This window comes from Dermacentor andersoni, chromosome 1 (assembly GCF_023375885.2).
Source record: "Dermacentor andersoni chromosome 1, qqDerAnde1_hic_scaffold, whole genome shotgun sequence".
Classification (NCBI taxonomy): domain Eukaryota; kingdom Metazoa; phylum Arthropoda; class Arachnida; order Ixodida; family Ixodidae; genus Dermacentor; species Dermacentor andersoni.
The window spans coordinates 146,510,004-146,654,182 of record NC_092814.1 but is presented as its reverse complement, the minus strand read 5'-3'; the positions used below and the strand labels follow the sequence as shown (position 1 = coordinate 146,654,182).

General features: G+C 46.3%; 2 protein-coding genes across 3 annotated transcripts in view; one reads left to right on the top strand and one right to left on the bottom strand.

Moving 5' to 3' along the window:
* Window positions 1-5,995, bottom strand: part of LOC140216995 (uncharacterized) — a 6,535-nt gene extending 540 nt beyond the window's left edge. The window contains exons 1-2 of the mRNA XM_072287460.1: window positions 5,698-5,995; window positions 1-352 (exon numbers count right to left, since the gene is read on the bottom strand). The exon at window positions 1-352 is cut by the window's left edge and continues 540 nt beyond it. Of these exons, the coding sequence (XP_072143561.1) occupies window positions 1-352 (352 nt within the window). The 5' untranslated portion in view covers window positions 5,698-5,995. The remainder of the gene's footprint in view (window positions 353-5,697) is intronic.
* Window positions 5,996-37,443: 31,448 nt separating this feature from the next.
* On the top strand, window positions 37,444-124,445 carry CkIIalpha (casein kinase II subunit alpha). 2 transcript variants are annotated; one of them, XM_050192368.3, is made up of 11 exons: window positions 37,444-37,916; window positions 38,999-39,045; window positions 59,231-59,403; window positions 62,180-62,291; window positions 63,379-63,480; window positions 87,348-87,398; window positions 88,028-88,255; window positions 91,120-91,349; window positions 91,428-91,576; window positions 98,404-98,484; window positions 122,876-124,445. In XM_050192368.3, exons 3-11 carry the CDS (start codon window positions 59,309-59,311, stop codon window positions 122,971-122,973), a joined length of 1,146 nt encoding a protein of 381 aa, XP_050048325.1. In that variant the 5' UTR covers window positions 37,444-37,916; window positions 38,999-39,045; window positions 59,231-59,308; the 3' UTR covers window positions 122,974-124,445. The 2 variants fall into 2 exon arrangements, with proteins under 2 accessions (XP_050048325.1, XP_050048326.1); XM_050192369.3 differs by having other exon boundaries at window positions 37,444-38,239.
* The last annotated feature ends 19,734 nt before the right edge of the window (window positions 124,446-144,179 follow it).

Genomic DNA, 144,179 nt, shown 5'->3' with positions numbered 1-144,179 from the left:
TCTCCTGCCGGCGCCAGGGTCGGTCTGATACATAAGCGGCTGGTGGGTCAACGCCATCCTGTGATGTCCAGGTAGCCACGTCCCGGGTGCCGCGGCTTGGATGGCTGGGGTTTGTTGCGTCGGGTTCCCTTGGTGGCTCTGACTTGGCCTCGGACGGAGAGGTGAGGCGGCGAGGTGACGGGTCACCAAGGAACCGGTGACGTCGTCCGCGATGGGCTGGTCCTGCGGGCGTCCGGTGTGAGGCCTGGCGACGCCCCTGGTGGGTCGAGGGCCCTCGAGGGGACACCTCAAATGGTGGGTGTCCCGCCGCCGAGTCGTCTCGGCGGCGCTTAGAGTTGGCGTCGTGGTCCATCTGTGTGGTGAAAGTCGGCACAGATAAGGTTAACACTCGCATTGCGCGTAACGCCTTGTACTCCGCCGGAAACATCAAACGGGCCCGGCAGTGCCGGAGGGTTTCCTCTTGCTACGCAAGTTGTAGCGCGGCGGCGGGCTCGTCGTTCGGTTCTGGCTGCTCTCTCTCACCGACCGTCGTTGAAGGAGGGACTGGTTTTCATCCCACTGCTCATCCCGCGGCACGTAGCGTTTCAGGTCGCATACATGTACCGGCCCGCCGATCGGCTTTCCTTTCATGCTCTCGAGCCGGTAAACAAGCGAGGAAACCTTCTCTCGCACTTGATACGGCCCGATCCACTTCGGCGCCAGCGAGGCAGCGAACTGTTTGCTAGAATCGCTGAGAACGTGCTGGCGTCGAAGCACCAGATCGCCCACTTCGTAGCGGACGTTCCGATGCGAGCGGTCGTACTGCGCCTTCTGTTGCGCCCTAGAAGTGCGAAGATTACGGCGTGCTTTGTGTAAAGCTTCCGTCATCTTGTCACGTAGGTGCGTCGCGTATTCAGCTCGTGCTGTAGGCGCGACCGACATTCCGCTGCGATCCGCGAGAACTCTATCCATCGGATTCGGCAGCTCTCTCCCCAGGTTGAGAGAAGAAGGCGCATACCCAGTCGAGCGGTTCACTGTCGATCGCAATGCAAACCCGATCTCTGGAAGGTAGGTATCCCAGTCCTTATGTCTTTCAGAGAACGCGACAAGCATGTGCTTAATGTTGCGATTGACCCGTTCAGTGGGGTTCGACTGAGCATGGTAAGTTGTCGTTTTCTTGTGCTTAATGCCAAGTGCAGCGCACGAGTCGACGAAAACCTTCGCGGTGAAGTAGGACGCATTGTCCGTTATCAACTGCTCCGGAAAGCCAAATCTAGTGAAAACCTCTAACAACTTATCCATGATCACTCGTGCCGTCAGTTTTCGCAAGGGGAAAAGTTCGACCCATTTACTGAAGTGATCTGTGACTACAAGCAAGAATTTGTTCCTGCTCGGTGTGGTGGGATACGGTCCCATGACGTCACACGCCGCGATTTGCCAGGGAGTCTGGCTGTCGATAGGCTGCATGAGGCCGGGCGGTCGTCCACCTCGGGGCTTCACGCTTTGGCACACATGACATGAGCGGGCGTAGCGCATCACGTCCCGTTTCATGCCTGGCCAGGTAGCGAGGCGACACAACTTAACATAAGTCTTGGGGCCGCTCGCGTGCCCAGCGATACACGAGTCGTGAAAGTAGCGTAGCAGTGCTCCTCGCAACGCGCGCGGTATCACGACCTTAAACGGCTCACTTGTGTCGTCCTCGGTGGGAATATACCTCAGCAGGAGGCCGTCGGAATTCAGCAGATAAGAATCCAGCGCACTCACAGCATTACCAGCTGATCCCGAGCGCTTAGCACCGACAGCAATACCAGCTGCCTCCATGTGTGCGGCGGCCGCGCCACCCTGCTCCCGGAGCTCGTCGAGCACTTTGCGACAAAACGGGTCCTTCTGCTGAGCCTCGAACAGCTCCTCTCTGCTGAAGACGACTCCTGCGGAACCGACAACATCTACGTGGTTCACGCTCTCGCCCAGGATCGACGGTTGTTCCGCGTCCCTTACTTGGGCCTCTCCATCGCCTCGGACTGGCGCTCGCGAAAGTGCGTCAGCTGCGGCATTGCTTTTTCCTTTGCGGTAGCGCACGGTGAAGTCGTAACGCTGCAGCAGCAGTGCCCAACGCGCCAGGCGGCCACTCGGCTCGCTCAAGCGCCTCAACCAAGTGAGAGCCATGTGGTCAGTCTCAATCTTGAATGCCACTCCATCAACGTAATAGTCGAACTTTCGCAGAGCGAAAACTATCGCGAGGCACTCCTTCTCTGTCACCGAATAGTTCCTTTCGGCCGGCGTCAACGAACGACTCGCGAACGCAACCGGTCGGTGAGTGCCTCCGTGCTCCTGAAGCAAAATCGCCCCTAAGCCTAGGTCGCTTGCGTCTGTTTGAATCACAAACTCCCTATTCAAATCGGGCAGCTGCAATTCGGCCGTGTCAGCGAGCACCTTCGTGAGGCCACGCAGTGCCGCCTCCTGCTCTTGGCCCCAAGTCCACCGTTCGTCTTTCCTCAAGAGCTTCGTCAAAGGCGCTTGCACTGCCGCGCAGTCTGGAATGAATTGGCGATAAAAGTTAACCAACCCCAGAAAGCGCCTTAGTTCGCCGATATCTTTCGGCGACGGGTACCTCAGTATAGCCTCGAGCTTATCCTCACTCGGCAGGATGCGGCCGTTGTCCAGCGTGAATCCCAACAGCGCTATTCTACTCGCAGCTATCTGAGCTTTGTTCGGGTTCAACGTGATACCCGCGGACCTCAGCCTGTCTAGGACGTCTCTCAAGTGGCGCAAGTGCTCCTCGAATGTTTTCGAATAAACCACTATGTCGTCCAGATATGCGAGGGCATGTTGCCACTTCGCGTCTCCTAGCACTCGGTCCATCAACCTTTGATATGTAGCGGGAGCTCCGACCAAACCAAAAGACATTCTCTTAAATTGAAAGAGCCCCCGGTGACAAGTGAAAGCCGTTTTCTCTTTGTCACGCTCGTCCATTTCGACCTGAAAGTATCCACGACTAGCATCGAGCGTCGTAAAGTACTTCGCCCCGCCTAGGTTTGACACTAAAGAGGAAATGGAGGGTAGAGGGTACGCATCCTTCTTCGTAACCTCATTCAGCCTGCGGTAGTCTACACAAAGGCGATAGGTATCGTCCTTCTTCGGGACTAGAACTACCGGGAAGCCCCATGGGCTGTTCGACCTTTCCACCACGCCTGTGTCGATGAGTTCGTCTAAGGCGCTATCAAGTGCTTTCCGCTTAGTCAAGCTAATCGGCCGAGGATTACATTTCCATGGTGCCGCGTCACCCGTGTATATCCTGTGTCTGACTAGCGTAGTGCGGCCCGGACGGTCAGTGAAAATCGCGTCGTATTCGTACAACAGCGACGACAGTCGTGCCCGTTCTCTCTCCGGCATATTGACCTCTGACAAAAGCGGGTGCGTAACTCCTCGCAGAACAGTGGCGCACTGTTGTGCCACCGTGTCGCTCTCCTCGCCTGCGCCGATTACTGTTCGCTCGCTTGGCTGTGGCCGGGTGTGGCCCGCTCGCGCCGCGCCCGGAGACTGGCGTGTCTCCGCTGCCACGGGCGCTTTTGCGAAAAGCTTTAAAGCACCCGTTCCGTTCTCCCGGTAACCTCCGTTGCCGATGTCTATTACAATGCCCGACTTGACGAGAAAGTCTCGACCCAAAATAACAGGCACTGATAAACCCGGGAGATGTACGAGGCGTTGTCGCCTCACGCGTTTCTCCCAACGGATCACTAGCCTAGCTGCACCGCTAGATTGCGCTGTGCCGGAAGCAAGTCGGAAGGTGGTGCCATTATCTCTCAAGCGGATGTTGTTCTCGCGGAGATGATGCAACACCTCGTCACCAAATAATGAAGCGCTTGCTCCGGTATCCAATAATGCAGCGAATTTCTTTCGGGCTATCGTTAGCTCGATGAACGGCGCCTGCGAGTCCGCAACTCCTCCTACGCGACAAGCCGAAGGCGCAAGTAATTCGATGCCACCGGCTATGTTCGACATCGCCGCACGGGACCCAAGGTGGATCACCGGCGGCCTCGCCCGTTTCCCGAGCCACGTGCTCGGCCTCGGCCCGGCGTGCGGCCGCAGTCACGGGCGATGTGCCCTGGTCGGCCGCACTGGTAGCAGCGGCCGCTGAAGCCTCGGTGGCCTGGGCGGCCGTCGCTCCACTCCGGCCCGCCGTAGTTTCCTTGAATTGCGTTCGGCGTGTGCCGCTCCTCCCGTCTCGTATCGGCCTCTCGTTCCTGTCGCGGCGCGCTGAGTGCGGCATTAGTCGGTGCTGTTCTCAGCGCGTAGGCGTACGGGTCCAAAGCGCGGTCTGATAACTCCCAACTACGCTGGACCTGCGGCTCCGCGAACGATGCCGACGCGTCGACTCTAGACGAGTGGGAAGTGATCGCGCCGCCGTTCCACGCGCAGCGAGGCTCGAGTGACAGCGCCGCGGGTGGAGGCGGGCGGTATGCTCGCGCCGCGAGAATGTCTCCCTGGATGCGCTTCGCCTCGGCGGCGAGTTCGTCTAGGTCTCTAAATTGGCGCCCTCTGAAATAGGCCGCGAAAGTGGGGTGCGCCTGCCGTGTGACGCGCTCAACTTTCTCTTCATCGGTGGCGAGGGGGTTCGCGAGACGATACAGTTCGTCCATCGCTCGCACATATTCCAGCAGGGACTCGTCCGGATGCTGGGTACGAAGCTCCAGCTCTCTCCTCAAACGCCACTCGTAATTGGCCGGAAGAAATTCTTCGCGGAAGTTCGCGCGGAACTCCTCTACTGTGCGGCATCGGTGTCCGGTCAGTCGGAACCATCGAGCCGCCTGGTCGGTCAGTGAAACCGGGATCACGCGCGCGACTAGTTCGGCGTCTGAAAGCCCGGTTGCCTGCTGGTAATACAGTAGACGGTCGAGGTACTCACTCGCGCTCGTGCGATCGTGGTACCCACTGTAGGTAGGCATGTCTACCTTAATTCGTGGTCGCTCGCTCTGCGACGAAGCCTGCATTGTGCCTTGCAGGGCGCCGGCTAAGCTCTGCATGATTTGCAACGCATTTTGCAGCATTGCCTCGCTAGACGGTAAACTCTCGCCCAAAGGGCCGGATGCCTCCGCCGTCGGGGTTGAGTTATTTAGTGGCATGTGTGCCTCTGTGTCCGCGTCGCGATGCGGCGAGGGGCCCGACGGGGTACGCCTCGTATTGGGGTTAACCTCGGCCCACGTGGCATTTGCGCCAGCCTGACTGTTCCGCGTGAAACACTCAAAACCAAAGCTGCTGGTTTGTTCAGCAGCTGCCGCCGCGTTAGCAATAGGCTGCTGACTTTGCGTCGCTACATTTGACAGCATGAATAAATCTGAGAGGTCAGACAAGCCAGCCGCCATTGTTCGCTGAAACGTGGGTAGTCCTAGCGCCAACACACACCAGAAGACTCGCCGTGTTGCCGAATTCGATCCACGTTGGTAGCGCCAAATGTGGGGGTTCCACTCTGCGTGCGGCTAGGGCTGAAGGCGAGCTCCGGATCTAGCCCCACGCAGTCGCTTCGTGGTACTCCCAACCCGTAGCGCGGAAATCGCGGCTACGCCGGGTTCGGACGAATAAGGCAACCAGCGGTGTCAACGGTAACAACGTTTATTGCTATTAGCAATCGCGAACACTCGCAGAGGAACGTCCTCTCCGTAATAGTAATAAATAGTCTCGCCTCGTTGCCCGGGATAGTCAGGCAACGTGGTCACTCACGGGTAGCAGCAGGTACTCCAGTCCGGCAGTCCAAGGGGTCGCGTCCCAAGAGAGGGAGTCTCCCCCGGTCGCGCGCTTTTATGCTTTTTTTACCTTTTTGCGAGGGGAAGTCCTCCTCGCCCGCCGGATACGTTTCCCTTTCCCGTGAGCCGCGTGGGGGAAGAGGGGTACGCGCGTCATCGGAGCGACGGAGAAAGGGAGAGCGCGTAGTGCCTCTCTCCCATGTCTACGCCGGCTCGTCCCGTCGCCATGTGCGAACGGGGCGCCGCGGGCACGCGGGAGGAAATGGAGGCGGGTGCTCCCCACACCGGACAGGCCGCCATTGGAATCTGAACCTGGCAACGTTTAACGCTAGAACGTTATCTAGTGAGGCGAGTCTAGCAGTGCTATTGGAGGAATTGGAGGGCAGTAAATGGGATATAATAGGGCTCAGTGAAGTTAGGAGGACAAAGGAAGCATATACAGTGCAAAAAAGCGGGCACGTCCTGTGCTACCGGGGCTTAGTGGAGAGACGAGAACTAGGAGTCGGATTCCTGATTAATAAGAATATAGCTGGTAACATACAGGAATTCTATAGCATTAACGAGAGGGTGGCAGGTCTTGTGAAACTTAATAAGAGGTACAAATTGAAGGTCGTACAGGTGTACGCCCCCACATCCAGTCATGATGACCAGGAAGTCGAAAGCTTCTATGAAGACGTCGAATCGGCGATGGGTAAAGTCAAAACAAAATACAGTGTACTGATGGGCGACTTCAATGCTAAGGTAGGCAAGAAGCAGGCTGGAGACAAGACAGTGGGGGAATATGGCATAGGCACTAGGAATAGCAGGGGAGAGTTATTAGTAGACTTTGCAGAACAGAATAATATGCAGATAATGAATACCTTTTCCCGCAAGCGGTATAGCCGAAAGCCCGAATGACGAGACTAGAAATGAAATAGACTTTATACTCTGCCCTAACCCTGGCATCATACAAGATGTAGACGTGCTCGGCAATGTGCGCTGCAGTGACCATAGGATGGTAAGAACTCGAATTAACCTAGACTTGGAAGGCAACGGAAGAAACTGGTACATAAGAAGCCGATCAATGAGTTAGCGGTAAGAGGGAAAATAGAGGAATTCCGGATCAAGCTACAGAACAGGTATTCGGCTTTAACTCAGGAAGAGGACCTTAGTGTTGAAACAATGAAGGACAATCTTATGGGCATCATTAAGGAGTGTGCAATAGAAGTCGGTGGTAACCCCGTTAGACAGGATACCAGTAAGCTATCGCAGGAGACGAAATATCTGATCAAGAAACGCCAATGTATGAAAGCCTGTAACCCTACAGCTAGAATAGAACTGGCAGAACTTTCGAAATTAATCAACAAGCGTAAGACAGCTAAGGAACTACAATATGGATAGAATTGAACGTGCTCTCAGGAACGGAGGAAGCCTAGGAGCACTGATGAAGGAACTAGGAATTGGCAAGAATCAGATGTATGCGTTAAGAGACAAAGTCGGCAATATCATTACTAATATGGATGAGATAGTTCAAGTGGCTGAGGAGTTCTATAGAGATTTATACAGTACCAGTGGCACCCACCAAGATAATGGAAGAGGGAATCGGCTAGAAGAATTTTACATCCCACAAGTAACGCCGGAAGAAGTAAAGAAAGCTTTGGGAGCTATGCAAAGGGGGAAGGCAGTTGGGGAGGATCAGGCAACAGCAGATTTGTTGAAGGATGGTGGGCCACCCTGTATACGCAATGCCTCATGACCTCGAGCGTACCGGAATCTTGGAAGAACGCTAACATAATCCTAATCCATAAGAAAGGGGACGCCAAAGACTTGAAAAATTATAGACCGCGATCAGCTTACTGTCCGTTGCCTACAAAGTATTTAATAAGGTAATCGCAAATAGAATCAGGAACACCTTAGACTTCAGTCAACCAAAGGACCAGGCAGGATTCCGTAAAGGCTACTCAACAATAGACCATATTCACACTATCAATCAGGTGATAGAGAAATGTGCGGAATATAACCAACCCTTATATATAGCTTTCATTGATTACGAGAAAGCGTTTGATTCAGTTGAAACCTCAGCAGTCATGGAGGAATCACAGAATCAGGGTGTAGACGAGCCGTATGTAAAAATACTGAAAGATATCTATAGCGGCTCCACAGCCACCGTAGTCCTCCATAAAAAAAGCAACAAAATCCCAATAAAAAAAGGCGTCAGGCAGGGAGATACGATCTCTCCAATGCTATTCACAGCGTGTTTACAGGAGGTATTCAGAGACCTGGATTGGGAAGAATTTGGGATAAGAGTTAATGGAGAATACCTTAGTAACTTGAGATTCGCTGATGATGTTGCCTTGCTTAGTAACTCAGGGGACCAATTGCAAGGCATGCTCACTGACTTGGAGAGGCAAAGCAGAAGAGTGGGTCTAAAAATTAATCTGCAGAAAACTAAAGTAATGTTTAACAGTCTCGGGAAGAGAACAGCAGTTTACCATAGGTAGCGAGGCACTGGAAGGGGTAAGAGAATACATCTACTTAGGGCAGGTAGTGACCGCGGATCCGGATCATGAGACTGAAATAATCTGAAGAATAAGAATGGGCTGGGGTGCGTTTGGCAGGCATTCTCAGATCATGAACAGCAGGTTGCCATTATCCCTCAAGAGAAAAGTGTATAACAGCTGTGTCTTACCAGTACTCACGTACGGGGCAGAAACCCGGAGGCTTACGATAAGGGTTGTACTTAAATTGAGGACGACGCAACGAGCTATGGAAAGAAGAATGATGGGTGTAACGTTAAGGGATAAGAAAAGAGCAGATTGGGTGAGGGAACAAACACGGGTAAATGACTTCTTAATTGAAATCAAGAAAAAGAAATGGGCATGGGCAGGACATGTAATGAGGAGGGAAGATAACCGATGGTCATTAATGGTTACGGACTGGATTCCATGGAAAGGGAAGCGTAGCAGGGGGCGGCAGAAAGTTAGGTTGGCGGATGAGATTAAGAAGTTTGCAGGGACGACATGTCCACAATTTGTATATGACCGGGGTAGTTGGAGAAGTATGGGAGAGGCCTTTGCCCTGCAGTGGGCTTAACCAGGCTGCTGCTGCTGATGATGATCTATCTAGAGTTCATTAACATAAATACCTCGGTCTTACTTTCAGCTCTGATATTCGTTGGAATGTTATTCACAGCACTAATGCATGCTTTAAAATCCGCCGTGGTTGCTTAGTGGCTATAGTGTTAGGCTGCTAAGCACGAGGTCACCGGATCGAATCCCGACCATGGTGGCCGCAAATTTATAGGGGCAAAAATTAACACCTGTGCACATAGATTTAAGTGCACGTCAAAGAACCCCAGGGGTTCCAAATTTCCGGAGTCTCCCACTACGGCATGCCTCATGATCAGATCGTGGTTTTGGCACGTAAAACCCCGTAATTTTTTTTCTATGTACGCTCTAAAGCCCGCAAAGCATAGTGGTGTCTGAGGCGGGACTTGAATTATAGTATAATGCGACCTCTGAAATCAAACGTCTTGTTTATAAATCCCTTATCAGACCCATCATCGCATACGCTAAAGTTGCGTGGGACCCATATACCCTGAAAAATTCCTCGAAAATTGACAATGCTCAAAGGCTGGCATCAACGTTCATTTTGTATACATATCGCCGCGGTATTATTCAACCACTGCCGTTTGCAGACTTGCTCATCTTCCTTCTTTCATTGCAGAACTTCATACGGAAATTAGGTTCTTGTTTTTAATTATTCATCAAAAGACAAAAAATAATCACGATATACATTTACAAGTAAGCCATCGTCTGAGTAGGCATATACGAATGACGGTTCTAAGAAATAATTGTTTCAAGCGTAGTTTTTTTTCCCAAAGGCTATTCAAGAGTGTATCGAGTTGCGTGTAGCAAGTCCATCGGTGTTTAAGTTGATACATTTTTGGAATGAGTTAGTGCCGTAATTTATTTCGTTTGCATGTAGCGTACGTCATTACTGTGTAAATTTCTATTTTTTACCGCATTTTGTTGCGAAGTTCATCGATGCTTGACACACTTGTAAAAGAGTGTTGTAGTTTTCGCAGATGGCCCGTATTTGTTTGTCCCTATCACTGTCATTCGGCTTCAGTTTATCGCATTTCTTTTTTTGTCCTTTTGTATGAATTACGCGTTGTATCGCTATCGAGCAATATTAAAGGGAAGAAAAAAAATGCTTTCAAAACCTTGTAGTCCATGGCTAAACACACATACACAGCACAAAAGTGCTCAATGCGGCTCAACGTTTAGAGGGAGCGCTACCTGCTGCCTGTTTACCGTAAAGTTTGAATTCACACATCACGAGTAATTCTTTCAGCAAAACAAATTCGATGTTCCCGCTCGTATTTGCTCATGACTATACAACTTGCGCATGAGAAATTTCTATTCTTTTCGTGCCGCACGATGGTTGATGGCACCAGTCAACGTGTGATCTCCACTCGTGTGAACGCTCCATAGTGTTGACCGCTAGTATTAATAAACTGTAAATGCACTGGGGCACGGTGCTGGTGGTCCGGTAGGGGTCAGGCACCGGAGTATAGCGTATGGCCGGGCGACAGCAGCGTTAGCGTAAGTTAGCGGTCCAGCAACTTTCTGCGGAGGAGGGGCAGGTGACAGCGCCACGGCAACTTACGTCTGAATTACACGACGAAGCGAAGGAGCTAAGGCTGTCGACGGCTTGGGTGTGCTAGTCGCCAGAGAGAGTTGGCGTGCGACTTCCTGGCCCATGAGCTGCTTTGTCGCACTAAAGCCGAAACGTCAGCAGCGTCAAGGCTGAAATCCAAGGGAGATACGTAGATCCGCGGTGTCTTGCCGAACAGCACAGCGTGTTGAGGCACGCTGCTTGCGCAGCTCGTCGTGCTGCTGACAGAGTTGTATGATCTCGACAATCGTCCGGGGACCCTTGGCGACGAGCACTTGGAAGGCATGGTCATCGATGCCTTTCATGACGTGCTAAATCTTGTGAGCTTCGTCCATAGATGAGGTGACGCGCTTGCAGAGCGAGAGCGCGTCTTCAATGTAATTTTTGAAGTTCTCGTCCTTGCATTGAACTCGACCACGCAAGCGCTGCTGAGCACGAAACCGGCGAACGGCGGGACGGCCGAAGACCTTTGTCAAAATTCTCGTGAAAGCCGACCAGCTGGTAAGGTCGGATTCATGATTGCGGAACCACAGGTGTGCCACGTCCGTCAAGTAAAAGATCAAATTAGTGGGATTGACGCGGTCGTCCCACTTATTACAGGCGCTTACACGGTCACAGTAGGCGAGCCAGTCTTCCACGTCGTGGTCGTCTGTTCCGCTAAATATAGCAGGATCGCGCTGCTGGATGACGCCAGGGCAAACAATGGCCGTGGGTACGGGAGCAGCAGCCTGGGACGGTCCCGGATCATCCATTTCAATAGCAAGTGGTAGCGTCCGACTGCGGAGTTCTAGGATATGGAAGAGAAACTGAGCGCCTCCACCAAATACAATGGGGGTGTTTGCCTAGCAGCACTTGTGGCTTTGCAGCGGTCGGCCGAAACAAGTCAGTTTTCACAACAGGTTTCACAACCGCAAGGTAGACAATGTCCATTGTCGCAGCTGAGTCCCTAAGTACTTTACACGGCATTCCATTCACTACTAGGCCGCGAAGGTGGGGTTCTAAGAGGGCCAAGTTGTCATCGCCGCCTTTCAAGAAAAAAAAAAAAACTATTCTAGGCTTTCGACAGCCGATCACAAGGTGTCCAGGCTCCTGGCAACGGAAACAGACGACCGGTTTTCTAGCTTCAAACGCTGTGTTTTTCTTTCGTATTTTACTGCGGTGTTATTACCTCCTGAATTATCGCGCTGCACGTCTTTTGTCCCTCCTTCAGCCTTGTCGTGGTGAATGGGGCGCCTGTTTTCCTTCTTGCGGAATTTAGTGAATGGCCTGACACGTGTTTTCTCGGATTCGCGACGTGCAGCGAATTCATCTAGCACTGCAGCACGTTCCAAGTCCTTTTCGCCCGACCTATCTTGAATCCACAGGCCCATCTCTTTGTTCAAGGAGCCATAGAACTGCTCCATGCAGATTAACTCAACAACCTTGTCGTGACAACCGAACGCATCTTCCCCTTTTAGTCATTCAAGTAAGTTGGCTTTCAGCTTATAAGTGAAATCTTGAAAAGGCTCGCCCGGATTTCTAGCTTTCTCCTGAAAACAACGACAGAAAGCTTCTGCCGAGAGCCGATATTTCCTTAGCAATGCAGATTTTATTTTCTGATTGTCATCTGCGTCGTCTCTCGTTTGCCTTGCAATTATTTCGGGCGCCTCGCAAGGAAGAACGGTCAGAATCCGTTGCGGCCAACTCTCTATAGTGCCAACCCGTTTTTCTCGCAGGTTCGTTTAAAAGTAGCGAGAAACAATCCCATGTCATCGTTTATCTTGTACGACGGCATGAGATCCCTTATTTTTACTCCTGCTTCACTTGAACGTCTTTCATTTATTGTGATGCTATTTGCCGATTGCATGGCCAGATCGCACTGCACGTCTAGTACTTTTAGCTTTAGTTTGTGAGCTCTCTGTTCCTCCTGTTCATTTCTTTATGCAGCTTGATCAGCTCTCTGTTGCTCTCATTCCTCTCTTTCTGCAGCTCTTTGACTTTCCTCTGCAGCGTTTTGTTCAGCTTTCTCAGCTCTGTGCCTTTCTTCTACAGTGTTTTGTTCAGCTTTTTCAGCTCGTTTCTCTATCTCTTCCCATGCTTCTGAAATTTCGTCCTCAAGAGCCCCGCACTTCTCAATCGCCTCAAGAAGTTGAGGCTTTCTCTGACATTTCCCGACTTCAATTCCCAGCTCTTCACATAGTAATAACAACTCTGGCTTTTTCTGTTTGCTTAAATACATGGTCAATACTGAACGAGGACTTTCTTACTTTGCTGTGACGCGAGGAAGCTTTCAACAGGAGCCTGTACGTACAGAAACTAATTTGCAGTTTTAGAAAACACGCAAGCTAAAACTTGGCAAATTCTCAAAGAAATTCAAGCGCTCACCATTCTGCTGAAGCGAGGACGAAGGGTGGAGTATCCCCTTGCTGCCGACCGGCTGATACGATCTCGACCGGTTGAGGCGGGTCTTCACCGCAAGAATCAGGAAACGACGACGAAGCCTGGCATCGTGATGATGAAAAAAAGTAGAAAAGATTGTATTCACTCCATTGGTACATAGTTGTGACTCTCATCCGGGTCTCGAGCGGTTCTGATTAACACGGGGGCCTGGACGGCCTTAAATAACCCATTGTGGTCTTGTGGTCGTCGACGTCTTCTTCAGGAGCCTGTGGAAATAGGTTCTGCCGTCGATGACCTCCTGCCCTTCGGGTTTTCTTTCCTTCGTCCTTCCTTTTGTGTCAGCTCGGCGAATAAAAGGGGTGACGCTGTTTCGGAGAAGAGGGCAATTATGTGGACATGGGGACGCCCGCTTGAACGCTTCTCACACTTGACAGATCAATCATACGGGGGGCCAAGAAGGCCTTAATTACCTATTGCGGCCTTGTCGTTGTCGACGTCTTCCCGGAGAGGTTGTGGAAGCATTAGTGCTTTCGTCAGACTCTGTTGTCGACGACCTCCCGCCCTTCGGTTTGTCCTCTCTTCGTCCATCCCTTTGTGTCAGCTCGGGGAATAAAAGGGGTGACTCTGTTTCGGAGAACAGGCCAATTACGATGGTTGATCCAGAAATAAGGTTCCCAAAGAGCTCCAGCCACACGGGAAGGTGCGAGGCGAAATCCGGCAACACTGCTGCCCCGCGCGGCTGTTCCCCCACTCTCGATTCCCCCCGGCCGCGCTTCGCTTAGCCGCTCATTCTTAGCTCAGCAACCGTCCGATATGGAGGTTCCCATTGCTGATCCCGCCAAGTGCGAGATTCGTTCCGTGATTCGCTTTTTGCACACCAAAGGGACTCCACCCGTGGATATTCGTCGTCAGCTGACAGAGGTTATGGCGACAAGTATGTCCGTTCAACACGTCCAAAAGTGGTGCAGGGAGTTTAGTGCCGGTCGGAAGGAAGTCCACGATGAAGAACGGAGTGGAAGACCGTCAGTTTTGGAGGCGGTTATCGAGATGATCCAACGCAAAGTGCTTCAAAACAGGAGGATCACCGTCCGTGATCTTGTTGCTCAGATTCGTGGGAGTTCTTACGGTACAGGGGAAATAGCTTTGACTGAAAAATTGGGGTATCACAAGTGTTGTGCTCGATGGGTACCGCGGCTATTGACATCAGACCACAAGGAGAAACGCCTTGACTGTGCTCGCCAGTTTCTTCGAAAGTGTCAAGAAGATAAGGGAGGATTGTTGGACTCCATTGTTAGGGGAGACGAAACGTGAGTGTTTAATTTCACTCCCGAAACGAAACAAAAATCCAAACAGGGCGTTACCCAGAGTCACCAGTAAGAAGTTCAAACTCATTTTGCTGGCAAAGTCATGGCCAGTGTTTTTTGGGATCGTAAGGGGATACTGCTGATCGATTTCATGAAACGTGGGACAACAATCAACTCAGGCAGTTATTGTGGAACACTAAAAAAACTCAGGCGAGCTATCCAGAACCGCCGGCGAGGACGATTGGCAGCCGGTGTAACGCTGCTTCACGACAACGCCCCACCTTACGTCTCCAGTCAAACGCAAGAACTTTTGACAAACTTTGGGTGGACTGTCATGCCCCACCAACCGTACAGTCCAGTTCTCGCGCCTAGTGATCATCACTTGTTCCCCAAATTAAAGGAACATTTGAGTGGCCAACGCTTCCGGATCGACGATGAAGTCAAAGAAGATGTGAAACGCTTCCTCAACGGGTTGGCGGCGGAGTTCTACGACATTGGGATGCAGAAATTGAAGCACCGAAGCACCGTCTACAAAAATGCGTAGAAAAAGGTGGCGATTATGTAGATTATGTAGAAAAATAGAGCAAAGTTTCATCTGTCCAATGATGTAAATTTATATGAGAATAAACAATGTTGTGTATTTCTAAAATTGATGGGAACCTTATTTCTGGATCAACCCTCGTATGTTGACATGGGGACGCCTGTTTGAACGCTTCTCACGCTTGACAGGTTGATGTCCAGACGTATCGTAACAGCCTTTTCTGGGACGAAGCAAATCATGTTGTCATGAGAATGTATACGCCTGACTCTCTCTCACACCCGACAGGCGATCATAACACCGTCCCGTTAGACGATCGCTTTCAACGTAGCGCCCGCAGCAGCGAGCGAATTCACCCTCGTGCAGCCGCTCGCTTCAGCGCCAACGAAGCGGTGAGAGAGAGAGTAAAACATCTTTATTAATAATATTTCAATGGCGAGAGCAGTGTGGGAGGAACCCTCAGTCCAAGGTCCCTAAGATGATTCCGGCGATGTTTCGAGCCCGTTTTATCACAGCTCGGAGGACCTCGGGAGGTCCGTCGCGGAGGGCATCGTCCCATAGCTCTTGCGTAGGGTGTAAAGGAGACTTGGCAAGGGAGGAAAGAGGTTTGCAGTGCACTCAATCGTGACGTGGAAGATTGTGGGCGAGCTGCCACAGCCAGGGCAACGATCTGCATAACAGTGTGGGTAGAATTTATTGAGAGAGACAAGATTTGGAGAAGTTGCGGTTTGTAACTGGCGTAATGCCACTGCTTCCTCCCACGAACAGGACGGCGGTGGTGCGGCGTGGGTGCGACGAATGCGTGTATAATGACGGAGTATGTCTTTGTAACGGAGCAAGGGATCCCCCCACTCTGAACTAGTCGCCTCACCAGCCGAGTCGCCCGGAGGGAAATTTCTCGGGCAACCGCATGTGCGCGTTCGTTACCCGGCAGCGAGGTATGACCAGGGGTCCAGAGTAAGTGGATGCGGGGAGGTGTGGTTGGTGTATTTTGCGGGATCTGTTTGAGAATTTGGTGCGCCGCTCTCGGGATGCCATTTCCTGATAGGAACGCCCGACATGCCTGTTGCGAGTCCGTCAATATATACACTTCCGCAGGAACACGGATGGTGTATCGAATTGCAAGAGCAACACCGAGAATTTCTCCGTAAGCGGCATTTGTTCCGCGCATTGCAGCAGCGTCTCTCAGGGATTCGGTGCCATCCAAAACTACCGAGGTATAGCCCTCTTGAGTGCGTGATGTGTCCGTGTATAAAGTATGTGTTTCCGGGATGTTTGCAAGCATGCGGCCAATGTATCGTACACGGGCTTTGCGCCGCCCTTTGTCATGCTCGGGGTGCATATTACGTGGCAATGGATGAATACTTAGTGCTTGGCGTATCGCTGACGACAAGATCGTTGGACGGGTTTCGGACTAGAGGTGGGACAGAGTATCCTAGCCGTGTGAGAAGATGGCGGCCAGTAGGAGTGAGTAGGAGGCGCTGGCGATGGCTTACCCAATGTGCCTCTAGCAGCTCGCCTAGTGTGTTATGTGTCCCTAAGTTAAGGAGACGGCGTGTGGAAGTATAATTCGGGAGGCCATGGGCCAGATTCGTCGCTTTGCGAATCATTGCGTCTATGCGAAGTTGTTGCGCTTGGGTCAACCGCTGAAATGGGAGATGGTATGTAAGGCGGCTGATCACGCATGCCTCCACCAAGCGCAGCAGGTCCTCTTCTCGAAGGCCCGAGCGCCTGTTGGAGACCCTCCGGATCATGGCCAGAATTTGCTCAATCTGTCTGGATAGAAGGGAAACAGTGTAGTTTGACCTGCCATCCGCTTGGACGTGTAGGCCGATGATACGAGCAAGATTAACCTGTGTTATCGGTGTGCCATCCACGTGCACAGTGATAGGGGGAGTAGAGGAACGGCTCCGGGGGCGAATGATTATGAGCTCCGACTTTTCCGGAGCACATCTTAAGCCGCATTTTTTCGCGTACTCGGAAACTGTATCGACTGCTTGCTGCAGTCGGTCCTGGATGGCTCCGTCGGAACCCCGTGTCGACCAGATAGTAATGTCGTCCGCATAAATAGCGTGGGCGACATCAGGGATCTGGTCGAGTAGCCGGGGGAGCCCTGCCAGCGCGATATTGAATAGAGTAGGGGAAAGAACTGAGCCCTGGGGTGTCCCACGTCCTACAAGGCGAATCGTACCGGATCGATGCGGTCCCATTCCTACGGTAGATGTGCGATCTCGAAGAAATGCGCGGATGTAGTTGTACATACGAATTCCACAGCGTGAATGTGCAACATTGCGAAGGATGAGGTCATGTTCAACATTATCGAATGCCCCTTTTAGGTCTAAGGCGACGAGTGCTCTCGTTTGGGTGGACGACGGAGGTCCTATGACTTCCTCCCACAATTGTAAAAGCACATCTTTGGCAGACAGATGAGCCCGATATCCGAATTGAGAGTTAGAAAAGAATGATTTTTCTTCGAGGGAGGGCTGCAGACGCCGCAAGAGTACATGCTCCATGAGCTTACCAATGCAGGATGTTAGGGAAATGGGTCGTAAGTTTTCAACCTTAACAGGCTTGCCCGGTTTGGGGATCACTGTGATGTCGGCGTGTCGCCATGCTTGGGGAAGCATGCCCTTGCGCCAGCAATCATTGAAGATATGGGTGAGGTGGTTAATATCCGCCTCACTGAGGTTACGAAGGGTGGCGAATCGGATGTGGTCGGATCCCGGTGCCGTGTTGCGGCGTAGGTCTTGTAGGACCACCCGCACCTCGTCAGATGGGATGTCTGCATCGAGCAATTCGTTCGCCTCGCCTACATAAGGATAGTCAGGGTACTGCGGCGGTGGGCCTGTAGGTATGAAATGCTTCTCTAGCTCTCTGAGGAGTGTCGAGACATCGTCCCTGTACTCGTGCATTAGGATGTGCAGCTGTTAAAATGTTTTTCCCTTTGTTGTGGTGGGATCTGTGAGTGAACGAAGAATCGACCACGTTTTTGCTGTGCTCAATGTGCCTGAGAGGCGATCGCAAAATCCTCGCCAGTTATTCCTCGTAAGGATATCTGCATACTCCTGAGATTCCCGTGTAATTTGATCTATACGTTTCCTAAGTTTGCGGTTGAGGCGATGTCGTTTCCATCATCGTGTCAACCCTCTGCGCGCGTTCCATAGATGAAGTAAATGCGGGTCTATGTCTGGTGTCTCGGTTGTGGTGCGCAGTGTGCTCATGGTGGCCTCTAGATCTTGTGCGAGAGAGTCAAGCCAGTGTTCGTACCCTTGGCGCTCAGGTGGGTCCTGGCGACGTTCCCTGAATTTCGCCCAAACCGTTATACGCACATTTCGCTCGGGCCTGCGCGCACCCCGTAATGACAAGGTGGTCGCCACAATGTAGTGGTCACTACCAAGGTGCTCCTCTAAAGGCCCGTGCGCAACGACTGGGCCAGTATTGCGCACGAAGGTAAGGTCAGGGCAGCTGTCACGAGATACGCTGTTGCCTATTCGAGTGGGGTGCTCTGGGTCGGTAAGCAGTATGTATCTCATGTTACAGATGGCATTCCATGAGCGGGTCCCTTTAGCCTGCGATTTAACGTAACCTCATGCAGTATGCGGAGCGTTAAAGTCGCCGGCCACCACACAAACCCGTCCAAACCTACCAAATTCTGTTAGAGGGTGCTGAAAACAGTGCGTTCGCGAACGGGGGGAACTGTATGCATTGAGTATAAACAGACTCTCGCTGCGTTTACCTTGCGTAATTATTTCCATTATTTGGTGAGGAATGTCAATGTTAGTGGTATGCATGCGACATGTAACATGTTTCGAAACTAAGGCTCCCACAAGAGGAGAGAGACCCGAGAGCGTGCTGTAGCCGGATAAAGAAGGGGTGCAATTGACTTCCTGTAAGAGGATGACATCGGGAGGGTTCGTGGATGTGGCGATATACTGCTGTAGGGAACCTCGTTTTCGGCGGAATCCCCTACAATTCCACTGCCACACCACTAGTTGATCCGCGTTACGCGGCGCCATCATCATCGCGAGAGGAAGCAGGCGGTCGTGCATAGGGATGCGGGCGCCGGGTACCCACATTTGAAGGTTGCGGCCGAGAGCCTTGGTCGGAAAGCGCGCTTTCGTTGTTACCGCTAAGCTCAGGAACTTGCATGCGTGCGAAAGTGCACTCTATACATGATTTCACTTGCTCCGTAATCCCTATTTGAAAGGCCTCCATTTGGCGTTCTATCCTGTCCAGAGCCGCCTGCATATACTAGTGTTCATGTCTGCCACCAGCGCGTCCATTTGTTTTTGCAGGCGCTCACAGCGCGCCTCCATGTCACGACGTAGGCGGGCTATTTCTATTAGAGGATCGGGGTTTGATAACGAATTGGTAATAGGGGAAGGGGTAGGGGGAGATTTACGGGGCGGAGCGAGCTGTGGGGGACCCTCCGCCCGACCTACCTCCCGAGGCGCCTCCATTGCTGTTTTCTTCTCCGGGGTCCGCTGCAACCCTGAAGGGACCAGGATTATCTTGGCTGGGGCGTTTGTCTGCAGGGCCTTCTTGTAGGTTTGTTGGGAAGATGGGGAAGGAGGGCGCCTCTCTGAGAGGCGCACCGATGCCTCGCGGGATCGGGATCGAGACTTGGAGCGGTTCCGGAACTTGCGACGGTATATCGAACGGGTCTCCGACCGGACTTGTCTGGTCTCCTTCGTTGGGGCGCGCGACGTTCGGGTCTCCGCCGTATCTGTGGTAGGGGTCGGGTCGCTGGAGGGTTGGAGTTCACGCTGCTCTTTCTCGAGAGCTTTCCGCACCCAAGCTTTGTTCAGTGTCTGCCTAGCACGCCGCGGGCAGTTTGGATCCGCTGTAGGGTGGGTCCCGTCACAGGATCTGCAGTGTGGGATGCACGGATGTGACCAGGTTGGGTTGTCAGTCCCGCACGTCACGCAAATGACCACGTGCGGCGTAGGACGGTAGTCAGCCCAGTGGCCGAGCTTGTGACATATCTTGCAGACCAGTTGGCGGGGTCGATGGGGGTAGCTGCGGAGTTCTGCACCATAGAAACGCACGTAGCGAGGCACTTCCGTTGTCCTTCAAATGTTACCAACGCAACGTTGGTTTGACCCATCATTCGTGCTTGAAGTATTTGAGTTCCAGGAGCCAAAAGCTCATCCACTAGTTTGGAAGACGGTGTACCGGGCAAAAGACCAGGAACAATTCCCTTGCATGAGTTGTCTGGAGCCGCAAAATATGTTGTGATGGGATAGACCCGCTGACCATGCTCCCTCACCTTGTACAATGCGTCGGCTACGTGTGACTGGGGTGTGCTGATGATTGCCAAGTTCTGCTGAGGTCGCACTCGGAATATGATGCCCTGACGATCATCGGTGGTCAAGCCGGCTGCACTCCATAGAGCACTGGCGAGTTCTGGGCGCGTCCACTTATCGAGGCAAAGTCCTCCGTGAGGCCGCAGAATTATCTTTTCGTCGTGCAAAGGAAGTTGAGGTAGGTTCTGATTCCGACTGCGCTTGCGTAGGGTAGGCTGGGAGGCGTCCGGAATGCCCAAGATGTTCTCGGAGGGTTGCGTCTTAGCGTGCGTTTGACGGATGCGTCGCTTATGTATGACTGTCTTCCAACAGCCACATGTGTCGTCGTCAGTTTTGTCGTCGTAAATGTTCGGGGTAGCATCCTCCTCCATCCTTTCCCCGGTCGGAGTGTCTGCCTCTCGTTGTTGGGAGGGAAAATTGGCGACGATGGAATCGGCGGCCACTCCCGCGGTATCCACCTCGGGCGTCTTCGTTGTTGTCGAGGAACGCGCGACGGCGTTCTCCGTCGCCGATTGCGTCTTCTGCACATTGGAAAATGACGTTGCAGTAGATAAATGCTCCATCGAAACAGAGCGGTGAATTGGCCGAAGGCCCTTTGCCCGCCCGTTTAGAACATGGGCCTCGGAAGAGCTGGTCGCTTGGCGCTCTTGGTTCATGGTGTAGAAAACACGCCAAGGCAGCTATGGCCCCAGCAGGGGCAGCCGCGTTGGAAATGCTTCAGAGCTGTAGAGGCGCGGGGAGCGGCAAAAAAGTCCCGGGAAGAAAAGGCGGTCGGTGGGAAACGGCGAGAAAGCCGCTTCCCATATGACTTCCGGCGAAAGCGGCCCGGGCAAGGGCGGTCAAGGGCGGTCGGTGAAGGTCGCGTAGTCTCGGTGGTTGCGGAGCGCGCCGACGACACGTCCGTTCACTTCGGCCGACTGATTAGAACCACGAAGCGGCGAGAACACAGCGCTCACGGAGCTCTCAGCACATGCCGCACTGTGCGGCTTTCGCAGATCACTTTCAACATACGGGCCGCGCCGCCGCGCCGGACGTGGCCGCCGCCGGGGCACGGTTGATCACGGTTCGTATTGGTTCAGTGTACTTAGTAAATGTTGCATATATTTCCTTCATTTGGTACATCTCCCTGATCATTCCATCCCACCTCCACATCCGCTGCGGGCTATCTATAAAACCAATGAACACTGCTTTCACTCACCACTTCCACGTCGCCTCGTGCAGGTCTCACTGAACAGTTCGGTGTTGCAACCACGCTTCTGCGTTTCACGGTTCTTTCGCGATCGTTCTCGCAGTTATACGAAACACATCAGTATACTACCACGAAACATCACGTCAATACTACGAAATGCTTACGTATCACTCATATAACTCCTAGAAAAGATTCTGCGCGCGCGCTCGCGTGTGTGTGTGTGTGTGTGTGTGTGTGTGTGTGTGTGTGTGTGTGTGTGTGTGTGTGTGTGTGTGTGTGTGTGTGTGTGTGTGTGTGCGCACGCGCGCGCGCGCAAACAAGCCAATTCGGCTCATTTAGAAGTGGTAAAGTTACCTTCTTGAATGGATAGGTTTTGCCTTTTCTCTACACGTGAGTCGCTTTCCGGTCTGTTTATGTCGCTTTTATTTTTTGCCACGAACCAGTTTTTTTCGGCACGCATGCACTCTAATGAAAACTAAAACCGTAACTTTAATTTGGCTTTGGTCCGAAGCAGGTTTCTGGCGCGAAATATAGCTGCGCGCCCATTCTTTCGATGCGGTGCGAGCAAAGCCGGGATTTTGGAACATGATTTGCCTATCACATTGATTTTGGCGTCTCCTGCGTGGTTAGAGCGGCGCTTCGGTTGCGTTATTAATGGGCTTTTGTTATCAATGTGATCAGTTGGCCTTGAGAGACGGATAATGAGTGTGACGTAGAAATGAGAGAACGGAATAGCTGCGAAGCCGCCAAACCTGCTGTCGCTGCTCCTTCCGTACCATTATCAAAATGATGCGCTGTCTCTGCGGGTTTGCGACCTCAGGCAAAGCAGTTGCTTTCAGTCACCTTATTTGAGTGTGCTGCTTTATGATGCGGGTGGGAGCGCACTCACGTGGTATTTTCATTTTTCATGGGGTTACTTTACCAGTCGGAAAAAAACTGTACGCAACTAGTACGTTACTGAAAACACTGCAGTTAGGTGTCATTTGGGGGTGCCTAGAAATGCCCCATTGACACTTTAAAAATTAGGACAGTAAGCTTCTCGAGTTAGATAATTAATTATAATTGCTCAATTAAATCTCAGTAACGAAAACGTTACTGGCGGCTACTCCACTGTACTGGAAATAATAAGCACTAGGTTTTCTTCGAGTAACGCAAGTGCCCTCTTTTTAAGTCTTTGTGCATGGTACTTGGGACACTGTAATTCACTCAGTAACCGAAATAATGCCAAGCCGGATTCACCTAAAATCAGAATCAACAGCAGTCATGCGCAGGAACGCTTATACTCTGACTCACAGAAAAAACAAAAACAAGAGAGAGAGAGAGAGAGAGAGAGAGAGAGAGAGAGAGAGAGAGAGGTGCTGCAATTTCTCCAGAAAGGCGAGGCAGTATTAGTGATAGCGAAATATAAAACAATTTCACCAAGGAAGCATTACATGTGCACCACCTAGTGTTGTAGTCGTACCGCTGGCACGAGTTGTTGGGGTCTCGGTGCTGACGCCCGTTATTGCCAATGGGTCGCAAGCCCCAAGGGTAGCGTTGGCCTGGCGGCCTGGGGCACTGGAAGCATCTGAAGGTCCCGGCAAAGCATGAGAAGACTGGTAACAGAACAACTTGTTTATTCTAACATAGCAAAAGAGCGGCCGGTCAGTTTGACCGAAGTGGAGAGACGGGAGAGCACGTAACTCAACAGTACAAATCGGAGCCTCTCTCCTGGCGTCCGGGGGCAGCTGCTCTTATACCCTCGGCGTCGCGGTCCAAAAGAGAAGGTAACAGGATGAAGGTCACGGGATGAAGGTCACGGGACGGCGGAGCATGACCCCACGACGGCGCGAACTGTTGGGCCGAGAGACCTGCTGAACCGAGTGTAGTGACGCATCGCCAACCGCCCACACGACGGCGCGAACGGTTGAGCCGAGAGACCTCCAGGCTCCTCATTCGGGGAACTCCGCTCCCCGGCTGCCGCGCTTTGACAAGCGAGGGCACACACACACACACGCACACACGAAGACACGTGGCACTGAAACACGCCTGGACACGCTTGGCGGGTAGGCGTTGCGGCGGCGTCGAACAGGCCAAAATGTCCGCCGTTTTGAACAAAGCCCCGGCGTCCGTTGCATCCGCGCCGGCATTACCGCGCGTTGTAGGCGAAACGTAACAGACCGCCCCGCCGGGGGAAGGAGATCCCGATGGTCAGGGGACTGCATCCGCTGACCGGAGGGATGTCGCTCGATGATGCTCATAACCGAAGTCGGGCGTCCTTTGGCGTTTCTTGAGCGCAGCGCACCGAGAAGGCCTCGTTCTCACGTTCAGGTGCACACAGGACACTGCAAAGTGACTTCGGGAGAGTTGACATTTTTGTTCTCGTTTCCGGCAAGCGTTAGAACCACGCCTGAAAGTCAACCGCTCAGTCAGCAAGCACGGCACAACCCTCACTAAGCCCTGCCAGGCTCTTTCCCCTTTTTTTTTTTTACTGCTGCCTAGTTCCTTACAGTAGTTTAGCAGCACTCAGAACGCGTCCACAAATCGGAAAAATTGCACTAAAAAGCACATCATCACTTTGAAACACTACACAAAAGCAATAAGTTAAAAAAAATCCTGCCTCAGGAAGAAAAACATCAGTAACAAGCAATTTTGAGGCTGATTCCCACGTTAGGGGCTTCGACTTAAGCCATCGGCGTTACCGTTGAGACTCCCCTTTTTGTAACGCACCTCAAAGGAATATTGTTGCAAAGCGAGGCTCCAGCGCAGGAGGCGGCCATTTTTGGGAGAGATGGTCTGCAGCCATTGGAGAGGGCAGTGATCCGTTTCAATGATAAACCTCGAGCCAGCTAGGTAACATGACAATTTCTGAACGGCCCACACGATACACGCACACTCTTTCTCGGTGGCGCTATACGCCTGCTCACGACTGGTCAGCTTACGACTAGCATACAGGACGGGGTGTTCTACTTCTCCATTTTCCCGTTGGCACAGTACAACGCCCATGCCTCGCTCACTAGCATCACACTGAACAACGAACCCTTTTGTGTAGTCGGGCGATCGTAGCACCGGCTGGCTTGTTAGGGCGCTCTTTAGGGCGCTAAAAGCCCTTTCCTTCGTCTCATCCCAGACGACTGTTTGCGGCTCTGTCTTTCTTAGAGCATCCGTCAAGGGAGCCGCGATATCAGAGTACCTGGGGATGTACCTCTGATAGTAGCCAGCGACACCTAAGAACGACCGAATATCGGTCTTCGTGCGCGGTCGCGGGAAGTCTCGTACAGCGGCCACCTTTATTTCAGAGGGGCGGCGACGACCCCGACCAATCACGTGTCCGAGGTAGACAACCTCGGCCTGTGCTAACTGGCACTTGGGAGCCTTGACTGTCAAGCCCGCATCGCGCAGGCGGGTTAGCACTGCCCGCAAGTGCGCCATATGTTCAGGCCAGGATGCGGAGAATATCGCTACGTCGTCTAGATACGGTAAAGCGAATTCTTGCTGTCCCCGCAACACTTTATCCATGAGGCTTGAAAAGCAGTATGGCGCGTTCTTCAAACCAAAACTCAAAACTTTAGGACGGAATGTCCCCATTGGTGAAATGAACGCCGCATACCTACTAGCCTCTTCTGTAAGTGGAACCTGCCAATAACCCCTGACAAGATCTAGGGTGGAAATAAACTGAGCGCTACTCACTCTCTCAAGGCGCTCCTCGATGTTAGGGATCGGATAAATTTGATCCTTAGTGATGGAATTAAGCCTGCGGTAGTCGACGCAAGGACGAGGTTCCTTGCCCGGTACCTCAACTAAAATCAAAGGGGAGGTATAATCACTCTCACCCGCTTCAATAACACCGAGCTGTAGCATTTTCTTTACCTCAGCCTCCATAATATCGCTCTGGCGGGGTGACACCCGGTACGCCTTGGATCGTACTGGCTCTGGGGAGGTAAGTTCTATGTCATGAGTAAGGACAGAAGTCCTACCAGGCCTCTCAGAGAACAGACCTTGAAACTCTTGTAAGAGCTGGTGTAGTTCGGTTTTCTGCTCAGGCGACAGCGATGCTTTACTTATTAAGTCACTAATGACTTGATCGGTGTCTTTCCTGTTCGTCACTGAGCCTAGTCCCGGAAGCTCTTCTAACTTTCCCGCATCGGGAATTTCCTCTCCAGTATCTGGTGCCTTTAACGCTACAGGCTCAATTTTATCCCGTTCGGGCGTGCTCCGAATACCAGCTTGCTGCGCCTCTGGCCCTTTCTCATCGTTCAACAACGTCGGCCCCGCAACTACCGCCTTTGCAGCGAGCTCCCGAACCTTCGATCTGGTTGAGGCCTGAACGCTAGCCTCACCAAACAAAAGCCCCTTCTCTCGCAGGAGGTGATCGGACCTGTTCGAAAATAGGTACGGGTACTGGGGGGGCAGCATAGATGACACTGCGGCCTCCGTCTCAAGTGCTCCGAAAGGTCCTTCAATAAGCACTTTTGCTACCGGCAGACACACGCTATGAGCTTCCACTGCTTGCTTGATCCATGCGCACTCGCCCGTGAACATATCGGGTTCTACGTAAGAGGGGTGAACTACATCCATTGTAGCTGCGGAATCGCGAAGCACTCGGCACTCTTTCCCGTTCACGAGGAGGTCTCGCATGTAAGGCTCGAGAAGCTTCATGTTCTCGTCAGTGCTGCATATAGACAAAAACACGACTTTTGGTTTTGTTTCTGGGCACTGCGCCGAAAAGTGACCCGGCTTCTGGCACGTATAACAAACGCGCGCTTGCCTCGTCTTGAACCGCTTTCTGCGTTCGGCTTCGGCTGCCGCCGTCTCCTCACGTTCGGTCGGACACTGCGCCGAAAAGTGACCCGGCTTCTGGCACGTATAACACACGCGCGCTCGCCTCGTCTCGAACCGCTTTCTCATGGGCGTGAACTTCGGCCTCTCCAACTTGGAGCCAAATTCACCCTTTTGACCGTCCTTAGCTCCGCGAGCCCGACGCGTCACAAACTCCTCGGCTAGCTCAGCGGCTCTAGCCACCGTACTAACGTCTGGCCTATCCAAGACCCAGTACCGCACGTTCTCAGGTAACCGACTATAAAACTGTTCTAGCCCGAAACACTGCAGAACTTTCTCGTGGTCACCAAACGCTTTCTCTTCTTTGAGCCACTCCTGCATGTTTGACATAAGCCTGTACGCAAACTCTGTATATGACTCACTTCTGCCTTTCTCATTTTCCCGAAACTTCCGACGGAACGCCTCCGCTGACAGCCGGTACTTTTTTAGCAGACTCGATTTCACTTTGTCGAAATCCTCTGCCTCCTCTCTCTCCAAGCGAGCGACTACGTCGGCCGCCTCGCCGGGTAGCAAAGTGAGCAAGCGCTGTGGCCACGTTTCCCGAGAGAACCCCTGCTTCTCGCACGTTCGCTCAAAGTTAACCAGGAACAAACCAATGTCCTCTCCAAGCTTAAACGGCCGCATCAGGTCAGTCATTTTGAACAATACTCGTTCTCCTGCACCGTGTGCCTGACTTCCATTACGAGCGCGTTCCATCTCTAACTCGAGACGTTTCATTTCCAAAGCGTGTTGGCGGTCGCGCTCTTCTTTTTCTTTCTCTTTTTGTTCTTTAAGTTCACGCTCCTGTTTCTCTTTTTGCTCTTTAAGTTCGCGCTCCTGTCTTTTTGCCGTCTCCCTCTCCTCAATGGTCTCAAGGCATTCCGACAGCTCGTCATCCTCAGCTTCTAACTCAAGAATAGCCCTTAGCAGTTCTGGTTTTCTGAGTTTGTCTGAGACATCCAGACCCAACTCTCTTGCAAGCTCCAGCAATTTCGGTTTGCGCAACGACTTCAAATCCATGGCTGCTCTGAATGCTGCTTTCTCTACTGCCTACTATTGTCTTGCCGCAAACTAACCCGGTAGCAACGACAACCACAATTACCAGCTCTGTTTCTAACACTAACAAAAGCCTGGCAAAACTCAGAAGAAGAAAGTCCCGCACTCACCAAACCTCGCAGCCAAGACTTCAGCACAGTCGTTCCGCTGCAGGCAACCAGTCATCACACAGGGCTCGTTGCGCTGCTCCCGGATGGTCGTTGTGCTGCTCAGCATACAGTCAACCGCATCTCTTCGCTGCTGGCCTCCGTTGTCGCGATCTCACCGCTGGCAACCAGATGTTGTAGTCGTACCGCTGGCACGAGTTGTTGGGGTCTCGGTGCTGACGCCCGTTATTGCCAATGGGTCGCAAGCCCCAAGGGTAGCGTTGGCCTGGCGGCCTGGGGCACTGGAAGCATCTGAAGGTCCCGGCAAAGCATGAGAAGACTGGTAACAGAACAACTTGTTTATTCTAACATAGCAAAAGAGCGGCCGGTCAGTTTGACCGAAGTGGAGAGACGGGAGAGCACGTAACTCAACAGTACAAATCGGAGCCTCTCTCCTGGCGTCCGGGGGCAGCTGCTCTTATACCCTCGGCGTCGCGGTCCAAAAGAGAAGGTAACAGGATGAAGGTCACGGGATGAAGGTCACGGGACGGCGGAGCATGACCCCACGACGGCGCGAACTGTTGGGCCGAGAGACCTGCTGAACCGAGTGTAGTGACGCATCGCCAACCGCCCACACGACGGCGCGAACGGTTGAGCCGAGAGACCTCCAGGCTCCTCATTCGGGGAACTCCGCTCCCCGGCTGCCGCGCTTTGACAAGCGAGGGCACACACACACACACGCACACACGAAGACACGTGGCACTGAAACACGCCTGGACACGCTTGGCGGGTAGGCGTTGCGGCGGCGTCGAACAGGCCAAAATGTCCGCCGTTTTGAACAAAGCCCCGGCGTCCGTTGCATCCGCGCCGGCATTACCGCGCGTTGTAGGCGAAACGTAACACTAGCGACGCCAGAATCTTGGTGGTGCGAGAGGACTCAGGCTGTGAAATTGAGCCGTCTCCTACAATGAGGTCTTGTATGTACTCATATAAGGCCGTCACTGAAGTGACGGCCTTATATGAGTACATACAAGACTGTAAATATATATATAGGGTTCGGGAAGCTGGTCGAGCCCCAGTCCTTATACCCCCCACCCCGGAATCTGCTAATGGTCGATGCTATGGCGAAGCGTGCAAGCAAGCGCTTCTCGTCGTCTTCTTCTTTCACCAGCACCGTGCCCAGTGCATTCAGTACAATTCGCCAGTATGTCCGGTCATGCGCCATGAGCCAACTACGCCAGATGCCACCTCAACATGCCGCCGGCCCCTTGCAACCTTTACCATGCCCCTCGCGAGCGTTCGACCGCGTCGGCATTGACATGTACCGTTCGCTTCCCAACACTTTGTTGCTATCGACCACCTCACGAGGCACGCTGAAACTTCAGCCCTGTCATGTGCCACAGCAAAAGACGTCGCCAGTTTTATCCTTCAAAACCTGATTTTACAGCATGGAGCACCGAATTACTGAGCGACCACGGTCGCGTTTTTCTTTCTGACGTCAGCATTGCTAAATGAGTGTCGCATCATTCACCGCTCTACCACGGCATATCACCCTCAAATTAATGGGATGACAGAGCGTTTCAACCGCACCCTTGGCGACATGTTGGCCATGTATATTTCATCTGACCACTCTAAATGGGATCGAATTTTGCCTTTCGTCACCTACGCTTAGAATATTGCCACGCAAAGCACCACAGGGTTCTCACCTTTCTTTCTCCTTTGCGGACAAGAACCTTCATGCACTATGGACACGATTCTACCATACCGGCCGGATGCTTCGGAGTCAACGACTGTTTCCCGAGCGGCTGCATGCGCCGAAAAATGTCGCCAGCTTGCTCGTTCGTTCACATCCCAGGACCAGTGGCGCCAAAAGCATCGCCACGATGCATCCACTGTATACGGCTACGTGCTTTGCTCCCGGCTCGGTGGTCTGGTTGTGGGTGCCCTCTACTCCTCCAGGTCTTTCCTCCAAGCTGCTCTCCAAGTACCACGGTACCTGTCGGGTACTGAAACAAACATCCGCGGTTAACTACCTCATCGAGCTGATGGAAGCGTCTTCCGACCAGCGTCGTCGCGGCCAGGAAATTGTCCACCTCTCCTGGCTCAAGCAGTGCCACGACCCCCCTGTGTTCTCTTGTCTCTAGGTCGCCAGGATGGCTACTCTTTTGGTGGGGAGTGATTGTAGTGAAGGCACTGGTCACGGTGCTGGTGAAATAAGAAGACGACGAGAAGTTTGCTTGCCCGCTTCGCCATAGCACCGACTGACTTGTTTCGGCTACATCGCTACAACGCTACAAGTGATTCTAGGCAAACACCCCCACTGTAAAATAATGGAATGAATGGCCGCTTTTGTATATTGACGGGCATTCATCCATCAGAATGTCAGAGACAGTGTATAGCACTTTCTTTTCCCCTTGCGTGCAGAACGTAAACTTAATTTTCTCATATAAGTTGCAAACTCCGCAACAACTGTAGTCTGCAGTGTGTTCAATGGGGCTGGTTGGTTCATCTTTAGAATAAAAACAGGAACAGCGCTACACAAGACGACCGAGTGAAGAGCACAGGACAGAGCGCTGTCCTGTGCTCTTTACTCGCTCGTTCTGTGTAGCGCTGTTCCTGTTTTTATTCTAACTATAGTCCAACCTAGCCAGTGACGTTTTGAGGTATTAGTTTGTGCTATTTGTGGCACAGGTGCAAAAAGCAGCAGTTTTCTAGCAAACTGCCTACAACACACATACATCATGACAGTCTGAATATTCCGGGAGGCGTTTATGAAATTAGGGGGAATTATATAAAATTATTCAGTAAATAATTAACCTTTATTGTATATACTCCCTTCTAAGAATTAATGACGCATTTCATCCAGTAAATAATCAAGCTCTAATATTTATACTGTATTCTCTAAAAGCAAACAAATATGCAGCCATAGAACAGGAAGATGAAGATAACATAGAGATAATGAATGAAACCGTAACTGGGCTGATTTCAAAAGCAGCAATTGAAGTGGGAAGTAAAGCACCAAGGCAACCAGGAGGAAAGCTCAACCAAGTAACAAAGGACCTAATAAAGACACGACAAAGAATGAAAGTGTCTAACTCAAGAGATCAGACAGAATTCGCTGAACTGTCAAAACTGATCAATAAGGAGAAAGTAATGGTTATTCTAAATTACCGTATAACGTGGGGAAAATTGCGAAAGCAGTTAAAAATTGCCGTAGCATGAAATCAGTGAGAAGAAAACTTGGCATAGGACAAGGCAAGATGCATGCACTGAAAGATAAGCAAGCTAATGCCACCATCAATTTCGGTGATATATTAACAGCAACAGAAGAGTTCTGTAACGACCTGTACAGTGCACAGAGCAGCCATGCTACCTTCATTCGAAGTAGTGACGAACAAGATACAGAGGCTCCGTCTATAACTAGCGATGAAATTAGAAGGGGCCTTGCAAGACATGACCCGGGAAAATGCGGCAGGCGAAAATGGAATAACAGTCGATTTAGTCGAAGATGGAGGAGATATGCTTGAAAAGCTTGCGGCCCTTTATACGCAATGCCTCACGACTTCGAGTGCTTTCAATGTTGTATAAAATATTAACCAAGATAATTTCCAGTAGAATCAGGGCAACACTTGCCTTACTTGAATGTAGGTTAAAACCGCGCGATAAACGAGGACAGCGAAAGAAACACACAACACACCACGAGCGCCGATTGCCAATCGTTTATTCATGAAATCAGAGTATAGGCTATTTCAAGCAGGATCCCCGGCACATGACCACATCGTCACTCACACTTGTCCAGATAAGATGAGAGAATTCTGCAGACTAACTGTAACACACTTTGTACCGAATATACATGAGAGGGAAAAAAAAACGAACCAATCTGTGGTGCGCACAAACATTGAGCAATAAAAAACAATGAAGACGGCACAGATCAGAACAGTTACTGAAGTGTAGACAATAAGTTAGGATATGAAAAAGCGCGATGGTACCTATAAAACGTGGTTACAACAAGGTCAACACTAGTGACGTAATAAGGACAAAGGATAACGAAGATGACAGAATGAAAAGACAACAATTAACCGAAGTAAAGGCGAAGGTGAAACTATTGAAACCTGAAAACTTGTGAAATGGCACGAGGGAAGAGTAATGAAACGCGTTAATATATGATGAAGCTCAGCATGAACTCGCGAACTCACAAGTGGCTTCCCCCCCCCCCCCCCAAAGAAAAAAACAATTTCTTCGTGTAAAATCGAAACAGACGGTGTGCTGACACACCTATCGCTAGAGTTTATAATGTGATATGCTTCCACAATTTCCCTTTCTGTCTGGTCTCTCGATCTGAACAAAAACGTCGTGTTTTCCAAGATCGGCTCGCAAGGAGTCTTTTGCTTACCTTCACCTTTACCTTTACATCCTTCGCAATGTTGGGCTAAGGTGTCTCCTGCGTTATTCTTTACATTCCAGTTATATTCACGTGCTCTATCGTTGAAACACCTACCCGTTAGTCCGATGTAGAACCTGTCACAGGTGAGGTAAATTAGATAAACAACCCCACAAATGCACTCAGTGATCTGTAAACTCTGCAGAGTGTGCCCTTTGGTGAGGCAAGAAAATAAGCGTAGACCTCAGTGCACAATGAAGCACTATAAGCAGTTCACTGAGTGCATTTGTGGGGTTATTTATCTAATTCCCCTCACCTGTGACAGGTTCTACATCGGACAAACGGGTAGGTGTTTTAACGATAGAGCACGTGAACATAACTGGAATGTAAAGAATAACACAGGAGACACCTTAGCCCAACATTGCGAAGGATGTAAAGGTAAAGGTGAAGGTAAGCAAAAGACTCCTTGCGAGCCGATCTTGGAAAACACGACGTTTTTGTTCAGATCGAGAGACCAGACAGAAAGGGAAATTGTGGAAGCATATCACATTATAAACTCTAGCGATAGGTGTGTCAGCACACCGTCTGTTTCGATTTTACACGAAGAAATTGTTTTTTTCTTTGGGGGGGGGGGGGGGGGGGAAGCCACTTGTGAGTTCGCGAGTTCATGCTGAGCTTCATCATATATTAACGCGTTTCATTACTCTTCCCTCGTGCCATTTCACAAGTTTTCAGGTTTCAATAGTTTCACCTTCGCCTTTACTTCGGTTAATTGTTGTCTTTTCATTCTGTCATCTTCGTTATCCTTTGTCCTTATTACGTCACTAGTCTTGACCTTGTTGTAACCACGTTTTATAGGTACCATCGCGCTTTTTCATATCCTAACTTATTGTCTACACTTCAGTAACTGTTCTGATCTGTGCCGTCTTCATTGTTTTTTATTGCTCAATGTTTGTGCGCACCACAGATTGGTTCGTTTTTTTTTCCCTCTCATGTATATTCGGTACAAAGTGTGTTACAGTTAGTCTGCAGAATTCTCTCATCTTATCTGGACAAGTGTGAGTGACGATGTGGTCATGTGCCGGGGATCCTGCTTGAAATAGCCTATACTCTGATTTCATGAATAAACGATTGGCAATCGGCGCTCGTGGTGTGTTGTGTGTTTCTTTCGCTGTCCTCGTTTATCGCGCAGTTTTAACCTACCTTCAAGTATGAACCAATTAGCTCTCAAGAACGTCCTACTTATGTCAACCAAGAGAGCAGGTTGGCATCAGGAAGGGATATTCTACTATGAATCACATCCATGTCATCAATCAGGTAATTGACAAATCTACGGAGTACAATCACCCTCTCTATATGGGTTTCATAGATTATGAAAAGGAAGTTGATTCAGTAGAGATACCAGCAGTCATCGAGGCATCACGTAATCAAGGAGTACAGGAGGCATACGTGAACAGCTTGACAAATATCTACAAAGGTTCCAGAGCTACCTTGGTTCTCCACAAGAAAAGTAGAAGGTTACCTATCAAGGAAGTGATCAGGCAAAGAGACACAATCTCTCCAATGCTAATCACTGCAACCCGCCGTGGTTGCTTAGTGGCTGTGTCGGGCTGCTAAGCACGAGGTCGCGTGATCAAATCCCGGCCACGGTGGCCGCATTTCAATAGGGGCGAAATGCCGAAACACCCGTGGTACTTAGATTTAGGTGTACGTCGAAGAACCTCAGGTGGTCAAAATTAATCCGGAGTCCCCCATTATGGCGTGTCTCATAATCAGATCGGGGTTTTGGTACGTCATACCCCATTAATTTTTTTTATTTACTGCTTGCTTAGAGGAAGTATTCAAGCTATTAGACTGGAAAGGCTTAGGAGTGAGGATCAGCGGCGAATATATCAGCAACCTTCAATTTGCAGATGACATTGCCCTCTTCAGCAGCACTGGGGACGAATTACAAGTGATATATTGAGTACCTTAGAGGGACAGTAAAGCAAAACAATAAATAAGTTTGGACTGATAAACAATTGTTTGAGAACTCTATTGGCGTTAATTTCGCGATAATGTGTTGATTATGAGAAAAGAAAATGACGGTCAAAGTTTAATTTTTTGAATTTCGCGCCGGAACCGCAAAGCCAGTACGTTAGTGGGACGTCATGGATTTTGGGACAGCGTTGGGCTCAGTGAAAGTTCCCGAAACTTCATTCCTTAGTGAAAGTTCATTCCTTAGCTCCTTTAGAACACATTGTAGTTCATTTTGACCCATAAATAATGAACGAGAACCCAGCAGATGATGTCAGAATTCCTGACGTCACGCTGGGCTCGCGCGGGAAAGCCAAGGCGGCGTCGCCGCCCGTCTTTCGTGATTGCGCATTTTTCGGCTTACCTAGCGTCTTCTCGCGGTAATGATGGTGCTTTTGGTACTGTACGAGGGTATAATTTACAGGTACAGGTGAAATTATTTTTCTCTCTAGTGTCCTTTAACCAAGAAACTGTAAGAGGAGGGTTGGAGATTAATATGCAGAATGGCGTATGTGTAATGTTCTAAAGCCTGGCAAGGGAACGAGAATTCGTGATTGCCAATCAGCCTGTAGAGTCGGTGCAGGAGTATGTTTATCTTGGTTAATTACGCACAGGAGACTCTGATCACGAGAAGGACATATAAAGATAAATTGGTTGGAGTGCAGACGGCAGGCATTACCAAATCCTAATTGGGAGTTTATCACTGTCATTGAAAAGAAAAGTGTACAATCATTGCATTCTGTCGGCGCTAACATATGGGGCAGAAACTTGAAGGTTAACAAAGAAGCTCGAGCACAAGCTAAGGACCGCGCAAAGAGCGATGGTACGAAAAACGTTAGGCGTAACGTTAAGGAACAGGAAGAGAGAAGTGTGAATCAACGAGCAAACGGGTATAGCCGATATTGTAGTTGACATTAAGATTAAAGGGACCCTGAAACGATTTTGACGATTTTCTACAAACGTACTGAGTCGTTAGAGTAGGTCCTTCTGATCATTAATTGACACATCTAAGTGATCCGCGTAAAGCGTGTAATTTATTATAAGTTTTTAAAAATGCACATCGCTGCCGATCGGAGCACGCTGCTCGGCGGAATTTTAAGCCGCCTCTACCCATATGGCGAAAATCACCCATATGACGTCAGTGGGGCGAGCTATCCAATTGGCTGACCAGGGCGCGTGATCAATAATTTTTCCAACTTTATGGTAAACAAATGATCTTCGTAATAGTTGGAATGTTAGTTCATTTGTTTTTTATAAACATAAAGTAACATAAAGAGAATGCACAAGAACGATTTTTCAATACATTTAAGCACTTCCGGCACACAGCAAGTGTCGTCTGCTCGTGTTACAACGTACTCCATTTTGACGAGAGCTCCGTGGTCAGAGTCGGTCTCAGTCTTTTCGCGAGCACTATGATTCGACTTTGTTGCTTTGTGGACTGCAAACGTAGCGACTGGCAATATGTCAAGCTGCGACATCGTGTCCCTCTGCAAGGCAGCATACGAGCGAGCTGGCTGCTGCGCATCGGACTGCCGCTATCCGATCGGCGCCAGGGTTTGCGCGTTTGTGGCCGTCACTTTACACCGGAAGATTACTAACGCAATAGCGTTTCGCGAGTCCGGTATTAGGGCAAATGCAAGCGCAAGGGGACAGGGTCTGGCCCCTTGACTGTGCCGTAACAGGATGAGCCATGGGATGAGCAGAATCGCAAATGCGAATGGTCTGCACGGTGCAGCCACCTGGTGGCACAGAGGTCAACCATACACAGTAGCAGTAACGAAGTGTATTCTTCTTTGGCTGCTGGTGTGTATTTTTCGCAGGAGTGTAATCATCAACACTTTGTTTTTATAAATGTTTAAAATGTTTTACACTTGGTTAGAGCAATATTAGCGCTTTGTTTGGCTGGTTAAGCGCTGCGCCAACAAGTGGTTGGACCGTGCAGACCGATCAGGCCGCACGTACGTCTACGCTAAAGTTCCTTCATCAGCTTGAGTTTATGCCTCCAGTCATTTGCCGAAATGACCAGCTTGCCTGTGGTTACCGGAATACCAGACACGTTCGGCGCTACGACAGAATGCTCGCAATGCACGCTGCTTCGATAGCTCTCGCTTGGGGTCGACGGCCAACCGGCTAGCGGAGAGGTTTCATGCAGGCGGGGGCGGGCTCCAAAACAACCGGAAGTGGACGATGTGACGTCGCATCGTGACGCGAAACCAGTGAAGGCGGAGCTTAGCCCCGATCGCTCGGCGAACGAGTTGAGGAGGAAAAGCATGACTAGGGAGGAGGGTAACTTCTAATCGCTTGTAACGCTTCACTTAAATTGTGGTGTGCATGTTCTACTTAAGCTGTACCCTACGCGTCTACAAAATTTGTCCGAACCGTTTCAGGGGCCCTTTAACCCTTTCGCTGTCACCGACGTACCGGTACGTCATCGCGCTTCCCCCCCACGGTGTCACTGACGTACCGGTACGTTCTCTATCGTGTGTTCAAAATTTCGCGCCTGAGCGCAAAGCAGGCGCTCCTGGATTGGCCATGCCATCTGTTGACTCTTTCTACAAGTTCGTATATTCGCTCCGACCTGTGTTAGTCCATGCATTGAAGAGTACGGTGCGACTGCCACTCCCCACTTTCTCCTTGCTGAGTGGCGCGGTGGCTCCGCGTTCGCTGGATCATGCGTCGCGCGCGTGTGGTTATGGGTTCAAGGGTTGTTCTGTAATCTCTGCTTGTTTGAAGGTTTTTATTTTTCTTCTGTTGGTGTGCCTGCTACGGCGCGTCAAGTTCAGGCGCACGTGCCGTTGCCTCTCCAAAAAGGGTGACTCGATTGCTGCTTTCGCTCTCTCGCCGCACCCTCGCTTCCGACTTGCAGCAGTAAACGTAAAGCCCTTCGAACTTTGTTTAGCCTTTTTCCATCTCCCTCTGTCTTCTTGATCACGCAACGTCACATTTCTCTCCGTTGCGCGGGCGACTGAAAGCGCATCCTCCCTGCGCGCGGTTACTTTCGGATGGCTAGGCGCGCGGGACCTTCGTCTGCTCATGGGAGCGGTGGCTGAATTCCGATTCAGAATACGAGCCGAGCTCGGATTCGGACTCGGACAAAGTCGCATGAGAGGAAGAGGGTTCCGCATCGTCAGATTCGGATGTTGAACGGATTTTATAGTCAGGCTGATGATGATGATGATGTTTACTAACAACAGCTGCAGAACACTGAAATATGCATATTGCATTGACTATGTTATTTGTATACCAATCATAATCAAAAATAAATTGCTATGTTCATTCCCTGTTATGCTCGTTCCCTGAAACCAAGCCGACACTGGGGGTGCGTCACGGCCAGAAACGTCCGACAGCGAAAGGGTTAAGAAAAAAAAAAAAAATCTAGGCAGGCCAAGTAATGCGTAGGGTAGACAACCGGTGGATCATTAGAGTTACAAAATGGGTCCCAAGGAAAGGCAAGCGCAGTCGAGGACAGCAGAAAATTAAGTGGGATGATCAAATTATGAAATTTGCAGGCGCAAGTTGTAATCAGCTAGCGCAAGACAGGAGTAATTGGAGATCGCAGATCGCCTTCGTCCTGCAGTGGACATAAAAAATAGGCTGCTGCTGCTGATGATTCTCTAAAAGAATGAATGACGCATATTCATAGGATGCGTCTGTGATAATTTCGGAAAGTGTGCGTGTTTACGCACTTGAAAATTGTGAACAGCAGGAACGTTGAAAGTGTATAATGTGGAAGGAAAAGGCCTAAAATGGTTCTTACGTAGTGGTTATACGAACGCGACTGGCGATAATTTCGGAAAGTGTGCGTGTTTACGCACTTGAAAATTGTGAACAGCAGGAACGTTGAAAGTGTATAACGTGGAAGGAAAAGGCCGAAAATGGTTCTTACGTAGTGGTTATACGAACGCGACTGGCGGTCAGGAATTTTTGTGAATCGAGGAAGACTCCTGCAGATTTTACTGAGTAGTTGGTATTCGGGCTATCTCCGTGCACTGGTATGCGAAGCAGGGAATTTGCATGCTTCTGAAGTTGACAACGAGGCAGCAAAACAAGTGTGGTCAATCCGCCCCGGGCTGGTAAGTAATTGGTGCGTTTGTTCAACGTTGCTAAATTAGTTGCCTACTTGATGGTTAAAATTTCCCGCGACTGATACTATGATCGGTAAAAGTTAGTTGCAGATTTTTTTTTTTTCATTTCTAAGTTTGTTTTTTGTTACTTATAATAATAAAATATTTTTTGTGCAATTCACATACGACAGTGTATTGAGAGAATAACTACTGGTGGCGGTCATGCGAAGTTGTTCAACTGAGCAGGTGGCGCATCGGCTCGTTTCGTGTTCTTTGGCCTCGATTTGATCTCGGCGGGCTGTCCGCCATATTGCAATGTTGTGCGGCGTCCGATCCTCTTGAACAGTCAAATTTCTAAAGAAGTACTAATTCCCCGTGCGCTGTTATGTCGTCCTACGCGAAAGCTTTCACGCACTAGCCGGTACGTTTCAGGTTTTATGTTCCGACAAGCTCTAGTCATCTGTTGTGAAGCGCGGCCGTCTGTGCATATTACAGAATAAATCCGGATTTTAGTCCGGCGCCCGATGCCACACCAAAGCCGGTGTGCTGTGTGACGTCTGTAAAGTGCAAGGGATACTTTTTTTACAAGCTTTCAGAAAAATTCCGCGAATGGTCCGTGTAATTTCGATTCTTGCGCTCTCGCTCAGTGTGTATTTATGCGCTGAATTGGCGTTTTACGCCTTGCAAGTGTCGCCGAGGTGCCGAGGGACTCTCTCTAAAGCCAGCCTGCTAGCCCTAACGTCCGTAAGTTAACATGTGCTTTTCAGTCGTTTTCTAAGCCTCTCTTAAACGTCGATTCATTCGGCGTTTTTAACCTTCAAAACCCGGTGGTGAAGTACATCACTTTTGGCTCTGATCATTTATAACGCACGATTTTGCTGCTGTGTTGACGTGAACATACTTGTTTAAACGGTAACAAAAATCCGTATCCGATGCCTTCATAGTTTTCTTTGTATGCTAATACTTGGTGTAAATCGTTTTGTGTTGTATAGTGGCTAAAACCCGGCTTTCGTTTGGGCTCTAGCGAGCACATTCATCTTAGGATGAAGCATTCGCTGATTCTTGTGCCGCATAGTGTGCTTGTGGGTGTGTGTCCGTCAGGCTGTGCCGTAATGAATGTAATCCGCGTGCCACGCCGGTCACGTTTCTCCTATTTATCTCCCCGTTCAAGCATGTCACTGAAATCACTGTGAAAATGCAACTTTCTTTTGCACTCCGATGGCTTTGCTAACGCAGTACGCCGTTAATGACCCCAAATAAGCCTTCATAGCGTGACCTGTTGCAGCGTTTGCCGGTTTGAGCCTTTGATACAAACCACTGTACAACTTTTTAACTTTCCCCAATACTGGACCTCTTTTTTTTTGTTCTCATTTAAAGCCTTGTGTACCCACTGCACGCTTGCATGTGGTTATTTCGAAACAATAGCCATTATTGAACCGGCCGCTCTTGTGAAACACGCTTACCCAACGCCCTTGCTTACCCCGCTGATTGTCTCCCCCGCAGGAACGCTTGCCTCAAGATCTTCACTAACCTGCTGTTTCTCCAAATTGGTATGTTAAGATTGCTCCTTCTGGGGCATGGTTTACCTCCTTGTTAGGTTTGATGGAAGGTGGTGGTATTGATTATTGATTGCTGCCAGATAGTTGGGCTCTCTGAAGTTCCGTAGGTTGTTCAATGTGTACATTCCATGAGAGAAATCTGCACATTTGTGTTCACATCTCTTATAGCCGAGCTTTCATATATGCCTTCGTGGGAACCACTTCAGCTCAGTCATGCTTGTGAAGACAGATGCACTTATCGAAATATTGGCCCTATATCTAGCTTGGCCTTGTAAAATATTTGCTAAGGGTGTTCAATCTGCCATACTGCTCGGCATTATGCAGCAGGTTTGATGCATCTCTGTAACAGCATACTGTGTGAATGTGTTTTTGGTGGTACCTCAAACACTCAAGGGCACAAACCACACAGTATCATTGCATGCTTAATGAGCATGTATTTTTAATCTTGAGCATGTGTATGGTTGTGTGTTCTCATTAATGGCAGTGTTAATCCTTTTATGTAAAGAGTAAAAAGGGGTTCCAGAGCCTATGTATGTATGTACGTCACCGCAGATAGCATATTGCTTTTAAGTCATTCTGCGTAGTTATGTGATCTTGGACTTTGCTGGTAAGATTGTCAGAAACAATGTTTGTGTACATTTATGAAGCTTATTTGACAAGAAAAGCTTGGGAGATAATACACTGTATGCTTTGTATTGCATGATGTACAGTCAACCACAAAAGCTTACGGGCCACAGGATCTCTGAAAACGTTCAATTTCTGAGGAGCCTGTAAAAGTAATCGGCAAAACTGATCATCACAATGTTGTTCACATATACTGGTAGAGGCTGTAAGTGCGAATGCAAGGGTGCGTTGTCAGGCTGTGCAGATATTTGGCTTTTTACAGCCAAGCTGTATATGGCTAGCCGCTTTGTCGGTCCGTCCGTCTGTCGCCTGTATGCTGAAAACTCCTCCAGCGCAACCCCATGCACAAGTGAAAAAAAAAAGAGAGCGAAAAACAAAACTGACGTGCGCGGTTAGCTGCGCCAGTAGTGGTGACGTTGCTCTCCATTGCAGCCGAGTGCGCGCGCAACAGTTTCTCTCGAGCTCCGAAATGGGTAGTCCACGCATTGTATGTACTCCTCAGGAGCAGGCAGCTTCCGATCAGTAATGCAGCGAGTAGAACCGGGAATGAGCTTGTCTACTCCGTGCTGATGCTGCAGCCCAGGTTTAAGAACAGGCTCATGCAGCCGAGCACAAGCAGCAACTGCGTACCGAGGATCCGGCAGCCTACCAAGCCGTCGTTTAATGAACTGTCGGGATTAACCCAGTAATAAACACTGGGGCTGCACGTTTCAGCTTCGTTAGTCAACCATCTGTACAGAGTGCTTGGGCGGGGATTTTTTTGTGCTGCACATAAGTTAAAACTGTTGTGTGTGCTTGAAATCGTATTTATTGGTCAGCGGGGGCACAAGCTTTATGTAAATCTGATTATATACCACTGAAGTAGTGGGGTCTTAATGTCTCGCTCCATCTGTTCCACAGGGTAGTTTTTAATCAGCAACACCTTCTGCAACTGCATTTTGCAGGTAGACTTAACATGAAGTTAAATTATGCATTGTTGGTGCACCTTTGTGGTTCCAGCTTGCGGTGCACTGGTATGTTTTGGTTCCAAACACATGCTGTGCACTATGGCCTCCGGTTGTAGAGGTGCATCCCTCCCCTTGTTAAGTGTTCAATGGGCTGAGACCTGTGACAGATTCTATGTAATAAATACATCTTATTTTGCAGCATAAAGGTATGTGACTTATTGTTACATCGAATTACATGATATATACCCATATCTTTATTTCGTGTCATGCACTATCTTTTCTAAGATCTCATGTTCTGTAAAATTTTATGGTTGACTGTACATTGTGATGGTTGCAGGCTTTTACGAAATGTCAAAATGGCATAAATTGCATGCCAGTTATCTGCAGTGATTTGTTGTATGCATTGTGCCAGCTTCTGCCATTTAAGGCTGATATCATGTGAGCAGTTTTAAAAAAATCTAAACATTGTGAAAAGCCATCTGGAATAGTGTATTGTGTGATTTTATTAATTAAAGTAGGGTTATACCCGGGCACCTGTGAACTTCTTGCAACTCCATCTATCTCAAGCGAGACTCACCTTGTCACATGGCCACCCTTCTGCTAAGGAAGTTTAATGGAGCTTTTGGTAAAGGTAGTTCGGCGATCATCTTGACAGCTGAAGGGAGTACTCTTGTCTCCATATGCTTGAGATACAACAAAAAATGTATTTTTTGTTTCTGCTAAAGTTACTTTGCTTGTAATTATAACAATTTAGGTTGCATAATAACAGTTAAAGCACCTCTTCATGACCTTTATATGCAAGCTGTTTTTAGTGCAAGGTATACTGCGTGTGTTGTGGTTGTGCTGCGTCGTGCTTCACAACAGTGCACAAAATGGCTGGTCTAGAAGCTGTGCAGGAACCATAGAAAGGAAAGTTTGCAAAAGTTTTGGGCTCAAAATGTTGCTGCCAGAGCACACGATTGTAGCAAGAGCAAAGAATCAATAGTCGCACCTCTCTGTACACACACACTCTCTCTCTCTGGTAAGCACAATGTTGCCAGCATCATTGTTGGCAACGCTATGTTTACCCAGTTGCTTCTTTAGAGGCAGGGGAGGCGCTGAAAGGATAAAACGAGTGTAGTTTGGAGTGGCGGTCAAAGGGTTAAAGCAGCTTTTGTGCATTTGAAAGGGTGTTTTATACCACTGTCACACGGCAAATCTAATGTCATTTACAACGAATGACATTCGCTGATAATGCCATTTGTTTGCTGTCACACGGTAAAACGTAATGACATTTGTCGAAAATGACATTTACAAACGAATGAGTTCGCTAAACTCATTCGGATTCGTTTGGAACCGAATGTGTATCCTCGACACCACGAGTGTACCAGTGTTTCGCAAACAGTACATGCTTCTTTTTTGTTTTAACAAAAATCACTATTCTATCAATTTTATTACCTAATTATTGCTTTAACGACATTAAAGTCCATCACGTGCGTAAATACAGAAAACTACTCTCAATCCAGTGACCAAAGAGCCGTCTTTAGCTTTCGCTGCAGAAGTCGTGTTGGTTCGCACCGGAGCATCGGCCGCGGCCGCTTCAATTGACTTGGCGTAAAAACATGCGCGTGTTTTCCTGTAGCACGTGCCAAGAAGGAGGATATTAGGAGCCCGCATGCACATCACAACGGCGATGACATGCAACTGCCCTTCTCGTACCACTTTAGCAGATGTAGCGGACGCGCCTATCATTCTCTTCGCCCTGTTGCTTGCCTTAGCTTTGGCTTGGCTTGACTCGACTTCGTTGGCAATGTCGACAAATTAGTGATCGAACGCTACACTCTAAAAACAGTTTGCACCCTTTGGAGTGTATATTTGTCCCACAACAATAATCGTCATCTGCCTTGCTTGCGTTTCCTTTCTTGAAAACTTGGCGCTCGCTACTTTCCTGTCGAGAATGCTGCGTCACACTGATAACGCGCATGCCGTTCGTGACTGGGAAGTACCGGGCTCGCAGCGTTAAAAAAAGGAAACGCGGGCAAGACAGATGACGATTGTTGTTGTGGGACAAATATAGACCCCAAAGGGTGCAACTGTTTTTAGAGTGTACAATTTGAAAGTAACGATCGCATATTCTAGTGGAATTAAGCATATTGGAAAATAATTATTAGACAAAAGTGGGTTTGCGGCATCTTTTTTTTTTTTTTTTACTATCGTCATTGTCATCATTTTCAAATGACATTAGTTTTCGCCGTATGACAGCGCGCTGTTATAATGACATTAATCGCAACAAATGTCATTTGTTGGAAATGACATTAGATTTGCCGTGTGACAGGGGTATTAGATATTGTTTTCTTGTGACTGAACTTGAAGAAAAAAATATTCAATTGGCAAGATCTACCTTATTGTGCCTGTTCATTTTCTGATTATCTTATTAACTATGTTGTCTGGAAAACTTCAGTTCTTTCACTTAGTATTAGAGTGCTTGCTGATGTTCAACCAAAAGTGAATATAGATGGTACGAGCTGCATGTGCTTTAAATCTTGTTCTCGTTGGTTGGCATGAAAAGGTTCAAAAAGATGACTGCGGAGTCATGTGTTGGTAGTACCGGGGACTTGTACGCAAGCAAACACTAGGAGTAGAACACCTGAAAGCCCTTCTAAAAAAAAAAGTTTTGCATTGGCGCTGGTTGTGGTTGCAAGTACCCGCATGCTTAGATTTAGGTGCATGTTAAAGAACCCCAGGTGGCCTATATTATTCCGGAGTCCCCCCACTATGGCGTGCCTCATAATCAGATCATGGTTTTGGCACGTAAAACTGCTTAATTTTTTTTGTGGTCATAAGCATTCTGTTTATTCCCACCAAGCCTGTTAGTAATCCAGAGCCCTGGATACTTATGGTACTGCACTTCGCGGAGGAAATTATTGTTTGATTGGTACTGGAACTTTAATGGCTCCTTTTTATGTGCGATTAGTCTGGTTCATTGATTGGATCATTTATCAAAGTTATGAGGCTGGCATATTCTATGACATTCTCAACACTCCTTGCTATTCTCAATAACCTTAAACCTTTAACTGGCAAGACTATTGATGTCCTCTTCATATTGCACAAGTACATACCGAATTAAAGATAAAAACATTTCTAAAAAAACAAAAAAACAAGAACTAGTGAGAAACAGTAGGTCAAAAATATTGTTAGCTGCCGATGAAAGGTAAAAGTATGGTCCAAGACTAGTTTTTGGTACTTGCTTTGACAAGGTCGTTGTGTGTTCTTGTGGTGCACTCTGTGTGATATAAAAAAGACAGCTTGCCTAAACAAACGAAACAATTTTTGCAATGATGAGAATAACCTTTCGGCGCTAAATAAGAACGCTGAAGCCTGCAGGTTTTGTCACAAAACATCAGCTGCTGCTCACACTCGACGTTTTTGTACCGCTGTTGGGCAGGTAACTAAGCAAAGGTAAATTTAAAGGCACAGACTAATATTTGGAGTTGTCTAGTTTTTGCAGATGTTCTTGTTAGGTCAACAATGTTGCTTAGCTGCCAGTTAAAGGTTTAAGAAAATAGTGGGAACTTTTATTCAGATAAATATTTTGCAGCCATACAGGTTACACGATTTGTACACTGCAGTTCAGCAAGGATGAACAGCGAACATCTCTGCAACTCGCACTCTGCAGATGACACTGTCCTATTAAACAATGCTGGTGATGACTTGCAACAAATGATTGAGGACCTTAGCTGTCAGAGTAAGGTTTAAAATTAATATAAGGAAGACAAAGGTAATGTCCAATAGCCTGGCAAGAGGACAAGAATTAAATTGGCTGTGAGCCTCTAGAATCTGCAAGAGTACATTTATCTTGGTCAGTTACGCATGGGAGATCCTGTTAATGAGAAGTAAATTAACGAAAAAATAAATGGATTGGAGTGCATTCGGCAGGCATTACCAAGTCATGGTTGATAGCTTACCGCTATTTTTGAAAAGTGTATAATCATTGCATTCTGCTGCTGCTAAGCTTCGGACAGAAACTTAGAGGTTCTTTTTCGTTACCGCTTGAAATGTACTAATTTTTGGCGCTTTTATGTTTTTACATATTTCAACATGTAGTAGTTCTAGAGTATACTGGGATACATGAAATTATAGCCTGATCACTGCTATTTTGAATGGCTGTAAATTTTGCTCGGACAATTTTTGAGAATTCTTATTTGAAACTTCAAAGAAGCACCTCAAGGAACATGAATGAAAGTAATAGCTTGCTATTTTTAGTATAAGTACTGAGAGTAAAAAACATCTCAAATATACTAAATGTGCACCTCGTTCCTAGTTCCCAACTTTTGTAAGTCAGATTGCACAAGACAATTATGAGGATTTGTTGGCATCAATAGTAGCCATAGTGATGCCCAAGCTATGTGGGAAAGCAATAGCTTTGCAAATGTGAAAAATGGGTGAAGCCATTGTACAGGGAGCATTTGTCTTTACTCAATGGAGCAGGCACCTGGTTTGTTTTTTACTGCATTCTTTGGGCTCGTGAAGCAGTAGTCAGGTCAGGGAGCATGCAGAAGCCTCCCCATGATTGATTATTGCATTTGATTGGCTTTTCTTTGCAAGCAAGGTGTTGTAGTGTGGGTTCAACTGGAACTGGAGCCTCCAAATGCTTTGCTCAGTTCCTGTACAGTGCTGTACAGGAATGTGTAGTGTCGCACAATATTGTACAGTAATGAATAAGGACATTTGCACAGGCGGTGTTCAAAATGTAAGACTGACTGATAGTCAAGCTTCGGTCGATGGTGGGTCTAAAACCAACTCTGTGCTCTTGTGCGATTGAAAACCCGGGAGTGATTGCTCGTAATGATTTGTACTATGGCGATGGAAAGAAACGCGAACAGCGGAGCGCGTGGCCGAAGCATAACTGAAGGTATAGTGCGCGTCGTCCAGTCATCACCATTGACAGGCGGGCACATCTGGTTTGATCGTGCTGTGCGATGGTGTGCCCCCTATCCTGCGATATTGTTGTTTCTGTTCTGCTTCTGTTTTATTTGAGAACGAGGAAAGGTAACGGTACAGTAATGATGACAGCGCAAACTGTACTATCGCGATGCAAAAAAAAAATGCAAACCGCGGAAAGCGTGGCTTTTGGGACAGTCAGCCCTAGTGCGAGGATACGTGTCTCTCCACCTTGCGGGTTTCCGCAGAACTATTATGTCAAACTCTTGCCTTTGCTTCTGGATACCAAGCCATCATGGAATTAGAGGCAACGAGAGAGCTGACGCGTGCGCCGCTTAAGCCTGCCATAAGGATGTCAGTACTGTAAATATACCCTATGCAGATTGCATGAAGTTAGTAAAAAACAAGCTTAAAGAGAAATGGCAGGGTACATGGAATAGCGAAGAAAATAACAAACTACATTTAGTAAAACCTATTCTAGGAGAATGGAGATCATGCAGACATCAGGAACGTTTTATAGAAGTAATTTTATGCCGCCTGCGCATCGGACACACACACCTAACACATAACTTTCTACTGACAAAACAAGACAAACCCTTATGTCAGAAATGTGGAGATGAACTCACTGTAAATCACATTTTATTCTCGTGCACACAACTCGAACGGCTAAGGAAAAGATATTTTACTGAATTTTACAATGAACGCATTCCCTTCCATCCCAGTCTACTTTTAGGAGATAAACCACTTGTAGGAACATCATCTGTTTTTAGTTTTTTGAAAGACGCAGCGATCCTAAACGAAATATAATATATCACAGAACTACTAATTCTAAAAATTCTTACCCAGCTTTTCCACGCATATTATGATGCACCTCACCCACTTTCTCAGTCCTGAGAAGGCTGAGGTCTTCATTTGATTTGTTGGGCTCCTCAGAGCCCTTGTCCGGACAAGGACCTTCGCTGAGGATACCCAATTTTTGAAATATATTATACCATGTGTTTGGCGCATGATAGCCTGAGTTGCTTATGTGCCATAAAACCCGATAAAATACAATACAATGCTTCTGAGTTGTTGATAAATTTGACTTCGCCTGCCATCGGCTAGTCGCCTGGTTAGCTCAAATGGTAGAGCGGCTGCGCCCGGAAAGGCGGTGGTCCTGGGCTCGAGTCCCGGACCAGGACGAATTTTTCTTCAACTGCGAAGCTTTTCTTTCAAGGAACCCGTATGGGTTTTCATTGTAGCACTTAGCTACGTTTGGGTGGATGGCCCATTTTCCCTTTATTAAAAACCCATGTTCTATGGATAAGCTCAGCTTGTCAGCTAGTTTTTATATTTGGCAGATGATTCTAGCTAATTAATACATTTTCTTTTGCTTACATTGACCTGAAAGTGTTTGTTGCTCATGTAAGGCCTAACAAACATCCACAGTGTTAAAAATTAAAAATTATTTGGTTTTACGTGCCAAAACCACGATCTGAATATGAGGGACTCCATAGGGGGGGACTCCGGAATAATTTGGACCACCTGGAGTTTTTTAATGTGCAGCTCACCCACAATATGTTAAGAACACTGTGTATACTTGGGGGAGCCTTCATGTAAACCTTGTTTTGTGGAGATAACTCCAAAAGTGCGCAGCGAGCGCCCACAAAATCTGATACACCATTATTCTAAGGGCCCATTCACAATTGCGAGTTGCAGAGGTCATGCGACCGTTCTGGTCGCAAAATTACCGTCGCAAATGGATCGCATTGGTCGAAAAGCGACAGTCGCAGGCCAGTTGCATGCTGCTAGATTTTCCAGCCTTGCGACTGCTAGTCGCAAACAGCTAAATCAATCAGCGATGCTCCGGAAGTAGTGCGCGAGACTTTATGCATCCGGTTGCCATTGCCTACGTGCTTGAAGTGCCTGTATGGCCGTGATGCATATCAAAACTGCCATGACATCCTCCTCTTCACTCAGGTCGTTGTGGTACATCGCGAACAGTGAGGGACTAGAGCACACCGAGCTCAAATATGTTCATATCTGATTCCGGTATAGTAGCTAACAGTGTACATGTAGATGTAGCTGACAAAAAAATTGGCCTTTTTATCTTTTCATACTTAGATAATGGTACCTATGTAAGACAAAAATTCGTTTTGAGGTATTTAGCTATACAGTGCAAAAACCTTAATACCTAAATTTTACTCTCAAAATTTCATCCTATGAAGCATTCATTTATTCAGTAGGCACCAGCCGAATAGTCATTTGCAAATTAATTTTTCAATATTTTAGCCTGCCGTCTCTCATGCCTGGCTTGCTTTGTCATCTGCCTGTGGTTCCATTCAGCAGAGTACATCTGATGGCAGTCAGCCTCACTTAGTCATTTAACAGTACAGGTACGTACTGTTGCATTGCGTACTGTTACTGTTACGTACGTAACGCGTTTGGAATATCACCTAGGTGATATTCCAAACGCATTCAAAACATGGATTAAAGCAATGTTACCATGTTTCCAATGAAAACTCAAAAGCAGCCGTGGTTGCTCAGTGGCTATGGTGTTGGGCTGCTGAGCACGAGGTGGCGGGATCGAATCCCGGCCATGACGGCCGCATTTCGATGGAGGCGAAATGCGAAAACACCCGTGTACTTAGCTTTAGGTGCACATTAAAGAACCCTAGGTCGTCGAAATTTCCGGAGTCCTCCACAACAGTGTGCCTCATATTCAGGAAGTGGTTTTGGCACGTAAAACCCCATAATTTTTTAAAACTCTAATGTGGCAATTCTCGACGTCTGCAAACCAACAAAGGGATTTTTGGGCCTTTGCTCCCAGAAACCATGAGTGACATGTTCCTTGAGGTTCTGAGTTAGCTCCTGAAGGCACTGTAGATCTGGTTGAGCCAACTGCTGGTAAGCAGGCTTTAGGGCAGCAGCAGCCAAATACTGCTTGTGCTGGCATCGCTCGTTATGCAAATGGAATTTGTTGAAGGCACTACAAGTATCGGAGTTCTCTTCTTCCTATTTTTTTGCCTTGTGTCAATCTGTTTTAAAACTGACGCTTGGGAAACAGTTTTTGTCTTTTCATTTCCTAGACGGTGACATTCAGGCCACAAAGTTGGCATAGAAATTTTAGAAACACTGGAAAAGTGCTACGAACCATTGTAGACGAGAGGCAAGCATATGGTAAAACAAAGTAATTATTTACTACAGCCTACCAAAAAAAAAAATTTGCCTTCCGCTCTCTTTGTGCACCAACAGTGCTGCTCTTCAGGCACCTTGCTCATGCAAAAAAGTACATGCAAGTTGCTAGATAAAAGTAAATTTAGGGCACAGGGTAAGGTAAAAACTTTTTAAACGGATTTTTTTGTTTTCTTGTTTGTTGGCATGCGCCTTCATTTGCCATTGTTACTGGAGATGACAAAAAGCGTGCGTATGGTAAAGCAAACTGAAATTATTTATTAGAACCTACTGTAAACCTTTGATTCTTGCCGGAGGACTCTTAAAGAATTAGCTAAGCTTATAGATATGTACTGTATTGGTTTTGAATTTCTTTTTAACCAGTAGGAACTTGAATGACTAGAAACCTTTAAAAAAGTGGGTGTGGCAGCTGCCCACATGCACATTAATACAGGGCATAGAAACTCTGAGCATCAAATAACATTGGCAAATAAACTTGCATGCCGAAATGCAACAAAACAAAAAAATCTTAGTTTTAAAAATGTTTAGCTTACTGTCTTCCCAAAATTCACTTATATTTAGCATGTCTCACACACTTTTTTGCATGAGCAATGTGCTTGGAAAACTGCAGCGCCGTTGGTGCGCAAAAAGAGCAGAAGAGCACTAATCTTGTGTGACATATTGGTTGGCAGTAGACCTGTCAACCAATATAGTAGCGTGTACATGTGTGTAGTTCTCCATTTGTTTTGAATACCAAGGGCCTTGGATTACTTTCACTTGCATATACATTTATATTTGAATGTAATTCTAATTAATTCAACAATTAATAAATTAAGGTAAATAATTGTTTTAATAACTAAGTAAGAATTCCAATTAAAATTTTATATATACAAGTACTCAGTACAGTGTACAGCAAATGCCTTCGAAAATGCCATTGCGTTTGGCAGAAGTATTGTGCATGGGGTTATGCTGTGCTGTTGTCTAGACTAATTCTGCAAGTTCATCTACGCACTGGAATTTCTGCAATTAGCTCTAAAAATTGGTTTTCGCGAAATGCGCAAAGCGTCTAAAAACCAATTCGGTGGATAATTCCAGTCTGTCAAAATGACAAGGTTTGGTTCATCTCACGAAATTTAGTACCTGAAAATTTCTCCATGTTTTAGAGCTGTGGTGGAATTCTGACTTTGTCTATTTCAAAACTGTTGGTTTTGGGAATGCTCAATAGGAAACTACCACTTGGCTTGAATGTTCAGATTCAATTTTCATAACTTTATGCATTGCTTTCACCAGACCCACTACAATTTGCGGTATTAACAATTGTGCAATGAATAGAAGCTGAGATAAGCACGTTGGGAACCAACAACCACTGTCTTATGTTCCACGCCATGCAGCAAAAAAAAAGAAAAAATAATGATTCATTGTTTTGTTAAATAGCATTTCATTTTACTAGCTTATGAATATGAAAAATTTCAAACTGCTAGATGCATTTTTTTTTTTGTTACATTCCAGTGCTCTCTACTGATCCCTGCAACTGCCAGGAGCAAATTACTTGAAACTAGACTTTGCTTTCAACTAGACTTTGCACTTTTGCAATATTGTTCACCCACTGTCAAAGCTCTGCTGTTCACTGCTGAACCTCTGCTGCTGATGGTTAGGGGTTCGATTCTTGGCAGCCGCAGCCACGTGCTGAAAGGGGCTGGAGAAAAAAAAAAGTACTGTGTTTTATGTGTGCTGTGAACACAAAAGCAGTGAAGGACACGAGTGCCCTTCACTACTGGTGTGTCTCAGTACCCCTGTGTTACGTTAGGACTTCAGACCCAATCAATCTTCTGTACTTGGTTCTGATGCAAATGGATGCAGTGAACTAGTGTTCTGCACCTTTTGTATCTTCTTATATTTAAGTGATTGCTTGAGTGGTGTCATTTAGGATCGATGGCAGTGGAAATTGGAAATGGCAGCAGCTTCTGGGAATCTTAAATTCTGCAACGAAATTGTGATTTTTCAAGTAAAATTGCTGGTGAGAGATTTGAATGGTGCTCCTATATTTGATGTTACCAACTATAGCAACTAGGTCGTTTAGCTCAGTATATTTTTTTCTGGTTGTGTGGTACAGATGTGACCAAAACACGATTTAGGTAGAGCTGCTGCTTAGCCTGGAGCCTCTGTTTAGCTAGGTCATTCAGCTAGTGCTGGGGGCTGGCTATGGAAAGTGGATGATTAAAAAAAACCAGAGGTCTATACTGGGTGTCTGTGTATAGCTCTTGTCAGTTCCTGCCGATTTCTGGGCACTTGTGGACTGTCTCGCAGAACTTAGCAATTTCCCAAGAATGGGGAAGCTCAAAGCAACTTTAGTTAAAAGGCTGGCTGTCTAAGAAAGGAAAGCAGAGGTAGTTACTTGGGGAGAAGATGCAGATAATAGAGCAGAGGATCTTTCAGAAATTAGTATTTCAGTTATTTGCCAATGAAGTGCAACAATAAAGTTCATCTTGTGTTCCTTTATTGATGCCTTTGTTAGTGTTCTTAAAATTCTTGAATTACCCTTGAATTTCAAACCATATATTTGGTATGAAACCCCATTTCAAAGTATCCATGTGTGACATCAGAGCATTTCAGAAATGTTATTGAGTTATAGGGTTGCACAGAGCACAAAACGTTTCCGTGCTTCTGTCCCACCATGCTACTTTCGGCATTCCTTGTCAGATAGGAATGTGAGGACCACACCATAAGAGCATTTGCCATTATGTCATTTTTAATTTTTGTAAGGCCAGCCAAAATTAAACTTTTGTTCGTTTTATGTCTGAGAAAGACACGTGATGCTTGGGGTGCAAATCTCTGAAAAAACCTGACGCTGGAAGCGTTAACTAAGCTTCACCAGCATCTACCAGCTGCCTTTTATTCAGTCCAAGTCATAAGTCATTCCAACCCAAGTCCTGCGAAAAAAAAATAATAAACTTGGTGCCAATCCACTCTGCGAAGAAGGATGGCGAGCGAAGCTGTGTATGTGGGCCCCGTAATGCCAAACTGCACCTCCGCCGCGGGTCGGCTCGGCATTTCACCATCTTCGGGATTGGCCCACGTATGGGGAGTGCTTAATGCCTGCTTCTCTACTCTAGCCGAGCGTCGGCCCGGTATTGCACTATTTTCGGGATGGGTCCACGTATGGGGAGGGCTTAATGCCTGCTTCACCTCCGCCGTGGGTTGGCCTGGCATTGCACCATCTTTGGGATCGGCTCATTTATGGGCAGTGTTTAATGCCTGCTTTATCTCCGCCTTGGGTCGGCCCGGTATCGTACGATCGTCATTGCACTATCTTTGGGGTGTTTTTCTGCATGCAGACATGATAGTGGGGAAAGTAACCCTTAACAGCATTGCTGTAAAAAAATCGCTTGCATGTTACACTCCTGTAACACGTGAAGGCGAAAGCCTGCTGCACATGTGGTAATGCATTAAGTTATCTGATCGGTGGGGTCAGACTTCTTGCAAGACATAAGGAGCTGCAGTGTGAAGTAAACGTATTGCGCTGTAGGTCGATTTTTTTTACACATGTGCCTAATGCACTATCGAAAGGTTATTTCATTCTTTCTTTCCGTATTTTTCCTATCTTTCTTTCACTCTCTTTCTTTGCTATCTTTGTTCCTTCTTAATTTCGTTCCTTCTTTTGTTCTTTCTTTATTTTTCCCCGTTTCTTTCATATTCAGCCATTGCGTCTTTTAATTATATGGACACTCCAGGTGCATTTTTGCCATCGCCATGACATTCCGTATAAAGTCTAAGGGTGATAACACCATCGCTGCATGTCGTATGCTGTGTGTGTGACTGAAAGCATGCTAGGGAAGCCGACAATCATGGCTCAATCTAGCGCATTCGAAGGAAGAAAGCGGAGAGCATACGTGCCATCTTCCTTCGCGCGAGAAGCCTTGGGAAGGGGGGGGGGGGGTTCCTTTCTTCTCGTTCATTCATAGCAAGGGTCTTGAATCTAACAGCTTTGACACCTTCAGGTAGCATGTGTAGGTTTATTGACCAGTTGCCTTCACCCAAAATGTACACGTACTACGTGACGCCTGCGGTAGGTAGGATGTTTTACATCTACTGCCATGGCTGTGAGTGGTGGCGCTGGCTAACACTCCTGGGGTTAGTACTAGTAGACAGGCGTAAATACCCCAGAAAGTGTGTGGGAACACGGTGCCTCAGTAGCTCAATTTATAAGAGCATTGCACGCATAATGTGAAAACGTGGGTTCGTATCCCTCCTGCAAGCAGTTGTTTCTTCATCCACTTTTATTTTCAAATTATTATTGCGATAGGAATTACATGGACACTCCAGGTCCATTTTTGTCATCGCCATGATGTTCCGCACAAAGTCCAAGGGCGATAACCCCGTCGCTGCACGTCATATGCTGTATGTGCGAGTGAAAACACGCGAGGGAAGCTGACGATCGCGGCTCAACCTGGCGCGCGCGAAGGAAGAAAGCAGAGTGCAAACGCGCCGTCTTCCGTAGCGCGAAAGGCCATGGGGGAGATGGGAGTGGGTGGGGCAGTGGCATTGTGCTCCGGCAGCAACTGCACATTTCGCGGCCGGGCGCAAGTGGAACTGACGATCGTGGCCCAATCTCGCGCGCCATATATAAAGGAAAGCGGGAATGCAGCATGGGAGAGAGGGGGTGGCTTGTCACTACGCCCACTGCTGCTGCTGCGCTTGCTTACGCCAGTGTTCTTACAGCGAGTGTCCGCACTCATTGAGTGTGATGTGTTCATGTTTGCTTGTGTGCACTGACATTAGGCTTGTTAATTCAGTTAGTAAGTGAATGTTTCCAAGTTGATACGGCCGATAAAAGTACTATCCTTACTTCACATAGCTGTGTACTAATCTGTTATCTCAATTGATGCTTCGCCACTTTTTTTTAACCACTCGACTAGACGCCCCTTTTTTCGGTTATGATTCATTGCAACGAGCCACTTAAGGGGGCATGTGGCTTTGAAAATCAACTTCCTTATTTCTTAATGGATTTTGATGAAAATTGGCACAAATGTTTAGAATATCTCCCTGATGCTTCCATAAAAGTTTCAGAGCGATATCTTGAGAACATTTTATTAAAATTTTATTGAGCAGAATTTTTCTCCCTCTTACTTTCTGGAGAGCCTGGGGAACTTAAAATATGTGATAGAAGGCTTGTTAAGTATTGACTACATAGCTAAATGCGTGCTGAAGGTCGTGACATTCTTGCATTTTGTTTTTTTCGCAACACAAGTTTTTTGGAGTGCCATATTTTATGTTACCTTCACATCAAGCACACTTTCAGGGTAGATGAATAGCCATATCGTAAACTTACAAAGGGTCAAGATAAGAAAGCGAGAATGTCGTGACCTGCACTGCAGCCCAAGGAACGTGACAAAAAAAAAGAAACGGAGTCAAAATATGTCGAACGGTAAAAAAGAAATAGCTCCAGAAACTGAGCAGAAAGGCAGAAAAACAGTTCTGAGAAAACGGCTCTCAGTTTCACGTTCTCTTCAGTTCTCTAAAAGGCACCGAATGTGTAGTCTTTGGCATGTTTTGTGATGTGGGGCTTCTAGACATATGGCCTCTGGTTTGGGGTGCTTGCCCCCCCCCCCCCCCCCCCTTTTTTTTTTCTTTTAATAGTGAATTCTTTGCTGCTACTGCTCTACAAAGAGCATGGTGCCCAGGTTTCAAACCAAGTGACGTGCAGAACTCTGTGTGGGCAGAACTCTCTGTGTACATTCAGGCAGCCTGCACCCGCAGGCTGCCCGATTGATAGCAATCTCCAGTACAATTGGGGAGGCTTTTTTTTTTGGTAGAATTGACCATGTTACTGAGTGAAGGCTCTAAGTGTCAGCAGCCTCCCAAGTCATCTTTACTTGACAGTGGCTGTAGAACTTAGGATCAGAGAGCCAGTGATAGATATGCAGCTGCTAGGTACTTTCCAGAATTTTGCTTTTGTATGATGCCTCAATCACTTCTGCAGCCAGGTGTCTGCCAGCCCAAGGGGCCTAGTGAACAGAGCTCATGAGGTTCTCTTTATGAAAGGTGAGGGTCCGAGAAGTCCGCGTGCGATGTGCATGATCGCCGAGTCGAAGACTCCCTATTCGCGAAATGTTTAGCCGCGTGTCCGAGGATTGCGTGTGCGATGTGCTTCGTCACGAATTCCGAAACACCGAGTGCTGAAAGGTTTAGCCGCATGTCCGAGGATTCCGCGCGTGAGTTTTGGTCGCGAAGTCCGCGTCGCCAATGCTCGGAGTGCTTAGACGTGAGTCTGAAACGTCCACAAGCGTAGGGATCTGCCATGCTACTGCGATGTCCGCGTATCGCCCGTTTTGACACGTCGAGATTACGGCAAGTGGAGACGTCCAGACTCGCGAGGTGCAAAGAGCCGAGCAGACGACGCGAGCGCCGGGCCAATCGCAGACTCCGGCACGACCTTCAATCATTTGCTTTTTGTGCGCTTGTTTCTGTATGGAGGAGATCGCTGAAGCGGCAGATTTGAAGACTGAGGAATGCGCTTTCCAACGAGACCAAGATGGCGGCGCTCGGTCGCGCCGGAGATATTGCGGCTTGAAAAACGCTGTTCTTTCTTGATTTCCGCGAGATTTTTCGCCACCTTGGTTGATAAAACGAATTTTTTAGAGCACTTCTAAGTGGTTTACAGTGATGATATTTGGGTATCAGATAGAAAAAGGCTTATAGAAACTGAAAACGTGATTTTCAAAAAATCTATTTTTTGACAATTTTTTGCGATGCGAAATCCGCGTCCCCCCTTAGGGCTTTCACCTTAAGAGGAAGCTTTAGCTTAGGCCCAACTCTAACGCAGCCTATTCAAATACATGTAAAATGCAAAAACGCTTTTCTGAGATAACCTCTGGACAGATTTCAATGAAATTTGTTGCATTTGAGAGAAAGGCAAATTCTAGTGACTTGGAATCGTATTTTTGATTTAGGGCCTGAATTTTGCTGAAAGAACGTTAAAACATTCGAAAGCAAAAAAAAAAAATAGAAGCACGAAGGTTACAAATTAATACCTTTACATCAAAAACAGATACTACGATTCTGTAAATGGCATCCATTAGATCAATCAACGCGGACAAATTCAGTATGCCAATTTATATACTACTTGATTTTTTATGTTCTGTACAAGGGTTCTGCAAAAGCTGTATTTCCATGTTACTAAATTTTTTTAGATTCATGTGTGACATCAATTTTGCCCTCTTTAGATGTACTATTAGATGCAATTCACAGAACTGTGGTATCATTCTTCATTTTTGAGTTAGAGTTGTAAACTTGATAGTTTTGTTTTCTGAAAATTTGCGATCTTTGCCAATTTTTAGTAAAGAATTAACAACGTAAATCAAAAATTCAGAACGAACAGTCACTAGATTTAAAATGTTTCTTTTAAATGCAACGAACTTTGTCAAGTTTGGTAGAGTGGTTGCCAAGAAAAACGTATTCTCCTTTTACATGTATTTAGATGGGAGCACCCGAGCCAAAGCATCCTCTTAATGTATAATTTCAAAGGCCGTGGCCCTCGCACTCGCACAACCGGGAGTGAGGACCGTGGTCACAGACTCCCAGACTGCCTACGCAAGCTACCGCAAGGGGAACATCTCTCCCGTGGCACTAGCGATCCTCACCAAATGCAAATTACCGGGACGGGCCGTTGAGCTCGTTAGGGTCCCGGCTCACTTGCAAGTGGAAGGCAACGTACTCGCCGACCACTATGCCCGAGAACTGTCAATCCGGGCCGAGGACGAGCCAGAGCTACAGCACCCCGTGACAAGTTACAAAGAAATCACACAAATGTACAGAAGCGGATGATGTAGGCTTCCTCGTCCGCATCCGCAACTCAGCCGAACGCAGCAAACGATCGTGCGACGCACGCAAGCGGGGTCGCTAGCGCATCCCGTGCTCTTGCACAAGATGTTCCCAACAGAGCATGACACTTCATGCCCGTTTTGCAGACGATCAAAAGTACTCTAGCACACATTTTTGCTGAGTGCACTAAGCTTAAGAACTCCCCCCCCCCCCCCCCCCCCGAGCGATGGGAGACCTTATTATCCAGCCCCGACCTACCGACCCAGCTCGCGCTGGCGGCTAGGGGCCAGGAACTGCTGGACACATACGGGACCTGAGAAGAAGGTTCCACCCCTTCTGGTGCCAGCGCGCACCAACCGTTACTAAGGGCACAGTATAAAAGTTGATTCTCTCTCTCTCAAAGTATCATACATTGTGATAACAGTTGCTCAGGCTGAGGTGTAGCATATTGTAATTGCTTTGAGATTTGGTGCATTCTTTGTTTCACATGCTGATGCAGCTCTCGTTCCAGAAAAAAAAATTCTGTAATTTTTTTCTGAATGCTCCTTCAGAGCTTTCGGCTCATTATAACAGGCTGACAGGCTTCCAATACTGTGACTAACTCCTTTTATAGGTCGTTATTTGTCATTAAATTTAAATATACATTTGTGAGAAAGGGTGCTTGATCTTTATTTTTGTCATGTTCTTGTTCTGTTGCTTTTATCCTTACTGTTGATGTATATCCAAGGTCTAATGAATGCATTGCTTAAATATATGTCTGTGATGCGCTTTTATTGTTGCTGATAAATGTAGAGGGGGACCCTGTACTTCAAAAACTATTTTTCTTTTGTGGGTAGATTTTGATGAAACTCGCTGAATTTATGTATTTCAGTGTGCTAATTTAATATCTGCACTGTTTTCTTGCAGAGTAACTAGCTTGTTATAAATTTTTAAAATCCACTTTTGCACAGCTTGTCTGGAGGTGCGCTATTTGCTAAACTATATATATATATATATATATATATATATATATATATATATATATATATATATGTATGTATAGACTTACAAAACTGATTTGTAACTGACAAAGAGTGCAAACCAGCAGAAATAGTGTTCTAACTTTATATCAGTGAGAGCATGGCAAACTTTTAAACCTTACTAGCACCCAGGACAGATTATGACTTTTGAAAAATTTCTGTAATATTATTCGTTTATAGTATAGGCACATTGCCCTCTAATTTAATTTTCTACCTTTCTGACAAAAAGATAAATAAATGTTGGGATAGAATGAGTAGAACTCGAGAGATCATTGCTCCCAAACTGCGACACCATCAAAAATGCTGTTTTGAGGAAATGAGTCAAAAACTTTCTGAACATGTTCAGAGTGTTGGCAGAGGCCAAATCAAGCAAGATTGAATGATCTACTCCAATCAGGATCTAAGGGATGCAAAAGATAGTTGGGCCAATTTTTGGCAGCAGGGTCTCACCTTAAGTTGTCACACGAATGCCCCTCTTGTTTTGCCTTTTCTTTTACTCATGTTTTTGTGCAGTATTACTTCAGCAATTTCTGCTGGCAGCCTTTTCCATTTTCCGTGGCCATGAAATGTGAAAATTCTGCCTAAAGCTTCGGGAAGGGGGGGGGGGGGGGGGGGGGGCTGGAACAGCCGTAATGCTGTCTTTTAGTGACAGCTCTGGTAACTCATAGCAGAGGTTGTAGTAAATTAATTCCATACTTACCAGTTTTCCAAAATTTGTTTGCACATTTTACAAATTTAAGCTTGTTCTACGATTTAAAATATTTGTCAAATTGTTTGAAAAGTTCGGATCGCAAAAGTTTCACTTGTCACCGTAGATACTCTCGGAAATCTTCTGCTGAACAAAAGACAGCAGAGGAATATTTGCTTTGAGCAGGTTTATTTACATAAGTTCCTACAAAAGGGGAAATCGACAAGAAATGTCGCTGCGCAGGTTACCTCAAGCAATGTGTACTTGTCAGTTTGTGCTGTCAGTTCATCGTGGCTTGTGTGCTGTGTATAAAGGTTAATCGGTGTTTATAGAATGCATGTCTGTGCCACAAAAGGCACACTCGGGGCAAAGCACATAATATCCTTTTGTGTCCCCCCTGAGGTCATGTGAGGTCATCTCTTAAAGATATCGGAGCGTTTTAGCTTGTCCGGCGTTCTGGTAAATGCAGGCAAACTGGGCGTATTACCGGGTGGGCGGCTTAACTGGTGCTGTCACCTCTTGGGGCAGAGCATCAACCAAGTTCATTCTACTTCGTTGCTGATGTAAGTTTTTGGCAGTGGCAAATAGTGGCACGATTACGTCTGCAAAAGTTTAGACCAGCAGTGAATAAGAGTACACTTGGTTACTGCAATATTAGCCTTGTGTTTGTCTGCTTGAGCTCTGCACCAACAGGTGGCTGCATCACTCCAGCCACTCACATTTACACCTGTGCCTCTCCAGCGAAACACCCAGTTAACCTGCGTTAACCGGTGTACCGGAGAAGCTCAAACTCTCTATTTACAAATATTATTTCACAGGTAGGCATGTATGTGTTTGCATTTTTGTCAGTTTTAATTATTAGTGTGTACTGTTTATCTAAAGTTAAGCATGAATGTGTTTTTTTAGTGTAAAATTTTTGGCAGCTCAAATATACCTTTCCTGAAAAATGACGTCCAAGAAATGCATTTGAGCCCTAATGGCTTTTGTTGATACCTTTTGCGCAGGTTTGGGGCGGCAAAGGCGGCTTTTCCGAGAGGTCAGGGCAACCAGGGAAGCAGTTTGGAAGCAGCAGGGGCCACCAGATGCCTTTGCCCAGCAGGTCACGTGTCTATACAGATGTCAATTCCCACAGACCAAGGGACTACTGGGACTATGAGTCACATGTTGTCGAATGGGGGTAATTGAAAATTTTCTTGTCATCTTTGTACAGTGTAGTGTGCAAACTCCTTGCTTGCTCTCGTGAAAGTTCTCAACCACAAATCACTAGTGGCAATAGTTACCATCACTCAAATTTGGATTCTGTGCCCTTCATTTTCAGCACGACCATACCATGCAAAATCAGACTTTTGCCACTGCAGAACATGAGCCAGACATCTAAAGTTTGAGTTTTAGTTGTGGTTTTAGTCAACCTCAGCAGCCGAATGGTGTTCGTAAAAAGCTGGAAAAAATGTGAATGGCAGAAACTGTTTGTGGCAACGATGTTCCCAACGTAACTTGTGCAAATAGTCTGAAAGATTCAGTAAGCCATCGAATGTTCTGCACCTAAAATATTGGTCACCATTGTGCAGTAGGTCATGGGCCCCTCGCCGGGGCCACAAATAAGTTGGAGCTTGCCTGAAAATGTTTCGAGGCTGTATAGTCCATGATATTAGGTGTGTATGTAGAGCAGAAAGCCAGTGAACTTTTCTTCCTGTTTATCTTTGTAAAAAAATATCAGTGTTATTTTCTCTGCAAGGGACCTGGAAAATTGGCACACGCGCAATGACTATTTTAGGGTGTGTTAATAACAGCTGTTCGACCGAAATCTCCATGAATAAAAAATAATGGGACAGCTTTACATGAATGGCACTATCTATGGTGGGCATTATCCATGGTAGTTGTATTTTTTTAATGGTGCACAAATAATGAGAAACGGATGGAAATAGAAATGATCTAATTATTTGTGTAATTTTTATGAACCTATTTTATAGATATGGTGTCACTCAGTGGTTTGAAGGATGTTGAGAAATGACCAATAACTTTGTTAAAAGCAAACTATAGGTCTTGTGTGATCCTTCTTTCTGGTGATAAAGAAATCTTCAATATTATGAATAATAAAAAATAATTTTGCCATCATAATGTGTTTGTGCACTTGTAATTGTAGTAGTCTCAAACATAAACCTTGTCAACTACCGTCCTAGTACATCGCACTAGAAACAAGTGTCCACCCTCTTTCTTCAATGCCTCAGTAAATTTCGGTGATTATCTTCGAGCCTTAATGCGGTGCTATGGTTCAGATGTAAGATTTGCAGTCATCTAGATGACAAGGTTTGAGTTTGAGACCACTGATATTGCTGGCGTGGGGGCACACTGCCACGTGGCATTAAAAAAAATTTTGCGAAATTTTTTTTGGTGGCAAATGAGATTATGCAACATCTAGGCTGCTTTAAATGCTGTTATCAGGCATTCCTTGGCATCCATCACAGTCTGCATTGACACATCATTAAGTTGTTTAATAAAATTTATCTAATAAACCTAAATATTATTCACTTATTTGTTCATAAAGATGGCTTATGACTAGCATGAACAACACCCACCAACAGAGAGAGCACATTTCTCATAAAGCCTTATTTTTATTTTTGTCACACTTGGCTAGCAAGTATATAACGATATTTTTCTTCAAACTCAAATAACCTTTTTTAAATCAGCTTGTATTTCATCGATCTTGAGCTTTATCATACAATTCTGAAATGGGCAATTCCCGCTCCAAACCTGCTCCAATATAGCCAACTTGCTGCTCCCAGAGTTGCTCCAAAACACCTTTGGCCACGTCCACTCCTCCTATAACCAGCTATTGCCTAAAAAAAAATTCTCAATATATTCAAACAGTTCATCAGGCAAACTTGTGGTAAACTTCTTACTGAAACCTCGTAAACTTCATAAGGTTGCAGGGTGCAGCTAAAAAAAGGAAACCATGGAAGGTTTGTTGGAACACTATTCTCCTCAATTTTAGTCTACGTGATGTCATCCTCAGAGTTTTCCTCCGTCTTTCTCTGTGGAGCTGCTGATCTCTGTCATCATCACTCTTGTCTAAGCTTCCTGAAGCGATGGGCTCCTTAGTGCCTGTACCATCGGCGTCTTGGACGAGTAGGGCATAGTAAAATGCATATAGTTTAAATAGCATAGATATAAGGCAGCCTCCGTGCAAAATTTTATCCTTGAAATTCTAGGGCATGTGTCGTAAGAGCTCTTGAAAATGGACATTTTTGACACCAAAATGCTGCCATTACTGCTCACCAGATTGACACAGAACCCGGAATGTTGAGATGATAGCGCTATGCCAGGACATGGGACCTTCTGAGAGTGGGCAGTGGCCGTGGCACAGTGAAGGGGTGATCCCTGAGGCCATGTTCTGGGATCCATATCGTGTGCGCTAACCACCTGTTGCCTGCGTAGTCTGCTAATATGCTGTTTAAAGATTGTCAGTAAAAAAAAAATTGGTTACCAACTCTGCACGTTTGCCAATGTTGCATCGATTACTAATTTATGACCAATTCAGGTAAAGTTTAATTTCATTGCAGTTGCCCTTAAATGTACCATAACTACTCAATTCTCCTGCTGTCAATATGCTACTTACTGATGGTGCTTTGTGTATGCAACCTAGGTTCACTTTATACGCAGAAAAGTTTAATTTTTCATGTTTGTGTGAACGAGTATGTTGGTCCTGTATACTGCCACGGGACAATAGCAAATTGCACACAATGCACATTTCACACTCATTATGATGCTCAGTAATTTCAGCAAAACGACTTCTCTAATGTCATAGCACTGATAGGACTACAAGTTGGCAACAGTGGGCTTTGTGGCAGTTCTTTAGTATCTGCATAACACTTGTGTGAGCTGTATCATGGAAGCACCTGCAAGTAGCTGTATGTTAGGCTGATGTTTACTTAATTTGACGCATTTGCTTTCAGAGTTCAAGATGACTACCAGCTTGTCCGCAAGCTTGGTCGTGGGAAGTACAGCGAGGTGTTTGAGGCTATTAACATCACTAACAACGAGAAGTGTGTAGTTAAAATATTAAAGGTAAGTCATTTTCTTCGTGTTGCCTGTGAACGAAATACAGAGTGAAAGATCGCTAATTACTTTGGCTACAAATTCAATTTTCCTGTCACATGTAATTTAAGAGTGTCTGGCCTGCTACTCTGCGCAAGGGAAGGGGAAGAATAGAAGAGTCACAATGCGGGATGACGATGGGAGAACTGAGATGAAAGAGCACATTGTATAAGTGCTACCATCACAAGCGCGAGTCCAAGCCCATGTTGCCTAAGAAATATGAAAAAGCACGCATTGCATCTATCGTCTGCCAACTCTCCAGCCATGCGCCTAGCAGGAGGTCTTCTGATAGTGGTCTGTCTAAATGTCTCAAGGTAGCTGCCAGTGTCAGTCTTTCATGTGCATACACAGGGCACACCACGAGCACATGGTCTGTAGTCTCAACAACGCCACACGCTGAATAGTCTGGGGAGTCCGCCAGTCCAATGATCTGCAAGTACCTGTGCGTGAAAGCGACGCCTAAACATAGCCTGTGTATCAGGCGGGCATGCGGGTATGGAATTTCACGCAGAACAGGAAACGCGTAGTAGTGGGATTCGGCCTTTTAGGGCGGACGTGGCAAGCGTCTGGCTAGGCGCAGTATCTTCTCGTCGCACTACTCATTAATTCCTACAGGAGGCACACGATGTCCTGTCTAGAGAACGGCACAACAGTTCACAGGCTGTTGCTGAGGGGCGCGCCTTGCTTCAGCATCGGCCGTCTCATTACCATGGAGCCCACAGTGTCCCAAAATTCGTTGGAACACTATTTCTTGTTTTTCCAGTGGCAAGCCAAGTGCTTAATTAAAGAAAGAGGGTTATGTGAAGATTTGGGGGGGTATGTGCTGAATACAACAAATAAGGGCTGTTACTGTACTTTGTTGCAGTTATTTTTGTATTGCTGTGTAGGCCTCTTGATGCACAATTTTAAGCTTAGTAAGTGTTCACATAATTCTTTTCAAGCATTTGTTAGTTACAATACTGACTTGTGGTTGCTATCCTTGACATCATTTTTATGCTTAGAAGGTACTATTTCGCTGTCTCCATCTGTTTGTCTATATATTTTTTTTCACTTGCAGCCTGTGAAGAAGAAAAAGATAAAGCGAGAGATCAAGATTTTGGAAAACCTTCGTGGAGGGCCAAACATTGTCACATTGCAAGCAGTCGTCAAAGACCTTGTTGTGAGTTCACATGCAGTATTTCTTTGTTCTGCAGCTTGGCCTCCTTCTTACAGAATTGGCCGAGGCATCAAATACATGAATAATAACTACATTGCCATTGCCAAAGATGCCGCAAACGAATTCTTGGATGCTACGCACTGTCAAGACAAGTAAAATATGTATTCTTTCATAAAAGAATATATTCTTATGTCCCAAAAATTGTGCCAGAAATAATGGTATATCAATGGTTCCATGTTCTTTTGTCTGTTTAATAAGAAATAAAATATCACACGAACTTTAGAACTACATCAGTGCGAACCCAGCAAAGCAGTGCATACAGCTGATATGATAAATGTGAAGGCCGTGAAGTGAACAAGTTGAGGACAAATATTTTAATGAAACTTTGTCATTCAAGAACATTGTTTACATTTTTGTACATATGCAACGGCCGGGGAAAAATCTGTGACGCTGTCCTTCATTGCAATATACTGCGCAGGAGCAGCTGTCACTGGTCGTATATACATTAGAAATGTGAAGTACAATGGAATGCACAAATGCGAAGATAAAGTCTGATAAAAAGCAAAAAAGCGTCTCGGGAAACAAAGTTCACCGCATGTATCCACAAAACCTCGCAACAAGATATTTAAATATACGTAAAGGTATCTAATAAATCTACGTATCTAAGCAAAAGTCGCTGTATACACAATGTTTCAGCTAACTTTAGCCAGAGTTTAAACAATATGTCGATGCGACCAAGTGCATGTTCTCACTTTTGTATGTAGTGTGTCATGCTATTTTTAGTATTTTGATTAACCCTTTGAGGGTTGATTTTTTTCGCCATATCCGACCGCCCAGGGTCGATTTTTTTTTATTGCAGATTCCAATTCTTCTTAGGGACTTACTTTGAAAAAAATTTACCGCAATTTTTTAGGGTGACCGTAAAGTGACAAAATATATTGCGTTGGTACATATGTACTCTTCATTCATGAATAACAACAATGAAAAAGGAAATAAACTTATAAGAAATAAAATTTGGTACATTTTTATACACATAATTCACGGTCTTGAAAATGTGCACACGAGAATATCTTGCAAGACTTAAATGTTACTGCTCTTGTACTAATATATATGTACATCCATAGCGTAATCGAACTGCGTAGGTGCGCGCACTCGAGACAAATGTGTGGTTGTGTGCCCGTCAAAAAAGCACGTGTTACAAATTTCCGCTAATCTTCATCTCATCGCCAACCAGAGGCAATTAGTTCTCGCGAGTGTAACAAAAAAAAAAGCAACGGAAACGCATGCACGGCAGCATCCTTCCTATGCACACCCCTGTGAGCACTAAACGAGCGAGAAAGAGGCGGTCGCTCTTTGAGTGATTAGTAATGAGATAGCCATCAGTTCTGCAAGCGAAAGAAGCCGAAACCGCGCGCGGAACAGAACCCGAATTGCCGCCTGCCTGCGCTAGCGCCAATGCGCGAGCGGTAGAGTATAGACGCGCGGAGACAGGCCAGGAGGGCTAGCTGAGAGAGATTTCTCTCTGGCATAACATCTTACACTCGGGAGCCCAACATATGGAATGGCCTAAAAAGGCTAACGAGACATGAAATGTATCCATTACCACTGGTCAATGTACAAGGAAACAGCTTAGAAGACCAAGCCAACACCCTTGGGGAGCACTTCGAGAGTGTTTCCAGTTTGGCCCAGCATTCAAAATCATTCCTTAAACACAAAGAAGTAGCCGAACGTAAGACACTCGACTGTAAATGCACACAGAATCAACCTTGTAACGTTCCTTTTAATATTGCTGAGCTAAGTGCGTCTTTGAACGTTACAGGAGCTCTGCACCGGGTCCTGACAGAATCATGTACGACATGGTTAGACATCTGCACAACGGCACTCAACGCTACTTGCACTTGCTTTTCAATGCTATATAAGCTACGGAGTACCTTCCATCTGCATTGAACGACGCCATTGTCATCCCAATTTTGAAACGGAGTAAAGACCTCTCATTAGTAACAAGTTACCGTCCAATAGCTCTCGTAAGTTACATTGCAAACTCGACAAAAACATGGCTAATTGGTTTTGAATTTTTTTGGAATTTAACAAATTGCCCGACCCGTGCCAAGCTGGTGACAACGGACCATTTTGTTCGCATTAAGGGGGGACATGGGTTGTGGAGATTATTTCCTGCATCTTATGGCCAAATCTGATGAAAATAAACAAGCTTAGTTAGTTTTTTGTGCTGATTTCAAATATGCAATAATTTTTCTTGTAGGTCCATTAGTTCAGAAGATTGACAGTGCTGCCACTCTATTGTTTCCGGAGACAATGGAAAAAAAACTGCTCAGCAGAAAGTGAATATTATTGCATAGCTAGATACTATAATGTGCAATAACTGCAGTGCTGCAAAAAGTTTTCAAATGAGATTCTAATTAGCCATTCTGCAGGTGATCAAAATTCTTTCCTTGACCTAAAGCTACCACATCAAAAGAAAAATTAATAAAATGGAAATATACATGTGCCCAAATTTGAAATTCTGCTCTCAGCACTTTGTAATATGCAGATTAGGCTTTCTGCTAAAGAAAGAATTAGTGCTCTAGCTGTTCTAGATCATGAGATATCACTCCGACAGTCTAGTGAAGTGACCCAAAAACATGTTTTGAGAAAAGTGAGAAAACGTGCAAAACCCCATATTATTTACAAATTTACAGCTGGAACAGCTCAGTAGGCACCAGGCATGTAGTGCTGCTGACTCCCAGCCTCTGTGTGCCGCTTTTTGAGGGACTGGCGCAAATCTTCTGATGCTTTGCGCTTCTTGGCTGATGCTGCCATTCGACGCCTATCTTTCTCGGCCATGCGGGGTGCGACTTTGCTCGCTTGGATTTAGACATAGTTCTTTCATTATGTCCTTTGAGGCCCTTGCATTGCCTGCATTGAACTTTAATACTGCCTCTTCCACAGCAGCCTCCACCATGAACAAAGAAGTGTGCCTGTCTTTTGGCGCCAGTGCCCAGATCATCGAATGCAGGCTTTCATTGTTATTTTGCGCTTTATCACGCTGGCAACGTTGCAGCAGTTTCTTGTCTGAAAGATGTTCATATATGGGACGTAAAGTCTGACAAACATGAGGAGGAAGCTTTCGAGGATGTTTTGGAACTGGCTCACCCTTGGCCGCTGCAGCATTTTGCTTGCACCAGGAGTTTGGGCCTGATGGACAAAGAGTGTGATTAGCCACATCATCGTTTGATGTGATGTGATGATACGTGGCCATCACTGCATTTTGAGTGGCATCTACGTCTCCTTTGTGGGTCTTCAGAGCCCATCCATAGTATGAGGTTAACTTGGAGATCAAGTCTGCTGTCAAGCGGCCCTTTCCACCAAGACTCTCATGTCCAGGGCCTCTGTGTTTTGCCACCAAGTTGCGCAAAGCCGTCCCCATGCGCTTTTGCACATGATTCATGCAGTCCTCTTTTTCAGTCGGGATATACCCATACGCTTCATCATCTTGTAAAGCGATAACTGCGGCTGTCCCCGTCACAAAGCACCGTTGTATACTGCAGATTGTGCCGCTCCAATGATTGCCTGAAAAGGATGAGGGCACCTTCCACCTCCGTCTCCCCAGCTTTCTTATTAGTGTTCTTCTGACACTTGTGGCCATTCTTCCAGGCTCCATAGGAAGGGTCACTCTCCTTAGGCCCCGACTCGCACCCAGCACAGAAATTGCTCAATACCACAAAGTCGAGCACAAGTCCACTGAACAACTCGATCACAGTGCCGATGCCGATATGGGACGTATGACCGCGGGTCATCCATGACCCGTCGTATGACACCGCGATGTTCCCAGTATGACCTACGTTCAGTTCGTCGTAAAGTTCGCGAACCGACCGCGCGCAGTCGCTCATCAGATTATGCACCGAGCGATCGGCTGCTGGTGTCAACTTCGTCTTCACGTAGCTCTGCCACGTTTTCGTGTGAAGCGCCCGACGGCTGATGCCTATCAACGAGAAAATGTCATTGAACGTAGTCTGTTGGTTCCCCGTTGCCTGCATGGCACGCGTAGCCAAAACGTTCACAGCAAAGGGTTTCATTCGTTCAGCACTGTGAACGCGCGGCGAGCTCCACACCGACACAATCTCTCCACAGTTCGCGCACATAAAACGCAGCTTCACAGCGAGTCCGTATTCCCGCTCGTCTCGGACGATTTCTAAAGCACCATTGCAGATGTTGCAGTTAATAAAGTGTTCATGACACTCAAATTCACAATTGTAAACGTAGTCCCATCAGGCGGGTGAAGTGCATCGTCGGTACTGTCACCCACGAACTCGCGTTTCCTTTCCGTCGCTGGAGCGGAAGACAACTCCGATAGCTTTGCTTTGGCTTTCGCTTCCTCCTCCTCCAGCTCGGAGGGTTGCCGGTAAATCGTATCTTGCCGTACGCGAGCGCTGGTTGAAGGGTCCGCGGCAGACGCACTTGTCGCAGTATCCGCAGCAGCGGATGCGGTCGTTAGGCCTGTCGTTGCTGCATCGACGATTTTGCCATCGGACGCTGAAGTTGTGGCGTCCTGGGCGTATTGCAGTGTTGAGCAGCGTTTTTTGAAGTTTTCGATGAGCGTCCGTCGCACTTTTTTTGCACCAAACTTGTGCCGTGTTTGAAATTTGCGCTCAGTTTCAGACATCGCGTTGACACTGGGGCAAGATGGCGCACCTCAATGCGCGGCCCCTAGTGAGGAGCAGATGATGGCCATGCAGTTCCGCCAATCGGGAGGCAAGCTCAAGTCACGTGCACCGAGTAACGAATAGGATGGCGTTCTAGTACCTTTTTTTGCCGTGCATTTTCTAAGTGGCCAATGGCCGAATGGGGCCCGTTCTGGCGGGAATTTAAAAGGAAAAGTCGCCTCTTTTAGATGAGACCAAGATGTCCGCGCTAGCACACATGGAAGAGCAGGCGCGCGTTTTGGAAAATGTGCCGTTTCAGCGCAAGTTCCGCTTGAAATTCAGCTAGTACATGTCGTATAAGGCGTCACTGCGGCTAAAATACTGATGTTATCGGCATGAAATTAACAATGTAGATGGAATACTAGCTATACACTCCAAAAATGCAATAAAAAAATATAGAGTTTTTTCGCGAGTTTTGGTCGCCACAACCCGTGTCCCCCCTTAAAGGAAACATTTTCAAGGCCTTCATTCACAAACAATTCTTTCTATCGGTATTCCTCGATGTAGAAAAGGCATACGATACTACCTGTCATTACGGAATACAGTTGAATCCCATTACAGCGAAATTGATGGGGTGCGCAAAAAATTTAATTGTCGCAGAAATTCGTTGTCATGATATGATCAAATACATAGGTGATGCGTGACTGGCTGATGCAAAAAGCAAGTTTTGATTCCAAAAATGGGTCAGCTTAGCTTGTTTGCGCTTCTTGCCAAGTGATGCCACAATGAGACTCTCACATGCCGCCAGCAGAGCCATTGCCCCATCGTCGTCCTGGGACTTGATGCAACACCTGATTGTATTGAATGCATCCATGACCTGCTATGTAGTCGGTGGTCTGGCTGTTTCATCTTTGTCCGACAAAACACAGTCTTCCTGGATGCGCTTCAGGATTTCTTGGTCTGTCAATTCATTGCGCACCACCACGCACAAGTTGGCTTGAGTGTACTTGTTGGAATGTACATCAGCGGGCACATCTGCACTTTCCTGCAGGGTTGCTCATGTGGCTGCAACTTCATCAGACGGTGACCCGTGTCCATCGCTACCTTCGTTCTCAAAGTCCAAAGTCTCGGCAGCCTACACAGTGAACCCAGCATGGCGGAAGCAATTGCTGATTATGGCGCTTGTTGTTGCCCACCACGAAGGGAAAATAATTTGTAGCCCCATGAAGAGGTCCACTTTTGTTTCGCAGCCCAACTGCGTGTTCAGAAGCAGCCTTTGAATAAGGCGCTCACGGTAGGCCAGCTTGACGCTCTGGATGACCCCCTGGTCGAGGGGTTGAATGATAGAGGGGTAGTTCTGTGGGAAGAACTTTAACTGTGCATTTTCCAGCTCGGTGTTCTCTGTGATGTTGGCGGAATAGTCTAAAAGTAGACAAATCTTTCGGCCTTGCCTGCCCATGTCCCGGTCGAAGACTTTGATCCACTGTCCGAAAATAGCTCAGGTCATCCACGCCCGAGTGTTAGCCACGTACTTCACGGGAAGGCTCAGATTTCCTTTGAAGCAGGTTAATTTGGCACTTTTTCCGATGACCAAAAGGAGCCGCTTGTCCGAACTGCTCATATTAGCGCACAGGAGCACGGTTATTCTCTTCTTACTGTGCTTTCCTCCGTGGTAGCGCAGCCCCTTAAATCCAGGGTCCTGGTGGGCAGCATCTCGTAGGAGAGCCCAGTCTCATCGGCATTATCAATATCCAATGGTGCATAGTCTTTCAGGATGCCTGCGAGGCTGGCTGACATCCACGCAGTGGCGACGTCACAATCCATCGAAGCGGCTTCACCGCACAAAACATTGCCGATGATGCTGTGGCATGACTTTAGTCTGTTCAGCCAACCTATGCTGGCCTTAAGTCGTGTGTTCCTAGCATGCAGGCCTAATCCAGCGCTTTTTGGTGCACAATATCACCGCTAAGGGTGATTTTCTTGGCCCGTGTCTCCACGAATCAGATGTAAACTGTCTTGTCCAAGGCCTTGTGCACCGACTGAGTCCCCTTTTTTGTGCTTCGCTGACATCCCTGAAGCTAGCGCTTTGGATATAGCATCCTTGCTCTTCAATATTGTCAAAAGAGCTCGCCGGAATTCCGAATTCTTCCGTGATGACTGATTTTTCTTTCCAGCTTCACCCTGGGCGATAACTCGAGCCTTCTCTTCTAGCGACAAAAACTTGCGTTTCTTTGGCAGCTGCGACATGCTTCAGCTGATGATCCAACGGCTTCGAGAGACAATGACCAAATTGCGAGCGATCGTTCGTTGTCAAGCGTGCGTCGCCAACACTTTGTCGCACCCTACCGGGATGTGACCTCACAACCGCTTACTTCGTATAGTAATTGGTGTTGTACACTGGAGCCATTTTCAAGAAACTTTGTAGAAGATTAATAATTAAAAATACTATAAAAATAAAATTATTGTGCGTATGTTATTTGTATGCACACTATTTCCTTAACCAATGACCCAAAACCTTTCCTTGGAGCTCAGATGCTCCTCCGTAAGAGCGTGTTGCATCGCCATCACCAGTGCGGCATGGTGGCTTTCTGTTTTGTTTACGTTGTGTTATGGCCCGAGCAGCTCCAGTTTGTGTGTTAATGCTGTCAAGGTCGATGGTTTGTTAAGGCATGAAAAAAAGTTTTAGAGGTTTCGCTCATCTACAATTTAAATAAATTTTGTTCACGTCTGCTCCGTAAAAGCTTCGTTGAAGTGAAAGTGTGACTGCGAAGTAGTTCGTTATGGAGAGAATTTTGATGCATTATGTTTTATGGGATATTGATGGGGAACAAAAGACCTACGTTGTAGCGAAAATTTCGTTGAAGTGGACTTCGTGTTACTTGAATTCGAGTGTATTGAGAGACCTCTGCGAAATGGGAATGTGTGGAGACATGTTTAACTTAATTGAAAGCTACCTTTCCAACTGGACATTTCGTGTGAGAATTGGGAACTCTTTATGTAGGCAATTTGTACAGGTAACTGGAGTGCCACAGGGCGGCATACTTAGCTGCACCCTCTTTATTATTAAAATGAGTTCTTTACGCTCCTATACTCCACGGAGCCTATCTTATTCTGCATATGTCGATGACGTATAGGTGGGATTCCAAGTATGCAACCTCTCCCCGTGAGCGACTAGTTCAGCTAAGCCTGAACAAAGTGTCCATATGGGCTAATGAAAATGGATTTAAGCTAAATCCCCAAAAGAGCTCCTGTGTCCTGTTTACAAGAAAAGGTGCCTGGTCCCGGAGCCTAATATTCAACTCCATGGAGAATGCATCCTGTGAATGGAGAACATAAATTCTTAGCTATCATACTAGACTAAATGCTTAGCTTTATTCCCCACATAAAGCATATTAAAGGTAAGTGCCTTAGAGCAATGGCGTGGTGACAGAAAGTGCCTCATCGCTCTGCACAAGAGCCTTATAGGCTCGCGTTAGGACTACAGTGCTGTAGTTTACCAGTCTGGTACACCTAGCGCCCTCAAGATGCTAGATCCTGTGCACCATTTAGCTATTCTGCCTTGTGACTGGTGCCCTCAGAACAAGTCTAATACGGAGCCTCTACTTAGAATCAAATGAATGGTCTCTTGATCTGTAGAGGACATATTCTACCAGTTTCTTATACTTTATGAGAGTAAGTTCAAACTGAACATCCATGGTATTCTACGATAAACATTACATCTAGTACACTTTTTCACAACTTACCTTCTGTGAGAGGCCTTCTCCCTGCGTGTAAGGAAATTGAGGATGTGGGCGTTCCACTCCTTACACATTAACCCTTTCGCTGTCACGGACGTACCGGTACGTCATTGCGCTTCCCCCCCACGGTGTCACTGACGTACCGGTACGTTCTCTATCGTGCGTTCAAAATTTCACGCCTGAGCGCAAAGCTGGCGCTCCTGAATTGGCCACGCCATCTGTTGACTCTTTCTACAAGTTCGTATATTCTCCCCGATCTGCGTTAACCCATGTAGTGAAGAGTACGGTGCGACTGCCACTCCCCACTTTCTCTTTGCTGAGTGGCGCGGTGGCTCCGCGTTCGCTGGATCATGCGTCGCGCGCGTGTGGTTATGGGTTCAAGGGTTGTTCTGCCATCTCCGCTGGTTTGAAGGTTTTTATTTTTCTTGTGTTGGTGTGTCTGCTACACCGCATCAAGTTCAGGCGCACGTGCCGTTGCCTCTCCGAAAAGAGTGACTCGATTGCTGCTTTCGCTCTCTCGCCGAACCCTCGCTTCTGACTTGCAGCAGTAAACGTAAAGCCCTTCGAACTTTGTTTAGCCTTTTCCATCTCCCTCTGTCTTCTTGATCACGCAACGTCCCGTTTCTCTCCGTTGTGCGGGCGACTGAAAGCGCATCCTCCCAGCGCGCGGTTACTTTCGGATGGCTGAGCGCGCGGGACATTCGTCTGCTCATTGGTGCGGTGGCTCAATTCCGATTTAGAATACGAGCCGAGCTCGGATTCGGACTCGGACAGAGTCGCATGCGAGGAAGAGGGTTCCGCATCGTCAGATTCGGATGTTGAACGGATTTTATAGTCAGGCTGATGATGATGATGATGTTTACTAACAACAGCTGCAGAACACTGAAATGTGAATATAGCATTGACTACGTTATTTGTATACCAATCATAATAAAAAATAAATTGGTATGTTCATTCCCTGTTATGCTCGTTCCCTGAAACCAAGCCGACACTGGGCGTGCGTCACGGCCAGAAAGGTCCGACAGCGAGAGGGTTAAATAATGGCTGCAGCGAAGCTGCTTTTGCCATGGCTGTGGCAGGAGATAGTGTGTGACATGTCATTTGTCAAAATAACTAAACTTGCTCCAGTGGTACAAATTCGCATGCACTTCCTTGAACTTCAGGGGGGACCAGGGCCTCGAGCAATACCATTATTAATATTGCTGCTAGAGGAATGAAATTTGTAGTTAATATGAATTAATGTGCTTGATGCAATTATGTAATTAGTTTTTCTCTATATAGTGAGAAAAATAACTTATACAATTTTTCCTGTTCCCATGTTTCGGGATGACTGGCAGAAAATGTTTTGCAGTAAGAAATGTAAAAGTTGGGTGACCATATCCCTGAATGCTTAATGAGTGCAGTAAGCATTGACCCATGTTTCTACCTCTGTTCTATCCAAAGTTACAAAAGTTTCAATATGTTTCAGGATGCAGAATTGTGTATTATAGACTTGTTGCACTCCCTGGGAGCCTAGCTATCAGATAAAGCAAGAATTATTCAAATTGGATGATTAGGCGAGTAACTATGCCTCCTTTGAAATTGCTTACTACCAAAAAAGGTATGTTGGGAAAAGTGGAAAAAACTAGTGATGTGAAAAAAGCAATATATTTTCCTGGATGCATGAAATTGTCATAGCTAATGGCTCGGAAGGCTCCAGGGGGAAAAATCTGGATGGGGATTTCCTTGCTGCCTCCGCTTTGCAGCTGCTTGAAAGGCTGCTGAGGACATTTGCTTTCTCTCCGCGCTAACAACGCAACGACAGTCCTTTTCAGAGGGGACGCTGCTATTGATATAATGTTCATTTTTTCATCAATATTAATGAAACTTCTGAACCTTATTAATTTTTTTTTGCTGATTTCAAGTATGTAATTCTTTTTCCAGTAGGCCATTTACTTCTGAAAATAAATGAAATTCTTTGTTCATCATTTGCAGAAATAATAGAAAAATACCCGCGCTGCAAAAATATTTGCACATGCCTAGGTACTAGAAAACATAAGGAGCACAATCGTAGGAATACTTTTTTGATTATTCATTATTGATTTGAAGTATTATTCCAAATATGGCTTCCCTACTGTCTGATTTAAAGCAGAACTGAAAAATTCTAAAGCATAAATTCCAAAGTCTGGTTCTATCATTGTGTACTTTGCACACTCGGCTACGAGCCACAAAAAAAAAAAATGGCTCTACCTGCCTTGAAGGCAGAGATATCGCTGCTGGAAATCTGCAAGAAGTCAAAAATCGGTGTTTTAAGAAAATGAGGGGGAAAAAAAGATGCATTCACTTTTAATCAACTGTCCAGAAATAATTTTGCAATATTTTGCCGTGAAAGTGGCTAAAAGCCACCAGGAATTTAGTCGCTCTGACTACGGCCACCCAAATGTGGAAAAAATGCCGTTTAGCGCTGTTCGCCGATTCCCAGTGGCTTGCATTGCGCGTGCGGCAAGGCTGCCGTTCACACGGGGTGAACTCCACACCGCTGGACACTGCCGCAGCATGCGCACGTGATAACGATCTTTATGGCAAGGCCATATCCCCGTTCGCTTATGCCTGCTGTGACGCTACCGCCGCACACCTTGCACTTGACAAACGACATCAGTGCATTCACTGAGTCCTACTGACAATAGCAAAACCTGCCTCGGTGTCGGCTGGTGCGGCTGCAACGCCGTCGGCACGAGTGAGGAAATCTAACTTCCGCTTTGTTGATGGCGTTGAAGCAAGAACTTGGAAGTTTTTTTCAGCATTCATCTCCCTCTGCAGCAAATGCGCACGTTGCAATATAGCAGTGTCATGCCGAATGCGGCCGCTGTCCGGAACACTTTCACTCGTTGGTGAGCTGGCTAGGCCTACTTCGGCATAGTCCGCGGCTTTGGCATCACTTGCGGTTGGTGGCGGACTATTCTCGATGTTTTCCAAAGGAATGGAACACTTTTGAAAGTCGTAAGCTGATCGCTTCTTTTTGCAGAACTTGTGCCTCGTGGCAAACTTCCCCGGCGGATCAGACATCGTTGCACACTTGTCACAAGCCTACGAAATGCACCGTCACGTCGCCTGCGGAATGGAGCAGACAACAGAAACCTCGCGCATCTAACCACAGCACGCGTTTCTGGTCACGCGCTAGTCGACGAATGGGGTCACGTGGTTGGACTTTTCTTTTTCCCCGCCGGTCGCCGGCGAGCCAGCAATCACTTTTGGAAGGTTCCAGAAAAAGGAAGGTTCCTTTTTCCAACGAGACCAAGATTGCTGCGATCGCGGGCCTAGGAAAAGAGCTACATGCCACGATAAAAAGGGTTGTTCTTGCGCGGAATTCCACTCGCAGTGATGGTATAAATATATATTGCGGGCAAAATACTCTTCCGCGAGATTGGCAGCTTGGTGAATTAAAGGAATAGCAGCTGTAGGTACTAAAAATGCCATGTTCAAAAAATCAACTTTTCTCGCAATATTTTTTCGCCTCGAGAGCCGCGTCCCCCCCTTCAGTGGAAGCACTCATGCTCACAATTTTACACAGATGCATCGAAGTCGCATTCCAGTGTTGCATATGCAGCTACTGGTCTATCATTTTCAGAATCCGACGTCCTGCACTGGGAACCCAGCATCTTTTCTGCAGAAGCCTATGCAGTGATGGTGACTGTAAAACATCTTGGGAAAACAAAGCTACCAAATGCCATTATATTCACTCTTAAGTGTGGTGAAAGCTTTAAAATCACTACATAAACACAAAAATCCTATAATCAACAATCTTTATGCACTGCTATGCACAGCCTATATATATAACCAACACATTGTAATATGCTGGGTGCCTGGGCACAGAGGCATCGAAGGAAATGTGCTAGTAGATGAAAGATGAAATGGCTAAAGCCATAGCAGCAAAAGTTAGTTATCTGTCTACAGCCTTTCATGCCACAGACCTGAAGCCATGAGGTTGTTTCACACGGCGCGAGTGGGGCGAAAAAAATTCGTTCTGCTGCGCAAGTCACAGCAATTTTTGCTGACAGCTTTCATGTGCGTTTGCGGCAGTGCGATTTCCGTCGCAGCGATGCGCAAGGTTGCCTCCCTGCTAGCGAAGTATCCATGCCTACATCGTTAAGTAAAAACAACTTGAAAACTATTCAAATCTTCGAATTTTCCTATTATTATTTGATAATAGAATAAGTACACCATTTTTAACATCTAAACGCGTTGAGACCTTACGACAGCTTGCAGATGCGGTGAGTGAGACGGTGCACCACACCACAAGTATGAGCGTGCGGCTTGTGCAGCGTTGGTGGGGTGATTCCGTTTAGTACACTCTAGCTTCGTTGTTGCTATGGGAGCCACAACTTCCTGGATGAGTATTTGCTTTTGCAAAAGAACAAGCTACTATTGAGAGTGCATGTATAGGCAACTCTCACAATTTGTACCGATGAAGAGGTTGACGACGGTGGCGAGCGAGTAGGTACGTGCCTTATGTTGAAGCAACGTCCTTCTCCCGACCTGGTTAGTGTGCAGTTTCTCCTTTTAAACGAATTGTGTAAGCGGAAGAAAAAACAAAATTTTATGAAGTGCATAAGGCGCTGGGGGGGGGGGGGGGGGGGGGTATACCGTATTAAAACATAACTAAAACTTGGCACGCGACATTGCTCCACAGAGCTACCAACGCGGAGTAAAAAAAAAAAGCGCCAATTTTGACGCCGTTTTGTTTCGTCACACATTGCTCCTACCACATCGCGCCGGCGATTGGCGCACTTATTGGAATCCAGTCGCGGAGAGTCCACAATGTTGCGGCGGTCGTTGAGCGACGGAATTCGCTGTGACGCTGACTGAAAATTGCGCCATGTGAAACAGCCTAATTCCTTTGTAAAAAACTCGGGAACTATTGTGGAATGTTCAAACCCTGAATAGGCTCCACGTAATCAAACCACACTCGGGAAATAGGCTGTCACTATCAAAGTCACGATGATGTGATGCTCTTTTGCCATTTGAGAACAGGACACATATGGTACCCATTCCTATCTCTTAACTGTTGCCGAACCTCCCAACTGGGGTAGATATGGCGAGAGACTGACCATGCTCCACGTCTTGCTAGAGTGTCTGGAAGCAGAACCTGAATGGAAAAAGCCCTTGTTGCATACCAACAGCATGTCCCCATTCATCCTGTGCTGTTTCTCGGCGCAGAACCTTTTTCGATATGAGAGCAGTGCTAAATGGTGTTGTGCTGCACGTTATCAGCCCAAGAGATTCGTAGTACGCTCTCTCTCTAGAGGGTACTGCTGCGGTACTAGTGTTTTTAATTAAAGACACATGCATCTGGGCTCTCTGATACATTTTATTGTCTTATTTCTGTATAGAATATGTTTCATGATCATAGCAACATACTCCTGCATGGAGTGGGCTTCCGTAACTAGAGCCGTATAACTAATGCACAATAAACCCTCTTTCCTTCATTCCTACTACCAGACATATTCCTCAATGGGCTTGGTGGATTCCTGGCCCAAACTCCACCTAGAGCCACAACAATAGCCCACATCACTTGTCATTGTCATGATTTTAGTGTCTGTATAATTTATGCTCTTTACAGCGAATGCTTTAGGTCTCTATACAGCCATAGTACTATTACCACTTGTCATTTACCACATTATAGACTGCTCATGCTACTTCTCCTGGCGCTCTTTGGCCATCCCTGATCCCACGTCATCATCATCATTAAGATACCATACAGTACGGTCTGCTGTTATTAAAGGGGACACCAAATAAGTGTGTGAGCGCAGGTTACAACTGAGTTCTAGTATATGAAGGTCTGGAAAATATTTTTTTTTATCAATAGAATTTCAGTTGAATAAAATCAAGTGCTGTTTTTTCCTGAGAAACTAATGAATTCGTCCAACCTCGATATACCGAACACGGATATATAGAATTAATGCTTATATCGAACACTTTCTATATCACCGGGAAATTCACATGCATTTTTAATTTTTTATTTCGGATGGAGTTGGACGTAAAATGAATATACAGTTGAAACCTGCGATAACGAAATCCGGCAACAACGAAACATTTTCATATCCCTGGCGAACATCCATAGGATTCAATGCATTTCGAACTTCTCGGCAATGAAATGTGCTGTACTGCAATCCCGCTTCAACGAAATTTGCCAGAGCGTAACTCCACATATTACCTATTCCCATAAGGCTAGCAGGCTCCAAAATGTGCTCAAATGCGATTATTTTGCACTAAAATTGCGTAAAATACCACCACATTACACTTGTGTGGGCGCCGCCATTTTTGTTCACAAAAACAACCAGGCGCGCCGGAAGCGGTCAGTGCGCTGGAAACACGTCATGGCTGCCATCTTGTTTGTTGACCGCCTGTTTGAAGCGGCACGCATGCTGCTACCGACATGTGATGACTGTTTTTGCACGCCTACTATAGGCAAGATCGTAGGTCGTTATAAACGCACATTCAGTTTGCGTTCACCACGGCTGATGATTCGGCTTGGCCTAGGCCAATTGCGTTAGGCGAAACTGATTGCAAACTGAAAACGCATTTCGAAGAACAATCACTGATTGTGGCAGTGCACTGTGTATTGTGCGCCTCGGTGAGAAAAATGCACCAAAAACAAGGAAATCCAAGCCCCACTGACATGGAATTATGGCGCTTGAAATGGCAGTCACAGCATATGGAGTGTCGCGGCTCGGGCCATGATTGAGGGATCGTCCGGGAATACGCAACCCTTGCTTCAAGAACGCTGGTTTTGGTGCCACCCAACAGGTATTGCGTGTGGATTTTGCGCCGGCCGTAGATTTGCACGAAAAGGCCATTATCTCGATTGTTTGCCTTCGGGTACATGAGATACGATCACTTTTGTGCTCGGCGCCGACGCGTATGGCGCCTATGTGCAACAGTGTGTGCTGGAGAAATGCTGCTGCATGTGCTGTTGCTCACTGTCCGGTGCCGGGTTACACAAAACCTCGAAAAAGTGATTGCATCTTCGAAAGCAATTGACTGTGCTACGGCAGTGCTGCCACTACTGGATGACGCGTGCGGCGCACTTTGTACTGTCAGCAATGCGGTTCTATATCCTCGAGCAAAGCTTGCAAAGTAGGCTAATGGAATTTTGACAGTAAAGTTTTGTTCTGCGATGCATTACCTATCTGTGCTGTCTCTTTTTGGAACAACGGAATTCTCACGAAAGCGAATTTTTTCGCGTTCCCTGTCGATTTCATTATTGCTAGGTTCAACTGTATTGAACTCTGCCACCCCCGAACACATGTGCTCTTTTGAGAGGTGGCAAGCTTTTCCACAACACCTTCGAAGATAGCGGTGGCGCGATGGGCGTTCCCGACTGCCGAGCACTATAGCTGCACACATTGATTGCGCCAAGGGCGCCATTTCAATGTAGCGGTGTACGCAAGCAGCGGCTTGGCTCATTTGACAAAGTGAACGACGCATTGCATTTGCCGCACTGACTCCTCGGTGCGTCTGCCGCGCCTCGCGAGGACTGACGGTTTGCATCCACAAGGACGCACGACAGCATGTTCACTGGGCTCACTCATAGACCCCATGGCAGTTGCCACTTAATATTTGTCAGTGTCAAAAAATGTTTTGATTGACAGACATGGAGATCGCAGTAGAAGTAGTTGCCAAGCGAAGATGCTGCAAAGGTTGATACCCGCAAGCACTGATTATTTTACCCCGCTCCCAACTTCAACTGAGGCTGTAGCGGTTTTGGCCCTTCTATGCCGCTACTGCGGCGCCATAGAAGGCACCGACCTATTGCTTGTGGATCGTTAGGCTGTTAAGGATGCCATGGTTAAGCATGTGGCTGCCTATAAGAAGCAGGCTGCACTGCTGCAGTACTTTCAGCCAAAGAAATGAATACTTTGTGAGAAGATTCAAGTGAAAATTTTGCTGCGCAATGATTGGTTCATTGATTGATTTGTACAACTGCTTTATGCATCTTTTACGTGATTTTATATATAGAATTCTGGCCATAGCGAACTATTTCGCGATCACCGCACTGTTCGATATACCATAAAACCTCGTTAAACCGTACCCGCTTAAACAGTAGTTTCGTTTTAAAAGTAGTAGTCAAATCCCCAACTCGGCGGCCCTTGAACATAATGTGTTTTGTATCCGCATAAACCGTACCAGCTTATTGCGTACGTATCGGTTAACACATAGTGTTTCCACTTTTCGTCGCGCAAACACAGCTGTGCATCGTCTCCATTGGGCGGCCCAGCAGAACAAGCCTCGGAGATCAGCACAACGGCCTCCAAGTGCCCTGTACATTTACGCGTGAAGCCACATCAACATCAACATTATTTCGGTGCCATGCCAGAGAGCATTGTGGCGTTGTGCAAGCGAGAACTCGTGTCATGCCGAAACTCTGATAAAAAAGACGCCAGGTGCTTAGCATAGAAGAAAAATTAGACATTGTTCGTGCTACCGAATGTGACATGAAAAGTCGGCGCTGGCATGCGACAGGGGGTCTCTTGTTGACTACGGTGTGTGGCATTTGGAATGCGAAAAAGTTGCTCGGCAGCGCTGCTGCGACCGTGAAGAGATGTTGGCTATGAGGTTCGACTTTTCGCCATCGTTGCCTCTGTTGTTGCCGAAGTATGGACTAGCGACAGTGATGAGGACGACACGGACAGCGACAGCACGGGCGATACAGGCCCGACAGTGGCAGAAGCTGCGCGTTACGTCAGCCTCATGAATGCAATCGGCGTGACGAGTACAGCACCCTGCAATGAAAAAGGCGCCCCGTGACTTCTGCAGCGCTACCGCATGTGTGCACGGAGAATGCGTAACGCAAACGAGGAATCTGCCATGCAAGTGCTTGCCGAGAAGAGGGGGCTGGCTGAAAAGCTGGCACGCAGCTTCAGCAAGTTTGAGGCTTCTGTCGTCACTGCTAGGCCGCCGCCGCATCAAACGAAAATATCATGTTTGTCGCGCGAAGTAAATAAATACTGCATGTTTTTCCCCTTTCATCGCACTCTCTCTTGAGTTCCATTTTTGATAGGTAAGTGGGCGATCTCATGATATTTCGGTTAAGCAGTACTACCGGTTAGTGTGTACTTTTCCAAGCTCCAGCCAACTACGATTTAACGAGGTTTCACTGTATTGAGGTTCAACTGTAGTGACATTCTGTTGCCCTGAATACCAATGAGGTTCCCAGTACAACAGTGGACATGTGTTTTCCTGCAATATTTTATTTATTGCATTAAATGTTTTGCTTTCCAGTTTTTTCCTGAAAGACTGAAATGAAAGGCTATCCCAAATTTACGGCAGGCGGATTATCACAAGGCCGATTTGCGCGACAGACGAAAGGACCGTGCATTACGTAACTCGATCACCGCTCTGCGCGTAACTGGCACCGATGGTAAAGAGCAGGCAGCAGTTCGTTAGGTTCGGCGTAATTTGCCACCTCAAAGAGTCAGAAATCTGGAGGTTCACGGCAAGTTTGGACGGTTGCTACACACATGCTTTCACTTTCCCAATTACGTGCTGCTTTTGTTGCTGTTCCCTCTGTTCGTGTTTCCTTGTTTCGATCGACTCCGGCTGACGCAGCGCCGCTGTGTGAATTTAGGTGTTTGGGCGTTGTGTGTGTGCGATCCCCGCATCAGTCATTGTTGGGGAGTGCTCGCAGTGAAAAAGTCTGCTACTACGTCAGTCGGGCCAGCCTGTTCTTACCGTATGCTCGGCACACCTTTTGTATCGAAAACGAAATCAAACACTTGCTTGGATGGCATCGAGAACGAGGGGCTTCGCGGTCACACGACACTGCACAGGTCTCTACATGGAATATATAGAATATTCGAGAAATGGGATACAGTTGAACCTCGCAACAACGAAATTGGCAGGGAACGATAATTTCGTTGTTACGAAATGAGACAGCACAGCTAGGTAATGCATCCAGAACGAAACCTTACTGTCAAAATTCCGTTAGCCATGGAGCAGTATTCTGTCAGTTGCTTTTGGAGATACGATTACTTTTGTGAGGTTTTGCATAACTCTGCACTGGACGTAGAGCAACAGTGCTCCACACAAGCAGCAGCATTTCTCCAGAGCATGCTGTCGCCTGTAGATGTCAATGTGTCCGGTGCCGAGCTCGAAAGTAATCGTATAGAGCCGCCGACCGTTAGTTTGGACCTCACGGGAACTGCGGAAATGTCCGAATAAACAGGTGTCCAAAAAAGCAGAATACAAAAAAAAAGATCCTTTATTTCCATGCACTTATTCAGGCTCGGCAGTAGGCTTGAAGAAATCGTGAATGTGCCATTGCATGCTGTTCCGTTTATGCGCAATCAGATAAGCCTGAATCTTGGAGAGGGTCGTACGGTCACTATAGGCAGCTGAAAGCACAGTCATTGCTTGTACAAGTTCTGCATAGGGCGGCAGCGTAGCACATGGTGCATCATCTTCCGAGTCGCAGTCATTGTCCGGCGGTGCAGCAGAAACCTGACGAATGATCTTGCTGTCGTCGAGTTCTGCGCATGTCAGTACAGCAGTATTAGCACCTGTCAAATGATACGGTGTTCGGAATTGCGATGCAACCACTGCACAGGTCTCGGCGGAACATTTTTGGCGTCAGTAGTGAGCACATCGGAAGGTGACAAATCCTAGGCCTCCCGGCACCTGCTTGCCGGCATTCCCCAGCACAGTCTGCGCGGGCACTGTCGGCTCCATCAGACACTTGACGCTATATTTCCGTATGCCGCGTTGCATCATCACAACCTCGACACAGCACGCAAAGCAAACATCACCATGCCGTCACGCCTACACCAGCCGCACAAACGAAAAACGGCCTACTCGCAGCGTCATGCACGAAGAAAGAAAAAAATCAGCTGCTGGATTGTCTTGACATGGCTTACTAAGCTGAGACCGGAACTGCTGTAGCTATGAACCAGGCAGAAATGATGATGATGAGCGGGGATTTGCAGTCGCGCCACTTTGTGGGGCAGCAAGGAGGCTCCGTTCAAAACAAAAATGGCGTTCAGCAAGTAGAACCATGCACTGGTCAGAGTCAGTGCATGGTGCTCTCGATCGAGTTGGCTCAAGGAGTGTCCGAAAAATCAGACGAGAGGTTGCAAGGTGTTCGAACTTTCGGCAGTTGTTACAAATTATGGTCTATGGGAAGAATGGCGGTGCCGCGAAGCAGACCGAATAATCGAGCATGTCCGAATTTTTGGAGTCCGAAAAATCAGTCGGTGACTGTACCCGAAGGCAGTCGATAGAGATCATGGCCCCTTCGCACAAATCAACGTCCGGTGCCGAATCTGTTGTTGCCTGTTGGGTAGTACCGAAACGAGCATTCTTTATGAAAGGGATGCGTATTCACGGACCGTCGCTTAATCACTGCCTGATGCGTGGTGCTCCATGCTGCGACCGCCATCTCAAGCGCCATAAACAATTCTACGACGGCGGGATGCCGATTTCCTTGTTTTTGCTGTATTTTGCTCACTGAAGCACACATTAAACACTGCACTAGGTGTGCAAAAACCATGATCACGTGTCGGTAGCAAAGTGCATGCCGCTTCGAATGGACGATCATCAAACAACATGGCGGCCAGCACATGTTTCCGGCGCATGCAATCGCTTGCAGCGCTTGGTTGTTTTTGTAAACAAAAATGGAGGCGCCCACGCAAGTGTTATGTGGTGGTATCTTATGCAATTTTAGTGCAAAGCAATTGCATTTGAGCACCTTTTGAAGCTTGCTAGCCTTGTGCTAGTACTTAATATGCAGGTTTACATTGTGGCAAATGTCGTTGTACTACATTGTAGTACAGCGATATTTCATTGTTGAGAGGTACGAAATGCATTGAATCCTATGGGTGTTCGCCGGGGATACGAAAACATTTCATTGTCGCTGGGTTTCGTTATCGTGGGTTTCGACTGTAGTAGATATTCGATTTGCGAATTGCATTGTTTGAACATTCACCGTTCAATTCAGTGATATTTGAGTCTTCGCAAACCCCTACAGTTAGGTACAACTTTAGAAGGCAGCAGCATTTGCCCCTCAAAACTGCATGCACACGAGTCTCCACCAATGGGCGCACACTCTGCACTGACGTCATGAGCTGGACGGCCAGTGACCCTGCTGATAGAGAACATGGCAGTTTGCGATTCGAACTGGGCCGAGTCGCGTCAGTGGGGCTATTTTTCTGTCGCTGAACGAATCAGCCATCACGCTTCGATCATCTGGGCGGGGCTTCTCCTGCTTTCTTAAGTTGTACTTGCCTATAGTTAAACGCATGGAGATTGTTTCCAATGGCACTGCACCCCACGGGCAGTGAAACAGAAAAGGGAAGATGCTTATCGCAGTAGAGTGGGCAATCGTAGCTGTGAATGCAGTGTGCAACGACCCTGGAGAAGATTTGCTGGTGCCAGAATTACAAACTTACTGCGCACCAGTGTTTTCACATGAGACGGTTGGTGAGTATTGGGGGAGGAGCTGCCGTGGTGGGCGGCTACTGTTGCCGATTGCACACGCCTTCCACCTTTTCTTCTTTATATTCGGTCTAGCGGTCAGAAAATGTATCATATGATCACAGTCTGGCGATATACTGAACGGTGATGCTTACTGGGAACTGCGAACTTCAGAATACCAAACTTCTCAGAATGTCGATCGTTATTCAATTTCCATGCCATGTTAACACCTCAGTACTACAAACTAATATTCCGAAATCTGGGTATTCTTAGATTTCTGTGTATCCTTTACAACAGTCGGAACAGTAGGCTAGCAGACAAGATGCAGAAAGCGGACACCACAGTGCATAGGTTTGGAAACCCTGAGAACGGCCCCAAAGGAACAATACCGAAAGAGGACTTTTTCATTGTCTTTCATTCTTTCACTCATCAGGTTTTGAGTGCGCAGCTCAGACAAGTGTCGCCTTTCAGCAGAGGCACATCTCTTCCTTCTTTTGCCCGTCTTTGTGCAGTTGTAACAGATACGCATGCCCACCGAGAAATGTAACCGCCGTGCGTGTGGGGATTCCACATGGTCGCACTTTCCCGACGATGTCGTTTGCACATGCTTTCACTTTGGAATAGTTGAGATGTCCGCCTCGAGTGAGACATTTGAGACAGATGAGGATGTCCACGGCAAGGAAAGTGAAAAACGAACAAGAAGAAACTGCACTTCAAAGGTGACATGGAACTTGTTCTTTGTTGGTGTTTTTCTCGACGTCAGGGTCTCCTTTGCGTGTGCCACTCTTAAACGGTGCTGCGGTGGGGTGGTGCGTGAAATCTTCATCTATACAAAAAAGCAACAGTGTGGGTCAAGAGCCAACGGAGGCATTTTCCAGGATAGCTTATACTGTGGCCACTCATGGGTTGCTTGGAAAAATGGTTAATTTTGCGTCTTTCAGTATAAGAACCTTTCAGAATAACGAACAGTTTGGTGCAGTTGCCTGAAGTTCGTTATATTGAGATTTCACTATCGGCAAGACCAAATCACTGCGATTCGTGCATCCATGCTGAACTTGTTTCATTCGGGCTCACAGGGTTACATGTGAACTGGAATTTACTCGGACTTTCTGCAGCCTGGATTGACTTCTTGCTAATGTGTGGCGATGGATTGTAAATGGTACAGTGTGTAGGATAGGCAGGGCCCGTTCACGTGGGATTTGCAGTGTAACTGCGCTGGTGGCAGCACAGTGCATATTATTCATATATGCTGGTTAGATTTCGCACCGCGTCCATTTAGACTTTATCCTGAATAAAAGTGCATTGTGACGTACGCAAGGCACACGGCAGCCTCGCGGCCAGGCAACTTTTTGGCTTAGCGTTGTGATCATTGTATCGGACTATTCCGCAGTGCAAGTGATTTTTGCATTGTATGTGCACAAAAAATACGTGAGTTTTCGTGTGTCCCACACAGTCTTGAGGACAGCAGATTTCCATTTTTCACCATCTCTGAAAACTGTTGGCACGTGCAGAGATTTCAGATTAGCTCCAGTTAGGCATATAGTACAATATTTTGAATTATTCATAAATCAAACTATTTCGTGATCCGCTTGGAGTTCGATATATCCAGGATCGAGTGTAGTTATGTTGTCTCAGTCGAAAGACCATTGGTGAGTGTGACTGGTAGCCTTCTGTGACGTACAGATGTTGCCACTGCACGATTTCACCTCTTCCCTATTTTTTTGTTTGTACTGTGTGAACAGTGGTTTATCATCATGGTCAAAGCTGAATTGCAGTTTTCTCCATCCTAATTGCTTAACATCTTTCAGCTCAGATAAGTTAGCAAATGCATAAGCTCAGTGGCTGGCTCGAAGTTTGTGTGGCTGGTTGGCGAGTGCTGAAGTTCAAGCATTTCAATGTTGAAAGCATGTTTCAATTCATATTAAGAAGGACAAATATAGATATACAAGTGCAGGCATAACAGGAAGCTCTGTTTCTGCTTAGTGGAGGATAGGTGTGAATAGTTTTGTGTCGTTGGCACAAATCTTCTGCCTCACACTGCTCATGCATCAACATCGGTGTCCTGCCTAGAAAGCATCCCTTTGTGCAAAACATAATGAACCTGCTGATAACCACGTGGCAGCTCTGTCAGCCATTTTGTTTCTCGCAACACCTGCAAGGTAGTACAACAACAACAGTGCAGTGTAAAGGGCTGATTGCTGAGGTCTTCTGGCTTTTAAAGCAGATAGTTTTCTTTGGCTCTTTTGCCTGTTTTCATGGTGAGCAGCCAGACTTTCTCCGCTGAGTACAAGTGCTTTCGCACAAGTGAGTTATGACGCAAATTCGTCACTGAACAACAGCTAGATCTTTGAGACTTGCATGGCGTCGCACAAGGCCTTTGTGGTGTCTTTAGATTTGATGGTCGGTGGTGGCGCTATGTGGCGTTTTTTGCTTACTGGCCTGACAGTTGCAAGGTGCACTTGCTGCCAAAGTATGCTTTGTGTATTTTGCTGAGGTGCGCCATTTTGTTTGGCCGGCTCAGCACACCTTTGCTTGCCGATTCCCACTGCGCGTGGGATCTGCATGATTTTAAAGCGAATTATCTGAGGAGTATCTGACCTCTGTGGAGTAAACAAGCGGAGAAAGCGCAGGTATGCCTTTCACATATGAGTACGCACACACACACACACCCACACACACTTGTATAAAGGCACAGTGCCCAAGGAGCAGTGCCCCCACCAAAAGCAAGGACTGCCCTGAAGGCAACTTGTATTACAATACATACAAGATGAGGATACGGAAAGAGCACTTGAACACTCGGACACGGATAGCAGCACAATGTCTTTGCGGATGTGTTCTTGTCATGTCCTTGTCTCGTTTGCGCCACACTACTATTTAAAAATGGCTTACTAACAATCCGCAGACAATTGTAGAGGCAAGCTTTCAACCATTGCATACAGTCCAGCTGACTGCTCTGTAGAGAAGTGAGATTTTGCAGCTGTAGCCTAAAAATCTGAGTGAAATTTTTGTATAGCTTGTATCTAAAGCAGATTTTTTTCTCTTTCAGTCGAGGACACCTGCCCTGATATTTGAACATGTCAACAACACTGACTTCAAGGTAAGTTAATTTCAAGTACAGTCTTGTATGTGGTAATCTTTAGCTTCCCGATGACTTTTGTACCATTACAAGATATTAAGCTTTGAAAACAAAACATTTTGGAGCAGTTTGTTTTTACAGTTCTAAATGTATTCAATTTGTGCTATGCCGATCCCATGTTACTTTTATACCTACCCTCACAAGATCTTAAGCTGTAAAAACGAAACATTTTGAAGCGCTTAGTTTCTACAATTCTGGATCTGTTTAATTTGTGCTGATTTTTATTTGTCTTATATGAGTTAGTGAGTGGTAAATTGTCCTGCCTTCATGTTTTGTAACTTCTGCTTTGCATTGTCAAGTAGAAGTGTCGTACCTCAATACTTTATTTGTTTAACCATTACAGTTTGGCGGCTACACTTCCACAAAGAAAAATTCAGTGCTGATTGTAACGATAAACTGGTGACCCTTTTGCATGACCTACAGTTGTGTATCAGTTGACATCAGTAATATCTTCTTTTACCCTGCTGAACGATAATGTTCCACAAAAATAGTTTCTTAAAAGTTAACTGAATAGTTTACAATTATTGTATTCTGCCATCTTCCCGTACCTAACAGTGGTCGAATTCGTGTGCGTTCTTTTGGCCCTGCAGCAGCTGTACCAGACACTGACAGACTACGACATTCGCTACTACTTGTATGAGCTGCTCAAGGCACTGGACTACTCCCATTCAATGGGCATCATGCATCGTGACGTCAAGCCTCATAATGTGATGATTGACCATGAATGCAGACGTCTGCGCCTGATAGACTGGGGTCTCGCTGAATTCTACCACCCTGGCCAAGAGTACAACGTTCGAGTTGCATCCCGGTACTTCAAGGTACAGGCCCCAAATCATAAATTAATATCACGAAAATTTTTTTCGCAACCTTTTTTTGTCAGATAACTGTTGACATGGCAGTCATGGTATGAATCCTCAATTTCTAGAATGTGCAAGAAATAATTTTAATTTTTAGCAACGTGTCCAGATTGTGCGTTAAATGCAGTGAGGGTTTGTAGGCTAAACCAATGTTGCTGCAGTAGGTGGTGGTGATCGCATATCACAAGCCAATTGCAGTGGGTGGAATGAAACTGCACCATACTGTGGAAAGGTAGCAGGTGCTTGAATTATTTCTGTACCACAAAATTTGTCCCTCTTGAAGGAAACACAGATGCACACACCAAGAAAAAACATAGTAGCCAGCACAATGTACTTTCTGAAGTCACTAAAAATTTGGTAGGCTCTGCTGTAGCCGACATCTAGATGCATATCGTTGTGAAAATTTCTACAGCACGAGCTGCTGACGTGCGCCGTGCTGGTGGGGCTTGAGAGGCCCGAGATGCACGTTGTTGTCTTTGCGGCTTCCCCAAGGTTATTTTTCAACTCCTCAATTCAGCCTGGGTGAACAGCTTCTTTGGTCGGGGAATGTTGGCGGATGTTTTGATGAGCCTACTTGGCAAGAATCGTGGTACGAGGCACTGACGATTTGATGCACTATGTTGTTTTATTTCTGTGTAGTGCTTTGATACAGCTACAAAAAATCGAAATGAAATAGAGCTGGTGGGCCCCATGAGAATATGATGCTTCCAGAGCAATACATAAGGCTCACTTCGAGCCACCTGCAGCAGGAAGTGGTTGGACGTTTGGGCTATCGCCTATAAAAGTGTTCAGTTCGCTTCCAACGGCAGTATGAAACAGAAAGGCGAAGTAGCTTATCAAAAGAGAAACTGAGTGCGTGCCAGCATTGTACCCGTACTTTGGGGAAGCTGCTGTTGCAGGCACCTACTGCTCTTAATTGCGTGTGCCTCATTACTTTTCGTGTTCATATGGAATCCTAGTGGTGGGAACATGTATCATAAGATCCCACTTTGGTGATGTTCTGAATGCTGGTGGCAAGATTGCATTTTCCGGGAACGTATTAACTGGTATAAAAGAAGTGTAACTGTTTGATCATTTATATTTTCAATCCTTCATGTTAGTGCCGTGAAATCGTATGAAATGTGATCATGTCAATGAGGTTCTACTGGCTTGTGTTCTGTTAGGTTTCTGCTTACATAACCCTCAAATGCCATTCAGGGAAGCATGCAAGGCATCTACCAATTGGGAAAACCGGGAATTATCAGGGATATTGAATAGTCTGGAAATACTCAGTGAAAACTCAGGGAATTTGTGCTTTCTATCAGGGAAAATTAGCTGTAATTTTATTGAAAGGGAACGAAAGTCGCTGTAATGCTGGCTCAAGTCGCACAGAGGAATTGTAATGAATCGTCTTTGACGCCGTGTCGTCGGCTGGAGGAGTTCCCAGTGTACAGTCAACGACCGACTTTCCGGACGCCCGATAATTAGGACGGATTCGCGGCACCACCACGTACCTCATAGAGTCAATGTATAGGAACGTCTGAAATTTTAAACGCAAGAACCCTTTGCCGCCCGATTTTCCTAACTTTTTGTTGTGACCGCAGGTCCGAAACGGTATTACTCAAAGCCACCACCGCCGCCATTTTGATTACCTCACCGCCTCAAACCAGCACTCTTGCACACAGATCCGCTGGCAGCTGTAGCCACTAGCGCCACAATGCTAGACCTAGCTGCTTCAACGTTCGCTATTAAACTTCTTGCTGTTTAGTGCCCTGTTTTTTCATTGAAAGAATTCACCGCTGTCAGCACTGGCACTGACTCCGTCTTTGTAATCCTCGCGATTGGTTTCAAAGCGTCTTCGCAGTCCATAGGTAGTCCAAAATACGGGACGTTGACTGTCCTACTGAACAAGAGGATGTTTCAAATGGTTCGTGGGGCGAATGCGCGGTGCAAGGAGAATGAGAACAGGAAGGACCTACATATTGAGGAATGAATGGGAAAGGAAGTGTGCCGCCGCTTCTTAGAAGGAGCTTCAGCTAAAAAAATAGTGTTGGCTGAAGCTGAGATGCGGGTGTCCCACTATCCAAACCAAAATAAGCTATTTAAAGCAGTGAAACGCAACACTGAGGCGTTATGCGCGGGCTGAGAGTATTTCAGGACACATTGCTTTCTTGGTAACAGAGCAAAGGGACACAGACAGAAGGAAGAAACAAAACACGGGTGCCCGTGTTATGTTTCTTCCTTTTGTCCATGTCCCTTTGTGCTGTTACCAAAAGTATGATGCCTAACCAACTCACCCACCTTGCTATCATACTTCAGCATATGTCAGGACAGTTGAGGTTGACTTACCAGCTGTTGAGAGAGAATCTCACTTGTGACAAAGTTTGGCCTTATGCCAATGAGCTTGCTGTTAGTTGTTAGAAATTGCTCATGCTCGAAAATATTGGTTTCTTTATGCATATCCATTTTATTCGTATTTGAGAATGTTAGACTCGATTTGCAATGGGGTTTACCATTTTTTTCAAATATATTTTATTCGCTGTGCATTTTACGAATCCCTCCCTTCTGTTTTCTTTTTGAATAAAATAAACACTGCTCCTTAATATTCAAACTTAAGTCATTTAAAAAATTTTTAACATGCTTACTAGAGAGTGAAAGCATTGGGCGACATGGTGCCAACCGTCTTGACATAAAGCAAAGTTCTGTGTCACTCAGGGAATTTTGCAAAGGCACCCAGGGAAAGCCTGGAAAACTCTGGGATTTTAGAGATGTCAACTTGCTGGACATCCTGAACGTGGTTTGAGGACCCCTGGTCTAAAAGGTGCATGTGTGCTACGACTTTGCAGGGTCCGGAGCTGTTGGTGGACTACCAGATGTATGACTATTCCCTGGACATGTGGAGTCTCGGCTGTATGTTAGCCTCGATGATCTTCCGCAGAGAACCTTTCTTTCATGGCCATGACAACTACGACCAGTTGGTGCGCATTGCCAAGGTGCTAGGCACTGAGGAACTTTTTGAATACCTTGAAAAGTACCAGGCTGAGCTGGACCCTCGGTTCAATGATATCCTTGGAAGGTTGGTATCTTGCTATTATTGCTTGCTCATGGAGCAGGAGTACTTGATATCTTAACTGGTGTTGGATTTTAACTGCAGGCATTCACGCAAACGGTGGGAGCGCTTTGTGCATAGTGAAAACCAGCATTTGGTAACCCCAGAGGCCCTGGACTTCCTGGACAAACTTCTTCGCTATGACCATCAAGAGCGCCTAACTGCCAGAGAAGCCATGGAGCATCCTTATTTCTGTGAGGCTCATTCCTTTTTTTTGCATGCAGTGGCAATTTTTCTGCTATGTTGCACACAAGAGAAGGACCCAGTGTCTTTCCTATGTAGATGCTATTTTCTAAATTCAGCCAGAGGGTGGTAAACTTCCAGTTTGGGAGTGGTAAGCAATAAGTATTAGTTTTTTCTTTTTGAAGTTAATATTTGTAATCATTGTTTATTACATTAACTCTTTCCGTACTGTGGACAAAATGGGTGTAGTTTATAGGCTACATCAGATTCTTTTTTTCTGAAGACCCAAAATTTTGTGCATTACATGACAGCAAAGCACAATGAATGTGCTTTTCAGGCGTTCAATTTTTATAGTGATTTACGTCATCAAAAAATATAAATTGCCAAAAACAAGATCGTAAAATTAAGTTTAACAAAACTTGTAAAGGTACACTCTTGTATATAAAAATCGGCAAAATTTCTGAAATACAGTTGCGGGCAGATTTTTTGGACTCCGAAATTCGGACTTGACGGATATTCCAGACTTCATAAATGCACCGTCAGGGTTCCCATAGAGCTAATGCATTTTCACGGCTGATTTTTCAAACAAATTTAGGCCCCGAAGTTAGATTTTCCTGACTAAATCTCTCGTTCCGAGCCACGCTCCCCAGTCTTAGAGGCCACCATGTTGGATTTTCCGCTGGTTTGGCCAGGATTGGCTTTCAGTGACCTGCTTTATAGCCATGCCTGCTCTCTCTTAGCTGACAAAACGCTGCAGGGGACGGCACCTTTTTGTTTCTTTTTTCAGTGAACACATTTGGCGCAATCACTTAATGCAGATTAGTTTTTTGTTTTTTAAATTTCAGTTGTTTTGGTTTCTCGGAGCAGGTGTGTCTCTGAGATCTGGCATCTTTGTGTGTGTTAGTCCGGCTTCGCATTTGTGTGATCGGTATCACCTCGTATGCCTTCGCGAGAGCCAAGTGGTTTGAAGAAATGTGGCACGTTTCTTCTATGTCCATGATGATCTCTGGCAATCTCCGGCAACAGAGACAGCCAATACGGTGACGCACTTGTCAGATTTTATACAGAGGCTATGTCAATCTTGTGCAAATCCAAGCAAATCTAATTGCCATCAATAGTGGGAAGCAGGGCATTAAGAGATTTTTTTAAGCTGCTGTGAGCCTAATAAATTTTATTTTTTTGGGGTGAACAAGTTTTTCTAACTGTTCGATTTTTTGGACAATTCTTGGTCCCCACGAGGTCCGGAAAATTGGTCGGCGACTGTATACAAAATGTTTCTCCGATCTGTGTGTCGGAATGGAACGAAAATGAAGCATGAGAAAAAATGATACTTTTGACTGGAACGAAAACGTAACTGAAACATTATTTATTATTTTGTTTCGGAGTGAAACCGAAATATTTTTTATCTGTTTTCGGTTCAAGGGTAAGAGTTGGCAATAAATAACCGGCGTTGGACAACGTCAGAATTGGCACGTATCTCGGGAATCTGCATAAGCACGTATCTCAGACAGGCGTAGTGCAATCAATAGCCGGTCAAGCGCTCCACTAATCTAAGCCTACCGCTCAGTGCACTAGCAGATTAGCATCGTAGCAAAGCCGAAGGCTTGCTCACTGGAGAGCTTATCGTTGTTTTCTATGGGCACAACACTTTGTTACCGAACCTTTATCGGAACAGCGGTGTCGCATTTTGGTGAGTACACGCGATTACATGCTGCTTCTGAGATCATGCTCAGTGCCTTGACTGAAGGCACTCGGCATTATCTCATGACCCATAAGTTCAGGAGGCTAGCTCCACTGCATAGGAAGACTCTCTCCACTCGCCCCGTCTAGCCTCCGCAAGCGAAATTCCTTCCTTGCATTCTCCCATGCCGGACCTCGAGCACGCGTGGCACATACGTCATGGGCCCCGCCTTGACTTTTTATTTCTCTTGCTTTTTTTTTTTTCCGGCGATGTGCATGTCCGCTGGCTGCATTGCGCACGAGCTGTTGTCGTTTCGCGCAATGCACGATTTTGCACGCTGTGCTCAAGGACACATGACTAGCTGTTTAATTCAGTGCTACAGTCGAACCCACTTATAACAATATTCAAGTGCCACGAAAATTGCATTGTTAGAACCGATCATTGTTATAGCCGGGCTGCATGAAAAAAATTAAAATAGGAGGATGGCAGAGCTGATGCGAGAGAACTATGGCGGTGAGGCCTGTTCCCCTCCCCACAACCTTCCTCCATCTGGGTGATGATTGTGTTCACTTGTTTGTTTCCTGGACGCTCAACAGCCGCGGCTTGTTACACGCGATCGGAGCGATCGCATGTAACAAGCCGCGGCTGTTGGCATTAAAGAATGGCACTGCTGTAACAACTGCATAGGATACGCTACGCCTAGCTGCTTTGATGTTCACCGTTAAGCTTCTTGCCGTTTTGTGCCACGTTTTTCATAGAAAGAATTTGCCGCTGTCAGCAATGGCGCCGACTGCACCTTTGTGGTCCTCGCGATTGGCTTCTAAGCTCGGAAAGCATAGCGCATTGCATAATGCCGGTTTCCTAAACTCAACTTCGCCACAGTACACCAATGTTACGTGGTGAAGCACGCGGTGAAGCGTAACAAGTGTGGGAAGGGGCAATTGTCATGGGACGCAGTATGTATTCCTTAATTATATACACGTGCACCCACCATCTCCTTTCACAGTACGAGCACAGATATGCCTAATAAGTGTACTGGCAGGCCTTCAGAGCTTTTTCGGATGTGCGTGTGGCGATTTGAGCCCTTAAAGGCAGTAAAAGACATGCATTCATTTTTTCGAACTGCTCTATTTTCGGGCATTTTCGGGCCCCTAGGGAGTCGGAAAAATCGGATGTTGACTCTGCAACTGACTAAGAGGATGCATCAAATGGTTTTTGGGGTGAAGTCATGGCAGAAGGACAACGAGAACAGAAACGACCTGCGCATTGAAAAATTAATGGGAAAGGAAGTGTGCCGCAGCTTCTTTGAAAGAGCTTGAGTCCAAAAATACCCTCCTTCGAGGGCCTTTAGGGGTATTGTAAATAAAATAAAAAATGGTGTAAGCTGATGCTGAGATGGAGGTGTTCCTCATCCAAACCAATATAAACTCTCTAAAGCAGTGAAGCGCAACACTGAGGCGCTGTGTGCAGGCTGAGAGTGTGTCAGGATAGTTGAGGTTGACTTACCAGCTGTTCAGAGGTAATCTCACTCGTGAGAAAGTTCAGGCCTCATGCCAATGAGCTTGCTATCAGTTGATAGAAATAACTCGTATTCGAAAATATTTGCTTCTGTATGCACCTCCTTTTTATTTGTATTTGAGAATGTTCAACTCGATTTGCTATGGGTCTTGCCTTTTTTTTTTTTTTGAAGATATTTTATTCTCTGTGCATTTTACTAACTGTGCCCTTCTGTTTTTTTTTTTTTTAACAAAATAAATACTTCTTTACTATTCAAATGGGACTGAGTCGGTTTTTATTTTTTAACATGCTTTCTAGAGAGTGACAGCATCGGGTGACGTTGTGTCAACCCGTCTTGACACAAAACGAAGTTCTGTGTCACTCGGGGAATTTTGGGAAGGAATTCGGGGAAAACCTGGAAAACTTGGGGAATTTGGAAATGTCAACTTGGTAGGCACCCTCAAGTTATTTTGAAGGTGGCACCACCACACTTGAGAATGTAAACAGCCTATTTAGCACCACAGGGCAGGCATTTCGGGACAAATCAAGGTCCGGGGGTTCGAAAGCGGGACAGAACGCTGTCCCACGCAAGAGCTACAGGACTACAGCGGTAAAACTAAGACCGTTCCCACCTAAATTGGGACATCTGGTCACATTATTTATATACTATCTCTTTGTGTCTTGTAATGTAACTTGCCTTATTCCATTACGTGGAGAACATAGTTCACAATACAGGTGTTCAGTGGGCTGTGTTCCTCAGAAAGTTGCAATTTATCCTCTGATGCACAGCAGAAGTTCTCATTGATTGAGCCTATTTGTGCTTCTATCAGGGAAAATTAGCTGTAGTTTTACTGAAAGGGAACGAAAGTCACAGTAATGCTGGCTCGCGTAACAGAGGGATCGTAAGGAATCGTCTTTTGACGCCGTGTCGTCGGCTGGAGGAGTGTCCAGTGTACAGCCAATGGCAGACTTTCCAGACGCCCGACGGCTCCGCTGCACTACCGTGTACCCCATTGAGTCAATGTTCAAGAGCGTCTGCAATTTCGGACGCAAAGGCACTTCGGCCGTCCGGTTTTCTGGACTTTTTGCTGTGACTGCAGGTCAGAAACAGCATTAATCAATGCCACCACTGCCACCGTTTTGATTACCTCGCCGCCATGGTGAACGCTAAGCCTAGATGCTTCAATGTTCGCTATTAAACTTCTTGCCGTTCGGCGCCGTGTTTTTCATTGAAAGAATTCACCGCTTAAGCAATGGCGTGGCACAGACTCCATCTTTGTTGCCCTCGCAATTGGCTTCGAAGCTTGGAAAGCATGGCGCATTGTATAATGCCGGTTCCCAAAAGTCAGCTTCGTCTCAATACAGAAGTGTTACGCAATGAAGCATAACAAGCATGGGAAGGGGCAATTGTCACGGGACACAGTATCTATTCCTTCATTATGCATGCGTCCACCCGCCATCTCCTGTCGCAGTACGAGCACCGATATGCCTAATAAGTGTGCTGGTAGGCCTTTTCGAATGTGTCTGTGGCGATTTGAGTCTTTAATGGAAGCAAGACATCCATTCATTTTTTCGCGCTGCCCGATTTTACGAACGTTGACTGTACAGCTGATGAAGAGGACGCTTCAAATTGTCCGTGGGGCAAATGCATGGTGGAAGGAGGATGAGAACAGAAAGGACCTACGCATTGAGGAATGAACGGTAACGGAAGCCTGCTGCTGCTTCTCTCAAGGAGCTTGAGCTCAAAAAACAAAGTGTTGGCTAAGGCCGGAATGTAGGTGTCCCTCATCCAAACCGAAATAAACTCTTTAAAGCAGTGGAAGGCAGCACTAAGGCGTTGTGCGCGGGCTGAGAGTATGTCGGGACAGTTGAGGTTGACACACCAGCTGTTGAGAATCTCATTTGTGACGAAGTTCGGGCCTCACACCAATGAGGTTGCTATAAATTGATAAAAATATCTCGTCACCTTCAGTCATGACGTCCACATTTGTAGACGTGACCTATTTTTGCCATTTCTGTGCAGTGGTAGCAAGGAATAGAGCACAAACACTAAGCTTACGGCAAATTGAACATTCTGATAACCTAAATTACTTCCATTTTGCTTCTGAGTGATATGTATCGCTGCAGAGTATCGCTTTGGTGAAGGCCCTAATGTGATGCTTAATGTGGGACATGTTGGTGGCAACCTTGAAGTATATATTTTTTTCTTCAATTGCTTGAGGCTAATGAATAACTTGTGCATGTAAGTTGAGCAAGGGATTTAATCCTTTTTATAAAGAAACTTAGCATGACTGACTTTACAATATTCAAATATTTAGTTACTCTGCAATTATAATGACTCATCATAAAATGCTCAAAGAGCCATTCTATCACCTTGATTTGCTTTCAGTGGAGTGTCAAGCACCACCTATGTTTCACACATAAATATCGGCAGTCTATCATAATTTGTGACTGAAGTGGATATTCGAAAACATTTGTATGTGTATGCACTCCTTTTTATTCGTATTTGAGAATTTTGCACTCGATTTGCAATGAGTTTTACAATTTGTTTCAAATTTGCTGTGCATTTTACTAACTCCTCGCTTCAGATATTTAAAAATAAAATAAATAATAATCCTTACTATTCAAACTGAATTATGTCGTTCTTTAGCATGCTTATTAGAGAGTGACAGCATCGGGCAACATAGTCTCAGCCTGTCTTGATGTGAAACAAAAGTTCTGTGTCACTCAGGGAATTTTGCAGAGGCACTCAGGGAAAACCTGGAAAACTCTGGGAATTTGGGAATGTCAACTTGGTAGACACCCTGAGAAAGCAACTACAAGGAACTAGATTCTGTGTAGCATAGAATGTCGGTTGACCAAACTTGCAAGAAGTCAGTTCTGCGCAGCACGCACAGCACAGCCGCAACATAAGCTGGAGGAGCAGTTTCACAGGAGACCGTCGTAAACTGCTGGAAGGTGGTAACTGCAAGTACTGGGTGTACGGAAGGTGTTTTAATTTGCACACATTTATTGAAACGTGCATAGTTTGACTCTCTTCTTCAGCAGCGGTTCATACCTTGCGAGGAGCGCCATAACATGTACCAAAGGGTAAACATAGGTATTGAGACTGTGCGGTGCACGTCTCGTCCCTTGATCTGTGGCACAGTACGATCCAACTGCTACATTTTGCAGCACCTGGTAGAATACAATGCAACTGCAATGCAATGTGGCGATATATTGAAACTGTGTGACTCATCATGCGACTCCTCGCGCGCTAGGACGCCTGTATAGGGCATGTTTCCGCAGCAGCTAGCAAGCGCTGGCACGGCGCAGTGGTGTAGTAGCCAACTGCTGCGCAGAGGGGCCCGACTTTGATCCTGCTGGGAACTTTTCTCATTCCTGGCGATAGCTGTGACAGACACCAGCAGTGGTGGTGGCGGACGTCGCCAACCGAAATGGCTATCAGACTGAGTCCATAACAGCTTAAGCTGTAAAAAAGCCCTGCAGGGGCTGAGCAGCAGTCGGGAGGGGGAAAACACCAGTTGAAAGGTCAAGAACTCTACATTCACATTGGTGGGCAACCTTTGAGCACATTTCAGGGAATAGACTTTTGCAGTATAATTTCAGCTTTGGTCCTCTGTAGTGTTTAATTAACTGCTGTGGTATATTTTTATACAGATCCAGTTTCTAAGGAGCAACAACAAAAGTTCATGGACCGTCGGACGGCTCACAGTGGGTCACCTCCTCCTGTATCTGCAGGTGAGAAGGCTGTTTTGCTTCACTGAGTTACTGTAAAATTGATGTATGGGTATACTTCAAGTGCTCTTGCCTGTCATTCATTGCTTCGAAGCACCACATTTGTTTGCAGGCAGATCGATGTAGTACATTAGGCAAGAAAGAGCTCAAAAACATTTGCAAGGATAACCTTTGCATGCGCGCTCTTCTACTTCATACACCATTTTCCAAGGACTATTACCGAAGGACACGTTGCATATCGGTGAACCATTGCACCCCAGGCTCACCATTTATATATAGAATCATTTTATGTAACCTTCATTACTGGTTCAAATGCAGGCACAGAATTGAGTCTCAATAGCGATGCGACCAGCCTGAAGACTGCTCGTCATATTTTGTACAATAAAGGTTTACTACTACTAGCAAATCATGTAAAATATTCCGCAAGAAAATAATTGAAAAAAGAAGTAACACTTGTATGTTGAAGCAGCAGAAGCACACTTGTGCATACAGTAAAACCACTTTGAACCGTACCTGCTTAAACAGTAGTTTTGTTTTGAAAGTAGTAAAGTCAAATCCCCGACTCAGCGGCCATTGAACATAATGCGTTTTGTATCCGCATAAACCGTACCAGCTTATTGCGTACGTGCTGGTTAACACTTAGTGTTTCCACTTTTCGTCGCACAAACACGGCGGTGCGTGGTCTCCTCAACAAGCCTCAGAGATCGGAACAACGGCCTCCAAGCGCCCTGTGCGTTTGCACGTGAAGCCACATCAACGTCATTTTGAGGCCGTGCCAGGGAGCGTTGTGGCATTGGTTGTGGCGTCGTGCAAGCGAGGACTCGCGTCATGCTGAAGCTCGGATAAAAAGGACGCAGGGTGCTCAGCATAGAAGAAAAATTAGACATCGTTTCTGCTGTCGAACGTGACGCGAAGAAGTCGGTGTTGGCACGCGACAGGTATCTGCTGTTGATTACGGTGTCTGGCATTTAGAATGCGAAGAAGTTGCTTGGCAGCGCTGCTGCGACCACGAAGAGATGTCGGCTACGAGGTTCGACTTTTCGCCATCGTTGCCTCTGTTGCCGAAGTATGGACTAGTGACAGTGATGAGGACGACACGGAAAGTGACAGCACGGGCGATTCAGGCCCAACAGTGGCAGAAGGTGCGTATTATGTCAGCCTCATGAATGCAATCGTCGCGACGAGAACAGCACCCCGCAATGAAAAAGGCGCCCCGTGACTTTTGCAGCGCTACCGCGCGCGTGTACGGAGAATATGCAACACCAACGAGGAATCTGCCATGTGAGTGTTTGCCGAGAAGAGGGGTCTGGCTGAAAAGCTAGCACGCAGCTTCAGTAAGTTTGAGGCCACTGTCGTCACTGCTAGGCCTCCGCGGCATCAAACGAAAATAACACTTTTGTCGTGCGAAGTGAATAAATACTGCATTGTTTTTTTAACCTTTCATCCCACTCTCTCCGATTTCCGTTTTCCGTTTTTGGCAGGTAAGTGGGCGATCTCTTGCTATTTCGGTTAAACAGTACTACGGTTTAGTACGTACTTTTTCCGAGCTCTGGCCAACTACGGTTTAACGAGGTTTCACTGTACTTATTTTTACGAGCAATAGTTGTTTCCACCCATTCACTTCAACTTGTTACAACAGCCCTTTGCACTCTATACCAGTGTGTATGTACATTCTCTCGTGCCTATGTACTAGTGATGTTTGACTGGACACCTGCTTATAAGTCAACTGCCCTGCCCACTGCTCGTACCTATTGTTTTGTGCAGTCAGCTTTTTGTAGTCATGCTAGTAAGTATATGCTTAAATCTAAGCCAGTAACTTTTTTTCGCAAGGTATAGGAGGCAAAATCAAGTGTTTGGCTTCGGATTGGGGATACAGTTGAAGGTTTGCACAACGAAGTTGCAAGCATTGATGTGCCCTGTAAAGGAGTGCGAACTTGTCATTTTTTTTTTGTGTGTGTCTGTTAAATGAAGGTTCGAGCCCTCTAAAGCAGAGAAATTGAACTTACTAGTGGCAAAGCACCCTAAATAATTTTCTGTACTACAGTACTGCTTTCCGTGAGCCAGTGTAGATTTCATTACCCAGGAGGTGGATGCATCATTACGTTTTGATTAGTCTGCTTACTTCGTTAATGCAATGGCTACAGCTGTCACACATAAGCGCATCGAAAACAAACATGCTGAGCACTCTAATATTTTTATTTTATTAATTTGGTGCAGTGGTTGCCGAGAAAAATGAATTCTCCTATTACATGTATCTAGATTGGAGCACCCGAGCTAAAGCTTCCTCTTAAGCAGGTACATATTAACGAGGTTTACTGTAATACTTAGTTATGTCGAAGTAGTAAAAACTGGAAACAATTTAGAGATGAGTGGATTTTTGACGTAAGTAACGTTGCAGAAATTGTAGTGAAATGTTGAGCTCTTCCTAAAAAATTCACTAGTGACCAGCTTTTCAACAAGAGCTTTTAAACTGGCTCTTTGTAAAGCTTTCAAAGAAGAAAAATAAAGACATTACCAAAGATATCAATCAGCTCCGTTTTTCAGCAGTGCCAATATACAGTGGAACCCCGTTCATACGTTTTTCACCAGACCGGGGGAAAAACAGTAACAGCCGGGAAAACGCAACAGTGAGGAAAGCTCCGAAAATTAATGAAAAAAGTGCAGCTTCAACTATAGACACTTTATTTCCACAGAGTGCGCTTAGGACTTAAAAAAGTCTAGAATGGTGGCTTGCCGTTTCTTTCGCTCGCTAGAAATCGCCACGCGTTTCTCAATAGCCTGGAAGGCCGCATTGCTGTCAGCGTCGCTGTGAGGTGCGACGTACCTGCGGAGGAGGTCCAGAGCCGCGACGGCTTCTCCAAAGCTAGGATTTGGCAACTCCCCGGCATCATGCGGCTCGTGCTCCTCGTCGTCACCGCGCCACGGACGAAGGAATATCCGCGGGAAATGTTGCCCTCTTTGGCGTAATCATGCTAACGTGCTAACGATTGTTTAGTATTGCTGCGGAGTGCGCGCGTCCGAGCAGCCCGGTGGCGCGCAGCGCGGCGTGGTTTCGCGAGAAATGTAAACAAGAGAGGAGAGCTGGCCCGATAGGCGGAGCAACGCCATGAGCAACGCCAACTTCCGGCTTCCCTTTAGCTATAGCTTCACAAAGAGTGACGTCAGGGCCTCACCTGAGTTTCCTTTCTCCGTGAGTCGACCCGTCCAACAAACACCTTCCAACAAACCATGCGGTGACCGTAATCACAGTGATGATAGTGAGAGCATTTTTCACGAATGGCTACCTAGTGGCGGCCTCTCGAACAGGCGTGCGGCGTTTTGCAGCCAGTTCCATAGCCAAGCCCGGTCAAAACTTGTCAAAAGCCAAAATGGCGGTTGGAGCGCGTTGCCTACTTTAGCCCAGGCGGGTTCGGGTTGCGACGCGTCATGCGGGAACGTTTTCACAGCTACTACGTAACAGCGGGGTTCCTTATACATTGGATCCTATGGAAGCTATGCCGGGACCGGATGAAAACGACGTAGCAGCCAGGAAAACGCAGCAGTGAGGAACCTAACAGCGGGGTTCTACTGTATACTGTGGCGAGGAAAGCATATGTTGCCTTGAAGAGGACAAGTCCACTTGTTGAAACGTTGGCTCCTGCTTTCACCTTGTTCTCGTTTTGCCTGGTTACCGGAATAACAGGAACATTTGGTGCTGCAACAGAATTCTCACAATGCACGCTGCTTTGATAGCTGTCGCTTGGGGTCGACTGCCAAGCAACTGGCGGAGAGGTTGGAGAGGCTTCGCGCACTCGCTCCTAGAAAATCTGAAGTAGACAACATGACGTGTCATCATGATGCAGAGCCAGTGAAGGCGGAGCTTAGCCCCGATAACTCGGCGAACAAGTTAAGGAGAAAGTGCATGGCTATGTCGGATGTCGGCTACGAGGTTCGACTTTTTGCCATCGTTGCCTCTGTTGTTGCCGAAGTGTCGACTGGCGACAGTGATGAGGACGACACGGAAAGCGACAGCACGGGGGATTCAGGCCTGACCGTGGTAGCTGTGCATTACGTCAGCCTCATGAATGCAATCGTCGTGACGAGAACAGGCCCCTCAGTGAAAAAGGCGCCCCGCGACTTCTGCAGCACAACCGCGTGTGTACTCGGAGAATGCTTAACACCAACGAGGAATCGGCCATGTGAATGTTTGTCCAAATGAGGGGGCTGGCTGCAAAGCTGGCTGCCGTGGCATCAAGCGAAAATAACACTTGTCGCGTGAAGTGAATAAATACTGCACGTTCTTTTCCCTTTCATCGCACCCTCTCTGAGTTGACAGGTAAACGGGCGATCTCATGCTATTTCGGTTAAGCAGTACTACAGTTTAGTACGTACTTTTTGCGAGCGGCCAACTACAGTTTAACGAGGTTTCACTGTATCTACTAGTATAGTCCTGTCGACATAGGAAACAGCAATAGTTCCGTTATATAAATCTGGTGACAATGTTTGTTGACTTACAGGCCAATCTCTCTAACATCCTACTCGTGCAATATGTTGGGAGCACATGCTTACGGGCATATTTCAGGCTACCTTGTTTATAACAATATTTTATCTAACTTTCAACATGGTTTTCATCGTGGTTACAGTATTACCACTCAATTGATAGAATTTAGTCACAACATTGTTAGTCTGCTTGATTTAAGTTACCAAATTTATTCTATCTTTATTGACCTCTTCAAAGCTTTTGATACATTTACTCACTCCAAACATTTATGCAAGCTTGACTCAACATTTAACTATCCTTCTCTTGTTCACTGGATTGCAAGTTTCCTCACCAGCCGTTCGCACATTTATTTTAGGAACACTAACTCTTCTGCTGTTGATGTAACGTTCGGTGTGTCGTAGGGTTTTGTCCTGGGGCCATTACTCTTCTTGCTGTACGTCGATGATCTACCTTCTAACATACCTGTTAATACAGTAAAAGCTCGTTAATTCGAATTCCGCGGGGATGCTATCAAAATTCGAATTATACAAAATTCGAACTAATGAAAGCCAGAGAAAAAAAATCGATCGGTTAAGGCGCGTATATATTCTGACGTGGCGTGAGCACGCGCGCACACGCGACGTCACATTGGCGTGAACAACGTCTATACTACGAAGCTCTGGCGCAGCCAACGTAACCGGACGCGGCCAGCGCGGTCCGACGCGCCCGACGTCGAGATGGCTCTTGCTCCATCCGCGCGTTCGTCGCGCTGACTGGGGCGGAGAAAAAAAAGTCTCCGTCTCACGCGAAAAGCGAAGCATCGATTGCGATAGAAAATTAGTAGATAGCTATACGAAGTAACGATAATAGTTTTATCGGCCGTATAAACTTGTAAGCATTCGCTTACTAACTAAATTAACAAGCACTGTGTCACGCGCGCACAGGTGAGCTTGAACACATCTCGCTCGATGACCGCGGAAACTCGCTGAAAAACGCTGGAGTGAGGGCACGCAGCAGTAGCAGCGAGCGAATTGACGTTCGTACAGCCCTCGCTTTAACGCGAACGAAACGTAGCAAGCACATCGCATATGAAGCTACCGGCAATACGCGCACTCTGCCAACATCGCACATCGCTTTGAAGACGAGGCCCACGCGGGCGCGCACTTTGGCCACGTCGCAGATCGCTTTCAAGATGCGGCGGCCGCGCAGCAGCCGCCTCAGCCGCCGAAGATCGTCCCTCGGTCCCTGCCTCGCGCGCGACAAGAGAGGGCGCGCTCCGCCCCACCTTCCCCTCTCGCGCACGCGAGATCGAGCCGCGTTCGTCGGCTTACCCTCGCACGCTCGTACGCAAAGAACATGGCGCGCGGCGAGGGTGTTATCGTCCTTGCCGCTGATCGAAAAAGCAAAAGCTGCGCGACCCGCGCGGCGACGCCAGCGTGCTCCCGCGCACTAGCACTCTCCCCATCCACGATGATGCGAAGTTCGAATTATCGGTGGCGGTGCGGATTTCAGTGTGAATTAGCGGGATGTGTCACATATTGCTTTCATACATTGTGGGACGGACCGCGGCAACTAATTCGAATTATCCGAAATTTCGAATTAACGAGCAGTGAATTAACGAGCTTTTACTGTATACGTTTATATGCGGACGACAGTGTGCTCTGTCACCTCACCTAAAGATCATATTATTCTTAGCGATTCTTTTGATCACTTCTGTTAATGGTGTAAAACCTGGCAAATGATTACAAATTTTAAGAAAACTGTGTAATGTCATTTTGTAGGCATATGTTTACCATCCACGTTTCCTTGTGCATTTAATGGTTGCACACTGGAGCAAGTGTCTGAATATAAATACCTGGGTCTTTATATTACTAATAACATGTCCTGGTCTCATCAATTATATTTGTAATAAAGCTCTTAAAAAGCTGGGCTACTTACGGCGTACTTTGCGCACAGCTCCTTTAAAATGAAAGTAATCACTTACAAAACAGTTATCCGGCCACTTTTGGAGTATGCCTGTCTGATATGGAATCCACATAAGAAATCAAACACAATGAAATTGAAAGTGGTTCAGAAATAGGCCATCAGGTTCATCTATCGTCGATACGATAGCAACTTTTCTCAGTCTTCCAACTACTCTCAGCATCCGTCGCAACATAGAATCCCTAAACCTCTTGCACTCATTAACTCGCCTAACACTTCTTCCCTTAGTACTTACTGTAAAAACAGCAATATAGGTCGAACTTTTTTTCAAAGAACCATTGCGAAAAGTCGACTCTCGTCTTATATACCGGACATTGGCGGAAAAACTATGGAAGTCTAGCAACAATGGGCGGATGAAGTAAACAGCCGCCATCGCCAGTGTCATCGCCATCAGCAGCAGCGCGGCGTGGCGACATTATGGCGCCGGCATTTTGCGTTTCCATTGTCGCAGAGTTATATTGGTTAAAGGGACCCTGAAACGCTTTTGACGATTTTCTACAAACGTACTGAGTCGTTAGAGTAGGTCCTTCTGATCATTAATTGACACATCGAAGTGCCCCGCGTAAAGCGTGTAATTATAAGGTTTTAAAAATGCACATCGCTGCCGATCGCAGCACACTGCTCAGCGGAATTTTAAGCCGCCCCTACCCATATGACCGAAATCACCCATACGACGTCAGTGGGGCGAGCTATCCGATTGGCTGACAAGGGCGCGTGATCGATAATTTTTTCAACTTTATGGTAAACAAATGATCTTCGCAATAGTTGGAATGTTAGTTAATTTGTTTTTATGAAAAGAAAGTAACATAAAGAGAATGCACAAGAACAATTTTTCAGTACACTTAAGGGGGGAGGCTAACCTGGAAACCGAACTTTCTTATTTTTCAATATATGCAGATGAAACTTTCAGGGTACGTTCACACCACCGAACTATGAGGAACTGCAAAGTTTCATGAAAATATGTTTATTAGTTCCAGAGTTATTGAGGTCTAACTAGGTGATTCATGTATATGCCTGAGGAAGAGCCTGGAAAAATGCCAGGACATCGTAGGAAGCTGAAATTCACTGTGATGATCCCTTGATAGATATCCCAGGGGGCTAAAGAGCCCTTTTCCTTAATTTCACCCCCCAAAAATTTTAAGACGACTTTGAATTTGATGTAGCCAATAATGACCACATTCATCAAAAATTAATTGCTTATTATAAAGTAACTGCACCAGCTTTCAAAAAAAGAAGCCTGTTACCCCCTGGCAAAGTCATTCAGGAACAGAATAAAAAAAACGGCATACAAATCTGAAGAGCGGTTCTTGAGATATCGCCTTCCCCAGCACCACTACTAGCGAAAAAATCCATTCCGAGAGAACAGGCCTTAAAGTTGAAGACGTGCGTTTTTTTATTAGAAAGCTGCTGCGGAGCTTCTAATTAGCTCTTGCGGCTCCAAGCACACTCAGTGTGTCGGATTTTCGACTGGTGACAGCCGAAAGCACAGTTCCGCCGCTGAAAAGCGTCTACGCAGTCGGCACTCGCTGCGGAAGATCGGAAGTTCGATGCTCGTACAAGACGCATATCGCGCTCCCGTGCACTGAACATCTGCACTGTCTTGGGCTGTGCCGGCATCGCGTGCAGCGAAGAACTAGCGAAAAGAAAAAAGCTGAGCAAATAATCTAAAAGACAGCGCAAGGCGATGAGCAGCGCGCAAGCTCATGTTGAGGCGGACAGAGCAAGGGGCAACAACGACGCGAGCGCGGCATCAAAGGGAGCAGCCGCCGCCGCCCGCGCAGCAGCCAATGGCAGGCGCACTTTAGCCCGCAGGATTTGAGCAGCCGCCACCGCCCGCGCAGCAGCCAATGGCAGGCGCGCTTTGGCCCGCGAGATTTGAACGCGCTGCTCCGGCCAATCAGCGCTTCGCATCACATCGCGGGAAAACGCCAATAGCGCCTCAACCGCGCCGACGATGCCATTTTGCAAGGCGGCAAAATAGAGACAAAGAATCCACGGTCAAAACGACACCAAGATGGCGCAGCCAGGCCGCATGGGTCAGGAATGGCGCGCGCGCGAAGTTTGACTTCATTTTGGCATTTCCGCGTGTTTTTTGGGCCCCGGTGGCCTCGGAAGTAGCGTTATTTTTGGTACTTTACGGTTGAATTAGGTGCTGATAATTACAGAACAGGTAGTTTATGAGACATACAACCCAAAAATATGGTTTTTCAAAAATCAACTTTTTCGTGATTTTTCGGTTTTCAAGGGCCGCGTCCCCCCTTAAGCACTTCCGGCACATAGCAAGTGTCGTCTGCTTGTGTTACAACGTACTCCATTTTGACGAGAGCTCCGCGGTCAGAGTCGGTCTCAGTCTTTTCGCGAGCACTATGATTCGGCTTTGTTGCCTTGTGGACTGCAAACGTAACGACTGGCAATATGTCAAGCTGCGACATTGTGTCCCTCTGCAAGGCAGCGTACGAGCGAACTGGCTGCTGCGCATCGGACTGCCGCTATCCGATCGGCGTCAGGATTGGCGCGTTTGTGGCCGTCACTTTACACCGGAAGATTACTAACGCAATAGCGTTTCGCGAGTCCGGTATTAGGGCAAACGCAAGCGCAAGGGGACAGAGTCTGGCCGCTTGACTGTGCCATAACGGGATGAGCCATGAGATGAGCAGAAGGGCAAATGTGAATGGTCTGCACGGTGCAGCCACCTGGTGGCACAGAGCTCAACCATACACAGTAGCAGCAACGAAGTGTATTCTTCTTTGCTGCTGGTGTGTATTTTTCGCAGGAGTGTAATCATCAACACATTGTTTTTATATATGTTTAAAATGTTTTACACTTGGTTAGAGCAATATTAGCGCTTTGTTTCGATGGTTAAGCGCTGCGCCAACAAGTGTGTGGACCGTGCAGACCGATCAGGCCGCTCACGTATGTCTACGCTAAAGTTCCTTCATCAGCTTGAGTTTATGCCTCCAGTCATTCGCTGAAATGACCAGCTTGCCTGTGGTTACCGGAATACAAGACACGTTCGGCGCTACGACAGAATGCTCGCAACGCACGCTGCTTCGATAGCTCTCGCTTGGGGTCGACGGCCAAGCGGCTAGCGGAGAGGTCTCGCGCGGGCGGGGGCGGGCTCCAAAACAACCGGAAGTGGACGATGTGACGTCGCGTCGTGACGCAGTACCATTGAAGGCGGAGCTTAGCCCCGCTCGCTCGGCGAACGAGTTGAGGAGGAAAAGCGTGGCTAGGGAGGAGAGTAACTTCTAATCGCTTGTAGCTCCATTAATACGTAACGCTTCACTTAAATTGTGGTGCGAATGTTCTACTTAAGCTGTACCCTACGCGTCTACAAAATTTGTCCGAACCGTTTCAGGGGCCCTTTAAAGGCTGCTTTTTCACATTTTGTTTCAAAATGAGCGGAAGCCGACGTCAATTCACAATCGCCTTCAAGGAAAAGGCGATTGAGTACGCAGAAGCTAACGGTAACCTGACGGCACAGCATGAATTTGGAGTATCTGAAAAGAGCATTCGGTAGTGGCGGAGGCAAAAGCAACGTATTACAACTTGCAGCAACCAAAAGAAAACGTCATTTCGTGGACGGATCACAGCGCGGACCACAGAACTGGAAGACAAGGTTGCGGAGTTTGTCCGGGAGCTGCGTGTAAGATCGCAGCCTGTGACTGCCAATGCGTCCATTTGAAAGCGGTAGAGATCGCGTGCGCCTACGGACTGGGCAGTGAGAAGCACTTGTCATCCGACTCTAGTTTGGACGATTCTGGTCAAAGGCGTTGCTCTGATTTGGAGTAGCGCTTGCGCACTTCGTGCGCTTCTGTGTACTGTACACCCGGCCAATTTTTAACAGTATCGTGTGACCATCGACCTGCGTGTTAGCACCTTATCATCACGGCACGGAGCGGTGAAATAGCGAAAGTAAGCGCATGTGTACACATGCGCATATCTCATTTGTTTCACTGCTCAGCGCCGTTAATAAGGTGCTGACAAGCACGCGGGTCTATGGTTGTGCGATACTGCTAAAAACTTGGCCAGGTGCACATGCGAGCAGCGTTTAAATAAATACTGTCACCATTGTGGAACCGGCTGAGTCGCATTTGTTTCAAGGTAAGGGCGTCTTTCGGTACTTTCGCCATTAAAAAAGAATTTTTTCATTATTAGAATTCGTTAGTTGGGGGATCGACCTATATTCTAGTTGTTACGGTACATAAAATTTGCTGAACATTCCTCATCTACACTCTAAAAACAGTTGCACCCTTTGGGGTGTATATTTGCCACACAACAACAATCGTCATCTGTCTTGCTTGCGTTTCCTTTCTTGAAAACGCTGCGATCGTTACTTTCCTGTCGAGAATGCTCTGTCATGCTGATAACGCACATGGCGTTCCTGACTTGGAAGTATGGGGCTTGCAGCGTTAACGAAAGGAAATGCAGACAAGACAGATGACGATTATCGTTGCGTGGCAAATATACACCCCAAAGGGTGAAACTGTTTTTAGAGTGTAGAAGGTATCACCATTTTAATATTGTACCCTATCGGTCACGAACTGATGCAATTATAGTTTTTTCCCTTAACCATTGAATATTGGAACTCATTGCCTGGTGCCATTCATTCTCTTCCTTTGGACGATTCCTTGCTTAAACTTGAGTGTTATTGACCTATCTTTTGTTGTTTTCTCTCTCTTGTGCTGCTTACTTTGCACATTTTTGTATGATATACAACTGTATAATTCCCCACTCCTGCTATAGCCCTAGAAGGGCCCCAGTATGTAAAAATAAATTATATAAATAAATAAAATAAACGAAGCCACTGTTTGCCGCTACTGCTGCGGACAAAACTGTGGCCGCTATTGATGCGATCAAGGAATGCGACTACGCAGTCATAAAGGCATGCGGCCGACGCCCGCACCAAGTCAAAGCGAAACTACTGTTTGCGGCAACCGCTGTAGACGAAACTGCGGCCGCTGTAGGCGTGATCATGTATGGCAGCTACGCAGTTATGAAGGTACGCAGCCAATGCGATGCTGTGCGTGGTGCTAAACACAAGAATAAATGCTTTAAAGGCACATAGAGGCACAGAGCGTTTTGGGATAGCTGTCATTCACATGCGATTTCCGCGGATGCCTATGGTGATGCAGAATAGCTATGTGCTAACACCATTTCTGCTCTTTTGCATTGCACATTAGCGACGCTCCAGCACTTGCAGAGCTCCGAAAGTTATCCAAATTAACCGATGTGCGGCCAAGTACGTCCAAATTAACGAGTTTCGTTACATTAGATAATACAGAATTATGCCAGGACCATAGGACGAGTCCGAATGATCTGATTTTCCGAATTAACGAGGTTTTACTGTATACCACATGACAGTGTAGACCTAGTAGCTGTTGCACGAAAAATTTACTCAAACATACATAAAAAAAGTCAAATTCCCCGTGGTAAGAAAGAGTTCGGAAAATTTTTACCGACTACGATACTCCCTAATGCGAATTTTGAGCGCAGCTGTTTAGGTGTTCTGAATTCACGGTATATTGTGGCAAAGAATTTGATTCTGAACGACAGGATGCTCACGGCGGTGCTGAGCTGCTGCCATTTAGCAGCAGCAGCAGACGAAGCATTTCTACCAGTTTGTACAGAGCGCATTCTCTTGCGGCGGCGGCGGCGAAATGGGTCCAAGGCCCACGTGAGCGCTTTGTTTCCGCACTGGCCGCATGCCTGGTCTCCGCCAGCACTCAGCTTTCCTCCTCACCATTTTGCCATCCACTCGTCCGCTTTCTGCCTCATAGTTCCGCTGCACCCTCCTCTCCACTTTTCTCCTCGCGCCTGCTCTCGCCACTTTTTTCATCCCCCGCCATGTTCCCTGTGTTCTTTTGCTGTGCTTGTTCACTCGGTTGCAAGTGGCGCCGATTCTCGCCGCAGGGTGCCTAAGAGCTGCACTCTGAAAAATTTCATTTCGTAAACTTGCACGCACAGCAATGTGGTCACCTACAAAATACTTACCATTAGACACAATACACTGGTTCCACCTCTTCGGTTAAGGGTCAGCTGTGCCTCAAGCAAAATTTTGTTTGCTATTGCTATAGAGGAATTAAATTCACAAATAAGTAATTGAATGTGCTAGTTGTAAATATTCAGCTAGTTTTTCTCTACATAATGAAGAAAGTATTTTATACAGTTCTATCTGTCCGAAATTTTTGGGATGATTGGCAAAAAGTGTTTTACAGTAAGCAAGCTAATAGTTATGTGAATAAATAATTCCTGAATACCAGAGTAGTGCTATAAGCATTGTTTCTTGTTTATACCTCTACTCTATCCAACTATACGAAAGTTTGAAGTTGTTGCTTTGCATATAAATTTTTTTCTACTTCCACAAAATTTCAAAATGTTTCTGAAGGTGTGGTAATATGGCATGTACTCCTTACTGCATCCTTGGAAGCCTAGCTGTCAAATAAAAAAAGAAAGTTTAAATTGAATAATTAGAACGGTAACTACATTGCTTGGAATGTTGCTGATGGCCAAAGAGTTATTTTATAAAAGTAGGAAAAGCTAATTGCCATGTGAGAAAAATATTTTATTCTCTTGGATGCAGAAAATTTGGCAGGAGAGTGAGCATTCCGAGAAAGGAAGCAAGCCAGAAAAGATGCTCTTTCAGACGAGAATATCGCTTGGTTCTGATACGCAATTTTAGAACTGTGAATGGCAAAGCGGGTCATTTTCAGCACTTTCATGGGCAAAGGTGAGCGTTTCATAAGATAAAAACGGATTTCTTTTCCCTCAACAACACATCATAGTAAGCTAGTCTTCTTTTTTAAGCAGGTGGGCCATATTTGTAGATTGGAAAAATAACTGAAATTAAAAAATAGATTTGTTAGTAATAATTTTAAGACCCAGGTCCCCTGGCACTTAAGCGTCACAGCAGCTATGTCGTCAGCACTGTCGTTTGTTTCCTTTCGAAACGTCACATCCCTGAAATGCCACCTCCAGAGTGGCATTTTTGCATATGGGAAAAAAAAAAAAAAGTTGCAGAAAGCTAAATCCAGTGAATAGGAAGAGTGTTCCAGCACTTATAAATTATGCACCAAAAACTTGCACACCATCAATGCAGAGTGTGCAGGGACGTTACAGTGGTGCAGAATTCATTGTTGTCTTGTGACAAATTTGGTCACATGTGGTGCACACATCTCTCAGATGCTTCAAGACCACTACGTAGAAAGGTGCATTAACATCTTCAGGTACGAATTCGTCTGCATAATATCATGATAGTCGAAAAACACATTCAAAATGACTGATTTTGCTTTGTTCTGTGCCGTTTTTGCCCTTGGCTCTTCTTCTGTTCCTTGTTCAGCTCGATGTCATATTCATAATCAATTGTCGCTGGGTACAGCCATCCTCAAGAATTCATCACTTTTGTATAAAGTTTTCCAATCAATTCAGCATTCTTTTTGTCGCAAATATTGCTCAGAAGTCAGCAGTTTCGGTAACATCTTGGTGCAAACTTTTAATTTCCAAATATTCAGTCCAAATCAAGTGAATGGACGACTTTCTGAAAGCAAGTGCATCTGCTATCATTCTAAGCACAAGAGCACCAGAAAACTAACTGAGCACAAGAAAATGCACATGATCGATGTTTTCATCTTCACCCAAGGTGGATGGGTGTCTTGATCTTCTGTATCGTCCTTGGGGTTTTCACTGGCTTAACAAAAACACTGGACCCACTTGTCAGTCCTTTCCTTTAGGGCATCCTTTCTAGAGGCCTTTTGCAACATTTGATGAATTTCTGCACCATTCTTGGCCAATTTTACGAGAAACTTGATATTGATCATTTGTTGCATTTGGTCGTTGATCTCCATTTCAACAAATACTAAAGATGGGTTGCAGAAAAAGAGCAGGCATAAAATTCTACCATTTCTTACAGCAGTCTGGCTCATACTAGAGGTCAATCAGATCCTCTTGAGGAGAGAAGGGTGCTGCTGCGCCCTCTCCCACTTATTTGCTGACTCACTGCATGGACTTTTGGGACAGACCCTCGTATGCACTACATCAAATGGCTGTGAATGAAGGCGTAGTCCGCAGTGGTACAACTGCGCCATTTGTGCCATTTTGCTACAGTTCGACTTGCCTGCTCCTGGCTACACCCACTCAAGTGCCATTTACGCTAACTGCAGAAAAGTGCGGTATGTTCGCAATTTCATGGCAATGCAAAGCGTTCAGTAGGGTTATACAACTGTAGTCAACCGATTTTCCAGACACCCGATTTTTCGGGCATGCCTGATAATTTGGACGCCTTCGTGGCACCAATGTATAAGAATGTGTGGAATATCCAACGCAAAAACCCTTCGCCACCCAATTTTCTGGACATTTTCCTACAACCACAGGCCTGAAACGGCCTTGGTCGAAGCCACTACCGCTGCCATTTTGATGATCTCGCCGCCTTGAACAAGCTCTCTCACACGCAGACCCGATGGCAACCGTAGCCACCACCACGACAAAGCTAGGCCTAGCTACTTCATCATTTGGTAGGAAGCTTCTTGCTATTCAGTGCCATGTTTTTCATTAAAACAATTTGCTGCTGTTAGCAATGGTGCCAACTCTACCTTTGTAATCCTCACCAATGACTTCAGAAAGCACGACGCATTGCATAATGCCGGTTTCTGAAAGTTACCTTTGCCTCAACACAGCAGTGTTATGCGGTGAAGCATACATGTAGTATTGTGGTGAATCGTACCAAGAGTGGAAAGGGACAGTTGTCACGAGACACAGTATGTATTCCTTAATTATATACGCATGCACCCGCCATCTCCTGTCACATTACGAGCACTGATACGCCTAGTAAGTGTACTGCAAGGCTTTCAGAGCTGTTTCGGATGTGCCTGTGGTGATTAAAAGGCAAACACTAGTGCTTTTTTTTTTTTTTTTTTTTTTTTTTTTTTTTTTTTTTTACTTCCAGCTTTTTTTGGACATTCTTGCAGCCCCTAGGGACTCCGAAAAATTATATGTTGACTGTACTCAACTATGTGAATCTATTTGTGAACCTTCAAATAACTTCACGACTCGATTGTCTACTACTTTATTTTTTGCATATTTGGTTAAATACTCGGCTGAGGTCGATGCATCGCATGCAGCCTTACCAGGGCGCTCAGTTGGTTTTGGGACAAAAGACAGCTTAATTCTGGAGTTTTTACATGACGAAACCGCAATCTGATTATGAGGCACGCCTGTCTTGGTACAAGGCTCATCCAGGTCATCAACTGCAATCGAAACAATTCCTATACCTTACACCGACAAAGGGAACAGCGACGTAAGCAGAACCTATGTGCGAAGATATGGGACCCATTAGCCACTGGAAGGCACGCATATTATATCGCATACACATGTTCATGCATGCAGTTCGGAACTTGCTGTCAACCTGCAAGCTTCTATACGCAGTTGCAGTAGTTGCTGGTTTAGACGGTTGTCAAAAACACGTCTGTCAAAAACACATATGCATGATCTCGGAACTGATCGCTGGTTAACCACTCATACGAACACATTAGTAGCAAGCTTTCCAAGCTGTAGCATAGCAAGCTATAGATTACTGCTGCACTACTCCAAGTGTTCCAATGAGACCAATTTTTCTGCTCAGAAACTGCTCCAGAATGACATTTTTCCTACTCCAAAAATTGCTCCAAATCCTAAACTGGCTGGACCACCACTGCATAGTACTAAGATAGTATGGGAGCCGGCTAAAAGTTCACCACACTCCTATTAGAATTGTTATGCCATGGCTTTTGTGTTTTCACAAAAGTAATTTCCAACTGTTTGCTGAATTTGGACAGTGCAACCTTTCTAAGTGGCACTGTGGTGTTGATTGTTCATATTGCTGGCAGTGTTTATCAGAAATGGGATGTAACAAAAAAAGTTATTGCTTATATTTGGCTTTAGTCCCCATTATTCGTTAACCTGTGGTGACTGCATGTCACTGATTTTATGACAGTATCATATCTTAAAATATACGATACTTCAGTTGTATTAAAAATACTCTAACTTGTCTAGCCCTTAAGTTAGCATTGGAAGTACTACATATATCTTCTATACTGTCCAGCCAAGCTTGTCATGACATGAGGGGCTTGAAAAATGTGGGTGACTTGACCTTTTACTGCACATAGACAAGCTAGGCATGTCCAGACATTTTGCACACAGCTACTGTCGACGAGCTGGGCTAGTCCATGGTAAAAAGTGCCAATTTATCTCGCCAAAGTCAATCTGAGTGCATCCACACATCTAGTTCTGTTTGGTCACAGATGGTGCTGCAAGAAAAGAACTTGAAATCTCGGAAGAAGCATTTTTAATGTTTTGCCACAAGAAAAACTTATGTTATTGGGTGCCACACTAACCCCCATATTCAATAATGCAACATAAGTTAAAGCCCATGCTTGACTTTATTTAAATTACTCCCGACTTGAACACACCCGAGTTTTCGCATTGAGGGTCCTGGGCACGTTCATGTCGGGCGTCACTCAGATAAAGTCAAGCATGGCCTTCAACTTAAGTTGCATTCTCGAGTATTGCAGTAATACCCCTGACAAACGGTCACTTTAGGTAAGGGGACATCTACCAGAAAGGCGTTCAAGTGCAGTGACACACGACAAAGGAGTATCTCCTTTACGGCAAAGTTCCATTTCGGGAAAGGAGATCGCGCAACTACTTTTCGAGCGGAAAAGGAGTTACTCTCGCACACAGCGTGCTCAACTCGTCAATAGAAGGAAACCTGCCACACAACTACAGGGCCCATAGGTATTTTTTTTTTACCTTGCGAAAATGTTGTAATTGTTAGCGGTAATACAATTTGTCGAATGGTGAAGCTTTCCTCTAGCTATACTCTCAAACGCTCACATAACGTCGCTAGTGCCGCCATGTTGAATTCCGGCAGTGTCGTCGTCGTTTGCTGCGCGCATGTGGTGTGTTCACGTCGCGAGGTGGAGACTGCACAATCAGCGCCCGCAGGAAATACCCAGAAGAAACCACAGTTGTTGGAATAACATATTGAATAAATCGCGTTACGCCTGCGCGCACAAAGGAAGGGACGACAAAGACGTGAAAAAGGACGACAGAAACGTGGGCATCACCAGAATAAACAGCACACACAGCAAAACACTGGCTGCACATAGTTGCTGGACCAAGTTAAATGGCTGCTAACAACGCAAAAACGCGAATAAAATAAACGCCTATAAGCATTATTAGCCATCAACAATGAAAAAAATATATTTTTAGGTTCTACAGTAGCTAAGTGTTAATAAATACGCAGCTTTTTAAGAATGTTTTCTCTCTTGTGGCTTTAACAGCCAGTGCTATTTTTCTTGCGGCGTTCATCTGAGGAACTATCTAAAGAAGTTCAGTGCGGTGCCGTGTGTCATCGGCTCAACTCCTTTCTGCAAAGGGTCCTTCAGAGTAGCAAAAGGGGTTTACTGGAAAGGACTTTACTTTTGCCCGTGTGTCAGGGGTACAAGTTGGGCCTTCCTGCATGACTAGATCTGATCCCATGTGTTACTTGGCTAAGTCAGAACTCTCGAATGGCAGGGAAGTCGTATTTTTGATCTTTGCTTATTATTTTAGGGCTGAAAAAGCAAACTTAAAACAACACTGTGAAGCTTACTTTCTTTAGTATTAAAATTTTCTCTAAGTAAATATATTGCTCTGGATGCATTTTCGGTATTTATTTAATGTGGCAATTCCATAAAGCATTTAATATAAACTATTTTGGGAAGATCATTTCAAAAATAATTTGGGAGGTAAAGGGTTAAGAAGGTGCTGTTTCTCATGAGCCAGAAGAAATCTAAGTACATAGCAGAAGTGTAAATAGAGAAATAACAATTTATGTGCTGTGTGTAAGGTGACTTGCAAAATCAGCTGTCACTTCTTCTGACTCTACAACAAAACTTATACCTTTGGAGTAACGTTACCAAAAAAAAAATCACCATCCAAGCACTCCGTGCTAATGGTTAACCAGCAAAGCTGAAACGTGCGGCCCCGGTGTTTATCAATGGGTTAATTCTGACAGTTCATTAAACAATGGCTTGATAGGCTGCCGCATCCTCGGTACGCAGTTGCTGGTTGCGCTCGGCTGCATGAGCCTGATCTTGTGCCCGGACTGTAGCATCGGCACGGTGTAGACGAGCTCGTTCCCGGTTCTGCTTGCGGCATTACTGATTGAAAGCTGCCTGCTCCTAAAGAGTATGTATGAGGCATTGCCTACCCATTTCGAAGCTGGAGATAAACTGCTGCGTGTGCGCTCGGCTGTGACGGAGAGCAACGATGTCACTACTGGCACAGCTAATCGAATACCACCTAGATAGCACAAGGCCTATTCACTCCGATCCATGACATCATGTTACCTGGCCTGAGTGCCATAGAATCTAATGGGGATGCTCATGAGTAGGCAACAGTGATTTTGATGTCACCGCTTTCATCACGCCAGGCTTGTCAATGGAAATTTCAGGCCAGGTAGTGTGACATCATGGATCGAAGTAAACAGGCCTTGTGCTATAGACAAAAACGGTACCACGGAGCCGCGCTGGCGTGAGTGCCATAGGCAGAGTAAAATTTCAACCAGCGGATGTACATCTCTCCTTCACGCTGCCTTGATTGCCTGCTTCACTGCTCGTGTTTGCGCAGGTTTTGTACCGCATGCGCGTGTGTTCGTGTGCGGACATTTCATTCAAAGGACATGTGCACAATGTACACGCTTCGATCTGACTTTAAAAAGAGCTGTGTGGTTGACGCGTGTTTTTGTGGCTGCAATGTGGCGAAAGAGCAGCGTCTGCTTAGCCATGTAAGTGACACGGAGCAGGTAATCGGAAACGACATCGTATGTGCCGCCGGAAAAATCATCAGCACATACGATGCGTGTTAGCTAAAGTAATTTTCGCAGTTTCCCCCAAAATGTTTGCTACAAATCCGTGTTGTCTCCGTTGGAGACCACGGACTTCCTTCGACACTGCGAAAATATACAAAATATATTGCCGCATAGCACAAATACGACATGTGCACACAGCTTTAACTAGTACGTCCTTTACAGTATAGAATAGAGACAGCAGTGTAAATAGCTTGGCAATTGTTTGGTCAAGAGACGGAAGTTGAAAGCATTAGTAATCGTTTCTACTTCAGCAATGCCAGTGCGACCAAGACATGGGCGTTAATCTTCCAGTAACTCGATCGATTGGTGCAGTAGTGATGCAGGAACAAACTCCGGTCATGTTCAATGCATTGTGCACATATTCAATTTCTCAGCACACGTGAACTCCGGCCACTGCTAGCGCATGCAACAGAAGTGGTTTCCATTCTTGGGCAGCGCATACACAGACGAAACACGAGAAAGAAGACAGAACAAGTGCTGGTCTAACAAATGAGTTTTTATTTGATGGATTATATATCCAGTAATCAATGAACGAGATCGCTTCGTTTGCCACTTGTTTACTTACATTGTTTGGCGCACCACAGTAATCCATGCCTGTAGTCTGCTTTTTTCGTACCATTTTCTTGTGAATCGGCAGAATTTCACTGGTGGCATCAAACCTTTCGTGTTTATATTGCTTTTGTGGCAGTTAACAATACAATAGTAATTTGCAGTCATCGAAAGAGCCGCTGTCGCAAAGAAGAGACATTTCGTGCGCCGTACAAGTGCGACCTTGAAGGGAAGCGGCGGAAACGTATACCCGTGGGAGGTGAAATCGTTCCGCCAGGGGAGAAACGAGCACTGGCGTCTAGGATGAAACTTGACGTGTGGACGTCTATTTAGATGGTGTTGGCTAATCGATGCGGATGGTGAATCGATGCGATGACTGTCTTTCTCTCTCCGTTTTTCTTTCTTTTTTTTTTTTCTTTTTTTGCGAAGTTTTCGGCAAACCAGGCGACCAATAAGACGTACGAATGGATGAATCGGCTAGCCACATACAGCTTCGCTGTAGAAATAACATATACCAATTGCTAACTGAGCCGCTGTGGTAGTGTAGAGGCTTTGGCGTTTCTCTGGTAAGCCCAAGGGTGCTGGATCAAATTTCAATGTGAGCGAAATGCAAAAATTTCTGTGTACCTTCCATTGGGTGCACGTTGGTGGTCCCAGGTGGTCCAAATTAATTGAGTCCCCCATTAGGGCGTGCCTCATGATACGTAGAACCCCAGAACTTAATTACTCACAAAGGCAGTTGGAAGTTGGTTACTAACAAACATAACAGTAACTTTATTACTGTTACATACAAGCCTGAATTTTGTCTTTAGCCAAAGTAAAATTGTGTTGTACAATTTCTGAGAACAGTTTACCTGATGACAAAGACAGTTCAGCAGTTCTTTGCACATGCACTGCTGTTCACCACCACCATCATAATTATCCCTTAATGCTCCCTTGCGGGGTATTGTAAGTCCCTGAGCTTGCTAGAAGGTCCACGGCCTAATGGGCAAGACATGTTTAAATGATGTGCACTGCGCTGGGCTGTTGCAACGTTCAGCATGTTCCATAAGTAAACCTGATTCACTTTCAAATTAAGCTAGCTGAAACCATATGGATACTTGCCAAGTTCTGTACGTGAACTCTACCACATTAAAAAGTTGCATTACTATTATGTTGTAATGGTGTCAACTCACTCATCATTCGATGAGTTCATAGAAAAAGGGGTGCCCATGGTCATGTACACTCTGATCAATTTGCACTGTATTGCTATTTTGTGTACCTATTTGTATGAAATCTGGCAGTAACACTTACCGTATTTACTCGATTCTAACGCGCCCTCAATTTTAACATGCACCTGTTTGCCGCGACCTAAAAAAGTCCTTTACAGTACCGCGCACCTCCTTCTTTCATACAAGAATACAGCTTTCTCTCATTTGACAAACCAAAAATTTACTCCCAATACACTAAAGTTGCAATAAATAAAAAGAGTCGTAGTTTCTCCCGAAAGCCGAAGCATCGATTACAATAGCAAATTAGTAGACAGCTATACCAAAAGTAAGGATGGCAGTTTTATTGGCCGTATAAACTTTTAACACATTCGCTTACTAAGTTAAGCATAGTGTTGCATGCACAAGCAAGCATGAACATGTCTCGCGCAATGACCGCGGAAACTCTTTATCAAAATGCTGGAGTGGGAAAGTGCAGTAGCAGGAGCGAGCGAATTGACCTTTGTGTGGACTCTCGCTTCAATGCACACTAAGCGACGAGAACACAGCGCGGTGTGCCTAGATGCGCCTCCACTGCAGATCACTTTCAAGATAGGGGCCGCGCAGCTGCCGGAGTAGAAAGCTTGTCCTGTTTGCGCCACTCTCGCACGCAAGTTTTGGGAACTCCGAACACATATGATGCGGCCCGATTTCTGTCCATCTCCACACATGTGATCACTTGCCTGTTAATTGTGGCATCGTGATAAACTCGGCATGCCTTTGCAGTCGGGACTTCCATGCTGATAGAGCAAATGTGAAAAACGGAAAGACCAGGAAGACGGACGGTGCACTAACCTAGGCACATGTACTACAGCACATGGAGAAAGCTATGGCAGCTAGGCTAAAGCGAGCTAGACTATTGGTTATATGCATGGGTATACGCATAGGGCGCGTCGATGGACGCGTCACTGGTGGCGGCCTTGCGCAGAACACACGGGAGAGGAGCCAGGCGCACGCCGTAGTTTGTTTTATCGTTGGCAGTGCTTCTCCGTCTTATTCACGTTTTCAGAGCAAAATAGGCAACACCCTTAGCATGTGTGGGGTGGCCAAAGCTTCAAGGAATGTAGAAGAATTGTTCCACGGTGGGGTGCTCAAATACTGGTGAAAACGTGCCGGCGATACGGTTCTAATCATTCCCGGCAAAGCCTCATCAGCGGGAGCAACGGTAGCAAAAATGGATCGTCGCTTCGAAGGGAAACGTCTTGTTTTCACCATCGTTTGCTTTGTCTCGTCGGTGGGTTAGACGCGTAAGCAGCGAAGTTCGTCTGCAGTGCAGACGGCATTTCGCTCAAGTTCAGAATGCCGTTTGCCGCTTATATTGTTTTCTGTTTCTTTACCGCGTTCCGCTAGCTAGGCAGCACGACTGCATGAGCGCATTGTGTTGTATGTTAAAGCTACTGAAGTTTGCAAGAACTGAAATTGTTGGTTTTATGTGGCCCGGTAAATCCTCGCACCAGCTGTCGCGCACTTCATGTCTTTACATCTATTTTATGCGTGGCTTCGCACATGTTTAACTGTTCCTAGTTGCTTTATGCATAACTCTTGTTGATTCTTTTGAGCTGCAAAGTTTTTACCCTGCCTCCTTTGTAAAGGGTATAAATCACGCTGTGTCTTATCGAAGTGATACCAAGGAAGTGTTTCTTTAACAGCTTTATTCTTTTCGCCTGAGGGCATCTTGGATATTGTCTTTTTGTAAATGTGTTTATAAGATAGGTAGTTCAGGGTGAGAATTGCTCAGTTGCTGCATATGGTATTTTTGTTCTGTTTCTCGCTGAAAAGTTCGCGTCGCGTTTCGGAAGTCATCATACCTCGATGCTGCCTGAGCAGACTTAACCCGCCGAGTGATTTGTTTGTTTCACAACGTAGTCCCTCTTGCATGTGAATTTTGTACTCAACTGAATTCTTTCTTATTATGCTTACGCTGCAGAGGACTAGACACGGCCTTGCCGCCAGCGCTCATCTACGTTGACTGGCGCTGCTTTGCCTTTAAATATATCATGTAGCACCTCTCTCTAGTAATATAAAAAAAAGTACTGAAAAGTTAGTTAGGCTTTAGCTTTGTACGTTTCCAAGCAGCTCCCTTGGGGACCTTAAAATTGCACAAACTGCAGCGGGAACGGCAGTTCATCGGCTTATGCAGAAGAATTGCATCGGCAATACAGCACTAACACGCGCTTTTGTTAACCCGTGCATTTAGTGATTTCGTTTACTAGTGTTTGCGTTTCCATCAATAAATTCGCAATTACTCTTCTTCAGGCGAATTTGATACACTTATTCGGCGATGTCACATGTATTCATCGGCAGAAAAATCACAACGGCATATGCAGACATCGCACCATGCGGATTTGTTTGATATAAGTCTGCACTAACGACGGGTGCTAATTATTTAGGTACAGAAGCAGCATTACGACAAGGGTAGAATTTTAAAAAAAGAAACGATCGAGATCGCATTACTCAACAAAATTTATCGGCTAGTTAACATGAGCTCCACTTTATGTAAATGGTGTTCATGGCGTTTGGCTGCAGGACGCACCTGACATGTATGTGGACCATGTTGTCCCAAACAGCGGTAATATCGTGTTAATACCCACTCCCACAGCGGTCAGCGTCTTCCCTACAGCTGCCACCGCAGAAGCAGAAGCCTGGCACCTGCACAAAGGAGAAATCGCAGCCGTGAACTTCAGCCATCCTTGCTGCAAAGGGTTGTCGTCTGCTACTGCTCCCGCGCGTACTGTTAGAAGCGCCCGCTAGGTGGCTATCAGTGGTGCCTCTATAGGCGGTGCATGAGGCATATATAGCTAGGCTCGAAGTGCGTGCGAGGCGGCCATATTGAAATGCCGACAGCAATATGGTAACACAGATTTAGGGTTGTATTCGATTCTAACGCGCAGGCTATTTTTGGACCCATGTTACCGGGAAAAAAGTGCGAGTTAGATTTGAGTAAATAGGATACGCATGGCCGCTTTTGTTAATGCGTGTCTTCTCATCACTGTGTGATAGTTAACTGGAAGATCACAGTCAGGGTCAGAGGTGATGGGGAAGTATGTAGAGATTACATAAAGGTATGACAACAAATTCTGGTTTCTGCGTGAAATATTGCTTGAAAACAGGTGTGTCCACCTTTGCCTTGCACATGCAATCAGCACTTTCAGTGCACTGCAGGATATGCTATTGCACTGTGCTCAAAGTGCATTGGTAGCTAGTGGTTGAGAACAAGAGGGGCCAGCAACACTCATCACCATGTGTGTGTGTGTGTGTGCCTGCATGCAGGTGGCGCTCCTGTGGGCTCCAATGCCCTCGGCATGCTGCCCACGTCACCGGTCACGTCACCCAGCGTTGCTGCACTGGGCAGCACCACCTCGACATAGGGGGTCAAGGGTCACCAGAGCAGATGTGCCCCGGAAAGTGGGCGCCTGCCGCTGGGAAGGCGGAAGGGAGCACCCGGCATGCCCTGCTGGCCGGCCAGCGCTCGTTCACCAGATGGCTTCTTCCTTCCCTTCTTCCCACCACCTGTGTCAACAGACCAGTCCCCGCATGGACTGCAACCAGGAGCGGCCCCTAACTGATGAAAAAACAGTAGTCTGTCAGGACCAGGGTGTGGGCTAGGCACCAACACTTTCCTCCTTTTTCTCTTTCAACTGCCTCCTCGCCACCCTTTGGTTTCACCCTGTTTTGCTGCTGCCGTGTAAAGCTGAACCTGCCATCTGTCGTGCCCCTTTTGTGTCTCGTGTCTGCACATGTGATCAATCTTCGTACAGAATGGGAAAAACTAGCTGTTCCAAGCGACGTGGAGAGTGTGCAACTAGGGTGTAGATACAGGACTCTGCATTTTTTTCCCCCATTGCGAGCCCATGTACACGCCTACTCTTTGTTTTCTGGCTCTCTGCTTGCGTTTTGGGCACATGACTGTTATGTGATGTTTGCAGCCATGCTTGTGAGATGCTTGCCTTTCCATCTTAATTTTCATTTTTAATACATTCACAGTTTGGCTGCACACGTATAGTAGTTAAGACTGTCTTTTTTGCCTGGTGGCTTTTCTATCCCGTTTCTTTTTCATGAGACTTTAAAAAAAAAAAAGAAAATCCAGGTCTTTATTGCTGCCATCTTGAAATGCTTAGCTATTCTGTGCTGCACAGTGGTTCACACTCGCGCGTGACTGATTCTCCCATGTACGCATTTTGTTCTTCCTGCCCCCTGAATGTTCGGTCCATTTCATTTTTGGTGTGTGCTTTGATTGCGACGTGCATCTGCCAGCTGGTGTGTGTGATATCGGCTTCATACGGTGGGAGGATGAAGCAAGTGACATCAAATAAACTCTTCCTTCATTCTTTTTTTTTTTTTTTTTCCCTGGTCACGGGTTGTAGGTTTTAACATTTCCCATGTCTGATTTATTTTATTTGAGTGTGTGTGTGTTACACAGGGGTTGCAAGTGTTGTGAAATGCTTGGTGTGTAGGCAAAATGTCTTCAAGAGCTAGGCCAGTTCCAAAGAGATTCTTGAAAGTGCCGACGAGCTCTAGCTTCTGCCTATGCTTTTTCCCCCCACAGCTATGCAGATGCCGTTGCAAAGTCAATGGGCAGCTGACAATTGTTCAGACTTTTCTAAAGGACCTTTGCGATCGTGATGTGGTTATAATTTGCAACATGTGCAGATGTTTGCGCTTGGCTCATGAAATTGTGAAAAAGGACTTCGGCACTGACATGCTGAACAGGACGATGTTGTCCCTCTTGTGGTATGATGAATAGAGTTTAGAACTCTTGTGAAATTGAGGACATTCGTACCCCTGCAAGAGTCCTGTCTGGTTTGTACCTGCCTTTATTAAATTGCAGTTGAGTAATCTAGCTTTTGCTGTTCAGAAAGCCCTTCTTGGTTTACACTATTTCAAGCACATTTTAGTGGTCAATCGTGATCAATGACGCACTCACCAGTGTGGCTACATCGGTGACCAAGTACTGTTACAAGATTTTGCTCGGAGGTTGCAACCGGCGACTACGTTAGTGCAAAATCGGTTCACAGTGATTGCAATGCCATTTGGTAAGTCTACGTTTGTATATGCACCATGGCAAAAGCTGCATTTTCTTGAGCTTTTTTCACTGTGCATACAAATTGTCGTGACCAGAATGTGCGCTGCCTTGCAAGCTGTGGGAGTGGGCTACATTCGAATAAATTCTCTATGGCTGTGGCAACTGCCAGCAAAGTCGTGCACAAAAAAAAAAAAAAAAAAAAAAACACCGAAAGATCAGTGAGTGCCGATATGTAGTTTGGATAAGGGAATAATAGTGAGCTTTCTTGGGAGCATACATAAGTTCTCTCGCCCAGTGTTGAAGCAGTGATGGCCTTTGCAGCAACATTGGACCAGTCGGCACCTTGGAAATTGTGTAGTCTGCGCAGTCTGTTGACCTGGACCCCACGCCAACACCTCGGTTTGCATCCCGTTCTAGACGACTAGAAAAATCGGGAACCGAACAAGGAAATAAAAAGAGAAGGCAGGGATATGAACAAGAAATGCGTCCGTTTGGCTACTCTGGGGGACGGGAAAGAAAAGCATACAGAGTGCGTTTTCACATAACTGAATGTGGCCTGATAAAAAGAAAATCCGGGTGGCCCTTATGCTGCAGTTTTAATATGTGATAAAGGAAGAGAATTGGCGATACTGATCACACTTTTGAAACACGCAAAGTTAGTGGAATCTCATGTGGAGTGTACATCTGCCCTAAGGCAGAGACTGCATGCCAGAAAATATGCGGATGTCGGTTTTGCCTCACTTGATTTTTAGTTTCGGTTCCGATGGAGGTTAGGAGACGTCTGCAGTCCGCTTGGCTGGAAAAGAAAAAAGGAGGGGGGTGCGCGCGGTCACGCTCTGCTCATTGCTTCCCCCCTTTTGGCATGAACATCTGTGAACACCGCACTGGTTTGAGGGTGAGGGGGATAGTAAACGCCAAGCTAAAGCTGGTTTCATTGGACGCCGAGAGACAGGCTGTGTTCGGTGAGTAGCATCGAGGTGCGACGCCTGTAACTTCGCAGCGGGCGTTTAACATCACGCCAGCGTTGTGAAAAGCCTAGCATTTGCCAGGGCGCTGTTATTGCACGGTCTCCGAGGTTCGCGCGTAGGTAGGTTTCTCTGGCCGTCTCGTTCGCACGGAGAGTGCAAATCTCTGAGGCCATAGTTCGTTCTGCGTAGTAGCAGATTGTCTCGTGCTACGTCGCACCATGTTGCCCCGCGTATTGCAAGGAGCTCGAGCGCAACGCTAAATCTAGTCGCGTTTAATGCTTCGACCATTTTTTGGTACACCTCGGCTAGCAGCGCGCGTACAAGGGCTTACAGTAACGATAAGAGAACAGTCGTTGAACGACGTGGACACGAAAGCGGAAAGAGGAACCGTGAAGGCATTCGACACATCTGAAACTGATGTTAATCGTTCAGAAATGTATGCATTGTTTTTCTTTGTACTGAATATGATTGCGAATGAGCTGAGAAAATGAAAGCTTCATATAAAAAATTCTCGCGCAAGTTCTTACACGATTCGAGTATTTGTTTTCATGCAGCGGCAACGCAATTTCTATTGAAAATATTCCATGGAAACGTGTTTCGTGCAAGAAAATCTTGGCGAGAGGACATGAAAAGACGGCCGTATAATTAAATGCTTGTCTGTCTTTTGGGACTAAGCGCCAATTTTCATGAAAGGGGAAAAGTGACATCCACCCGCATTGTAGCACGAAGCTACAAGGAAACCGATATGGATTTCTCGGAAAGAAAGCCTTGCTGTTGAAAAATTCGTTCTGGTCCGGGACTCGAATCCCGGACAAACACCTTTCCGGGTCGGTCGCTCTACCATCTGAGCTAACCAGGAGGCTAGCCGATGGCATAGCGAGGGCGAATTAATCGATGACTCGAGGCACTGGGAGACTGAATATGGCAGATCAGATATGCGGAAGCCCGCAAGGTCGAGGAAAGTACATGAAAGGGGAAAAGTGACATCCACCCGCATTGTAGCACGAAGCTACAAGGAAAGCGATATGGATTTCTCGGAAAGAAAGCCTTGCTGTTGAAAAATCCGTCCTAGTCCGGGACTCGGAACACAAAGGGGGCCGGTCTTGTTGAAAACCCTACGGCGCGCGCCTTGAACCTTGCCCGTTACCAAACACCTTGACCTTTAACAAATCATCTTTGGTTAATCACTCGTATAGCTGCGCATACCAGTAGTAAAGCGAAGCGTAAAAATCTTAAATGGCGGTCGCATGCACGAGTAGGATCACGCGTGTACAGAAAGTACGTGGCCTGAAGAGGAAACAATGGTCTTGCAGAACGCTCCGGAATATTTCGAATTGCTAACTGCCGGTAATGGGAATATCGTCCGTTGACTGCACTTCCGGCTGCGCGATGACGTCAGCGAAAAGGCAAAAACATATTTGCGCTAGTTCGAGAGAAATGTGAACACAGTAAAGTTCCTACATAATAGCAACATTTCGCGGCCAGCACCTATATAGGAACAAAAGGGAAACCTTCGCACTTGTGCTCAAAGCGAGTCGGTCGCTGGCGTGTTACATTTACTTCACAATGCACGGTAGGCCCCGTTTAATTCCATGACGTAGCGCGAGCCGCAGCCCCGCAGGAACTTCCGTTAAGGGCCGATTTACGCTCAAACCGCCCATCGCCGCACGCCGCACCGCATGCATGCGGTTCGTGAAAAACGGGCGGTCGTCGCGATCGGTCACAAAATTGCATTTACGCTCAAACCGCATGATGCGGTGCGTTTCGCATGCGCCCTCTGGTTGTCCAAATAGGTAGCCAGCAACTGGCAACATGCATCAGCGAGCTGGCAGTCTCGTGTGCTGGCGACCAGCAAAATTTCGTGCCGTGCCAGAATTTTACTATTACGTTTGCTGTGTTATTAGTTATTCTTGTATTATTTAGCTCGAGCGGTTCGAATGCGCCTGCATCCGCACTTCGGTTTGGGGACGCGACGTCTGTTGAAAGCTGGCAAACATTCGGCAGTGCGCAGAGCAACACTGTTCGAAGTCGGCAACTATCGCCAACAGCAGACGACACTAGTATATTTTTGTCAATGTAGGTTGAAGCTTCCGCATCGTGGTGAAAACGCGACTCCTGCACTGTCACATTCTGTGCTGCATGTGTGGCATTGACGTGGTGACCCACCTTTGGAATACTGTGCAGTCGTCTTACCTGTGCCGCTTTTTTTGTTATTTGTTTATTGCTACCGCATAATGTTGCGACAACATAGGTCACTATGTGCTCGGTTGTGTACGGCGCGCTGGCGCACTTTTTGTAGCTGTGCTAGCGAATGCTTGTGTTGTGGACAAGCGACGCACCATCGCTCCTCGGCTGGACGAAGCACCAGCGCGGAGAAACGGGAAGCGGCACCATCCCGAGTCGAGTTCTGCGAATCCTCCGTCGCCCTCAGCGTCTCGGCTACCGGACAGGGACCGAGAGTTTGCCCCCTCGAACACATGCAGCTCTCGCCTGCGTCTTTTGTAGAAAATAAACGGTCTGTTTTCTGCCACCAACCGATGCGCACTCCTTTCACGGATGGGGCCAGACCCCGTACGTAACACTGGCGATGAGGCAGGAGTTGCGAAGCGGATAATTTTTCGACCGTGGCTACAGGACGAATGCACGGCGCTGTCGAGCCTTTCTCGGGCAAATCATGGGAATCGTGGATCCAGCGCCTCGATTTTACTTCGTGGCGAGCGACGTCAGCGACGAAGCCGTGTTGAGCCGACACTTTCGAACACCGTGTGCGCGCGCTGATAGCGCCGAAGATCCCGGCAGAAGTCAACTTAAATGATTTAGTGACACTTCTTAGGCGGCGCTTCGACAACAGGACATCCGAGCTTTAGAGCCGGTACGTGTTTCAAAGACCCGACCAACGGCCAGACGAGTCGATCAGCAGCTACGCTGCGGCCCTCGGAACCTTGACAGCCGACTGCAACTTCGGAGCGCTGCCTTCGGCTACAATATCGACGACGTCACCTGACACCCAAACAACCGCTTCAGCGGCGAACCCAACTATGCCGTCCCAAGATGTGATGCTGCGGGACAGGTTCGTCCGCGGCGTCTGGGACGAACATCTTCCGCAGAGACTGTTCGCAGAAAAAGCCTGACATTTCAATGCGCTGTGGACTTAGCCTTGTCAGCGGAAAGTGCGTCAAGGCATCAGCGAGATATCAAAGGAGTGGCAAACTCGGGGGAAATAAACAGGACGTCGCAAACCAAGCCAGGAGGCAAGCATACGTCAGCGCGACATTGCTATCGATGCGACGGCTTGCACGACCCTGAAACATGCAAATTCAAGACAGCCGAGTGCCGTTTCTGGTCCAAGGAAGGTCACGTCGAGCATGCCTGCATCTCAAAGAAAAAGAAAAACACGGAACCACGCTCTGACAACTAGCAGCTACGGGCACACAGTGCCAAACCACCACCTGTCAGCAAATCCTGCTGCAAGCTGCACACATATAGTGTACGTACACACTGCCCCAAGTCCCTCGTGGACTTGATAGTGGAGGGAAATCCAGTCCAGTTTGAGGTGGACACAGGTGCGGCATGCTCCCTGATAAGCGAGGACACGGACTACAGAAGGTGGAAGAAAAACACTCCGTGGTTTTCATGCGAGCCGCTCGATTTGTGCACATGGTCAGGTAAACAATTACATGTCCTGGGCTCCGCACAAGTTCATGTGATGTTGAGATCAAAGGACTATCTGCTGCCATTGTTGGTTATGAAGGGCACCGGGTGCAACCTCCTAGGAAGAGATTGGTTTTTGGCACTTCAAATTCAGGTGAAGGGGATCAACCACATTGGAGAGCCAGCACTAGAAATTACAGAGGTCGTGGGATGACACCCAGATGTCTTCAAGGAAGACATTGGAAGCTATACAGGTCCTTTAGTTCACCTGGAACTCGAAGACGGTGCGACAGGAATGTTTTGCAAGGCTCGTCCGATTTCAGTGGCGCTGCAGGCGCTTATGGAACATAAGCTTGACCATCTACAGCCCCAAGGCATCCTAAAACCAACGCAGCATACCAAATGGGCAACCCCATTGGTACTTGTTCAGAAGACCGACGGTACACTCAATGTCTGTGGTGACTATAGGAGTACTGTTAATACTGTTACTGTTAATGCAGCAGCGAAGAAGGCATCTTACCTGCTACCAACTACAGATGAAGTGTTTGCAAACCTACATGGTGGAACCCTCTTCTTAATGTTGGTACTTTATCAAGCATATCAACAACTGAAAGTTGATGAAGAAACAGCAGCACTGCTCACAGTGAACACCACAAAACGACTATTCAGGGTGGAATGCCTCCCGTTCTGAATTTCCGCTGCACCAGCTATCTTCCAGTGCCTGAGGGAGACACAGATACCTGGAATTCCAGGGGTGAGTGTTCACCTTGACGACATCATTGTCAACGGGAATAGTGCAAATGAGCACGCATAGCGTCTGAATCAGGTTCTGTCGAGACACTGAGAAAGGCCTACGCCTCAAGAAAGAAAAGTGCAGGTTCGGAATTACGTCAGTTTAGTTCCTGGGACATCGAATTTATGGCAGTGGTGTTTGCAACACCGAGAAAAAGGTTGAGGCTATACTTCAAGCACCCAAACCATCTAACAAGACATCCCTAAGGGCTTTTCTGGGCCTTATTTCATTTGACTACTGCATTTTGGAGAACAGAGCAATGGTCGTGGTGGAATTGTATAGGCTCCTAAAGAAAAACACGCCCTGGAAGTGGAAGAGCAAGCATCAAGACAATTTCGAGGCACTTAAGGAGATGATTCATGCATCTACAGTGCTCGCTCACTACGATGGGACGAAGCCCCTTCTTTTGTCTGTGGACGCATCGCCGTACGGTGTTGATGCCGTCCTTGCTCGGGAAGATGCTATTTGCTGAGAGGCGCCCATTGCATTCAGTTCATGAACACTGGCAAGTGCCGAAAAGAGCTACTTCCAGCTCAACAAAGAAAGTGCAGCAGTAATCTACAGCATCAGTCATTTTCATAAGTACATAGCTGGCTGGCATGTGACCATAACAGATCGCCAGGCATTGATTGGAATCGTGAGTGAAACAAAGCAAGTACACCAAGTCTTTTCATCAAGGATTACGCGATGGTGCCTTAAACTAGCAACGTATGATTAGAAGTTGCTGTACAGGCCTGGCCTACTGCACCAAAATGCGGACACTCTAAGCTGACTTTCACTACCGGCACAAGTTGAACCTTATCCCCCAAGAGACGTGCTCATGTTGGGTACCATGCTCAGCTTTGAGCATTCACCGCGTCAACTAACACGAATGACTCGAGAGGACTCAGTTCTGTCCCAAGTGCTGGAGGCTGTTTCAAACGGTGAAGTTCATAAACTGCCAAAAGAACAGTTTTCATCGTGCCGGAAACTGGAGACTGAGCTTTCAGCGCAGGAAGGGTGCCTTGTTAGAGGCTCCCGGATGGTAACTCCAAAACAAAGGCGAGAAACTACCTTCTTAAACTCGCACCTGCAAACCACCATATAATTGTGGTCATGAAGGCATGTGCACGAAGGTACTTTTGTTGGGCAGGCATTGACGCAGATATCGAACGGCTCACTAGAAACTGTGCAACTTGTTGTCAACACCAAAGGGCACCAGCCAGGGCACCAGTGCCCAAATGGGAACGCACCAGAACGCCTTGGGACACAGTTCACGCAGACTTCGTTGGTCCCATAGAAGGCAGAATGCTGGCTAATTGTTGTGGACACATACAGCAAATTGTTGGAAGTGTGCTCCATGCATAATACACAGTCTGCCACATTGATTGAGGAACTCCGGAACCTTTTCACAGCTTTTGGGCTCCCCAAAAAGCTTGTGACTGATAACGGGCCATCCTTCGTTTCAGCAGAAGTTGAGAGCTTCCTAAAGAAAAATGGAGTGACCCATGTAACAAGCACACCGTACCATCCTACAACAAATGGCCAAGCAGAAAGGATGGCTTTTGAAACAAAACGAGCATTAGCCAAAAACAAGGACAGAACGTTCGCATGTAGGCTGGCCCACTTTTTCTAGAGCAACACACCACCATCTGCACATCAACGGGTGAAATGCCAGCTGCACTTGGGTTCGGGCGTGAGCTGGATACAGCTCTCACGTGCATTCAGCCCCAAGTAAAAGCGAACAAAATCCATACGAACTGCAACAGGGACACAAAGTCGACAGTACTCGCTGTCAGACAAGCAGTTTTCTTTCGAAACTTCGGAGGGAATCCGATCTGGACAGAGGGAACGGTTTTGGAAAAGCTAGGCCATAGATCGTGGCTCATTAAGGGCCCCAACAGGTTAGTGCAATGACAATGTGACCACATCAAGCCCCGTGTTTTGAGACTCCCCACAGAAGATTCGGCGACACAGGATAAGGGCTGTACGCTAACCGCGAGCAGTGTCCCGCTCCCATTTATGCTTGGGGTAAAAGCAGATAACTCCACGTCGTCAGAGGCCACTCTCTCAGGAATGCTGAAGCCTTCGCAATCATCGGTGACCAAACCAGAGATTGGCACTGCCCCTGAGACCGTGCCAAACACAACTGCAGAGTCATGCCCGCAGCGGTAACGACACCCTCCGGATCACTAAGGCGACTCCATCTGAGAAGGGAGGAAAATGTTGTGTACAAGTGATGCACCACCACTCCTCGGCTGGACAAGGCACCAGTGCAGACGAAACAGGAAGCGACCCTACCCCAAGTCGACTTCCAAGAATTCTCCATCATCCTCAGCATCTCGGCCACTAGACAGGGACCGAAAGTTTGCCCCCTCGAACACATGCGGCTCTCATCTGCATCTCTTGTAGAAAATAAACTCGGTCTGTTTTCTGCCACCAACCAATGCACATTCCTTTCACGGATGGGGCCAGACCCTGTACGTAACAGCTTGGAAGAACGTGCATACATGAACACACAGGTGTATCTAAGCCAATGAGCAAGGGATCTGTCACAGCAACAGCGTAGCCTGCTGAAGCGCCGCAGCATTATCTATTAACATACTCCTATACAGATGGTTCTATTATCACAGAATACAGCTGTGTTGATTGACAAGTCACTTCGTCACTGAGCACGCATGTGAATCATCAAAAGTGGCTTGTGGATTTAGTTGCACTTTGCTGCTGAGGTCTCTTTAGTAGCTGTCAAGTTAATAGTGAGCCTACAATTGCTTACATGATGTAATATGGCATCACACTTCTGAACAATGATGTAACACCGAATGAACGTACACGAGCGCACAGAGCTAGCATTTGTTCATACTATGTTACATCATTATTTCAAAGTGCACTGCCATGTTAAGTCATGACTAAACAACTAGCCATCAGTACGTCCTGAGCAATTGATTACAATTATGACATACATAATAGTGATATGTACATATCACAGTTACTTCTTCAGGCAGAGATGCTTGTCAGATATGTTTTCAAGAGAAGAATGTTTGCATGAAAACAAATATTAATTCATATTGCTGAAAAGACACCCCATATAGGCGTGAATTCACCTAATGTTTACATTTCTTGTTGCTGCTAAAGATGTCCCTGCCAATAGAAGTAGTGTTATGTCATTCATGCCTTAAGAGATGACAGAGGTTTATGGGGCACGCAAGGCAGCAATGCCCATGCATAAAGGCCTGGGTGGCCAATCTGCTGCCCCTTCACTATTTATCCATACCTCTATCAGCATTTAAACAATGTACAGCCTGTGGTCAAAGTGAATACAGGCATGCTTGCTCTCTCAGCAATGGCGACAATCAAGGATGATTGCCTTGAGACCGTTTGCTGCTATCAACATCATTTATGCATGCATTCTCTTTTTATTCTTTTCCCTAGATAAAAAAGAAGCTTGCACAGTCAGTGAGCTATAGCAAAGGAATGTTATTTGATAGCGTTAGGCATGGCCCTAATCTCATTCATGTAGTGACAACCTAGCTAGCTAATGCACAGCCACAATAAAAAGAAAGAGAAGTGCATAGACTAACAAATAGGTGCACAGTATGTGTACTTCATCTCAAAGCAAAGCAAGATTATCAAGCGACTATAGAGATCTAGATTAAGGGGACACAAGCATTGAGGCCCCCTAGTACTTAGAGCCTCAACGATTCCATCCCCCTGATCTAAAACTCTCTAATAAGCTTTGCAATGAGTGCAGTGATCTTGCATGTGAAATGGTTGACGTAGTAAGTCGTTTTATATTTGCCTTTCTGAATCAGTAACAGCTTAAACAGGTACACGACAATGAAATGAAATGCTGGCTCATATGGTGCACAAGACACAAGCAGGGGAGAACATTTGCCATGCCTGCTGTAACACCAATTCCAACATGCAGTAGCTTGTAGGCAATGAATGCATGTTCATTGTGTCAGGGCAGCTTGCACCTACCCCTAATGAAAGAACAGAATGTCTGCATCGTAGACATTAGTTAATTAGCAGCATTTACGGGGCAGCACAAGAAAGTAAGGGAATGTTTGTTGCCATTTCTTGTTTTCATAACCAACAGACAGTTTCTCGGGTGCAGCTTTATGATGAATTCATATTCTGTTCTGTGTAAATCTGTAATGTGGGCGTGTTCTATTATCCAATCACTTCATAAGTAGTCAAATGAATGCAGGTAGCCCCATAAACACTGTGAAACGGAACGCAGAAATTTCCAGTTAAGAAGCCATAGTGACTCACACTCTGTGCTGAACATAAAATATAGAAAAAATGCGTAGTGGCAAATTGGGTGCACATTCTCATCTGCCATACAAATCCATATATTACAAGTAATCTTTCACTCGTTCTCGTATTGCTTACAGTTGCACAAACCTTACTGCAGCATCCTCTGTGGAGCAAAATAATCTTGCCAGTCACAGCTACTTGTTAACTCTATTAACATATATTAGCCCCCAGGCTCTCCTGTATTCCTTCATGCATGCTACAATAGCATGGCTGTGCTCAATCACCTCTTTGCATTCCACTGAAATGAAGATGGCATATATTTGTTACCAAAATATGCTCTAAAGCATAACTGTTTATCACTCTTTAAGCCTCTGAGAAGTAAGGATGGATGTTCAGCCTTGCTGTAGTGGCATTTCATAGGTTCTAACTCACCATCATATTTCTAAACAAGCAATGATGAAATTATATAATCAAGCCATACCATTAGTACAACTGAGGTATTGCTTTCCCAGGGAGTCTCACTGCCATCTCCCCAATTTCGTAAATAATTAGACATGTTGACAACCTCGACATGTTGAAGTTACCTTCACAGCCTGTGTTTTAAAATGACAAATAAACGAGATTAACCAAACAGCCCTTACATCATTCTCTTAGTCACTTGATATACTAACTAGCACATGGCATTATGGTCATATTATATTCTGTTTGTATGTTTGGTGAATTGCACCAATCATTTTTGTTGCCCTTACAGCCTAGCTGATGCTGTCTTTCTTTATAACAATGAAGCAACAACCTTACTTGGTGCATTGCTGTGAGAACTATAACTAGCTTCACAGTAGCACTGCACATGTACCCTCAGACCACATCATAGACATGCTTCTGTACATACTGGAGGCTAGCCACAATCAGCATAATCTTGAAATCTAGATGAACAGGGTGCGAATTCATGTGTATCAAATAAATGTCTGTTCCATTGAGAGGCTGTGTGTATGCGATATAGTTATCAGTTCACTATACTTATGGCAGAAGAACAGAATACACAGAACAACAAAATCAAGTTCTCTCTGAAAAGCTGCTTTTTGCCACTATTATATGCAGCAAAGTAAGACTTCAGAAAGCACAAATATGGCTTAGAACGACAGAAAGCTGAGCTAGTCGGTAAGGATTCATTATGCAAAAAAGAGGTGAGGCGTGCAGACAGGAAACAAGAGTAGAGAAGTCCACTTCTCTACTCTTGTGTCCTGTCTGCACGCCTCACCTCTTTTTTACATCAAAAATATGGCTTGGGCGCATATTCGTGCATTGTGAGGTGGGCGAATGTTAATTTTTTTCAAACAGAAATTGAACAAAAATAGTAAGTGTCAAATATTGAATAGTGACACGACGACGTGAGTACTTGTAGTAGCAATATTTATTTCCATATATTTAGGTACTACATCTTAACCAACTAGTGCAAAATAGAGCTAACTATTGGGGACAAAGGATAAGTTTTAAATACAAGGCTACTAATGTTATATAAAAAAATACTTGAATAATGTATCAACAACTTTACAGCCTCGTTGCAAAGAAGCTTTCCAAGAAATAATGGCTGCTGTATGAAGAGCTTCCAAAAATGCAAAATAAATTGTTTCCAAAAAAAAAACATGAAAGTTGTAGAAAAAACAAACATAATGAAGAGCCAATGTTTTGCAGACACATGTAAAAGGACTTGCTGCAAGGAAAACAGCACAGACTTGTCACATAAAAGATAAATCTGCTAGATCGAGATGGGTGGTTGGCTTTAGGCAAAAAAAAGCCTATCGGAAAGTTTTGTGCCAATACGGCTAAAAGATACATTCGTTACCGTGCTTGCCTTTGGAAGGCTGCATACGCTTGTTCACCTGCAAGTACTTGTCACATATTCGTTGTTAAAAAACTTCCAATTTATATATTGACACAAAAGCCTCCTCTGATCACGAAAAAAGAATAGTATTGTCATATAGTATACATAACATTTAGAACATCAGGCTACTATTTTTCACATTATGCAAATACTCATGAAAGACAAAACTGCAAGAAACAGCATAACACTTTGGCATAATCCGTAACTGATTATATCAATGAGTTTCCCATTTCATGAGGCAAACTTGCATAGGGCAGATTGGATGTGATATCTGTGATTCAGAGATGCGTTATCGTATCTGAGCACAAGTATTATACAACTGATCATTGTGGGAATAAAGAAATAACAGGCATTGATTACCAGTATGTCATCATGTCACTTCTATCTGAAAAGTGACTATCATATCAAGTCAAACTTGCAACTGGCAAACTTGCATTGGGAATGATGTTTATGTGCCCATATATGTGGGCCCCATGAACCGTTGCTTTAAGTTATGACCAGTGTCATGTCATTCCTGTATGTAAATGTGGTTTTGCACTATACAACTATAAAACTTTTGATCAGCATCCTAGTACATTTCCTTGAATTTGCACCACAGGCTTTCTGTCGCAACACCCTCTTCGCACCCATGATAAATGCTGCAGTCAGTAAAATAGAGCTTTAGATTATTTCCTAAACTGCTTTCATTCCAGCAAGTAGATGCCGAGCAGACGCTGCGCCGCAAGTGAACATTTATGAGGGCGTTCATACCTGCTGTTTATTAAGGTGGCTGCAAGGTAAATGAAGGGAAAGTGTACAGGCTAAGCGAAGCTCCGCTGTCACATGCACGTAAACAAGGCTTCTGGTTATGGCGTAAAAACATTTTTTTCGTCAATCCTCCAACAATGGAGCATGTAATGACAGGATGGAAAGCAGACACCGAGCAGACGGTGCGGTGCGATGAAGACACCTTGAGGGCCATTCAGCCTTCCTATTAACTAAGGAGCCCTGCAGCTTCCCCAGTGCGGCAAGGAACTACTGAGATGGAGTACAGCTCACAGAACAAATTGTGAGCGTGAAAGGTTGGTGTCGTGTTCCAGGGCTTCCGTGAACGAAGAGGCAGACTGAACTTGAAACATGTTTTATTGCATGGCAGCAACTTAACGTGGCAGAATGACAGCCAAGGAATATAAGGACAAAAAAGTACACCACAGCTTGGCAGCCAACAATTATATACACATAGTGAGCGAGAGTGATGTGATCGCAATATGGCCCGCATGACAGAAAGGGAAACGCTATCACACATGTACACGTGTACAGATATGCGACAGTTGGGCAGTGGCAGAGAAGGTGTTTTGCTGTGTCGCCACGTGTGCAAAAGATTGCATAAGGAGCATTTGCATAGCTTACATTACAGCACATGACACCTAGCACAAAATGAATAATTGCAATACATGGAGCAGTGATATAACTTCTAAGCTGTTCCGTAGCCTCCCCTCTTCATAAAGTGTAAAATGTGCAGAGACAGCTCTGGAAACAAATGTGTACAAAGCAAGGAATCTGCTTTGATACAATACCTATATTGAGAGGCATAAGAGCATAAGCGACCAACGATGCTTCTGCAATGTTTATTACTGCAGAGCACATGCAATTGACAGAAAAAAATCACAGACAATTACGATACTCCCTCAATTACGATACTCCCTAATACGAAATTTTAGTGCAGCTCTACATGTGTTGTCATTTCACTGGCAAGGACAATCGGTCTTGTGTGGCATGTTGCAAACAGAGCGAAGTGTGGCGCCACTGCCTTGCCAATCTCGAATCGCGTGAGCCAGCGCATGGGTGATGCGTGGACGTGGTTCACAGAAGCCACCGCCAACAAACCTCCCAGACATTGCGTGCTACTCTGGCACCATCACGTAGCTACCGTCACTGCACTTCGCTTTTATTCGCACACTTTTGCCATACACTCCTCTCCTTTCTGCCTCATGGTTATGCTGCACCTTCCTATCCACTTTCCTCCTCATGCCTCTTCTTACTTGCCGATTTTTTAATCTCCCACTGCATGCTGCCTTCGCTCTCATCTTTTGCTGAACTCGTTCGCTCAGTTTAACCGAGCGAACGAGTGGTCCTCACAGCACGACAAAAGCTAAAGGAAATGTGCTCAAAGGTAAATGGAATGACCAGCGAAAGGAATACCCTGAATGCATGCACTATAAACCACATTAAAGGATTGACTGAGTGCACGATAGACATGGTCTACAAGATACCTTTGACACGTGGGGCTGATTACATGCGCCAAACAGGCAGGTGCGTAAATGATTGACTGTGTGACCATCTATACAACTGAAGTCTGATACAAGCACCCAGAGACCTTGCCATATATTGCGCTTCATGCCATATCTTCCACAGGATGGGGATCTTGCTGAAATGTAGTAACCAAAGAAAAAGAAGTCATGGAAGCTTACAACATCAAGATGACCCCATGTGCCATCTATATCACTCAGCAAAGAGATTAGCTTAATGAATGACAATAGATGGTGTGGTTAGACTGGGAAGAACATCCCTGAACATGCGAGTAGGCTATATGAAGGTCTCATTTTCTGAAAAATAAGACAGTTGTTAGTTTGCACTCGGGTGTCGTGCATTGTTTTTCTCTCTTAAGTCCTGTCCCTTCGTCACTTTGCGCAACAGTGTTATGCCGAATCAACTAGCCCACTGGGAAATTTTCTTTAATTATATGTAATATGCTCTGAGTGCACATTTATGTGAGTCTTGTTTGCAATGCACATGTGAAAGGCAGCACAAAAAAGATGCAATATTACAGGTGAGCAAATAAGTATTTTCAGGACCGAATAGTATAGTGCCAGAAGCAAATTGAATTGAATACTTTTCTAAAAGCGAATAGCCATTACCATAATTAATACAAACTGATGTTTACATCCCAGTATTTTTGAAGTTAGAAAGTTTCTATCATATGGTACCTTATTAAGTATGGTATTTGAAAAACACAAATTGAGCATTAGGAGCAAACAAGTACTTTATTCGCATGCACGGGGTCCTTCAGAAGATGCAAATGATGCAAATGCAAATGACCAACAAGCACAGTGCCAGTGGCCTTGACAAGGAAGGAAGTCACCTTTTTGAGACAGCCTCAGATATATGAGAAGATATATGGCGATGAAAAAAAATGAGAGGGAATTTCAATAAAGAAATCAGCTGACAGTGCAGCTGTGTCCTTATCTCCTCGTTCTTTCTGTGTCCGTGTTCCTCAAGGTCTGCTGCTACTATCCTCGAAGAATGGAACAACTGGCCCCGTTAAACACCTCTTTGACATTCATTTTCAGCACTCTCAGCATTTCTACTTGTTTCCTGGATCTCCTTGACTCACGACAAATATGTCTTCACATTGCCTTCTTCACTTGCTGGGCCCGCTTATCCTCATGTTGCATCAAGAAGAATGTTTCAGTGGAAGACGTTAGGTTGCTACTCAGGATGTTGTCGCCTTCCCAAGGACACGCAAGAAGAATTATGAAGATACTGCGGGCTGATATATGGAAACAGATTCGCCTACTCACCGACTTCCTCAAGGTGCGATCCTCTGGCAAAAAATACTATCGTCTTCACTTGGCCAGCGGCAGTTTTAACACTGAACACATGTGGCATAAGTGGTTCCTGCCAATTTTGAAGTCAACAATACAAGGTCAAAAAGAGTACGAGAAGATAAGAAAGAACCCAGTGGTCACAGTAGGACAGGTGCAGCTCTGACAACCTTCTGAAGTATTGGAACTCTGTCCAAAATTTGCGCTTCCCCTGAGACTAGACGCAGCAGTGAAGCTTGCCATTATCAGACGAGTAGCAGAAAAAGCGAATGAAGAGGACGCTAGCAGAGTTGTGGCTGACAGAGTAGATACACTGGCACATTCAAAAGAATGCAAATGCCATGTGCACAGTTTTGTTAAAACTGTAAAGGAACTGAAAAAAGAAAACTTCATATTGTGCCTTTCAGACAAAGAGGGATTTGTAGTATTTGATGCCAGCAGCTACAATACAAAAGCATTAGAAGCCATCAACAAGAACTTCTGCAAGGCAGAAAATAAAGACCTAAAGAAAGCGAAAAGAAAGGTCAAGATGCTTCTAGGAGAAACAACTAATGGTAGCCAGCTGTGCAACAAAACCACCACACTGTCGGTGTTCTTCAGTGAAAAAAGCCATAAAATTGGTACGTGGCAATTGCTGCTTTCAGCACACCTTTTCACGCAACTTTCTCAAGTTAGGGTAAAAGATCAGTTCATGATTAGGAACTCCGCAGAACTAACCTTAGAGATAAGAATGTACGAAATGAATGATTGGTATGGGTCCTCGATTGACATCGAAGATATGTATTATTCAATACCGCATGTGGATTTGATGAATGTATTGAGAGAGACAGTCATGAAGCAAGGAGTCATTCCATTTCAAAACTCTGTAGGAATGTCTGTGGAGACCTTCTTGGAGCTGTTGAGCGCCTATTTCGCTGCCACAATCACTGTACATGATGGTACCTTGTTTGTCCAAAACAGAGGGGTTTGCATTGGATCAAAAATAGCCCCAATCCTGAGTGACTTGTACTTGGCAGCATGCGACAAGAAAATTCAAGGATCCATCAAGGAAAGGCGTGTCACACGGATCTATCGATATGTGGACTTCTTGATACTGTGCCAAACAGAGAATGCAATAAAACATGTTGTGGGGCTAGTTGGTGCATAGCTTTCAATAGATGAAGCGCCAATAGTGATGGCACACTAGGAAGGAACAAAGACAGGACAAGGCGCTACTTGCAACTGTTTATTGAAATCAAAGGTGGCTGATTATATAGCCATGGGAAGAGGGGGCGAGAAAAGAGGAACACTGATTATGTGAATGCGCACGTGCGAGAACACTGAAGATATATATGAAGGAAATCACACTTAATCTAAATCTAAAACTTATCTATGAACATGCTTTCATTTGTGTAAATATTCAGAGACGGGGTGCTGACACAGGCGTCCCCTCTTTTATTAATCTGGTTGGCCTCCAACAATTAATGCGCCACAGGATCTTTACTTTTAAACATGATTGTTGTATCATGAAGCCTTGCTTCACATACTTGTTTCTTCTCATTCCCGCAGGCCTTTCAATGAAGCGGCAAGTTTGAACCTTATCAATTTTTCAATGAAAGCTTATGTTCCCGCAGGCATTCATTAATACATCGGCCAGTTTGGCTGATATACTCTTTCCCACACTTCAGCGGTATACGAACCCTGCTTCACACTTAACAAAAAGGTTCGTATGTTTAATTGAGCTTTATTTGTGCTCAACAGCTGTTTGTTTTTAAGGCTAGTTTTATGTGCAAAAGAAAGGAATTTGTATTGGCTCATGCGTGGCTCCCGTACTTTGCAACATTTTCCTTGCGGGCATCGACAGAGTGCTGTCCAAGGTGTTTGACGGAGGCAAAGTGCTCAAGGTATTTAGGTATGTTGACGATTTTTAATTTTACTGACGGAATGATCCCCTGTGACTTACTCGCATACTGTGCAGGGCATTTTATCTGATTTTAAACAGAAAGGCAAAGGCTTAGATTTTACTTTTGAACTAGCCAAGGATAACAGCTTGCAGTTTTTAGATCTTGACATAACCCTTACTGACAAAGGTTCCTGCTGGATGTGCTGACCCCGCGCCCGCAAGGAATTGTTGCCGTATGAGTCTACACACTCCAAGACTGTTAAACGTGCGACTGCCAGTATGTGCCTCGAATCCGCACTGAAAAATATCCTGCTGTCATAAGGCACAAGCAAGCTTTGACAAACAGATTTTGAAGTTGAGGAAGGCTGGCTTTTCTTGCTTGGTTTTAAGCGCAGTTTCGGAGACGTTATTGAAAAAGGTGAAAAAAGAAAGAAAAAGAAGTGAAGGTCAAACATTCGAAAAGAAAGCTAAACCAGTGGTGATACCATAATCTCATAAAGTGGCGCATAATCTTAAACACATCGCCGTGACATACAAAATTCCTGTGGTTTTTTTCTGCGCCCCGAAAACTTGCTACTTTGTGCCGCCCGATTGGTTCAGATGGCTCTAAGAAAGTCGGGTGTTCTATTAAACATACGAACCCTCTTGTTAAGTGTGAAGAAGGGGTCGTATACCACTGAAGTGTGGGAAAGAGTATATCGGCCAAACTGGCCGATGTATTAATGGATGCCTGTGGGAACATAAGCTTTCATTGAAAAATGGATAAGGTTCAAACTTGCCGCTTCATTGCAAGGCCTGCGGGAATGAGAAGAAACAAGTATGTGAAGCAAGGCTTCATGATACAACAATCATGTTTAAAAGTAAAGATTCTGTGGCGCATTAATTGTTGGAGGCCAACCAGATTAAGAAAAGAGGGGAAGCCTGTGTCGGCACCCCGTCTTTGAATATTTACACAAATGAAAGCATGTCCATAGATAGTGCACATTTACATAATCAGTGTTCCTCTTTTATCGCCCCCCCCCCCCTCTCCCCATGGCTACTAATCAGCCACCTTTGACTTCAATAAACAGTTGCAAGTAGTGCCTTGTCTTGTCTTTGTTCCTTCCTAGTGTGCCATCACTATTGGTGCTTCATCTATTGAAAGAGAATGCAACTGATTACCAACAACTTGAGGACACCGTACTGGAGTCCTTTCGATCAACGTGCCCAGAGTTGAACTTCCCTTATGAGCGTCTGAACCACAGTCCCCTGCAGTTCCTCGACATTTTACTAGAATTCCAACCAGGACATCTACACTGGGGGTTCGAGCCCAGAGCATAGAGACAATTTCTTCCCTTCACGTCAAGCCATTTCAAGACTGTAAGAAGGGCAATAGCGAGTGCAGAGTTTAGTTCAGCACTAAAATCATGCCAGCATCAAAATGAACAAAGTTTTCAGCGGCAGTTAAGTAGGCTGAAAAATGCAAGGAAAGAAATGCCGTGTGAATACTATGCAGCATAGCTGAAGGCCTCGTAGAGAAGACTAAAAGAAAACAAGAAAGCAAAAGCGGATCTGAAGTTGTGGATGCCAAAAACAATTCTGCAAATATTACATATGTGCACGGACTGACCCAGAATGTCATCAAGGTTGGTGAAAGACACGGCGTCCGAGTAGTGTGCTCAGCACCAAACAAGGGAAAAAGTATGTGCTCATGAGTGAACCAGGAAAAAAAGGAACCACAATGCCAGATCATGCACCAGAGCAGATACTGCGATTGTGTCAAAGGAGTAGTGTACGCCATCCTCCTGTCCTGTGGAAAACAATACATAGAGCAACCAGGAAGATGCCTTAATGTTCGAACAAGAGAGCACGCATCATCACTTTCAGGGACCCCTGGCAGCAATCTGGCCTTGCACTGCAAATGTTGCAAAATGAACAAGAGACAAGATAGCTAAGTAAGCACATGCACCTCCAAATTTCGTGAAGTGCAAGTCCTGAAAAAGAACAACAATAGGCTAACTCATGAGATTCTTGAGGCATTTGAGATGAGTAAAACAGGAGCGCAATGTGTAAGCACACCGTCAGTCGCCTCGACAAGAAAGGAAGTCACCGTTTTGAGACAGCCTCAGACAGATAAGAGATATGGCGACGAAATAAATAAGAGTGGTAATTTCAATTAAGAAATCAGTTGACAGTGCAGCTGCATCCTTGTCTAGTCGTCCATTCTGTGTCCGTGTTCCTTAAGTTCTGCTGCTACAATCCTCGAATCATATATTGACCATACCAGTTGTGTTGTCATCTTCATGCTTTGTTACATGCATATGGCTTTTTATCAAAAAATGCAAATTGTCAAGAATCAAAAGGAAGTATGTAATTTTCACACATTATATGCTTATCATGCCGTGCCACTGGTGTTGGCACTAACAGTGTGTACTCAGATACTAACAACAAACAAGCAGCTGAATTTCTTGCACATGAAAGATGCTCACATCCCTCAGTATTAGACTGCATAATTTGCTTAATCTAGAAATATACCTCAGGAATTTTGCTGTTTACACCAGCGTCCACATGAC

Coding starts and splice junctions, on each gene's coding strand:
- CkIIalpha (XM_050192368.3), top strand. CDS start 59,309: ATGCCTTTGCCCAGCAGGTCACGTGTCTATACAGATGTCAATTCCCAC. Junction 59,404..62,179: donor TCACATGTTGTCGAATGGGG/GTAATTGAAAAT, acceptor ATTTGCTTTCAG/AGTTCAAGATGACTACCAGC. Junction 91,577..98,403: donor CATGGAGCATCCTTATTTCT/GTGAGGCTCATT, acceptor ATTTTTATACAG/ATCCAGTTTCTAAGGAGCAA.